Genomic DNA, 144179 nt, shown 5'->3' with positions numbered 1-144179 from the left:
ACCTCGGCTGAACAGTGTGTTTATTACACAGGGGCGATATTTGCCCAATTCTGCCTAATTGCCCCGTGTAATAGGGCCCTTACAGATGATTTGCCTCTCCAAAGTCCTATCCTTGCGATTTATCCCTTCTTTCCCTCGACGTCATTCCAATACAATGTTTACGTAACTCCATTTCTCCACCAATAGCCTTGTGATGTTGCTGGGGTTATCTGCAACATTGTGCTTCTATTGGTAACAGGATGGGGGCATGATTTCGGCTTCATGCAAGAAGAGCTATGTGTGCACATGGCAACAGACCTCTTTTTTCAAATACATTTCTAGCTTTGTATTAAATAATTGCAATTAAAAACCTGTATGTGTGAACACACCCTCACACTCAAAGGATGTGTTCATACTTTTGGGTTTTTGTTGCATTTGTTTACACCATTAGAACCTAAATTTTTGCCCTCGCATATCTTACAATGCTATTTATAATTCTGATATCTTCTTATATAGAACAGACTTTAGGCCTCAGGCAACAGAGCTAAGTTACGACTCCTGCCTGTGAACCAGATATAGCTTATCCTTGGTGACATGTCATAACATTAAATGGTGGGAATAACTTTTAACTGCTTAAAAAGAAAAAAACTGCTTCTACACGGGCCTATGCCTATAACATAATTAGAAAAGTGACACTGGTGTCTGTGCCAAATGCAAATTCTGAAGAAATCAGGCTTAGGCTATAAACAGAACTGGGTGGATGGCGGCCAAAGAAAACGTATTTAGTTCAGCCCGATCAAACCACTTCCTTCTTCTTTATCCCTTCCTGGATTCAGTCTTTGGAGTGTATTCAACAGATCATGTTATGTAAAAACCGTAGTTACTGCAGGATGCAGTTTGTAGAGACCTCTTAAAGGAAATGTAATAAATGTGGTCTCCTTTAAAGAAAATCTGTCAGGTCTGTACCAGGTACAAAGGTACAGAGCTACAGACATAGACGGATAGGTGATAGGGAGATAAAACAAATGATGCCTTTTTCTTTGCTGATGGCCATTTGCAGGGTTATAAAATTACAATTTTCCTCGGTAGCTAAAGTGCCACAAAAGTAACACTGAACCACAGCATACATGCCTTCTCTCCCACCTCTCCCTGCTTTGACTGATTGATGTACAGGGCTGAGCCTCCAATCCTGTACATCAATTAGTCAAGCAGGGAGAGGAGGGGGAGGAGGCATACTGAAGGAATGGATGGACATATGAATGGTACCATGTGTCTTCCTGACCTAACAGCTATCTAACAGTGGCAACAATTTGGAGCATCAATTGCAGTTGACAGTTTCCCTTTAAAGTGACACTGTCACCACATTTTTGCATTTTGACTTCTCTACACAGGTGTAAATGGTAAGTTTTCATTCCTTATTTTATATCATACGTCATGGTGCTTGTGCAGTAAAAAGTAAAAAGTGATCTTTTATCATTTGCAGATTGTGCCACCTGGGCGGGGCTTCTCAACTGAAGCGCCACTTAGCCCCACGCACACAGCATCGTAGATCCCTCCCCTCTGTGACGTCATAGCCGTGTAGGACCTGCCCCTCGACAGCCATTGGAATGGGCTGGCCTAAAGGTCATCGCTGGAAAGGGCCTATGCAACGATTGAAGCCCCGCCCAGGTGGCACAATCCGCAGTTGATAAAAGATCACTTTTTACTGAAGCAAGCATCATGACGTATGACATAAAACAAGTTATGAAAACTGCAAAATTTACCCTTTACATCTGTGTAGAGAAGTCAGAATGCAAAAAGGGGATGACAGGCCATGATTTACGCCTGCTCAGAAGCAGGTATAGATTTCTGCACCCACCGTATAGCATGTGCAGGTCAGGTCGGATTCACTGAGAGGCGGGGCAACTGAAGTCAGGCCTAATTTAAGACCGGGTACAAGTATGCTGGTTTTCATAAATGTACCCCACTGTCTGCACTGCTTGTGATCTGGCATCTTCACCTTCTTTATCCCGGGCTGACAGTGTCTGTGACACTGTCAGCTCTTGTCCTGCTCTCCAGCTGTGTCTTTAGGTCACCGCCTGCCTCCTCCAGAATGACAGCCAGAAGATACAGCGCAGCCGGGATAAAGAAGATGAAAATGCTGAGCACAAGCAGGGCAGACAATATTTATGTACTGACTTTTGTGGTAGGTATCTAAAAATTGGCAGCACGGATATATACATATCAGTGCTGTCAATTTCCTTTTATTGTTATCAGCTGACCAACCCTGCTTACACAGGGAGATGTGTGGCTGAAAGGGATACATTGTGAAGCATGCTCCAAAGATGCAATCAGCTGAGGATGAGGCTTTGGTCACTTTTACATGGGCCTACTAAACTGAACTAAATAAGGGTCCATTTACACAGAAATATTATCTGACAGATTATCTGCCAAAGATTTGAAGCCAAAGCCAGAAATGGACTATAAACAGAGATCAGGTCATATAGGAAAGCCTGAGATTTCTCCTCTTTTCAAATCCATTCCTGGCTTTGGCTTCAAATCTTTGGCAGATAATCTGTCAGATAATTTAATCTAAATCTAATCTTTAAGACACCTAAATAAATGTATACCCCAACTCCCTCCCCTGTATGACAGGGCTGTATTACACGGCCCAATCACTAATGTGCTACACCAACGCTCGCTTACTGAACCTATTACATGGCTCAATAATTGTGCAGCAAGGGCTGCATGGACATCGTTAGTGATGTCCGTCCTGCCCTTGCTTTAAACATATAAAGAAAATAACCCCAGGCCCAGTCACCTGAAGGCAGATTTTTAATCTTGTGCTGGTTGAAAAAAAAAAGAGACGAAACACAGGAAGTCCCGGTCATCTGCACTCACAGAGAGAAGGCAGTCATTCACTACTCATTTGCCAAACCAAATCTTCTATTGGTAATCTGAGAAACGCTGACCTTTCCAAAACATATGACTCAAGCAGCTTAGACAGCTTTTATATCCTTACAAAAAAAGTTTACATAGTAAAGTATCTCCTTCCTGATGTTGAAATCTCTGCACCTTAGCAAAAGGACAGTATAACATATATTAAATTACCAATTAACACTTTAGATATTTCAGGGATGTTTTTGCCATTGCTTAACCCCTTAAGGACACAGTGAACGTTTAAGAGTCAAAACTTTCACTTTATATTTCCACCTAGAGGCTATATAAGGTTTTTTATTTTCAGGAACAAGTGTATTTTGTAATGACTCCTTTCAATCTACCATACAGTGTACATGTTATTGTTCTGCCTAAAATAGATGTTGTGTGAACATAGCCTCAAATTGCCCTATTGTGACTCCTATGAAACTTTAAAAACTCCTTAAAAACTTTATATAAACAATAGGTCATTTTCTGATGACACAATCCCTTTAAAAGTAAAAACTGTCTGTATTATTTGGTTCTACAAGTTGTGTGCAGTGAACAGTAAAGAGACTATGGGCCTTGGACTTTTGCCATACCAAACATTGCATCACATTCTGTCTGCTGATGGTAAAGATGGACCTGTCACTACACTGATGCTTTTTTTATGGTCGTAGCCCCCCTTTCTAAAATTAGGTCCCTACCTCCCAATATGCAAATTAATTGCTGACTATGAAAGGCATAAATGCCAATGATTTACTGCTGATGGGGTTAACATGCAGCATGCTTTCCTGATTGTCCTTCTCAGTGTTGTCTGTAAGCTGTGCAGTCAGGAAAGCAGCCTTTGAGGCTGATTGGTCAGACTCAAGCATTAAAAAGTACAACAGCACACTGCGAATGCCAAAATATATGATACCATCCCTTTGGTATTGTCCCTTTAAGGGTAGCTTCACACATACCATATGGCAGTGGATTTGATGGTGCAGATCCGCAGCAGATTTGTTCTAAATAACTGAACACAGCATCAAATTTGCACCATCCAATCTTCCGCGCATCTGCTGCGGATCCTGTAGGTGTAAACGCACAAAATCGTTAAGGATCCTCCATCTTCTATTGACCAACAGTGGACATGTGACTGCGTGGAAGTTGTCAGGCATTGATTAACAAGACCTGCGAGTTTCTATTGGCTGTTACATTTCAGCTATTTGCATATGTGCTGTGATTGGCTGTTAGTACTCTGCTGTGAGGCTGTTTCTGCTTCGCCATTATTTCCTATGGGAAATTTGGGGATTTTAAACGTAAACTTAAAAAAAAAAAAAAATCTGATTAAAACGAAAAATACTTTGCACACCTCCCACCTCCGAGGACTTCCAAACGCAGTTTGAATGGAGTCCGTGTGCAAGTGGTTCGGGCTGTATAAATCGCAAAAGGAAACTGGAAGATGAAGAAGAATACGTATTACATGATAGTGCTTTTTCAAGCACTATAATAAGTAGTCCTCTCCATTATAAACCTGAGCCCAGTAGTTCTCATTATTCATGAAAAGCAGAAAACTCTGCCCACCAGCTGCTGATCTATCTAAGCTGATAGTTACCTATTAGAGACGAGCGAACCGGGTTCGGGTTCGAGTCCATCCGAACTCGAGCGATCGGCATTTGATTAGCGGGGGCTGCTGAACTTGGATAAAGCTCTAAGGGCCCTATTCCACAGTAACGATAATCGGCCGGATCGGCCCCATTTGGCCCGATTATCGTTCGGCGAAATAGAGAGAACGATCAGCCGATGATCGTGTCATCGGCTGATCGTTCATTTAGGGCCAGACCTAAAATCATCGTTCCCCCACCGCGCATCGCTACGGTTGAATAGCGGTGCGCGGCGGGCAACTGACGATATGACAAGCAGCAGCAGCATCATACATTACCTGTCCAGGCTTCTTCTCCGCGCTGTCTTCATCCCCGGGTCCCGCGTGCTCTATCTTCAGAATGGCTGGTCAGCTGACGGAGCGCTCAGCCAATCACAGCCCGGGACCGCTGAGTGTGGCCTGTCCGCTGACCGGCCATTCTGAAGATAGAGCGCGCGGGACCCGGGGATGAAGACAGCGTGGAGAAGAAGCCTGGACAGGTAATGTATGATGCTGCAAGGGCTGCAAGGAGATCACTCAACGATCATCGGGCCGTGGAATAGGCCCAGTAAACGAGCGGCGATCTAGCAGATTGCCGCTCGTTTACATCGTTGATCAGGCCCTCCTCGGCCCGTGGAATAGGACCCTAAGGTTGTCTAGAAAACATGGATACAGCCAATGACTATATCCATGTTTTCCACATAGCCTTAGGGCTTTATTCAAGTTCAGCTGCCCCGCTAATCAAATGCCGATCGTTCGGGTTCGGATGGACTCGAACCCGAACCCGGTTCGCTCATCTCTATTATCTATCCATGCTGTGTATAGGCAATTAACTGTCAATCAACAGCTGGAGGGAAGGGGGACAGGGGGAGGCAAGAATCCTATTCTCCTGCATATTAGGAGAACGGTTGAACAAAATTATGTAAGTTATACACCGATGTATTTAGCATTTCTGTCGCTAGTTTATGCTGCCCTCATTTAAGGCAGCATAAACCTAGTGACAGATTCCCTTAAATCTCAAGCACACAGGATGTAACTAATGAAGCCTTTGATGCTTAAAATGACACCTATTTGCAAATGAGTGCTTTGTGGGATTTTATTTTGGCGGTTGAAAAATACTGTAAACGACCGCCTATTACACAGCCTAATAATTGTTTAGAAAGGGCTGCATGGACATCATTACCGATGTCCTTGCAGCCCTTGCTTAAACAGTATACATTACCTATCCACGCTCCAGGACTCCTCTGCTTCTTCCCAGGTCCCATGCGCTGCAGCTTCAGAGCCACTTGTCTGAAGTGACAGGCCACTCAGTCAAACAGTCTCCAATACCACTGCAGCCAGTGATTGGCTGAGCAGCCTGTCGGCTCAGACAGGCCACTCTGAAGCTGCAGCACACAGGACCTGGGAAGAAGCAGACCGCAGGAGGAGCCCTGGAGCTTGGTGGGTAATGTATACTGTTTGCAGAAATGTCAGGCACCGGCCGCACATCTCTATTACACGTAGCGATGCGTGGTCAACGGCTAATGATTTTAGATTTGGGCCTAAAGCAGCGATCAGCCGATGAGCGCTACATTGGCTGATCATTGTCTCTATTACACTGATGGATAATCAGCCTAATCAGGCTAATTTAGCCAATTATCGCTCCGTGTAATAGGGGACTTGGACTGTAGTAGCACCGTGATGTTTTGAGTTTTAAACAAACCATTTGTTACATTAGTTGTGTTTGTGAACTTTATTTTTGCAGTAACAGTATTCACGGTGTTATGAATATATTTGCACTTTATTGATTGATGTTTGATCAATTATCCTAAGATTGCTAAACTTGTATGTATATATCTACTTTGTTGGCACATGTATTGCACAACTTGACAATGGCTCCAGTGAGGAGCTGAGATGGGTGAAATAAAGTTCACTTTATTTTGAAGTTATACAGAGTGCTACGGTGACTTTCTAGACATTCTAACCTTTACTTGTAGAAAGAGTACCTATGCTCACGGGGATGAACATCTGCTTATGCTATCTTGTGGGCACCGTGTTGCACAGGCTTAAGAACGTAGGCCCACCTAATGGGAAAAGCTAGCCATTGGGTGCGCGTCCCCACCTCCCAGGGTGCGCGCGAGCCGGCTGTCTCAGATTTAAAGGGGCAGTGCGCTCCTAATTGGTTTAGTGTCTATCACTCCCCTATAAGTTCCAGCTCTGCCCCCTCCCAGGTGTTGGAGCCTCTACATGCTTCCCATAGCGTTTGGCCCAGCTCCCTATTGTTCCTGACCTCAGTCCTTGTTCCCAGTCCCTGTCCTCTGTCCCCGTCCCTGGTCCCTGTCCGCTGCTTAACTATTGTTCCTGTGCTCTGCCTGCCACCTGCGGTTAAGCCTACAGACCTCTGCCTGCGTTACCATCTGCCTACTGCTCCTGCCACGCCTCGCCTGCTGTCACTAGCAACCAAGCCAGGGGTAGCGACCTGGGGGTCGCCTGCCGCAGCAAGTCCGTCCCGCCTTGCGGCGGGCTCTGGTGAAAACCAGCTGCCCCTTAGACTCCGCTCCCTGGTGCGGTTACCACCATCGCTAGTGACAGTTCAGTGGATCCACGACTCCAGGCGTTACAGGAAAATAATAAAGTTCTACATGCACACTCTTTCTGATATACACTCTCAAACTCTCCAACTACTCCTCAACATGCCCCAACTAGCTCCAACCCCACTATATATATCTCCAGGGGGAAGTCTAATTGGGCAAGAAGACTAAGAGACACCCTCTGGGATAGGCTAAATGGCCCTCTGGGGTATGTGACTCAGGGATCTGGTTACAGTAAAAACATCAGACAGTGGCATCAACAACACACATCACAACAACACATCAATCAACACAGTAACCAGTCAACGCTTTTCTCTCTATTTCTACTTCAACCATGCAAGATAAGACATAAATCACAATGACACCTGGTGAGGGAACAGGGGCATAGCTAGGATTTGTGGGGCCTCATAGCAGTAAACTGTACAGAGCCCCATAAATCCTATATTCCCCATGCCCCATATACTTACATGGCCCGGCCCAGTCCCCTGGCATTCCTTCCTTCTCCCAGCTACCCAGTTTGAGAGCTGGAATAACGAAGGAACACTGCACCAGGCCAGGTGAGTATATGTGTGTAGGTTGGGGGAGGGGGGGGATTCAGGGGCAGATTAAGGGTACTATGGGCTCTAGACTGTACAGGAAAATATAAATATAAAAGTTGAAGTGGATTATAATCTGGTGTGGATTTAAAAACAAATGCTGTGGGAAATCATTTGGGGAAATGAATCAATGAACTTTCAGGATTTTCTTTATTCAGGTGATGCTTATATATTAACATGCATGGTTTTACACACAGGTGTTTAAACACAATGCCAACTTTTACATGTGCTTTTAGTTTTTTAACATACACACAAACCACCTTTATGCACATAATTTACACACAGGAACACCTTTACACACATTCAAACATTTTTGGCAAATATTTACCCACATACTGTACTTCTACAAACACCAACATGCTTTTGCACATCTACACATGCAGGTAGATGTGCAGGTACAAGTCTTTTGTACTATACTGTATATTACACTAGCTATACATAGTATATTTCTTACCTGAGCACATTGTGTGCCTCTGGCAGGTGCTTTGTGGCGTTTGCATATGACTCCAGATGTTGGGACATCCTTATTCACATCTACTATTAGCAGGCTCCACATCTTCTGATTCTATGGAAATGTGATGCAAAATACAGCATTCTTTTTACAAAATTTATTGAAATTCAGAGGTTGTGGACAGAACATGTGGCCCAAAGTCCTGCCAGACTCTCTTCCATTGAATCACCCCAGTAATATTACAGCAGCTGCATTGGGCAGGGGACGGTATAGGGAGAGAGAACACTTAGGCACCAAATGGCTGGTAATCAACACAGCGAGTGAACGTCTGTGCAGTTATATACTGCTGACACTCTCAGTGTCTGCATGGGCTATTGTCAAAAGTGAGATCTTCCAATAGTTTTACAGCCCCCCTGGGAGCCTGGGCCCCATACAGTAGCAGTTGCCTGGTCTGCCACTGTGGCGGAAACAGCATACTACAGACTTCAGTCTCAGACCATATAGACCCACAGTACTGACCTATACATGCTATACAGGAGCACCTGGACACCTGATGGGACACTGCACATTGTTCTTTTTTTCCAAACAGCTAAAGGCTTGTAAATTTAGCAAATTAACTTAGTTACAATAGGGGTTGAATAATGATGACACATGTATATACCATACACTTACACACTATATTTAAAGCTTGCCAACTTTTGTGAAAGTCATCTTTTAAAAAAAAAACAAAAAAAAAACATATCAAAGACCAGTGAGGAGACTCTTAAGAAGAATAAAAATTATTAATAAGGAAGGGGCATGAAAGAGGATCTCTATAAGAAAGAGGCTTCAGCCTGTGAAAACAGCAAACAAAATATAACAACCAATGTCTTGAAATTTCTGTAAAGAATAAACAGTGAGTGCTTAACAGTGTCGGAGCTTCTCTGTCGGAGCTTCTCTGCCAGGCGGAGCTTCTCTGCCATTGATTCAGGGCAGGGAGAGGGGACTCAAGAGCAGAACCCTCTCCTCGGTGACACTATTGTCTCAAGAAACCAAGGAAGATAAATCTACCAAGATAAATTCTCAATGTGTAGCAGCCACAAACACAGGTTAGCACACACTTTATGAAATATCTGGAAATGTTAATATTTAGGGAGTATTCCACTCAAACATAACTTTTGATATGTTGCTGTCCATGGAGAGACTAACTATTTATTCCATACTTGTTATTATCTATTCAGTCTCCTTCTCCCAGTTCTCAGCTGCTGCTTTCTGGTAAAACCACAAAAATCTGTGTGTGAGCTTTTCTCTCAGTCTCCCCCTCCTCCTCCCTCCCTTCTGAGACGGCTGATTTAAACAAGTCTCTATCTGCAACTTTGTAGCTTCTTTGTAATGCTGGGAGGGTTAATCACAGTGAGCTCAACAGCAACTTACATAGTAACATAGTAACATAGTAAATAAGGTTGAAAGAAGACAAGAGTCCATCAGGTTCAACCTAGGGAAATCCTACTGTGTTGATCCAGGAAAGGCAAAAACCCCTATGAGGCAGACGACAATTGCCCCATCACAGGGAGAAAACTCCCTCCCGACTCCAATGGCAACCAGAACAATCCCTGGATCAACGTATCACCGGAAATCTAATGCCCATAACTTGTAATATTATGTTGTTCAAGAAAAGCATCCAGGCCTCCCTTGAACTTATTTAAAGAATCGGCCATGACAACATCATGTGGCAGAGAGTTCCACAGTCTTACCGCTCGTACAGTAAAGAACCTGCATCGATGCTGATGATAAAATCTTCTTTCCTCTAGACGTAGAGGATTCCCCCTTGTCATGGTTACAGACCTAGGAGTAAAAAGACCACTACAAAGATCTCTGTACTGTCCATTCATATATTTGTACATTGATCAGATCGCCCCTAAGACGTCTTTTTTCCAGCGTAAATAACCCCAAGCTTGATAACCTGTCTTGGTACTGTAACCCACCCATTCCCTTAATGACCTTTGTTGCCCTCCTCTGCACCTGCTCCAGTTCAGCTGTGTCCTTCTTATATACCGGTGCCCAAAACTGTACACAGTATTCCATGTGCGGTCTGACCAGTGATTTATAAAGAGGCAAAACTATGTTCTCATCCTTAGCATCTATACCTCTTTTGATGCATCCTATTATTTTATTAGCCTTGGCAGCTGCTGCCTTGCACTGATCACTAAAGTTGAGTTTACTGTCCACCAATACCCCCAGGTCCTTTTCGGAAGTAGTTTTACCCAGTGTTTTTTTATTTAGCACATAACTGTACTTATTATTTCTACGGCCCAAGTGCATAATATTACATTTATCCACATTAAACTTCATTTGCCATTTCACTGCCCAAGCCTCTAGCTTCTCCAAATCCCTCTGTAATATGATATTATCCTCCTCTGTGCTGATTACTCTACCCAGTTTAGTATCATCTGCAAAAATGGAGATTCTACTCTGTAGGCCCTCTACAAGATCATTAATAAAAATATAAAAAAGAAGTGGACCCAACACTGACCCCTGTGGTACCCCACTAGTAACTAAAACCCAATCTAAGTATGTTCTATCAATAACCACCCTCTGTTTTCTATCACAGAACCAGTTACTTACCCATTTGCATACGTTTTCCCCAAGTCCCAGCATCTTCATTTTGTAGACCAACCTTTCATGTGGCACAGTATCAAATGCCTTTGAAAAATCCAGATACACAACATCCACAGCCTCCCCCTGGTCCAGTCTATAACTGACCTCCTCATAGAAGCCGATCATTTTCATTAAGATACTCCAGTATAGCATCTCTTACAAACCCCTAAAATACTTTACCTACTATAGATGTTAGTCTTACGGGCCTGTCGTTTCCAGGATCACTCTTTGACCCCTTCTTGAATATTGGTACCACATTAGCTATGCACCAGTCCTGTGGAACAATCCCTGTCGTTATAGAATCTTTAAATATTAGGAATATTGGTCTGTCTAACACAGTATTTAATTCTTGCAAAACTCTAGGATGCATACCTTCTGGGCCTGGTGACTTATGGATTATAATGTTTTTAAGGCATCTCCCCACTTCCTGTTGTGTTAGGCAGGTGAGATTTATGGGAGGATTTACATTATCCCGAGTGATGTCGTCTGTTATGGGATTCTCCTCTGTGAATACAGTAGAGAAGAATGTATTTAACAGATTGGCCTTTTCCTCTTCCCCCTCCACCATTACACCCAGGTTATTTTTGAGGGGACTAACATTTTCGGTTTTAAGTCTTTTGTTGTTTATATAGGTGAAGAACATTTTGGGATTCATTTTACTTTCTGTGGCAATCCTTCTTTCTGTTGCTATTTTTGCTTCTTTTATTTGCTTTTTACACATTCTATTCTTCTGTCTATAGTTGCTCAATGCTTCCCCACCTTCTTGTTTTAGTAGTCTGAATGCTTGTTTCTTATAATTTATTGCACCCCTTACAGCTGAAGTTAATCACATTGGATTTCTCCTATTTCTACTACTTTTATTCCCATATGGTATGTGTCGTTGACATGATCCACCCAGGATGCTCTTAAATATGTCCCATTTCTCTTGTGTACTTTTATTTCTGAAGGCATTGTCCCAGTCTATTTTCCCAAGGTCCTCTCTTAGTTTTTGGAAATTAGCCTTCCTGAAATTTACTGTTTTTGTAGCTCCTCTACTAATAATTGGGCAGCAACTTTTTTTTTTTCCAAACTAATTTTATTAAACAGGAAATTATACATCATAACACAGAGCATGACAACAAAATATAGGTCACGCAGGACCTTGCAAAATCGTGAAACTAAACATAATGCTCTCAAGAAACAAATATTTTTTATGAAATTTTGTGTAGAAGACTGCTGAAAAGACCTGATGCACAGAGTGATATAGGAACTATGTTTAAAAGGAGTTTAAAGACATAAAGCCATATTATAAAGATTAAAAGTTAAACTAAAGAAAGAAAGAGACGGTACGAACCAGCACTGCATAATTATAAAAAAGTGATATATCATAGTGTTGGATTTAATTGGGCAGCAACTTCACCTCAGTTTAACCCTTCCAGCATTACAAAGTAGCTACAATGTTGCAGATAAAAGCCTGCCAGGGACTTGTTTACATCAGCTGTCTCAGAAGGGAGGGGGAGGAGGGGAAGGCAAAGAGAAAGGCGTACACACAGATTTTTGTGTCTGTGTCAGGGCTACGGCGGCATCCCGCGCTCCGGACCGCCGCCGCACCCCTTCACCTTGTCCTGCAGCCGCCGGTGTCCTCATGCAGGGACCCGGCGCTGCTGCCACTTCGGCCCCTGGGGGCGCCTCACCTCACCTCGCTCCTGTCCGTCGCTGTGCCGTGCTGTCTGCCACCTGCGGTTATGCCTACAGACCTCTGCCTGCATTATCTTCTGCCTACTGCTCCTGCCACGCCTCGCCTGCTGTCACTAGCAACCAAGCCAGGGGTAGCGACCTGGGGGTCGCCTGCCGCAGCAAGCCCATCCCGCCTTGCGGTGGGCTCTGGTGAAAACCAGCGGCCCCTTAGACTCCGCTCCCTGGTGCGGTTAGTGCCATCGCTAGTGACGGTTCAGTGGATCCACGACTCCAGGCGTTACAGTCTGAAGCAGAAAGCAGCAGCTCAGAACTGGGAGAAAGGGTTACTGAATAGTTAATAACAAACATGGAAGGAATTGTTAGTCTCACCATGGGCAGCAACAGATCAAAAGTTATGTTTGAGTGAAATACGCACTTCTTTTGACCTTTTCTTAGTTTTGTAACTGGCCTTGCTATCACCATTGTTCATCTGCATACACAGAATACTTCCTCCTGATGTACAAATATTTAAAACGAAATGCAATGCATAACCTTGAACCCATCTGTTTTGATCCTCCCAAACTGGAAGAAATAATCCATACTGCTGTTTCCATGCTGATGCAGTTTCTACTGGCAAATCAGAGGCACTATTATCACTCATAGTACAACTTATAGCACAAACAAATTCACTGAAAAAAAATCCATGCGCCTTGTGAATAGTGATGATCGAACAGTAAAATGTTGAAAAATCCATGCGCCTTGTGAAATGTCGAACCTCGAACAGTAGTGAAGTTTGGTTCAAAGTTCGACTCGAACCCCATTAAAGTCAATGGGAGATGTTTGGGTTAATTTTGACACCTATATGTAGTAGGAGAAACTGTAATTATCATCCAGAAGAGTAAACTGGAAACATGGAACAACTTATAGCCTAAAATTTGGCTTTAAGAATGAAAGGAGAAAAAGGGGGGGGGGGGGATAAAATACTGCTACAGATGAGTAAATAGTGAAACATTCGATAATTCGAAATTCGATTTGAATAGCTCCTAAAAGATGAAGATATTATTTTAAAAAAATGTTTTGCAATGTAGACTGTCAAAAATGGGCTCTGTACCCACTCAGGATAAATTTAACCACCAACTCCTCTGTACCAAAGATTGATTCATCTAACAGATGTTGAGATTTATTTAAAAAAAATAATATTTTGCAATGCAGACTAACTAAACCTGGCTTTTTGCCCACTCATGAAAAATTGGTACCATTGGTGGCAGCGAGAAGAGCCCAGCGGGGAAGACGGAGGTTGCAGTTTAACTAAATAAGGTATTAGAACATGGCAAGAGAGATGGAGGCATTTAAAAAATAACCATTTGGAGGCCTACAAAGAGGATGATGAGAAAAAGGTGTATGCAGTGCGCATCAAGCTCATACAGGTGAATTTTCAAAAATACATTCAGCTGTAACACTTACAACACTAGCTGTGGGCAGCATCCAATTTTTAGAAGCAGCAGGCATAGGAACTACAGTTGTGAGAGGTAGTGTAGTGGAAATGTGTATTTCACAATTTTAAGAAGATATGCTACAGTTTACAAGTCAGTGACATCGGCAAGCGGGCCAACAAAATTGTCAGAGATCCTTGCTTGATTCATTTTTATAAATGTCACACAATCCACATTGTCAGTGGATAGACGGATACGTTTGTTGGTTATCACCCCGCCAGCTATGCTGAATGTGCATTCTGAGATAACACTGGCTGCTGGGCAAGATTACACTTCTATGGCATGTCAAGCAAGCTCAGGCCATTCATCCAGTTTGGACACTCAGAAGCTGAATGGGTCAAGACCAAGTCCAAAAACATTGATGTTAAGGCGCAGGTAGTCATGGACCATGGTCAAGGTCTTAATCTTTGTGTCATAATGCTGCCCTGCCTTGACGGTGTTGGTGAGGGGGTAAAAATTGATTGCCAAATGTCACCCAGTAGGGTTCTGCCACACTGCCTGATGCTGCTGCGACTACTTGTGATTCTACTGCTGACGCTGTTCCGCCATGACATTAGAATGTGAAGACCCAAAAGATGTCTCGAGTTGGTCAATGAGCACTGTCTAAAAATCCTCTTCCTCTTCCTCCTCCTCATCCTCCCCCTCTATTCTGTTCCAACCTCTTACCAGTGAAGGGGAATCAGTACCGGTGGTGTCCTCCCCTGCCTCCTCATCCTCCTCCACTTCTTCCTTCTGACCGTCACAAGAGGCCTGTCTAGCCTCATGCGCTCTACTGTGGGAGCTGTACTGCTGGCCTGCACCTGTACTCAACCTAGAACCAGTGCCTAAAGGAGACCTATACAACTGTGAAACACTTGGGTCCTCTACATCCTCCGGTGAGTAAGGTTCCGTGTCTGCCTCCTCCTCTTCCTCCTCTTCCCCCTCCTCCATCACTGCTGAGACCTGCTGCCGCAGAATGCCTAACGCTTGTTCCAGTAAAAATATCACCAGAACGGTGATGCTGATAAGGGCATCGTCTCAACTGACTATTTTGGTGGCCTCTTTAAAAATATCAAGGATGGTGCACAGATCTTTCACAGACCTAGTGACCTGGTGCACAGTCTCCACTCTCTATGAGTGAACACAGGCTATGTGACATTTGTGCTGCATAATGGCATTACGCTGCTGCCACAACCGCTGGAGCATGTGGAGCGTGAAATTCCAGCATGTTGCCACATCACAGATGAGACGGTTTACGGGGAGGCCCAACTTTGCCATCATCATAATTAACATCTAGATTAAAGAATTCTCTTTTACGAGCCCAGTTTTGGAGCTATTGAGCAGTGAGAAGAATGGGTAGGATGCCAGGTTGCATTTAGCAAAATAACTCAACTTGAGAGGCAAGTGAACAATGAAGGGGCAAGGGGGACAAGTTCATAACTAGAATGGGAAAGCTGCCTCTGTTGGAAAAACAAACATACTACGGGGATATTTATGCCTACTGGGGGAACGGCTTGAAGCCTGTCTGTAGGATGAATGACTTTCTGATCGAGAGGTTTGAGGGTAACAAAGAAGACACTGTTGGGGGATTATAACATGGAAGCCCCTTTAAGAAGTGGCACAGACACTGGGAGTGGAGGCAATGAGGTCTTCACATAGGTACTCCTTCCACAGAGATGACAGTGTTGTCGCCAAGTTTCTCAACAAGGGTACCCTGTTGTTCTGTTCGGTTCTACTATACACATATAATGTTCCGGTCATTTTTGACCGGGCCTATTAAAGTCTGGATTTTTAGTTAATTTAAGTGTTTTATTTGAATTTCTTTCACATTATTATACTGTATGTGAACATGGTTGTTCATAAACAAATGAAAAATGATCAAAAATTAATTTTTATTTTTTTGTGTCAAAAACTGTTACATGGCATTATTGCATCATTCATGCATATTGAACACTTGCACAAAAAAAAAATCTTTATAAAACTGTAAACTATTACTAATAACATCAAACTGTATGTAAGTATATTTAAAAAAAAAAGCTCTAAAATGTGAAATAAGGTTCAATCTACTGTTTGCATTTGTCACAAGTATAATTTACATGTCTTCTGCATAAGTACTTTGCACATTTGCAGATTTCTTTTCCTTCTTCTGGAATAATTGTCTTCTTGTCAGGGCTAAGGCAAAAGATTACAGCCTTCACAAGCTTTTTCGTCTTCTCAGGAAAGCAGGCCTTCCGCACTTTCATTGGGTTGAAAATTGAAATGACAACATCGGAAACCGTCACACCTGAGTCCATTTTGTTTACTCAGGTTTGAGCAAAGATGAGCAAAGGGGGGAAATGCAGACAGAAGGGGGAGGCAGACGGTGTCTTCAGGAGACGATAGGCAAAGGCCATGCAGCTGCCTGATAGACTCGCACCGAAATGAAGCCTGGGTAGGGACATTCTACCCATGTTTGCTTCCAGTTGGACTGACGATGATGATAATGACATTTGTGGCCGTGACTGAGAGGAAGAGGAGGTCAAAGTGCTTGATTCAGGGTCCAATAACCACTGAAGAACAGATTGTCGACACTGTTCATTAATAAGGTGCACAGGAAACCTAGCAAGAGACGATGTTCTCGCTTGTATGTTGGCTGAAGCACTGAAGCAGTGCCTTGTGCACTACCTTTATCTCCCCTTCCTACACCTGATATTGCTCGCCTACCACCGCTGGTTCTCACCATGTTCACAAAATAGATATGAAATCTTAGATAGAAGATACAACAACAAAAAAATCAACAGATCTACCCACTTTCGATAAATCCACGTACACAAATCAGATGTACGAATAATTACTGGGTATAACAGATGTGAAGTATTACGTATTTTTTTATGACGGACAAAGAACTTATGTCAGCTGATACCGCTGTAATCACTGAACAAATGCACGTACACAAATGAGATGTACCTTTAATTACAGTATAACAGTTGTCAAGTATTTTGTATATTTGGTGACGGACAGAGGACGTTTTTCAGCTTATAGGTATAGAGCTGCAATCACTAAACAAATGCATGTACACAATTGAGATGTACCTTTAATTTCTGTATAACAGGTGTCAAGTATTTCATATATTTGGTGACGGACAGAGGACGTTTTTTAGCTATAGGAATAGAGCTGTATTCACTAAACAAATGCACGTACACAAATTAGATGTACCTTTAATTACTGTACAACAGATGTCAAGTATTTGGTATATTTGGTAACGGACAGAGGAAGTTTTTCAGCTTATAGGAATAGAGCTGTAATCACTAAACGAATGCACGTACACAAATGAGATGTACCTTTAATAACTGTATAACAGATGTCAAGTATTTAGTATTTTTGGTGACGGACAGAGGACGTTTTTCAGCTTATAGGAATAGAGCTGTGATCACTAAACAAATGCATGTACACAAATGAGATCTTTGTTTTATTACTGTATAACAGATGTGAGCAAACCAAATTACACTTTTGGGCAATATACAGTATATAAATTGGCTAATCTAATATGCAGCCTGCAATACCAAAGCTAAGTATTGCTGTGACTGCAATGCTGTCTATGGACAGAAAAAATGCTTGTTGCAAATATGCTAATGTAACCTTGCTAAACACCCCACTAATCTCACTTCCTATTTGACTAATCTCGCTAATCTCACTTCCTAACTGTTTAATTTAAATGCCAGCATGCAGTGAGACACTGAGAGAGCACTCTATCTGCACAGTGAGTTAGCTGAAAATGGTGTCCAGAACGCAGCACAGTGACTTTTATATGAGATGGTCATGTGATTTTAGCAGCCAATAAGACCCTTACACCTCAGCAATGACATATCTGACACTTCTATGTTCTCTGCACTGATTGGCTGGCAAAAAGGTGCTTGAACGCTAACTCAAACTCGAAATGGAATGAACAGTAAAATGTTCGAATCGGTTAGAGCTTAAGAAAATCGAGAAGTTCAACTCAAACCTAACTTTTCTCGAACAATTAAATCAACACTACTTGTGAACTTGTTCAGGATGAACACATAATCTGCTATGTTGCTCAGGCTGCGGGGGACATGACTTCACAGTATACTTACTTGTCCTGCTCCACCGCAGCTTCCGCCTGTTTGTAATTGTAATAGGAGAAGGTTTGGTAGGTAAGGTTTGTCTGTTTGCCGATGAAACAAAAATGTGTGATAGGTTTGATATTCCTGAAGGTTTCAGTAATATGGAGATAGAGATGAGCGAACCTGCCGGATTTCTAGTTTGTACGAACCAGAAATCTCGGCATCTCGTCCATAGGCTGTATCCCAGTTTTCTAGGCGTTCCTTTACTTTGTACTGACCTATTTTACTATAAAGTGGCCAACCCCTTTAATGTGTCACTGTCGTTATAAATTTCAAAATCTAAATCAACAGTAGATATGATATAAAGCAAGTTTGCAATTTAGATTCATTTTTTTGTTGTTGTTACCATGCTGTAAAACAAAGCTGAACTTACCAGAAATCCAGGTCCAGTCTCCTGAAGGCAGATTTTCTGACTTGTGCTGGTTGAAAAACAGACTACACACAGGAATTCCGGCCTGTACAGAGAGTCACGGCTCAATGTGTCCATCAGTCACATGACTGCCTGCTCTCTGTGAGAAAAGTGTCAGAAAACAGGAAGTGCTGTGTTTTTCATGATAGAAAAAAATAATAAATGTTAATTGCAAATTTGCTTTATATCTCATCTACTGCTGATTTAGATTGTGAAACTTACAACAACAGTGACACAGTGATATGTTTTATGCCTGACACCTTCCACCATTTTTATAGCCCATCGTTGGACCTGTTCTATTTTATTATCCTTTTTGAGGAGAGGTCTCCAGAAGTGGACACAGTACTACAGATTTTGTCTCAATAGAGCTCTATACAGCAGGATCACAATCTCTCTTCCTACTGATTATACATCTAGTTATATAGCATACGATTAGCTTTCCCCACCGCCTGGTTGCACTAGTGACAGCCGAGCATACGATTAGCTTTCCCCACCGCCTGGTTGCACTAGTGACTAGTGATTTTAAAGGCTGTAAGAAATTACTACCAATAAATCATTCTCTTCTAAAGTCTATATGATAGCGGATTCCTCCTCTACAAGTGCATTATTTTACATTTAAAAACATTGAACTGCAATTGGTTTGGACCACTGATCTAGTAAAGCTAAATCATTCTCCATATAGAGATGAGCGAACCTGCCGGATTTCTGTTCGTACGAACCAGAAATCTCGGCATCTCGGCCATATGCTGTATCCCAGTTTTCTAGGGGCTTCTTACACTGTACCCACCCGCTGCACAGAGCCGGCAGACAGCGGGAGTCAGATGCCAAGATTTCTGGTTCGTACGAACAGAAATCCGTCAGGTTCGCTCATCTCTATATGGAGAATGATTTACCTTTACTAGATCAGTGGTCCAAACCAATTGCAGTTCAATGTTTTTAAATGTAAAATAATGCACTTGTAGAGGAGGAATCCTCTATCATATTGGCAGTTCTGTGTTGACACAGACTTTAGAAGAGAATGATTTATTGGTAGTAATTTCTTACAGCCTTTAAAATCACTAGTCACTAGTGCAACCAGGCGGTGGGGAAAGCTAATCGTATGCTCGGCTGTCACTAGTGCAACCAGACGGTGGGGAAAGATAATCATATGCTAGGCTGTATAACTAGATGTATAATCAGTAGGAAGAGAGATTGTGATCCTGCTGTATAGAGCTCTATTGAGACAACATCTGTAGTACTGTGTCCACTTCTGGAGACCTCACCTCAAAAAGGATAATAATAAAATAGAACAGGTCCAACGATGGGCTATAAAAATGGTAAAATGGTGGAAGGTGTCAGGCATAAAACATATCACTGTGTCACTGTCGTTGTAAGTTTCACAATCTAAATCAGCAGTAGATGAGATATAAAGCAAATTTGCAATTAACATTTATTATTATTATTATTATTTTTTTCTATCATGAAAAACAGCACTTTCTGTTTTCTGACTCTTTTCTCACAGAGAGAAGGCAGTCATGTGACTGATGGACACATTGAGCCGTGACTCTCTGTATTGGCCGGAATTCCTGTGTGTAGTCTGTTTTTCAACCAGCACAAGTCAGACAATCTGCCTTCAGGAGACTGGACCTGGATTTCTGGTAAGTTCAGCTTTGTTTTACAGCATGGTAACAACAACAAAAAAATGAATCTAAATTGCAAACTTGCTTTATATCACATCTACTGTTGATTTAGATTTTGAAACTTATAACGACAGTGACACTTTAAAGGGGTTGGCCACTTTATAGTAAAATAGGTCAGTACAAAGTATTAGTAAGTGTGCTCACTGTATATACTGACAGCAGCTCCCTGTGTACCTCATAGAGCTAATACCAGACTCCCCTTCACTAGGCTGGGCTGCCCTGTTCTGTTTTGTTTTAGTCCATAAAATGGCCGACATGGAGGAGCATGTGACGATGGCCTGTCCCCTGTGTCCTCTATAGAAATATACAGGCTCAGTGGTGGACACTGGGGGGCGGGACATGGTCACATGCAGGGCAGCCCAGCCTGGTGAAGGGGAGTCTGATATTAGCTCTATGAGGTACACAGGGAGCTGCTGTCAGTATATACAGTGAGTACACTGACTAAAACTGTACACTGAGCAATTTTACTATAAAGTGGCCAACCCCTTTAAGCATTTGAATCTGTGTAGTCTGGAGTAAAGAAGAAAAAAGGAGGGGGGGACATGATCGAAACCTTTAAGTATGTTAAAGGACTAAATAAGGTTCAGGAGGGAAGTGTTGTTAGAAAAAAACTGAACTCAAGAACAAGAGGACACAGTGGGAGGTTAGCTGGGGGAAAGATCGGAAGCAAAGTAAAAATATTACTTTACTAAAAGAGTAGTAGATGATTGGAAAAAACTTGCAGCAGAGGTGGTTGGTAAATCTACAATAACAGAATTTAAACCTGCCTGGGATAAACATATATTATCTTAAGATAATAAGAGGGAAAATACTAAAAGGGCAGACTAGATGGACCCAGTGGTCTTTTTCTGCTGACAATCTTCTATGTTTCTCAAAACACTGTGATGCAGTCTGTAATGTGACTTCAATTACTTACATATGGTTGCTTATTATATATACTTTCTGTAATATTTAACTTCCAATTTGTGATGGCCTCATATGTTATACTGTATATGAGGACCGCCTGGAAAACTGGGATACAACCTATGGCTATGGCTATATCCCAGTTTTCCAGGCGGTCCTCCCACTGTATCCACCCTCTCCACGGAGCGGGCAGACAGCGGGAATCATTGCCGAAAGTTCAGGTTCGTACCATTACTAGAGATAAGCGAGTACTAAAATGCTCGAATGCTACACAAGTCGAGTACTTTCCAATACTCGAGTGCTTGATTTGAGTAATGAACCACATTCAAGTCAATGGAAGACGAAAGCACTTTTTTCAGGGGCCTCCTCTTTGGCAGAGTGGAGAGTGTCTGGTGCACCTGAAAACCAAGTGATGGAACTGGCACAGCATGGAGCTGAGCATACATGGGTGCATTAAAAACATCTCAGATCTGAATTACGCTACTTTTACAGATTGACAATGATGTGCACCCACCCAAAGATGAAGTCCAATTTAAAGTTGGGGAAAATGTTAGGAAACACTCTTTCCTGTACATTTACTTGTAGAGAAACCAAAAAGGGATAAAAAAAAATTCTACACTCCTTAAAAGCTGTCCCATCTCTCACCTTAGTTCCTGCATCTCTTACTGCCATGGCCCGGGTGGCTGGAACTGCTGTTGGGCCTGCTGGTGGGCTTTAGTGTTTTGGAGGCTACTTGTCTCGGTGGCCAGGAGTGGTAACACCCACCCCCGGACACAAGGCAACCGGACCTTGGTTAGGACTAAGGTGATGTGCGAGTTGTCGTGCAACTTTCAAACTTTATTTATCAAAGGTATCTTAGTGCAAAAACAGTCACAAACAGTGCTCAAGTACCCCGGAGGCCAGATGAAGTGGGAAAGTTAGTCCGCAAAACGGCTGTAGCCATGGTGCACAGTACCCTTGGACCTGTCTCTCCCTGCCCTGAAGTTGCCTGCATGATGACATCTTGTAAATAAACCACGATTACTGCATTAACCCGGTGAGTGCTGCTGGTTTCTACTGTCTAACTCACAGTCTTGTGCTAATGTAATAACTACCCTGCGGGGATGTGGTAAAGTATTTCTGTAGTGTTGAAGATTTCCCGTACTCATGTATGGATGTGTTCCAGTTATCTCACCTAACCACCTTGTGCCCCACAGTGTCAGATTTTCATCCTAATGGGGTAGTATGAGTCCCAGATCTCTGCACTTGGTGGAGATGTCCTTCCTACTTCCTACTAAGTTAGTGTGTCAGTTAGTAGAGAGTGCTCTGGAACTGCAGGTACAGTCTTGAAGAATCCGTCCCTTTTGTCTAAGGGGGTTGACTGTTCTGTGTTCCAAAGTAATATCCTCTGCTTAGACAAGGGGTGAGACTCTCTTGCCTCTGGCTTCCTTGGGGGTCTAGTCTTGTGACCCATAAAGGGTTGTAGCCAGGCACAATGAATGTACTCGTAGACTTATCAAGCCAATGCACCAAGTTCAAGGGTTACCAAAAATTGAAAGAAAAGAGGGAATACCATACACCCTTTATTACACATAAAGGAGGGCCTTATGCACATGTAAAAATAATTTGCATACGCTGTATAAATTGTGGGCAAGAACCTGTTGGTACCCCATTTATAATTGTGGGTAAAAGCCTGTTGTGACCTTTATTATAATTGTTGGTAGGAGTCTGTTGTGACGCTGTTAAAAATTGTGGGTAAGAGCCTGTTGTGACCCTCCTGATAATTTTGGGTAAGAGCCTGTTGTGACCCTGTTAAAAATTGTGGGCGAGAGCCTGGTGTGACCCTTTCAAAAACGGTGTCGGCAAGAGCCTCTTTTGACCCTCTCAAAAATTGTGGGGGTAAGTGCCTGTTGTGATACTCTCAAAAATTGTGGACGAGATTGGCAGGTGCAAGATGGGAGGCAGTGGTGTTACCCGCAGTTGCTCATTTAGAAGCACGGCCTTCATCCCAGCTATTAAGCTGCTTAGTTGTTTTCGGTCCTTTCATGAAAATAAGGCTACATGGCAGAAGTCTTTCCCCTCTGTGAGCAGGTGCTCACAACTGACTGGCCCCATCCATGTCAACTCCTGGTCTTGGTGCTATGCCCTCAGTAGTGGCGTACGGCACGTCCCTGCGAAACCGGGAGTGGAGGCCACAGATACTGCAAAAGCCATGTTCTTGTTGTCCCTCAGCAGCAGGCTCTGTTTGAACACACCTAGGCTCATGGCTTGTGGCCGCACCCTCATCAGTGCATCCTAGTCCTCATCCTTTTACACTAGTCTTTCCAATGTTTTCTGTTATTAGCAGATTACACTTAGGGTGGTATTACACGGGCCGATGGGGGCCCAATAATACCTGTAAACGAGCACCGATCTGCTTGTTTACTGGGCCTATTACACGGCCCGATAATCGTTTAACAAGGGCTGCAGGGACATCGTTACCGATGTCCTTGCAGCCCTTGTTTAAACTGTATACATACCTATCCAGGCTGCAGGGCTCCTCTTCCTCTGTGCTTCTCACCGGGTCTGCGCGGTCCAGCTTCACAGCGGCTTGTCTCAGCTGACAGGCCACTCAGCCAATCACTGGTTGTGGCGGTCCCGCCCTGTGATTGGCCGAGCAGCCTGTCAGCTGAGACAAGCTGCAGTGAAGCTGAAACGGGCGGGACCTGGGGAGAAGCACAGAACAAGAGGAGCCCTGCAGCCTGCATAGGTAATGTATTTCTCTTTTCATATGGTCAGCGTCGGCTGCGCACCGCTATTACACGTAGCGGTGCGCGGATGGCGTCCGACGATTATAGGTCAGAACCTGTATCAACGATCAGCCGATGACAACGATCATCGGCTGATCGTTGTCTTTATTACATGGAATGATAATTGGCCGGATAGGGCCGATTAGGCGATTACCGTTCCGTGTAATAGTATCCTTAGTGTACAATGGTGTATACTAACTTCCACTAGACTCTCACACTGGCAATGGCGGATTATAATGTAGGCGGTTTGGGCGGCCGCCCGGGGCCCGAGGCTCCGGGGGGGCCCATGCCTTGCCGCCCACATTATAATGCCGCCCGGGAGGCCCCCTTACCCCCGCCACTGCACTCTTGTGACCGCAAGCATTGTTTCGCTTGCGGTCACAAGAGTCTCCGGCTGCCTCCGTCTGATGCGCGGCTGTCGGGGGTGTCCCGTCCTCTCCCCGGCAGCGCGCGCATCACACAGCTCCTAGTGCCGCCTGGGGCCCTGACTTCCGGTACTGAGAGCGCACGTACCGGAAGTCAGGGCCCAGGCGGCACTAAGAGCTGTGTGATGTGCGAGCTGCCGGGGAGAGGACGGAACACCCCCGGCAGCCGCGCATCAGACGGAGACTGCAGAAGGAGAGAAGATCGACGGGTGAACGCAGGGTAGGTGAGTTATATTTTGTTATTTTTGTGTTATTTACTCACTGGGGGGGGGCATCTGGAAAGGGGGGGACCATCTATAAAGGGAGGGGGGAGAGGGGGACCATCTATAAAGGGAGGGGGGAGAGGGGGACCATCTATAAGGGAGGGGGGAGAGAGGGACCATCTATAAGGGAGGGGGGAGAGGGGAGAGGGGGACCATCTATAAGGGAGGGGGGAGAGGGAGACATCTATAAGGGGGGAGAGGGGGACCATCTATAAGGGAGGGGGGAAAGGAGGACCAGCTATATGGGGGGAGAGGGAAGAGGGGGACCAGCTATAAGGGGGGAAAGGAGGACCAGCTATATGGGGGGAAAGGAGGACCAGCTATATGGGGGGAGAGGGAAGAGGGGGACCATCTATAAGGGGGGAAAGGAGGACCAGCTATATGGGGGGAGAGGGAAGAGGGGGACCAGCTATAAGGGGGGAAAGAGGGGGACCAGCTATAAGGGGGGGAAAGAGGGGGACCATCTATAGAGGGGGGAAAAGAGGGGGACCATCTATAAGGGGGGAAAGAGGGGGACCATCTATAGAGGGGGAAAGAGGGGGACCATCTATAAGGGGGGAAAGAGGTGGACCATCTATAAAGGGGGGAAAGAGGGAGACCATCTATAAGGGGGGAAAGAGGGGGACCATCTATAAGGGGGGAAAGAGGTGGACCAGCTATAAAGAGGGAAAGAGGGGGACCATCTATAAAGGGGGAAAGAGGGGGACCATCTATAAGGGAGGAGGGAGAGGGGGACCATCTATAAGGGGGGAAAGGAGGACCAGCTATATGGGGGGAGAGGGAAGAGGGGGACCAGCTATAAGGGGGGAAAGAGGGGGACCAGCTATAAGGGGGGAAAAGAGGACCAGCTATAAGGGGGAGAGGGAAGAGGGGGACCATCTATAAGGGGGGAAAGAGGGGGACCATCTATAAGGGGGGGAAAGAGGACCAGCTATAAGGGGGGAGAGGGAAGAGGGGGACCATCTATAAGGGGGGAAAGAGGGGGACCATCTATAGAGGGGGAAAGAGGGGGACCAGCTATAAAGAGGGAAAGAGGGGGACCATCTATAAAGGGGGAAAGAGGGGGACCAGCTATAGAGGGGGAAAGAGGGGGACCATCTATAAGGGGGGAAAGAGGGGGACCATCTATAGAGGGGGAAAGAGGGGGACCATCTATAGAGGGGGAAAGAGGGGGACCATCTATAAGGGGGGAAAGAGGGGGACCATCTATAAGGGGGGAAAGAGGGGGACCAGCTATAAAGGGGGACTATCTCCTATAGGATTAGCACCCTCCTCTCCTGACATCCTCTGTGCTGCTGGGACCTCCCCTATAGATCAACACCCTCCTCTCCTGACATCCTCTGTGCTGCTCGGTCCTCTCCTATAAGATCAGCACCCTCTTCTCCTGACATCCTCTGTGCTGCTTGGACCTCTCCTATAAGATCAGCACCCTCCTCTCCTGACATCCTCTGTGCTGCTGTGACCTTGGGGGGGGGGCAACATCAGGGGACCAGGTGAGGTGGCGATATGTTTATGGGGGGCAGTGGAGGTGGGGTGGGCAATGCTTACTGGGGGTAGCAGCAAGGGACCAAACATTATGTTTATTGGGGCCAGCAGGGAGGGGAGGCAGGCAGGCAGTGTTTATTGGGGACAGTGTAAGGGGGGGGACGCAGTAGCAGATTATAATGTGGGCGAATTGACTGGGGGGGGGGCCCAGGTTGGGTGGACAGCCCGGGGCCCAGAGTACATTTAATCCGCCACTGCACACTGGTTAGACTTTAAAATACTGTATGACAGAAATTCTTTTTTTCTAGTCCTTTTCTATGGTTGTGGCTATAACCTGTGGCTATACCTAGGACTTTTGGATAGTTGTGGAATGGATATAACTGACTATTACTAACTATACCAGTCCAGTATACTATTCTCTTTAATACTGGTATATTGTATAAAAATAGCTCTTTATCAGTCACAATGACAGACTACTAGTCCTTAGAAGGACTGATGGGTGTTCGGTAAATCTAATCGAATGCTCGACTAAGCACACTAGGCCTTAGCTTAGCTACCTCTTTCCCTACTCCAGCAGCTCTCCCTGACAACTAACCACCACAAGTGAATTGAGCATCTGGAGATGTGGGTACACATACAGACAGGTCACCTGATGCAGCCAGCCAATCACTGCTATTCTCAACTTTTGAGTACCGCAATACTCAAGCATGTTCACTCATCTGTAATCATTATTAACCATTAGTGAGGCTGGCTAAACCCTTTCCCCTGTGGTCAGTAACCTGCCGGGCTATTTGGGGGTCCCTTGGGTGCTTATCACGGTGGTCCGAAGTGGAGTCGTGACCCACCTGGACTATCGGTACCGCCACCCACAGAAATGACCCAAGGAAGATACAATGACTGTGTAGGTGCTTGGATAAGAACCACAGAGTCCCATTACAATAAATAAACTCTTCTTTACTGCAGGAATACTTGATACAGTGATACAAGTCTTTTGACTTGATAAGATACCTTGGACTCTAGTAACCAGATCTGTACTGACAGCTTGAAAGAGCTTACAGCCGTGCTGACTGAGTTGCGTGCTGAGAGGTAGAAGAAGCTCAGAGAAGTAGAGAGGAGGATGTTGAGAGAGTACCAACCCAAAGTAGTACTGTGCTCTGCCCTGCACGTTTAGACTGGTTGTCAGCATGGGCTGGGATGATCCCTGACTTGTCCTCTCTAAGGCTGGGTTCACACTACGTATATTTCAGGCAGTATTTGGTCCTCTTGTCAGGTCCTCATAGCAACCAAAACCAGGAATGGATTGTAAAAACAGAAAGGATCTGTTCACACAATGTTGAAACTGAGTGGATGGCCGTCATATAATAGTTAATAACGGCCATTATTTCAATATAACAGCTGTTGTTTTAAAATAACAGCAAATATTTGCCATTAAATGGCGGCCATCCACTCAATTACAACATTATGTAAACAGAGCCTTTCTGTGTTTTCAATCCACTCCTGGTTTTAGTTGCTATACAGCCTCAAATATACGTAGTGTGAACCCAGCCTTAGTGTGCGTTCAGCACTGCATAGTGTATAGAAGGTCTGCTTTCAAGAAGCGAGTGCTCATGCTTCTCATGCGCGTCTGTTCACTATCACACCTCAGACTATACTGTACACTGACTAGTTGTGAGTCCTCTAACAGGGGACCTGGCATAAGCCAGGGCCCAACTTGATCGCTGTAGGGACCGTTCTGGCTTGCGTCCTTCCTCCAGAATCCAGAGGACTCCCAAAGGTGTGGCTACACTTCCTCTCCCCATGTGACAACTTCCCACAGCATATGTAACATGTGCTGTGAGTGGGTGAGAAGAGAGTGCAAGAAAAAGAAAGGATAGAGATACGTAGAAAAGAGAAAAAACTCTCATTGGTGCACAGATCACAGAGACAATAACCCTTTAACTGCTACAGCTGTGCAAGACTTACAGTACATATACTAGAAACATCTAGTGGTAAAACTCAAGTAATATTTCACCACCACTAATACTTTGAAGTACAGACTTTTGCGAGGGGTGTAAAGACAAGGAACACCCTTGGTTGGACACCACACAAGCTGAGTCAGATTCGATGGACAGTGTCTGTGAATAATGATTTCCAACTTATAACACACACCCCTCTCACAGGCGGGTCAGGGGTTACTATTCCTTAAAATTAGACACTAAACCCTCAGGCATAAGCCTGGGGTACAAAACCCCCTTAAATTCCAAGAACACCCCCCTAAGGTATATCTTTTAATAGATTATTCCTAAAATAAAAAATGAACTGATCTAAAATCACATAATACCCAGTACTGATATCTCTAATCACTATTGGAGAGTCAATGGAGATATACCTGTCTTCCTATCCTCCTACCTATAAACCAGCGCAGCCTGCAGTTACTGTGCTGAAGATGTTATTAAGTACTGGATATATGCTATTAAAACACTAATAGTGCCCGCTCTCTACATGTTTCGTTGCACTAGCAACGTCATTAGGAAAAAAACAGGCAACACTTCCCAGTCCCTGATGAAGAAAAGCATTATGGTGCCACCACCATGTTTTACTATGGTGTGTTCAAGGTTTTGGGCAGTGTTAGTTTTCTGACACATATAGCATTTTCCATTTAGGCACCTTCTTCTACATATTGCTGTGTCCTCTACACGGTCCCTTAAAAGACTTTTTTTGTGGAAATTGTGGAATACAAGACTAATAATTGTCCTATGGACAGTTTTTCCCATCTAAACTGTGGACCTCTGCAGCTCCTCCAGAGTGGCAATGGCTGCTTCTCTAGTTAGTGCTCTCATTGCCTGATCTGTCATTTCAAGGGGATGGCCATGTCTTGGTAGGTCTTGGTAGGTACTTCTCACAACTTTATCCATGACTTGTTTGGTGAGTTCCTTGGTTTTCATAATGCTATTTTTATCACTAACGTTCTCAAACAAACCTTCGAGGTCTTACAGAACAGCTGTAGTTATAGTGGGAAAAGATTACAGACAGATGGACTCTACTTATAATGTGACTTTTGAAGAAAAGTGTGTCTTATTTAGAGGGAACAGAGTACAGGAGGTTGAATACAAATGCTACCAGATTTTTAAAAGATTTGAAATCCAATCATTTTCTTTACACTTCTCTTTACAATTTGCTCCTTTGTGTTGGTCTATCACATAACATAAAATTAAATGACAAATTAAATGCATTTAGGTTTGTGTGTGTAACATGAAAAAAACTTACATGTAATTCTATGAAAACTAACATTAGGAGTTAGTACACATTTTGATAAAGGTGTATAAGCCCACACACTATTTTACAGTTCCTGATTCATGTGGGTCCCTAATTTAAATGGGGTTGCACTGGAAATGGACCACCATTGCCACAACAACAGCTGCCATAGAGCAACCAAGTGGCCAAGCAACACCACTGCTGCCAGACCAAGCCACCTGGCCCTGGGCCATGTTCAGGTAAGGCCACAGCACCCCACAAACAGTGCATCACAGCAACAATGCTCGCTGCACAGCAGACAACTAACATCATATTAATCCAGAACATACATAAATAAATTAAATCTTTTTTTTTTAGTTTCGACAGAACAGTGGTATTTACACTAAAAAGGGTGGGTTCAGACTACGGAATTCTTGCGGATATATTCTGCAGAATTCCGTTGCCTGTACGCGCTCGCGGCCACGTGCCTTTTCGCCGTCTCCATAGACACCATTCTATGGGCGGCTGATTCCGCCGAAAGAATTGATGGCCTGGGAACACTGGACTTCCTGTTTTTCGACTGTTTCCTGATTTCTGAGAAAAAAAGAGTCAGAAAACAGGAAGTGCTGTGTTTTCCATGATAACAAAAAAAAAAAATAATGAATGTAAATTGCAAATTTGCTTTATATCACACCTACTGTTGATTTAGATTTTGAAATTTATAACGACAGTGACACTTTAACTTCTCAATGATGCAAGCTTTGAAAAAAATTATACTTCTCAATTTGTTTCCAAAATGGAGAGATATCATAGATATACTTTATTCCCATACATTGCATCTTAGATCACAGTCACGCATGTTGATGTGGAGAGGATGATGGCAGGGGGACACTGAGGGACACAGGGCACTGGAGGGACACTGAGCATCACTCTGCCATCATCCTCTCCAGCAGCCACAGCCCGCACAGCTCTGGGAGTCGGGTCGTGACATCACCATTTTATCCAGGAAGTGAAGCCTTGATGCAGTAGTAAGTGCAGGGAAAAAGCACTTTATGTACATTTCCCGTAATAAGTTTATATTGTTAATTTGTATAACTTTTGTGGGGCAATACAATACTTTAATTAAAAAAATTTCGACAGAGTTTAACCTTTGGCCACAATGACAGCCTCCGAAAGGTTTTGGAGCCCTCTGTGAGCTTTCCTTCTAGCGTCTTCAAACATGTTAAATGATTATAGGGTTCCTTTTTCCAAAAGCAGATTTAATCTCCAAAGTTTTTCAGTAGGAATAGTATGAGGACTCATGCCCATTTTATACCAGTCAATGGGGGAGCCGGAAACACTGCAGGAGAACTCCGAGCATGATAAGGTAAGAATAGGCCCTTTATTATTTTCCTTATCAAAATATCAAAAGTTTTTAAACACTGGATAACACCTTTAATTACAGATGTGGAGAGGAGCCTCTACCTTTCTCATCAATGTTTCTCTTCCTATGAAACCTCCACCTTTCTCATCAATGTTTCTCTTCCTATGAAGCCTCTACCTTTCTCTTGCAGTGTCCCAAAACAGAGGTTTTCTCTAATTTCTCCTAAAAGTGTATATTGGTGTCAGGATTTGTCTGTATTCTATTGTTCCCGTTCTGGAAACTATAATGGCCACTGCAAACTGCTGGCATTATGCTGTCCCCCCAGTGTTCAAGTCTAGTATTTCTCATGCATATGTATCTGCCTATGGTTTAATGGAATGATAATGCAATAGAATTGGTGACAAGTGACTTTCCCCTGCTGCCATGGTAACCCCAATAGCCGTCGAGCTTTGGCTGGGGATGCTATGTCAGTTCCTGTCTACCTCAGTCCTTTCCTCTACCTTCAAGAGGGAAGGGTGTGTGTGCCTTCTCTCCACGTTTAGGGGAGAAGGAGTTATTCTCTGCTGCTCCAGCGTTACCTCAGAAGTATTCGGGTCCAGTCGAGACCTTTCCCTGATCCTCAGGCTTCTCCTGTTCAGCAAGATCTGGGTGCCGCTCTCAGTCCTTACTCTCCTCATCATTCGTCCTCATCAACAGCAAGTATTTCAGTCAGCTTATTCCACCCAGTATCATATCTCTGGCACTACTTCTCCAATCATTCAGTTTCTCCTTGCTCAAAGTAACCCTACCATCACAGCCTATTGCAGCATCACCCATTTCTCAGTTATATTCAAGTCTGCCTCAATCCTGGTTGCATCCAGAGAGACAGTTGCTATTGGTTACCACCGTTATAATAAACGCAAAACTACCGTTGTTTCTGAACCCTGGCATTGGTCTAGTTATTGGTGCCTTGACTAGGGACAACAAAAAATTGCCCGGGCCCCTCATGGTCAGGTTCCCTTGGGTTAGTCAGCTCCCCTCGTGCCAATACCGTGACCTAACATCTGGCAACTGGCTACCCGGGTCCTACCCAGTACTACCACCTACTACTACCCTCAGCGGGAGGCCCCAGCGCACTCTTCCTATGAAGCCTCTACCTTTCTCATCCATGTTTCTCTTCCTTTGAAGCCTCTACCTTTCTCATCAATGTTTCTCTTCCTCTGAAGCCTCTACCTTTCTCATCAATGTTTCTCTTCCTATGAAGCCTCTACCTTTCTCATCAATGTTTCTCTTCCGATGAAGTCCTGGAAGATCCTTGACTGTTCTATGAGCAGAAAACTACTTGATAACATTTCGAACTTTCGAATCCAGGATAACAAGGTCTTTGGACTTTGACTTTGCACTGCTTGTGCTCTGTGATAAAAGCATGTCTCACTTGTCTTTGCCATAAAAATGGCTTTTTAAAGTAAATGTGTCTTAAGAAAATTACCTATTTATATAAATTTGTTTTTTTTACATTTCCATTTTACTACATCTATTCTTTAAAAAAACAAAAAACAAAACATGAAATGGTTTACTTTTTATTCTAGCCACTAAGCTTAAAACTAAGCTGAGATTTCCTGTTCTATTCCTCAGACTTCTGACTGCCAGAGGTAGTAGACAAGCTAAAGCCTTTGCGATAGGAGTGTGTATGTAACTATTTGAGACAATATATACAGTATATACTGTAAATCACATATAGACCAACACAAAATAGCAATTGTAAAGTAAAAAGAAAATGGTACATTGTTTTCAAAATGCTTTAAAATAAAAATCTGGAAAGTGTGGGAGGCATTTGTATTCAGGTCCCCTGAGTCAATGTTTTGTAGGACCATCTTTCATTACAATTAAAGCTGTAAGTCTTTCAGCCTACGTCTCAATCTGCTTCACGCATCTAGAGGGTCAAATGTTTGCCCAATTTTCTTTGCAAAATAGCTCAAGCTCAGAGAGATTGGATAGAGAGCATCTGTGAACAGTAGATATGAGCGAACCGGGTTCGGGTTTGAGTCCATCCGAACCCAAATGATCGGCATTTTATTAGCGGGGGCTGCTGAACTTGGATAAAGCTGTAAGGTTGTCTGGAAAACATGGATACAGCCAATGACTATATCCATATTTTCCACATAGCCTTAGGGCTTTATCCAACTTCAGCAGCCACCGCTAATCAAATGCCGAAAGTTCGGGTTCGGATGAATTTTGAGCATGCTCGAGGTTCGCTCATCTCTGGTGAACAGCAAATTTCACAAAACTAGGTCTGGACTTTGGGCTGTTCTAACACATGAATGTGCATTGATGTAAACCATGCTGTTGTAGTTTTAGCTGTATGTTTAGGGTCATTGCCCTGCTGAGAAACGAGCCTAGGCCCCCTGTCTTGATATACAGTATGTTAAGCAACCAAGTTTTAGGGAAGAGTGCCTTTTATGTTATATGCCATGATTATTCTTTATTTCTTTAAAAAAAAATGACTACATGTTGACAGGGTACCTTTATGTTAAATGTATGTAAACATGGCATTACTTAGTAGGGGGCTGCTGGAAAGTGATCTGTACAGCATTACAGTGAAACAAAACAACTCAGCCTCCTCCTTCCTGTGAAATGACCTTTGCACAGGTCACAGAGGTTAAAGAGTATACTTACAAGTGTGTCCCATACAAAGAATAGGGTCTGGAGATGTTAATTGAGTCTATGTCAATGAGGCTTGCCTTAAAGCATGTCACTAAAGGCTATGTTCACACTGCATAAACTTACGGTCGTAATTTTTCACGGCCGTGGATTTGTGTTTGCACATACAATCGTATGTCCGATCGCACTTCCGACCGTAAGTGCTAGCCGTGAATATACGGCCGTTGTTTAATGTGGCTTCCTAGCATGATTTCAAGGGGGCTGACACAGGTCGTTTACTTTAAATATAGCGCCCAGCCTGAGAAACCACTCAGAATATATTTTATATCAAAATCAAGTTTACTTTGGCAGATATCAGATGTACGTTCGTTTCCGCATTGAAACGCATGGCCGTAGGTGCAGCATTTCCGGACGTAAATAATGGTCTTGTTCATTTTTCACGGGGCCGTATAAAATCCGACCGTAAGTTCGTAGGTAGTGTGCACTTCCCGGCCGTAGTTCCATTGCATTACATTCATATCAGTGAACCTCAAACTTACGTTCGTATTTTTGTGGTTGTAAATACAACCATACGTTTGCGCAGTGTAAACATAGCCAAATACTGTAAATAACAGCTTAGGCAAGATGGCTGCCACCATAATAACGTACTAAAAAGCCCATACCATCAGAAAATAGAAACAGATGTAAATATATATATATATATATATATATATATATATATATATGACTCAGTATCTGGCTCTAAGCTGTTAAAACAATTCTAGGCTTTACGTTTTCTTAAACCATCAAATCCACCATTTATAATAAAAGCATAGAAAAGGGAAAGGTGAGTCCTGTTTTCAATAAATCACAGGTAAGTTTAATTTTCTCCTTGAAAACTAAGCACAGGTGTAATGCCACTGGGGCAGCACCCCTACTTACTACCTGCACCACCCCGCTTCCGGTTCTGTCTGTGGGGCGATCCAGGATTAGATTAAACACAGATACTTTTGATGCAAAAACAGCACCACAACTGTCCACAGGTTTTGGGTTGTTTTACACACGGACAGAGGTGGCAGCAGATAGCATGTGAGATGGAAACAATCCACCACTTTCTGCAGGACATACAGCAGGTGAGGTGTTTTTTTTTTCAATATAAGTAATTTCTTACTTTTTACAAATCTGTATAACTTTCTGAATTCAATTCATTAATTGATTAAATTTTTTCCTCTGGAGTAGCCCTTCAAGCTTCACTGAGCTACAAAACCGGACAAAACTGAGGGTAAATGTGGTGCTATTTCTGAAAGTAAGCGGCTGTATTTACGTAAGCCTGGATAACCCCTTTAATATTAATATCTTTTCTTCTCCTCTGAGTGGATGGCTGCCCAGGCTGTATTTCAGCCACTTGCAAAACTGTGTCGGAATACAGTATGCCTTTGAGACAGTAAAATTAAAGCTATTTTCTACCCTTATCATGTAGAGTCTAATATTCCTGAGACTGCAAAACAGTCTTGCATATAAAGCCTGTCTGCATTGTCACCCAGCCAATTCAGACACAAAATTAGATACAAATGATTATTGTTAGACTGCTAATTACACAACTGCTATCTGCTATGTGACAAGTGCAGATGTCGAACAAACTCAGCACACAATTATCACACCAGAGGTGGTGAGATTATATAGCACTGCATGCTACCTCCACAATATTATTCTATGTGAACAGTACTTTTTGTGAATGCATTTTTGTGGTATATGACAAGCATATATACATGAGACCTCCACCCCTTTCCCCACAAATACCTGTGCTGTATAGCAACAATGACAGATTCCACTTTGTACCATCTGTCATACATACCACCTGACATTGTTTTGGCCTCCATCTTGTGATCAGGGTCTAAAGATATTTTTGCTGTATGTGCCAGGAGAACGCCCAACAACGAATAAAGACCACTGAGGTGGTGTTAAAAGAGCCTTAAAGAGGACCTGTCACCCCCCGTGCCAGGGTGACAGGTTCCCGACCCCCCCGCTGGAGCACCCTATACTCACCTGATCCAGCCGGGTCCTGCTTCTTGAGTTATCAGCGCCCGAAGCCCAACTCTCATAGAGAATGACAGGTGAGTCCGACGCTTCGTCATTCTCTATGAGCGTTGGACTCATCTGAGGAGCGTGCGCGCCGGGCTTCGGGCGCTGATAACTCAGTCACCCGACCGGCTCAAGAAGCGGGACCTGGCTGGATCAGGTGATTATAGGGTGCTCCAGCGGGGGGACGGGAGCCTGTCACCCCAGCACGGGGGTGACAGGTTCCCTTTAAAGTATAACTGTCGTTTCTACCCCTGTGTTACATTAAATTGGTGCAACCTCTCTTGTTTCCTGTAATATCTGATGGTTCGTTTATGTTTTCATAATGTCACTGTCGTTATAACTTTTAAAATCTAAATCAACAGTAGATGTGATATAAAGCAAGTTTGTAATTTGTAAGTTATAATGGAAAACACAGCATTTCCTGTTTTCTGACTTTTTTTTCTCAAAAAACAGGAAGTCCTGTGTATCCCAGGTCATCTGAGCGCTCACAGAGAGAAGGCAGTCATGTGATTGACAGACATATTGAGCCATGACACTCTGTACTGTCCGGAATTTGTGTGTTTATTCTCTTTTTTTCAACCAGCACAAGTCAGTAAATCTGCCTTCAGGAGACCGGACCTGGATTTCTGGTAAGTTCAGCTTTGTTTTACAGCATGATAACGGAAAAAAAAGATGTATATTGGAAACTTGCTTTATTATTTCACATTGACTGTTAATTTAGATTTTGAAAGTTGTAACAACAGTGACACTTTAAACTCAGTTCATATCACGTTTATGGCCTCGATTTAACATATATGCTCACACATTTAAAGGGGTTGTCCGACTTAAATTACAAAAGTAAGCTTCTCTTAGGGCTGTGGGGGACACAACACTATACTAACCTGCCGGCTCCTGTGCAGCCCTGAAGGTTCATCAACACATCTTTCTACAATGTTAGCACTTTCTTTTTTAATCAAATAGTTTTCTGATTTTTTTTGCATTGTTATAAAAAATACAATAAACACTAGAATTAGGAGGAAAATTTGGTACCAATTCCTAGAAACAAAGAAAAACATAATAAAACAAAGCTTTTTGGCAATTTCCTATACAATAGTTATACTAATTTTAACAAAATGTAAACAAGGGCTGAAGAAATAACTATTGGTCCAAAATAAATGCTTGGTTGTATACTAGCAAAAGCAATTTTCCAACACTTCTCCCTATTTGTCAAACAATATTGTGTCATGACACGAGAAAGAAGGAGGAGACCTGCCCCTAGTAAGTGATGGGGGGCGCCAAATTTCTTTAAGGTCTCTCTTTTCTCGGAAGCATGCTTTTCATAGGCAATAAGCCAATTAACTTTAGCCACCAAAGCTGAAACCTCTGGAGGATCCCAGTCAAACCAGGATTGTGCAATGAGTTTCCAAGCCATAGAAAATAAAGATGAGCGGATCACTCGGAAATTCGCTTCACGAAGTTCGCGAATATTTGCGTGAATTTATGAATATTCACAAATTGTATACAAATGAATCTCATGAAAACAGGCAAACATTGGTAAATGAGAACCCAGTGAGTTATTAAGATGGATACTGTTCAATGAGGGCCTGCCTTTGGGGTGTTCGACCTGTGCACTACTGGCAAGTTAGGGGGCGCCCCAGCTTCCTGCAGTGGCTAAGTGAACAGTGCGGATGGCTGCCCCACTATTCACTTAGCCACCACAGAGGGCCGGTGCCTGGCGCCCCAAGACCTACTCTGGCTCTTTAACTGTGAGGCTCATAATGAGCGCTTACAGTTAAATGACGCGGCGCCCCTTCACTGACAGAGCGGGAGCCACTAACTTTTGTAGCTGCAGGCAGTGTTTTGACTGTAGACACAAGATGTCGCTCTCTCGGACGTCCCAACGGCCGAGTGACGTCACTCCAGCGCCGCCTGCCGAGCAGAGAAGAGAAGACGCACGGCCTGGAGCCAGGTGAGTTTAACTGTCTGTTTTTTTTTGTGTGTGCCTACATGGGGGGAGGGGACTACCAACCTGCAGATACCTAGAACCTACCTACATGTGTAAAAGAAATCTAGATGTACAGAAGGCTCAATGTTATTTCTGCAGCTACCCCCATCCACTCTCTCGTCTCTGTACAGCTCTCTACCACCCATTGCCCTTATTAATTATATCCCTCTTATCCCCCTTATTATCCCCCTATATCTCTCCTATTGTTTTAATGGCTAACCCCCATTTCACATGTCCTTCAATTTTCCCTTATTTCTATCTGCTCCCTGCTCTTCTTTCCTTCTCCCTGTTTCTGATACTGGCAATTCCCTCTCTATTATCTATCTATCTATCTATCTATCTATCTATCTATCTATCTATCTATCTATCTATCTATCTCAAGAGGCTGCTATGTTCACTGATATGAATGTAATGCAATGGAACTACGTCCGGGAAGTGTGCAGTGTCCCAGAACAGAGTAGTTATTTGTCACTTTGTCTCTACACTTTTAATATAACCAGTTCTGTTCTGGAAAGCTATGGTTCACTGCAAACTGCGTGTATTGTGTCACCCTTCTCAGTATTCAGGTCTGCTATTCCATTCATTTCTTGTATGTATATTCAGGTATCAGTGACTAAGGGTACTATGTCGCCCCCCAGTGTTCAAGTATGGTACTTCTCATGTATATTTCTCTGTATATGCCTAATTGTGTGATGATGCAATGGCTGGATGTCACGTGACTGCCCCTGCTTCCATGGTACCCCCAATGGTCATCGAGCTTTGGCTGGGGTTACAATGTGGCTTCCTGTTCTACCTCAGTCTTGTTCTCCACCTTCAGGGGACAAGTTCTGTGTCTGTTCTCTCTCCCTGCTAAGAGAGAGAGGCCTGCGTGTGCTCTGCTGCTCCAGTCCACTGGCTGTGTTCCTGTCTCAAGATTCTCATCTGGGTGTCGATTCTTCAGTCATTCCTCTCATCATCTTCTCTAATCATCAACAGCAAGTATTTCATCTCAGTCTTATTCCACCCAGCATCTCATCTTCAGTTTCACTACTACTCCCATCATTCAGCACGCTACTCTCACAGCCTATTGCAGCATCACCCATTACTCTGCCTTATCCAAGTCTGCCTTATACCCGGTTGCATCCGGAGAGACTGTTGCTACTAGTTACCACCGTTACAATAAATATACAACTACCGTTGTTTCTGAACCTTGGCATTGGTGTGATAATTGGTGCCCTGACTAAGGTCAACGAAGAATCGCATGCCCAGTGTCCCCGCATGGTCAGGGGCCCGGTTTCCAGCTGTATCACCCTCGTGCCTACACCGTGACAACGCTTTACCATACATCTGCACCGGTTCCTGCCTGTTAGCACCATCTACACTGCGGAGTGGCTCCTAGGGGCCAGGGGCATCGCAAGTGCACACTACGTACGAATTTGCGGTCGGATTTTATACGGCCCCTTGAAAAATGAACAAGACCATTACTTGCGGCCGGAAATGCTGCACCTACGGCCAAGAGTTTCAATGCGGACGCGAACGTACATCTGATATCTACCAAAGTAAACTTGATTTTGATATAAAATATATTCTGAGTGGTTTCTCGGGCTGGGCGCTATATTTAAAGTAAAAGACCTGTGTCAGCCCACTTGAAATCATGCTAGGAAGCCACATTAAACAACGGCCGTATGTTCACGGCTAGCACTTACGGTCGGAAGTGCGATCGGACATACGACCGTATGTGCGAATGCGATGCCCTGGCCCCTGGGGGCCACTTCCGCAGTGCTGATGTTATGAGCGGGCAATGACCGGGGCAGCTGTAGGGGTTATACTTGTCACGGTATAGGCCTGAGGGCGGCACAGCTGTAGGGCCGGTCTGTGGAATCTGCGGGTGATGATGGGCATGCGATTCTTCGCTGCACCTAGTCAGGGCACCAGTTAGTAGACACCAATGCCAGGGTTCAGTAACAGCGGTTTTATTAAAGTTGAAGTAACTTGTAGTAACGAGTTTCTCCGGTTGCAACCGGGTATATAGCAGGCTTAGACAGTTAGTGCAGGAGTGATGCTGCATAGGCTGCGGAGATACGTGCCGGATGTTGGGAGTAGTAGTATGAGAAGAAACTAGCGTTACTGGGTGGACGAACTTGGGAGTAATACTTGCTGTGGGTACTTGTAGAGATGAGAGAGATATCCGCACGACACCCAGATGAGAGAGAAGATGACTCCGGATACTTGTATAGGCAGGCAGACATTCACTGGAACGCAGCAGCAGAATCAGTCACTCTTCTTATGGTGAAAAGGCTGCAGAGACGCTTCTGTCCCCTTCTGAGGGAGAGGACAGAGCAACACAACCTCCTTGCTTGAAAGCAGGGGCTGAACTCACTTGTCAGCAGGAAGTGGGAAGTCACATGGTTGCTCCTGGCCAGAGCTAGTCGGCCATTGGAGGAACCATGGTTACAGGGCACTGGCACGTGATCCACAGCCTTGCATACCACTGTACAAGGTAATACACAGGAGTATATATATATATACCAAGATATACATGAGAATACACATAACCAGGGAATATCAGGGGGAAAACTAGCAGCAGTTGCAGTGTGCACAGTTACCAGAACCAGCATGGACTAAATGATAGAAATGAGCACGATAGGAGTAGTAGTCCTTGCGTTCTGGGACACTGCGCGAACGCAAATCCACGTCCGTGAAAAATTACGACCGTAAGTTTACGCAGTGTGAACATAGCCTGAAATAGATCTAACAATGTGAAAACCAGCATTATATATCATACATGTACATTAGAATGTAAAAACGTTTCAATATTAATAAAAAAGGGTATTGTGCCTTTGTGGAAGCATCATAAACATATCCCTATTCTACCACATTCACATATATATTAGGAGATAATGGCATTACGAGAGGAGCGCAATTGGAGTCTGCAGCTTTATAAAAGTATTCTCGAAGGAAGGCCTGGAGAATCTAACCATCTCCCCCATAGTTTCTCAAATTTGTGACTGCATTTCCATTTATATACAGCACGTTCCAGGCAAATGGCATTATTAATTTTATTAGTGTATTTCTGGGTGGGTTCGGCTGTATCCAGTGGGCTGCAATAACTTTACTGGCCTGGTAAAGCATTCTCTACCCAGCTAGAATATAGTGTTCATCTATGTTGGGAAAGTCTAGAATCCCTAATATACACACTCTAGGGTCCAGAGAAAGAATTACAGAGTACATGGTCCCAATGATCTCTACGACCCCTTTCCAAAAATCTCCCAACTGTACACAACTCCAGATCATATGCATTAGATTGGCTTCCTCTGCATCGCATTGTGGATAGTTAGGTGTTGGCCAGAAGCCTATATTATGCAGGAGGATTGGAGTTTTGTAAACACGATGGAGAAGGTACAGTTGCGAGAGTCTCTGTGCTTCACGGATGGAGTGGTTTATGAAAGATAGTAGCCATGTTTTTTTTTTGAAACGTGGAAAACTCTTTTAATAGGGTTGTCTAACATTGGAAAAGAACAGCTACTTTGTTGTATAAACAGCACAACCACAGAACCCAGAAGATGATTTCACACAGGCCACCATCTACCCTAAGGCCGGCCCTAATGTCTAGCGATTTACCAGAAGTCTTCTGGTCTAGATACCTTTCCTCTGGCAGGGTTAAAGTGCGGCTTAGCCTGCCTGCTTAGACATTGTGAAGGCAGACAGTCGCAGGATAGATCTCTTGCAAAAAAAAATGGCTTCTGCCTCTGACAGTAACGCTACTGATTTTGTGCCCCTGGAAAACAGGGATACAGCCTATTACCTAGGCTGTATCCCTGTTTTCCAGGTGGTACTCGGGCTGTATCCACCTTCCCCATGGAACGGGAAGGCAGCGGGAGTCAAATGCCGATGGTTCAGGTACAAACCTGAACTTCGGCCCTGTTCGATCATCTCTACTAATGGAATGCTGTTACTATAATCGTGGACTTAGCAACATCTATGTCAGTGATTAAGGCTCTTTGCCCATTGCCCCTGCATATAAGCATCCCACCGTGTGCTTAATGCATCGATGGTCGTCTCTACCCAATTCAAGAGGAGATTGGTCTGCTTTTGACCAGGGGATTAAGGCCCTTTTTCCCGTTGCCCCTGCATATAAGCATCCCACCATGTTCTTGATGCATCAATGGTTGTCTTTACCCAATTCAAGGGGAGATTGGTCTGCCTTTGACCAGAGAAAACTGTCCTTGTCTCTGGATGTTAGTTATTTCAAGTGCAAATATCATGAGACCCAAGGTTATCTTCAGATGAAGTGACACCAACTGGGGATTTCTGAGAACCCAGACTGTTTGTGTCAACTTCTGTAATCTCTCTGGAGGAAGAGATAAGGTCAAAGACTGGGTATCAAGTCTGTACCCCAGGAATTGTTCCGTCCTGGTTCAAATATTGGGGTTCAAATATTAGTCACTAGCATCTCTGCTGTGTTGGCAATTAAGAGCCAGTCATCCAGAAACCAAGCTGATCTTGTATTCTCTCAAAACGGGAAACTACAATTGACACCACCTTGGTGAATGTAAATGGAGCTGAGATGATCCCAAACAAAATGGCAGTAAACTGAAGATATTGTTGCTTCCCTTGTACCAAGATCTTGATGCAAAAGAATATGCAGCTTTGTCTGTAGACGGGTAAATGCAGGTATGCATGATCAGGTTATCTTCTAGAAGGGAATTACAGAGTATATATTCTCTATATGGGACCTTCCTTAGAGGCAGTTGTCTTGTCCGTTAGCCTTCTGTGTAATTCAATACGATAGCCTTCCTATCGTGTAAACCAAATAAATGGCCCACCTGCAGGGACCCAATGTCATAAGTCAAGTCTACAATTATTGTCAGAGGAGACTCAGTCACAAGACCTCTGAGATGTATGGCCCTTATTGTGCAGGATCCCTTTCTTGTAACTTCCATACTGGAATCCCTATAGAATTTGGAATAAAAGTAGAAGTTCGTTTTCTTTTTATTAGACTGGGGCAGATAATGTACTTTATCGTAATAGAGGACTTTCATGAGCACGTCCAATAAAGATCGAACAATTTATTCCTGCGGAATTTAATAGACATATTTTTAGAGTGAACATCTGCCCCCTCCAGGTTTCAACAAAGGACCCCTCTCCAAACTGTGGGGATCGGGAAGCCAATTGTGCTTGCTGAACTGTAGTAACACAGACTATTGTTTATTTATTTATTTTTTAAAAACACTAAGAAAAAAACTTTGATCAATGTTCTTCTTCTGAAGGAGCCAGGACCTCCAACGCCATCGAACTTAGCCTGTATATGCTCATTCAAATATTTATGCTAAGTGACTGAGCTTTTCAAAGCTTTTTTCCCTCCAGAAGTTCTGTTACCAGAATCCTGCAACATCCGAGGAAATAAAAATTTTGCCACGCCGACAGGTCAACTAATGGACTACTACAGAGTGCAAGAAATCAGACACACAGGTATACTGTATGCACAACCAGCAATCCTAAGGTTGTGTTCCCATATAGCAGCTTCATAGCTTTACTTCATTCTTTAGCTCCATAGGTTCACTGTATCATATGATAGCAGTACTAGAGAGAGTAATCAGACAGTAGGTGTAGTCAGTACACAACTAGCAACAACAAGGCTGTGTTCACATACACACACACAGGACCTGTGTGTACTGATGAAAGTGCGGACACAAGCCATGAACCTGGGCGTGTTGAATCAGAGCCTGCTGCTGATGCTAACCAACATGGCTTATGCAGCATTCCTGTCCACTGCTCCTGATTAGCAGAGGCATGCAGTACGCCACTACTAAATACAGAGCAGTGTAACCAGGTGTTGAAGCGGCCAGTCAATCAGAAAGCACCAGAGAAGATTATGTCCACCGATCCCCCAAATGTCGAGCTTCCACTGTCTCATGGTACTTATGAGGGGTGGTTGAGGAAACGATTGGTTTGACTTTTGAGCCGATTAGATCCAGTGTTTCAGATAGGGAGGGATCTGAAGCACCATCTGCAAGAGGCAGAGTGGTGTGGTCTGAAGGAGTATGCAGGCCATAGCAAGTGGTCCCACAAGTGTTCCTCAGGGCATCCGCTCGCTGAGGTGAAGGTGTTCTTCAGTGTGGCATTATTTAGATAAAAGTCCCAAAGACAAACAATTTATCTTTTGCAAACTGTGTCGTGCAAAGATCATCAGGGGAGCCACTACCATCAGGATGACCACCATCATCATGCGCTGGCACATATTAGCAAAGCATCCAAAAATGCTGTGCTCCTCAATTATCACTTGGTCCCAAAAGGCTCTTGTCCACAAAATTTTTTAGAGGGTGACAACAGGATATCAGGTTCTTTACGCCGGACTTATAAATGTCCCCTCATCTCCGGCGCTACGGAGATTTATGTAGAGGCGGACTGCCTCTACATAAATCCCGTGTGCGTCGGTGCGCACAGCTGAAAACCTACGCCACCTGAAAGGTGGAGTAGGTTTTCGGCGTATCTTTGTGCGGAAAAAATGATTAATCGCGCGGACTCTGAGTCCGCACCCCCCGTAACGCCCCCTCCACACCCCCTCCCCGCCCCCGACATACTCGGCGTAAAGTGCCTATATGCGAATATTTTATTCGCAAATCGGCCATTTGCGAATAAAAAAATATGCAAATCGGCACTTTCCGCCAAAAATCATCCGTACGCCGGATGATACATGTCGCCCTATATGTTTACTTGCAATCAGATATTGGCGTTGTTACTGGCTCATTCTGTATTTCTAACTATGTACAATGGCTGGACCATGGAAAAATGAAGCACTTATGCCTGGTATCAACCCAAGTTGTTAGTCTGTAAGCTCCAACGAGCAGGTCTCGTTTATACTTTGTATTTTTTATGTTGTTTTTATTTATTCTAATTATTTAACTGTGTATTATGTACCTCTGTACTGTATGCATAGAAAAAAGCGCTGCGGAATCTGTTGGCGCTATACAAATAAAATTATTATTATTAAAATTATTATTATTATAACCACCCCGCATTACCTGTAACCACCCCAGATTATTCACAACCACTCCAGTTTACCTGTAACCGCTCAGATTACCCGTAACCACCCCCGATTGCCTGTCTCCACCCCAGTTTGCCTGTGACTCCCCCCCAGATTGCCCGTCACCACCCCAGTTTGCCTGTGACCCCCCCAGATTGCCTGTCACCACCCCAGATAGCCAGTAAACACCCCAGATTGTCCGTTACCACCTCATATAGCCAGTAAACACCCCCAGATAGCCAGTAAACACCCCTAGATAGCCAGTAAACACCCCCAGATTGCCCGTGACCACCCCATATTGCCTGTAACCACCCCAGATAGACAGTAAACACCCCCAGATTGCCCATAAACAGCCCAGACTGCTCGTACCACCCCAGATTGCTCGTCATCACCCCAGATAGCAAGTAAACACTCCCAGGTTGCCCGTCACCACCCTAGATTACCTGTAATCTCATTTAAAAAAAAAAAAAACATTTTAGCAACTGGGCTATTCTAATAACTGATACTAGCTGCGGTTTTGCTCCAGCAAAATTACGCTTCTTCCCTTCTGAGCCCTGCTGTGTGCCCATACAGTGGTTTATGCCCACATATGGGGTACCATTGTACTCAGGAGAACCTTCTTTACAAATTTGGGGGGGCATTTTCTCTCCTGTTCCTCGTGAAATTGAGACATTTCAAACTAAACAAACATATTATTGGTAAAATTCATTTTTTTCATTTTTACTTTCTAATTTTGAATACCTTCCTCTAATACCTGTGGGGTCAAAATGCTCACTACACCCCAAGATGACTTCTTTGAGGGGTACACTTTCCAAAATGGGGTGACTTTTGGGGGGTTTCTCTTCTGCAGACATTACAGGGGCTCTGCAAACGCACCGGGCGCTCGGAAACTTCTTCAGAAAAATCTGCACTGCAAATGCTAATTGGCGCTCCTTCCCTTCTGAGCCCGGCTGTGTGCCCATACAGTGGTTTATGCCCACATATGGGGTACCGTTCTACTCAGGAGAACCTGCGTTACAGATTTTGTGGTGCTTTTTCTCTCCCTTTTCTTGTGAAGTTGAGAAATTTCAAACTAAACAAACATATTATAGGAAAAATTATAGTTTTTTCATTTTTACTGTCTAATTTTGAATCCTTTCCTCTAATACATGTGGAGTCAAAATGCTCACTGCACCCCAAGATAAATTCTTTGAGGGGTGCACTTTCCAAAATGGGGTGACTTTTGGGGGATTTTTCTTCTGCAGACACTACAGGGGCGCTGCAAACGCACCTGGCGCTCGGAAACTTCTTCAGAAAAACCTGCACTGCAAATGCTAATTGGCGCTCCCTTCCTTCTGAGCCTGGCTGTGTGCCCATACAGTGGTTTATGCTCACATATGGGGTACCATTATACTCAGGAGAACCTGCGTTACAGATTTTGGGTGCGTTTTCTCTCCATTTCCTTGTGAAGTTGAGAAATTTTTAACTAAAACATATTATTGGAAGAATTCTAGTTTTTCATTTTTACTGTCGAATTTTGAATACTTTCCTCTAATACCTGTGGGGTCAAAATGCTCACTACACCCCAAGATGAATTCTTTTAGGGGTGCACTTTCCAAAAGGGGGTGACTTATGGGGGGGGTTTCACTCTGCTGACATTACAGGGGCACTGCAAATGCACCTGGCGCCTGAAAACTTGTACAGCAAAATCTGCACTGAAAATGCTAATTGGCGCTCCTTCCCTTCTGAACCCCGCTGTGTGCCCATACAGGGGTTTATGCCCACATAAGGGGTACCGTTGTACTCAGGAAAACCTGCGTTACAAATTTTGGGGTGCTTTTTTTCTCCTGTTGCTTGTGAAAATGAGATACTTTAATCTGAACAAACATATTATTTGAAAATTTCTATTTTCCATTTTTTGTGGCCTAATGGTGAATACTTTTTTTTCACAAAAAACACAAAAGACAGTGACCAAATTTTGCCATTAACACAAAGTACCATATGTGACGAAAAAACAATCTCAGAATTGCTAGCATATGTTAAAGCATCACTGAGCTATAAGCGCATAAAGTGAGACAGGTCAGATTTTGAAAAATGAGCCTGGTCATTAAGGCCCAAATAGGCTTGGTTCCTAAGGGGTTAAACTGACAGGGTTGCTGTTGCTTTGTGCCTGGGGCAGGGGTTGTTGTCTTGAAGAGGCTGTGGGGGGCAGGGATGGTGCCAAGCTGCAGGGACATTGAGCTTTCTCCTTGTTGTGTCTTAGCCATGCTGCTGCACAGAGGTGGGGGCTGGATGAATGAACTGTGCCTTCTGTAATTAACCACCAGATGGCGCCCTAGGCCATTGCCTACCCCTGCCTCCCCTTTGTCCTGGCCCTGCTTAGGGTTACTGGAAGAAAACCTTATGGATAAGCACCTAAAAATAAAGTGCATAGCTAAAGATATCTCTCTCTCTCTCTCTCTATCTATCTATCATAGCATTGTTCCCCTAAAGACCCTTTTACACAGAACGATGGTGGGGAGCAAGCGAGCGCTGACCTGTTAGATAAGAACTTGCTTGCTCCTCATTCTCCGCTTGATGCCAATGCTATAACTTGTGCCGACAGCGAATGGGTGAGAGTTGGGGGGGGGGGGGGGTCACAGGGAGCTGGGAGCCCATAGAAGATAGCCGTGATCTGCTGCCACATAGCGACATCCAGCAGACCGTCGTTATCGTTCACAAATTTTTCAACATTTTGAAAGACAGGAATCAGCCGACATTGTGCATGCTAGCTGATTGTTGCCTTTTAACGGTACCTATTACACCAAGCAATTATCAGCCATAATGGCCAATAATCACTTTCTGGATATCCCTTTTAATTTAAAGGGAACCTGTCACCGTGGACACGGGCACAGAGCCTGCCCGACCCCCTGCTGCATCCACCGGATACTTACCCTTGGTCCCGGGACGAAGATATCAGCGCCCGAAGCCGTGCGCGCGCTGCAGAGATGAGTCCGATGCCCATAGAGAATGACTGCTCCAGTCATTCGCCATGGGCATCGGACTCATCTCAGTTAATTTGCATACAGCGCCTGCACGGCTTTGGGTGCTGATATCTTCGTCCCGGGACCATCTCCAGGAGCAGGACTCGCCAGAAAGGGTAAGTTAGGGTTAGAAGCATTCCTAGGAGCATTTATTCAGCCGATAACTGGCCATTGTAAAAGTGTCAGAGATGATCTGGCGAGCTGGTAATCGGCTGATTTGATCTTTTGTGTGGCGATAAAGGTCATTATCAGCTGAACATCTCTCCGTCTAAACAGGAAACGTGCAGCTAATAGCAATAGCCACACAAATAACACAGAGATCATTTGTGTGGCCCAGCTGCATAATTAATTATGTCTTGTTAACATGTTGCAAGTAAATGGCAATCTGGCTGATCAGTGCTCGTTTCTGTCTGTACACGGCCGTAATAGGACCTTTAGAGATTCCTTGTACAGAACTATTCTGGTTACCATGGAAGAAGCTTTTATACTTCTTCATGAAGCAGATGAAACTATTGTTTAAAGTGTCCTGTTTACCTAGCAGATAAGGCTGTCGGTAAGAGGAGCTGCCTGATAAGGCAGGGGAGTGACTCCTGCTCTTTTTATACTGGGAGAGGATTTGGAAAAGGTCAGAGAGAGTTACACCAGCAACAATGGCTGTGCCCAAGCTGCTGTCTGCCTTGGTAGTGGTACTCAGTGTGGCATGTTATGGTAAGTATTACCTATACATAATAGCATGAATATCATTCTGTCTACATTCTGAAATGTAAATGTGGTAGAAGTCCCAATATGCATGCCATCATGAAAGATACAAGTTCTGTTTTTTAACAGCATGGTGTTTTTCATTCAGCTACTTGGTAGCCCCCATAATACCTGTGTTTGTGGCCAAAATGGTTTCCATCCAGCCATTTTGGAAATACATATGATTTAACAGTTTGACTCCAGGAGCTATATTTACAGCAGACCTCAGGTATTTTTCACCTAAAAGGAAAAATCCACATTAATACTCTCTGAAAAGCTTTTTAGCTAATTGCCAGCCACTGTATCAGTATGAGATTCATTTTACTGAACATTTCTGTAAGTGTTGTGCTACTTTACCCCGTGTGATTATAGTTGTTCACTTTATATTTATTTATATTGCTAAGTGCTGCAACTTTTTTTCAGCAAATATTACATTAACATACTTTGCCCATTGTTCTTAAGCATTGCTTGCTCTCAGGCATGAAAACAAATATATTGGCAGCCAGATTGTAAACGAATCGTAAGGATTACTTGAGTGAATGAGCGATTGTTCAGTAAAACCATAACAACAGAGGCATGAAAGGGGTCTGGTAGCAGCTTTACTATTTCTTAGTAACAAACCACAGGCAGACATTAAAAGCTTCTTGCCTGAAAGAGATTCCAATACAGCTTCTCAAAAAGAGTAAATACTTATACCTAACCCTTTAAAAATATCTATTAGATCGAGTTTTAATCTTATATTTTTTTAAATAATTCCCATGATGTTTCTTCTAATTTTCCATTTTTATTTGCAAATAATTCCACAATCTTGCCGTTTTATCTTGCCACTAGGCCTTCAAACTAAACTAAATCTTCCTGTTCTGTCTGTGTTGATAAGTAGGTGACTGCTGAAAAAGGATCTGTACACATAAGACTATGTTCACACATTGTAATACAACGGCTGTTTTTTGACATGACCGGTGTTTTGAGTGTCAAACAACAGCCACTGTATCAAGTGTTCCTCAAGCCAATAATGCATTATCAGCTAAAGGAGCATTATTTTACACCCATACAAGTCTGCTGGATGTATGGGTGTAAAATAAATATTAACCATTGACTTATATTAAAACTACGGCCGGCAAAAGGGCCACACAGTGTGTGAACGGTCAGCTGTTGTTTGCGCACAACAGCTGTAGAAAATAGACATGTTCATTATTTTGTACAGCCATAGTGAACAACTGCTGTAGTTGATGCACTGTGTGCACAAGAACGGCCATTGTTCTAATGAAATCAATGAATTCAGAAACCGTTGTGTTCAATGGCCACTATACATTACAGTGTATGAACATAGTCTTACAGTAAAATACAATAGATAGAGAAGCCAATACATTATGTTAAAATCTCAGCCTCCCCCTCCCTGTGGAATGACCTTTGTAAAGGTCACAAAGTATGCCTATGAATGTTTCCCATAAATGTCAATGGGACAGGTCCTGTCCGCTGTCATCTTTTTTCACGGAGCTTGCTGTAAAGCATATGACTAAATGCTGTTAAAACAGCTCGGACAAAAAATACAATTTAAAATAAATATTTCAGCATCTGGTTCTAATCAGTAAAAAATAATCTAAGTGACACATTCCCTTTAAGCTGTGCTGGGAATTCTGTTTCAGAAGCTAAAAAAAGAATTGAAGCTATTACAGATTATGGGGTCCTTAGAGCTCTGATCTAGTGTCTATAAGTTTGATTAGAAGAATGCCACTAAATGCTGTAATATTATTCCTGTCAGATAGGATGTGATCTGCTATGGGGCTAGTGCAGATGTGAACAGAACCTTAGAGAAGTGATAGTCTAACCTGCTGTTGTGTTCCCATAGGGCAGGAGATGCTGAGAAAAAGGGTAGTTTTTGAATATTTTTTAAATAGTAATGTTTTATGTGATCTTAATAAAAAATTGGACAGTTCCTTTCTTTTTCCATGGTATATTTCTAAAGGTGGACTTTAGTACTTTTTTGGGTATAAACCATAAAAAAATGTATTACCTATCTACTAGATTAATGCTAGATCAGTGGGGGTACAACCACTGGTATCACTCTGATAGGAGACCCTGAACTCTGTTGGACCTTGAACTGTTTTTTTTACCTCCCCATTGCGAAAACCTTTTTCGTCTCAGTTGGCATTGCTACATGAGGACTTGTGTTGTATTTTTTATTGCATAGCATATAACATGTTTAGGAAGGCTAAGGATAGGTTCACACACAGTAAAATAATAAAAAAATTACAACTATAATTTTTGAAAAAAATTTGTAATATTTAGCAAAAACAGGTTGTATATAATGAGCATGTTCATTATTTAGACTGTTTTAATCAATTATGGCCTTTATTCTATACTGTGTGTGCACTGCTGGCCATTCCTATTGACTTCAATAGAACACACTATTACATATATTATATATATTTTACGGTGTGTGAACATGCCTGGAAATAGACAGCCCACAAAGTTAAAAAAAATTGTCTCTGTCAAACAGAATACATCACTAAAGCCCCTATTCCACAGGCCGTCTAGAGGAGCAAACGAGCGCTCTCAGCTGCGGGGGGGCTGCCCGGGTGATCGCTGATCGTCCGGGCAGCCCATAGGATACAGCAGCGTCTGCTGCCGATGCTCCTGTTCAATGGAGCGACAGCAACAGATCGCTGCTATAATCGTTCGTAGCGGCCGATATCAGCCGAATACGGCCGATATTCGTTCCTTGGAATAGGGCCTTTAGTCAACAATGCCTCTCCAGAATCTAATGATTATAATATGTAATATTAGACTCTGTATACAGACCCATTTCAGTAATTTCGCACCATGACTACTTCCATAGCAGCACTGCTCTTACAGTAAAGAATTTCTTTTAGTGCTGATGTAGAAACCTCATTACCTCTGTGCTATCCCTATTCTTATTGTTTACTTTTTTCAAGGCATTCACTTTCCTGTAAAAACTATTCTAGTTTTTTTTTTTTTTTTTAAATGACATTCTACAGAATAATTTTTTTTAACAGAAATAATTTGTTGTTGTGTCACTACTTTTAAAGACCTATTATATCTTCAAAGGGAATCTAAAAACACAGGCAGAGCGCCTCATAGGGTGAAACCTTTAAGTGTAGTGCTGCATAAGGTGATAACAAGAAAACTGCTCACCTTCTGGGGTTGTGGAAGCCTGAGCCACAACACCCAACCTCACATGATGGTGTATACAACACCCCCCGATTCTCCTGCAGTCCTCAAAACAAATCTGGTCCTGACTTCCATTTAGAGATCGGTGTCAAATGGATACAATGTGGAAAGAAAAAGATAATCCGGAGATTGTTCTCCAGTTACCAGAGTATCGGGTAGCCAAAAATACATGGATAACTTTTATTCTGTCCAAATAGTATAACACATACACTTGGGACAACCATAGCCCCTGGCCAGATCGGGCGTAAGTTCCAACCCGGAACTCATATGACCCGCATGACATTACCGGAAGGGGGCTGACACAATTGTACTTCTAGGTCTAGGCTTGGAGATCCGTGCAAATTCTTTTTATCTTTTCAATGGAAATGACCCGAAAATGTCTGAAATTACATTGATGTTTATTCTTACTATATTTTACTGTATCCCCCTTCACTCCACGATGGGTAAAACAGGCACAGGTTCAAGGGGTTATGGTAATCTAAAATATCATAAAATTTATTCAAAGAATTATGCCAGTGACACAACGTCACTTGACACTTGATAAAGAGACTGGAAACGGTCTCGAAACATGTTGTGATGCTGGCATAAAACGCTATGTAGATCAAACCCACTGGATAAACTTGAACGGTGCTTGTTCATACGAGTTAAAAGTTTCATGTATGTTCTCCCCATACTGCAAGTTACAAGTACATTGCAACACGAAAATAACAAAACCTGATCCACAATTTAAAGTTTTTATAGGAAAACTGTTACAGTGCTCGTGATTCTATTTTGTCCTTGTGCTATATACTCCATTTTTCCGGCCAAGTAGGTTCTCACATTTCTTGATTATTACAGTTTTGGATTTTAGACGGCTAGGGGCTACACTGCTCTTTATACTCCTCGCTCTTCTGTATAGTACTCTTGGATTCTCTGGGAGCACTTTTTTCAGGAGGGGATCATTTAAAAGTTTGCACCAATGCACCAAATTTGGTGTATTAATCTATGTGATTGTAGGTCATGATGAAATTGCACCCTAATTTTCCCTTTATTTGTTACTCTATTTTGGGGGCCAAAGAATCATGTTGCATTTGGTTTCTAGCTTTTTCATTTGCTTCCTTGATAATCATCTTGGGATACCCTTTCTCTAGGAATCTTCTCCATGATTTTACTTTCATCTTCATAATCAGTTAAGCTAGTGTAAATCAGTTAAATTGGCTGTAGGGAATTTTATTCTTTCAGGGTTTGTAATGGGCACTAGTGTAGTTGAAAAGGCTGTGGCAATCAACCTTTTAAAAATGGGTTTTGGTTAGCACTTGTTCTCCCATATGAAATAGGACCAAATCTAAACATTTAGGGGGAAAGGCGTACGCAGGTGTAAATCATGATCCAAATCTACACCTGCTGGAAGCAGGTGTAGCTTTGGTACGCTGGGCGCAGGTTCGGGCGCCCGGACGGATTAACTAAGAGGCGTGCGCCTCTTAGTGAATCCTGTCGGGGAAAAGGGGGCGGGGCCTAATATAAGATGTCTTCATAAATCCCCCCCTCAATCTCTGTAATAGATTGGTTGCAGGTGAAAGTTAGACCCCAATCATTTCTGTTAATGTTATGTACAAATGTTGCCAGGCTCTCCTCACCCCCAGGAGATCATCAATGTAGCACTTATAGAGGATGCCTACACTGCAGCCCAATGAAGTGTATGTGTTATACTATGAAGTATGAAGCATGCCTGTTTTGTCTGTCTGTTATCTACGTATTTTTGGCTGCCCAATACTCTGGTTATTGGAGCGCTTTCCATGTTGTATCTAAAGGAACAGATTCCCTTTATTTGTCTTTTGCAAGATGACTTTTCATATGACTTTTTGAACACTTTTTATTGAATTTTATTTGGTAGTTGGATGAGCATACAACATTTTAATACTGTAAGTTTCCATAAACAGACCTACATACTATAAAAAAAACCTTGTAGTCCATAATGGATTTCCCACTAGAAAAGTAATTTTAAATATTTAATTAATATTTAATATAAAAAAATTATAGTGGTTTTCTGGTCATTATTGATAATTTAACTGCCTTTGCCAGATATCTCTGTGCTGTCTATGTTGAATGGGAATTTCCTGTTCTTGAAGCATGTCAGTAGGGTCTTTAAATTTAAGGATGGCAGCACACTGGAAACTGGGAGCAGTATACATATTGTGTTGTGTCCACCACAGCCCCAGCAGCGTATTAAATTATCAATAATGACTGGACAACCACTTTAAGGCTGGGTACCATACTGTAAAATGAAAACAAAAAATGGATATAAAATAGTTATAAAAAGCAGCTGCTTTTCTTTTAAATATAATAATGTCTTTTTTCAAGTTATTTTTTTTAAGTCAGTACACACATTGTATAAGTCACAGCATTGGAATTACAAACAATTTTATATGATGTCTTCACAGATGGCATTTTTATAGACTTCAATAGAAAACATTATTAGATTTGAAAAAGTAGCTTTTTATATCTATTTCAATGACTTGTTTTTTTATTTTCATTTGATAGTGTGTGAACCCAACCTAAAGGGCTGTTGAACATGGTGGTACTATAGCTTTGTGCATTGGACTATGTTTTACCTCCAAATGCCACAGAATTCAAAATTGTAACATATACTAGCAAATGCTTTATTACTATTGCCATGACTAACACCACATATTTTTATAACACAATAATAACACTGGTCGACAGCCAAAAAGGTTCCGACATGAAAACAGTTGAACTTAACTAATTTTGGGGTGCTGAGATCGAAAATGATGTTCAAATTTTGAAATTGGCTCTAATTTTCAAGATATAGACATACTTTGTATACTTCTCACAGCCTGTGATATAATACTAGGAAAAGTTTGCATCATCAGTATTGCATCATCATCTGGTATATTGCATCATCTTTTGCGAAAAACAGATGAAAAAAACAGAAGCATTTGCGTGCATACGTTTTGATCTGCTTTTCCATTGACTTTCATTATAAAAAAAAAAACGGATCCGTCAACACTACTTTTGTGTCCGTAAAAAACCTGTAACCCTTTCGATCCGTTTTTTTTTTTTTTTTTTTATAATAGAAGTCAATAGAAAAACGGATCAAAACGGATGCACACAAATGCATCAGTTGTTCATCCAGTTTTTGCAAAAAACAGATTGCAAAAATGCAGTGTGAACATAGCCTAAGGTATTGGGGTAAATGGAATCCATCAATGCTTGTAGATTACTGTTGGACGGTTATCAGAGACAATCCCATGTATGAATACAAAAGACGTGTAAATGCACCGAGTAGCCATTGAATAAGGACCTACATCCCAGAGTTCAATAAACAATTAATTTGTAAAAATTCTTGGATATGCCTGTAAATTGTAGTTGATTTCAGATAGAACTAAGTTTCCTATGAATATATTTCAAAAGTTTATAAACAGTAAACTTGCTTCCTTATGATTGCAGAAGTAATAAATCTGTCGGCTATTATACTATATTCTATACAATTCACAAAACAGTAACATGAGAACTCTTCCATATCATAGAAACCAGAGCCAATTAACATTTTTCCTTTGAATTTGAATTCAACACATAAAAATCATTAAGAAATGGATAATTTTATTTCTGAACCAAACAACTTTTGAAAATTTGTTGACCAATGTAATTAGAGTTGTGAAGATTTTATCAGGTAACCTATGACTGTTTTTCTATAGGGCTCTTTAACCTATAGTTGCAACAGAATATATATATATAGGGGGAGATTTATGATTTTTACGCCGGGCTTACAAATGTCGCAGCTGCGCCGGAGCTCAGGGGATTTATGTAGAGGCGCACTGCCTCTACATAAATCCCGATCGCACAGAGCCTGTCCGTACCTTCGGATTGCTGCTTTTAATTCAAGAATTGTCCTGGGGTCCGTTTGGCAGGTGATGATTGTCCTAAAAAACTGCTTTTAAACATGCAGCCCTGTAAGATGTCCTAGGATGTCCTAGGATTGCGACACCCCTCCGTCCCTCCTCCCCGCCCTCTTCACCATTAGGAATGCCCCTAAAACAAATTCTCCTATTCATCACTTGTGTGAACATTGCACATTAGCTGGATCGTTAAGGCACCTGTGCATTGTTGAGACAGGTGATGAGTAGCAAAAATCCTGCCCAGGGGCGTTCTTAGTGATGAGGAGGGACGAAGGAGTGTTGCAATCCTAGGGCATACACACTCTAGGCAACGCCAATTTGACACAGGATTGCAGGTTTAGGCTGGGTTCACACTACATATATTTCAGTCAGTATTGTGGTCCTCATATTGCAACCAAAACCAGGAGTGGATTAAAAACACAGAAAGGATCTGATCACACAATGTTGAAATTGAGTGGATGGCCGTCATTTAATGGCAAATATTTGCTGTTATTTTAAAACAACGGCTGTTATATTGAAATAATGGCAGTTATTTACTGTTATATGGCAGCCATCCACTCAATTTCAACATTGTGTGAACAGATCCTTTCTGTCTTTTTAATCCACTCCTGGTTTTGGTTGCAATATGAGGACCACAATACTGACTGAAATATACATAGTGTGAACCCAGCCTCAAAAGTTGTTTTTTTGGGACAATAACTGCATCACCTGCCAAACAGATCCCAGGACAGATCTTGGATTAAAAGAAGCTATCTGAAGGTACAAGCAGTTGGGGGGGGGGGGGGGGGGCAGATTGTGGGTACAGAGTCGCTTTAAGCGCATAGGCGTGCAAGACCCAGAGTGAGAATCTGACCAATATAAATTTAAACATGTCTGTGTGACATACCAAAAATTCACAAGATCCAACATTACCAGGATTTGAGATGTGCCACGATAGTAAAGGGTCTCCTCAGTGTCATTGCACCTGACAGGGAAGCCACGCCAGGCTGTTGGATGGCAGAGAGCAAACATGTCAGTACAGGAAGTGACTGTGTCCAATCAAAAATGTGTTGGTGGTGTGATGGTAGATTACAAAACGCTGTTAGCAGATGCCCAGCTGTATAGTTGTTAACAGCAAGTAATAAAAGAATGAGAAACCAATGTCTCACAATGTTAATACTGGGCTGTCATCATCAGTGCAATTATGCATAAGTGTGAACAGGAGCAAAGAAAGCAACAGCTGGTAATGGCAAAAGTGTATACTGGAAAATGGGGTGGGGTTGCCATCTAAGGGGTCACGGGGGGCAAGATTGGACAGAACCCCAAATAGGGGGAACAGTTACATCTTGCACATGGCTCTTGGATTGCACAGTCAGTAAACTCACACACCCAACCCTAATGGGGAGAAGAGGGAACAACCATACATAGCATATAAATGTCATAGTGCACCCTTAGAAAGTCATGACCTTAATGAACCACCATGGAATGTGACTAATACTGCAAAAATGTTAAAAATTAACAAAAGACCAAAAGATTTGTCAACTGCGGGGCTCAAATGAGCGTTGTTCTGCAAGATCTGCGCTTGTTTTCAGTGCCTTTACATGGCACGCCAAATCAAGGGGCACAGGCTGCATGAAAGATCCTTGTATCATTCATGCTGCTCGGGAAACTGACAACATAATTATACACTGCTGCCTGTGATCTTTGTAAGTATGGACTGTAAGTATATGTATAAACTGTAAGTATAGACTGCTGCTTGTCATCTTTAAACTAATAGCACAGATATATACATATCTGTGCTGTCAGTTTTCTTTTATTGCTATCAGCCACACACAACTTTGTTCACACATGACTATATGTGCCGATAAATTTTATTGCCTGCTCTAAAGACCCAATCAGCCGAGGATCGGACATTCTCCCTGTCCTCGGCTGACTGCTGTCACTTTCACACAGGCCGATTGGCCGCAGGAGCGTTTCTAACACCACTGTGATATAATCAGCCATGCATTCACTTTTTATATGTGTTAAATTACCTGTTTTCTTTTCTCTAAGACTGTCGCCCACGTGGACGAATCCTTGGTGGAAAGCCATCTGAAGAATCAAAACCATACATGGTGTCATTGCAATTAAATGGAACCCACATATGTGGTGGACTGCTAATCTCTGATGAGTGGGTGCTGAGTGCCGCACATTGTAAACCGGATACCAGGTACACATTCATTCACACTTTACCATGAAGTCTACCATATGAACCAACTATCCTGAGATAGATAGCTCTGTGCACAGAACTTCAGTATGTCTCCAATTAATTAAATGGTGTGGCTGCAGTTTCCTGCACAGCTACATGGCTGAGAGTCCTATTTTTCAGGAAAAAAACCTAAAAGTCTTGCTGATAAGTGCTCATTTGCAGAGCCTTTACAAGGTTTAAGCAATTGTGTGGTCTAATAACTTCCTCATAGTCAGCCATACATTTACTGAGAAAAATGTACAGATGTCTGATGCTGCAGCCAAGTCAATTACCGTCAGGGACGACGGTAATTTTTCTGGTACCCGAGGCAAAACTTGAAATGACCAACCCCCCCCCCCAGGGTATACATCGCCCATCACTCCACCGCCCCTCAAAAATCATAATTCTTTTTCTTTTCTGTACCTTTTTATATTTATTTCCCCTTTTAATGGGCTTGCGCCAGCTCTTTTCGATGGAGATGTCATAAGGCCGGAACTTCCTGGCCTGCAGAGCACCGGGATAGGCTCCCATTAGATTGCTGTGTATTACTAAGTGTTTTTAATATTAAAGTATATGTATCCATTGATGTTTTTATAAAGTTACACACTGCCTTTGCAGTCTGTATCTAACAGTATATTCCCACTGAGCAAAATTGGCTGGATTGTGCGACGGAGCTCTCTGCCACGAAATCCTGCCTGCCTCAGTGTCAAACAAAGCGTCTATGGGAGGGCTTGCACACCGCCGCTCTCCGATTGGCCATGTCTCTTGTGCTTCTTAGTAAATGGGGGTGGGCTTAATTAAATGTCCCCCAAAGTGTAGTGCCAACACAGACATCATCATGAGTGCTACATTGAAACTTGATTGTGGTGCAGCAGCGTGATTTGGCGACACAATAATAAATATTTGACTAAACCAAATCTGACACTCCCAAAGGAAGGCAGCTTTCAAATATACAACATTAATACATCTGGGCCATTGTGTTGTTTTGCAAAAGAGTAAAAAAAAAAAAAAGAAACAACAAATAACATTTCTCTTCATTTTTTTTCTAGTGTTAACAAGACTCTGCAAGCAGTCCTAGGGACTAATTCTCTATTCGACCCTAAAAAGTTAGTGTATGATATTGACATACAGATCATACATCCTGAGTATAACAGAATTACTAAACACCATGATTTGCTTCTTCTGAAGGTAAGCCTAGGATTCTCTACAAAGGTTTGGGTACTTAGCCTGTGATAGGGATAGCGTAACACTTGCAATATTTCTCGCAGTGAAATCTGCCGCAATACTGATTACTGTTAAAGTCTATGACACTCTAGCCTCGCAGTGGAGAGTGCCATAGCTTTGTAAAAGGTAACTATTTAGCTGCTGAGACATAAAAAAAAAAAAATAAATCATGCCTACCTGTCTGCGCTCCCCCAGTGCACTAATGTTTGCTTCTCTGGGTCCTGGTAAGTGAAAGTTCACTCAGCCAGTCACTGGCTGCAGAGGGTAAGTGCAGTGATTGGCTGTCACTGAGCAGGGAACCGGGAGAAGCAAGCAGGATGGCGTCAGGAGAGTACGGAGAAATAAGAATGATCCTTTTTTTAACCTTACAGCAGCTAAATAGTTAACTTTTACAAGGCTGTGGCACTATATATTCTCGCAGCAGACTTTCATGCTTTCATACACTTTATAATCAGTATCACAGAAATCAAAAATCAGTTTTGCAGATTTCACTGCGAAACATACAGTGTGGAATCAGCTGCAATACGGATGTGAAGGCATCCATAATCAGAATATGGTCTCATACATGTGGCAGAGCTATATGCATAGAACCAGTACAGTGACACACGTTGTGCCTACTAGTCTGTACTATGGATCTATAGGCAATACATGTCCTGCTGTATGGTGGTTCAAATAACTTTGTAATGCAAAACGCCTGGGGAAGAATATGTCAGCAGTACAGCAACCAATGAAACGTTATCATTTGTTTTTAAACGTTATCATTTGTTTCTCTAAGATTCCACACAAAGCCGTTAGAAAAAACCTTAGTATGCATCAAAGTCATAGAGAGGAACAGCGGGGCTCCAGAGACTTCAATGAGAACTTATATTTTGTTGTACTTCTAGTGTTCAGTAACAGTGTTACAGGATCAGTGCACATAACTTCTATAATGTGGTGTCGCTACTGGTTAGCTTTGTTGTGAGCTCAGCCAATAATGTTACGTGTCCTGATGCCAGTGCTAGTCCAGCACACAGGTGTGATGTTGATACCTGCTTTTTTGTATGTGGTCGGCTTGTATTCAGCAAAATGGTTGGTAACCTTTTGGGTTGTTGTGGGTCGTTTGGGCTCTTTTCACGGCAACCTGGATTGGTGAGTTACCTGCACTGCAATGTAGGATACGTAGACCTTTGTATAACGGTAGCTTTGTCCTACTGGGATGAGCCCCTCTCCTAACAGAAGACTGTCCTGCACTTTGTAGACATGTTCCTTGGTGGCTACTCTCCCTTACTTGTCCTTAGCACTGCGTACTGTAAGTAATAGTTGCTTTAGAAGAAATCTTTGTGGGAGCTAATCTCTCCTGCATCTGTTCACACTCAGTATCTGGTCATAACTAACTGACTTCCTCCCACCAGAGCTAACTCCTCCTACAGGGGGTGAGTGGAGAGTAAGGATAAAAAGGATAGATAGAAAAGAAAGAGCACCTACTAGTGGTCAGCACACAACGCATGGCACAAACATCTTAACCCATTACCTCCTTCAGCTGTGCAATAGAATATACATATACGAAGCACTGACACATAACAGGGGAACTTAAAATACCTCATCAACCACTTGTTTTAACCTGAGAATTTTTGGATAGGTGCATAAAAGAAATACTAAAAGTGGGACACCACAATAATACATAGTAATTCATTTTAATGAATTGAAAATATGTTAATAATCACTTACATCTCCAGATAAACATGCTTCACAAATGCTGTGCACAAATGAACAGGTTGGTATGTAGACACTATTGTAGAGGGTTATGTTTTACTTCTGGTTGCAAAGAGTGAGAAATGGTTATAGTGCTTCGCTTAGAAATTTCCTTTGCCTATCTCTGTGAACAGCAGACACTCTTTTTTTACCTTAGATTAATAAACAGTACAGATAATAAATGTAATATACACAGTTAATATGTATTCTTTTTTACACAAAGCTACCAAAAAAGGTCCCACTGAACGACTCTACAATAGTGAGTCCTCTACCTTACCAGACGGAAGACATTGAGATTAAAGGAGAATGTTTGGTAGCTGGCTGGGGAAAAATCACGCGTTCGGGAAAGAAACCAGATCTCCTACATGAGGTAGTGGTTCCAGTGATCAGCCGAGAAATATGCAACAGTCGGAGCTACTACCATGGAGAGGTCACTGACAACATAATCTGTGCAGGGGACAACAAACGGGATTCATGTGAGGTGAGGTCTATTATAAGTCACCTACTAGTAGGTAATTTAAAGTGACTCCCAAGCTTGTGTGCAGTGCTGAGCTGTGGCTTTCTCTGAGCCATTGACAGTGAGGAAAGGGTCCGTCCTTAAAGGGGTATTCAATTCAAAACTTTTATTATTTAATAAAATGTAGAAGCATACTTACCTGCATTTTGTAATATGCTTCTATTTTCCATTTTGCACCATTCCTCAGCCTGCCACAACAATTCTCCTTACAGGACCAGAGAGTATGATACACTCACCCTCCAAGCCCGCCAGCCATCTGGGCCTCCCCCCGTAACCCCCGATCCACGCAACTCTCCTCTTGCACCTCCGCCACCGCCTGCCACGAACAACCAACCCCCCCACCCTGCACCTCAGCCACTGGTCACTGCACCTGTCCCATCACGCACATCTGCCACTGGCTGCTGCATTGACCCCCCACGCACCTCAGCCACCTGCCATTGCATCAGGCCCCCTAACCTCAGCCATATACCAGAACCCCCCCCAATTTTATCCACCATCTGCCACATCATCAGCTCTGCTACATCATGTGGGTTTCACTTCAGCAACATCATCGGCTCTGCTACATCATGTTGGTAAAAGCTCTGTTACATTAATTGCTCTGCTACATCATCCCCTTTGCTACATCACGTGGGTGTAAGCTCTGCTACATCATTTGCGGTGCCATCTTGGATATAGACTGGCTTTTAGAAAAACTTGTAAATGAGGAATGGTGACAGCTAGAAGGATGGGATAGGACTAAAAAATACTCAAGGGGACTTGATGAGTAAGAACAGCTATGGGAGCATTTCATTTTTTACCTCTTGGGGGGAATACCCCTTTAAACTCTTATTGATTTTAATGGGGGGGAAGGTGTCACAGCATAAGCACACGAACAACAGTCATTGAGACAAAGCTATTTTTGAAGTAGTGGCTGGAGTGTTCAGCGGGGGATCCAAAGACTCCTAACCACCCTGGGGGAGCTTGTTTAGGTGAGAATAGAATGTCTATTATTTCTATGCAGCCCCAGCACTATATACAATATTTTAAATGGCTGGAGTACCCCTTTAAGGCAGCCCTGTGTCTGAGGTGGCCGAATGACCAGTCTGCCACACAAGAAGACTCCAGTATTAAAAAGAGCACATAGTAGGTGGGTGGCCCTCTGTAACTATTACTGCTCTAAGATCATGTAAGAAAAGGTAAAGTTCCTTTCTTTCTAAAGCATAAGGGCTATAGAATACAAGGAACACAAGTAGTGCAGTCCACAGTAGTGCAGTGCAACACAGAATGTAATTGTCGGATAAAAAGATACACAAATACATACAGTTACAATGCAAAAGTTTACAGAAATAAAATGGGAAACCCAATAAAACCTTACTGATGTACAGAACTGATATTCTGACTGAGGGATACTGCAACTATAGTGGGTCCATGCCTTTAGCCAATAGCTAATTCTGGGCAGTTCTTCTAGGTCTGTGGCTATGTTCATACAACGTATATATTATTATTTTCAGCTGTTGTGCATTGATTTCACAACGATAGCTGTTGATCTGAGTGTCGAACCACGGCCGTTGTCCGTACCTTTTGTGAATATAGCCTAAAGATAGCCTAAAGTGAGAAAACACTTGTAAATAGGCTAAGTTGCAATTAACCCTGCTGTTCTGTTCGGTGAAAAATGACCAAATTAGAAATTAGATATTTTTTAAAATATTCATTATGCGGTTCTGAAACTTGTGGTTCATTGACTTTTCCTCATTTGAGGGGTTCTTACTAATAGCAGTTTTTATTTATTTATTTTTTGTTTACTTTTTGCGCCACGTCTTTTCTTACACTTGTACGTTCGGTCAACTAATACTAATCCCCAGCCATTTTTTGAAAAAAATAAATAAATAAAGCAGTTATAATCTCATTTTGGTCTATATAGTTACATAGTTACATAGTTAATACGGTTGAAAAAAGACACATGTCCATCAAGTTCAACCAAGAAGGGGATGGATACAGGGAAGGGGGAGGGGTGATAGGTTCTATACATATGCATTTATATTATTTTGCTCTAAGAACTTGTCTAGCCCCGTTTTGAAGCCCTCTACTGTTTTTGTTGTGACCAGATCCTGCGGTAGACTGTTCCACAGATTCACAGTTCTCATTGTAAAGAAGGCTTGTCGCCTCCGGAGATTGAACCTTTTTTTCTCCAGGCGGAGGCAGTGCCCCCTTGTCCTTTGAGGGGGTTTTACCTGGAAGATCTTTTCCCCATATTTCTTGTAGGGGCCATTTATATATTTAAATAAGTTAATCATATCTCCCCTTAAACGTCTCTTCTCCAGACTAAACAAATGTAATTCTTTTAATCTCTCCTCATAACTAAGATGCTCCATTCCCCTTATTAGTTTAGTTGCCCGTCTTTGTACCCTCTCCAGCTCTAGAACGTCCTTTTTATGAATCGGGTTCCAAAACTGGACGGCATACTCCAGATGGGGCCGCACCAAAGCTTTATAAAGCGGTAATATTATATCCCTGTCCCGTGAGTCCATGCCTGTTTTAATGCATATAGTTCATCTACTACTATTTATCAGTTTATCTAGGTCCTTTTGGTCCATGCAGAGTTACACATACATACATTTTATATAATGCTGGTGAAAATGTGACTGTAGATGATGGCATTCACTGGTAGGTGCCCATTCAGACAGTATATTCCAAGTAAGCCTGTAAACTATGGCATCAAAATATGGACTCTGTACGACAGCAAAAGTTCATACACTGTAAATGCTCAGGTATACATAGGAAAAAACCCTGGAGAAAGACAAAAATTAAGGTATGCAAGTAGTTTTGGATTTGACACATGGGCTTAAGGGTATATTCACACGAACGGGCTCGCAGCGAGATTCTCGCTGCGAGCCCGGCAGGTCCTGGCCGTTCCCATACACTACATACTTGCTGCGGTCTAAACGACGGCAGCGAGTATGTAATTCTGCCGCCCTTAACCCCTTCTGCTCCCGCCCGGCTCCCCCGCTGTAAGCATACATTACCTGTCCTCGCTGCACGGGTCCGGCATCCTGCTCTCCCGTCCGGCCAATTAGTGTGTTGCCCAGCTGCAGCCACTGATTGGCCGGACGGGAGAGCAGGACGCCGAACCCGTGCAGCAAGGACAGGTAAAGTATGCTTACAGCGGGGGAGCCGGCCGGGAGCAGAAGGGGTTAAGGGCGGCAGAATCACATACTCGCTGCGGTCGTTTAGACCGCAGCAAGTATGTAGTGTATGGGAACTGCCAGGACCTGCCGGGCTCGCAGCGAGAATCTCGCTGCGAGCCCGTTCGTGTGAATATACCCTAAAGGACGAAATGTTACATAGGACAATTTTTCCCATCACACCAACTGGGGCAGATGTTGCTGAAAAGAAAAATGACCATGCTGGGTACTGTTAGAAAAAATAAGCCAGAACTGCTGCAAGGTATCCTCAGTAAGAGAGGCGTTTATAGTTCTACATTTTATCTTACAACAGTAGTTTCTTACGTTCCCAAAAAACACAAACGTGTCATTCTGATGAGCACAGTGCACCATGATAATGCAATCAGTAACCAAGACGGCAGAAAGCCAGACAGAATTTTACATTACAATGCCACAAAAGGGGTAGTTGATACTTACACCTGTAAATGCAAAACTAATCGGTGGCCAATGGTTGTTTTTCATAACATTCTTGTACAATGTATTTGGGTTATGGTGTAAAATAGACCCAATTTTTTTTGCAAATGTGCAATATGCATGAATAATGCAATAAGGCCATGTGACATTTTTTGACACAAAAAATTAAAACTAAGTTTTTCATTTCATTTTTAATTTGTTTATGAACAACCATGTTAACACACAGTATAAGGCTATGTTCACACTAGGTAAAATAACGGCCGTTGTTTGCACCGGCCAGACTTTTGCGACCAAAACTACAGCCGTGGAATTATGAGCGTACGAGCTAGATAGAAACTATGGCCGTTGTTTAATTTAGCTTCCTAGCATGTTTTTAAGCGGGCTGAAACGGGTTACTTTAAATACTGCGCCCAGCCCGAGAAACCACTCAAAATCAAGTTTAATTCGGCAGATATACAGTAAGTTTTACGTTCGCGGACGCATTGAAATCCACAGCTGTTGTTGCAGTATTACTGGCCGGAAATAATTGACATGTTAATTTTTCACGGTAAAGTATATACAACGGCCGGTATCTGATACGTAGTGTGCATTCAACGGCCGTAGTTACATTGCATTGCATTCATAATATTGAACCTCAAAACAACGGCCGTAGTTTTGCGGCGAGGACTACGGCCATTGTTTTACGTAGTGTGAACATAGCTTAATAATGCAAAAGAAATTCAAATAAAACACTTAAATGAGTTAAAAATCCAGACTTTAATAGGCCCGGAACATTATATTTGTATAGTAGGACCGAACCGAACAGCAGGGTTAAAGATGAAGAACAAAGGCTTCTGAAGCAGGCCAGCATCCAGAGATGTTTGAGTTACATTTGGAAGATAAAAATGCTATAGATTTATGAGTTTGAAAAGAATTAGGATGTGAAATAATGCTGTTTCTATCCATTAGGGGGACTCTGGCGGACCTTTGATATGTAATAAAGTGGCAGAGGCGATCGTATCTTCTGGATTTACTGTCTGTGGCAGTGCAAGACGTCCAGGAAAATACACACGCATTTCTCCCTATAAGGATTGGATAGTCTCCACTATGCGTAATATGACAGAACCAACTCTACCTACTCTAACGGATGAAGTCTAAGTGACAGAAAAGTATGACTAAAATATACTGCTATAATTAATAGCTGTTAATAAATTGCTTAGCTTCAGTTATTTGTTCGCAGTCTTATGTTTAGTGTTAAAATAGATGTCTCAGAATCTCGAAGAACACTCTTTTGTTGCTATTATCTATTTTATAAAAGTGAATGTCTGTTTGTTTGTCTGTCCGTCTGTCCCCTGTAAACATCTGAATGTCTCAACAGCTTGTCCCAAATTTGACACATAGGTAGATTGGGTGCCTGAAGAGGTTTATGTAAAGGTCCTAACCTTGCCGGACATACACAGCACCAGGGCCGTAGCTAAAGGCTGATGGGCCTTGATGCAAAATTTTAGCTTGCCCCCCCCCCCCCCCATCCTAACCAATCAGGCGCAGTCAGAGGCCAAAAACATTATATCCAATTACTCTAAGGTGACCCCCCCCCTTATGTGCCAATGTGTCCTAATGAACTGTTGCCGTGTTCCCTCATGTACCATGCTACTACTGCCTCCACCTCCTGTACTATGCCACTGTCTCCTATATTTAATGGACTGTACTATGTCATTCTCTAATAACAGTTTCTCAATCTTTGACGCGCTAGTTGAAAAATTTCAACTCCCACCATGAACTGACAGCAGGACATGATGGAAGTTGTAGTGCTACAACCAGGAGATACACAGACTGCAAAACTATAACACTCATCATGAGCTGCCAGCCGGACCTGATGGGTGTTGTAGTTCTTCAACCTGGAGCTCCTACCAGCAGTATAGTCAGCTGTATTAGCAATTGCTGATACAACTGAATAGGGATGGAGACAGGGCCACGCTGGGACTACAAAGCAGCCCTGGCATACAAAGCCTTCTTTTAGCCCCAACAAAATATCATAATTCCCCCACCCCATAAATAAAACAAAATTGGTGGTGCAATGTGCACTACTGTGAATTTTGTTGTTTTGGGTCACTTGCTCACATATACACATACATGGGTGTTATGCTTGGCTTTTGGGGCATTTTCCATCTGACAAGTTTTATGTAGCCAACCATACACAGTCACATGTTCACATAGAGACACACACACACACATACATATATATACTGCCTCCACCTCTTGTGCATATATACACACACACCCATATATATATATATATATATATATATATATATATATATATATATATATATATATGTGCCTGAATGTATGTGTATATGTGCATACACACAGGCAGACAAGCACATATATACCCAAAAACAGACATGCATGTACACAAAGGTGCATACATACATACAGTCCCATATACACATATGGACATGAACATACATATGACACATACACATACAATGACATATACACAGATATATATATATATATATATATATATATATATATATATATATATATATATATATATATATATATATATATATACACCCCCATACAGAGACACACACACACACACACACACGCTGTACACAGAGGCACATATCATGTACACACACAGTCAGGCACATATCCCATACAGAAACACACACACAGTACACAGAAGCACTAACATAGTCCTTCTCGCCTGCCGGGCAGTCTGTGGGCGGAGCTTCCTCCTGCAGGGAGACATGTTGTCTTCTCTCACTGATCAGCGTCCTGGGACCAGTGCAGCAGACTTCATGTTCCTCCGTATGTGCATCAGTGGTGCTTACAGTGCACGAATCGCGGTCCGTACATACATACGGACATGTAAATGAGGCCATTAAAAACATTGGTCCTATGCTCTGTTGGCAATTGCGGACAGTGCTAAAGACGTGTGAATGATACTGTCTGCAATTACAGATCCATAATTTAGAACAGTATTGAACCTATTACCACTGATCCAAACACACATCCATATTTGTACCTAATCCACGTCACAACCAATACTACAGATTGTGAGATGGACATGCCCAATGTCGGACTGGGCCCCTCCCCCACTCCCACTGACAGTCCACAGCTGGGGCCCCCAGACAGCCATAGAGTGAGGCTGCCTGTCCTCAGTTGGCCCCAGTATCTGACGCTGCAGAAGCTGTCAGGTCTCCAGCAGCCCTGGGAGGATACCTGGACTCAAAGGACAACTCCCACGAAATTTTTTTTTAGCTTATTTAACACACATTACAAAGTTATATAACTTTGTAATGTGGTTAAATACCTGGTCTGGCCCCCTTCCCCCACTTTCGGACCCCCGACCCCCCCGCCCGGAAGTTAAAGAATATATACATTACCTATTACGATCGTCACAGTCCTCTTCTCCCGGGCGGCATCTGGTGACGACGACGTCAGAGCCGGGGGGCGGTCCGGGTCTTCTTCCTCCTCAGCGTCTTCATAGAGAGTGAATGGGACGGAAAAGGCTGCTGGTGCACATGCGCACCAGCAGCCTTTTCATTGGCTGGAGCGCATCACATGGCTTCCAGCTTCGTCAGCCGTGATTGGCTGAGGTTGCTGGAAGCCATGTGATGCGCTCCAGCCAATGAAAAGGCTGCCGGTGCGCAAGCGCACTGGCAGCCTTTTCCATCCCCAGGACCCGGAAATCAGAGACATCGCTGGACGGCGGACGGCGGTGACGGTGAGGCGGACGGCGGGCGAATGGAGTGGCGATCGTCACCGGAGGGATGGTGAGTATGGTGTCTGTGTGTGTCTGTGTTTTTTTTTGGGGGGGGGGGTCCCGCGGGAGTTGTCCTTCAAGACCAAGCAAAACCATGTCAAGCAAAACCGGTATCAGCCGGGAAGCCCCGCCCCCTGACGGCATGACTGATCTCTCTCATGCAGAGCAGGGAGAGGAGTCGCTGGGAGACTAGAGGAACCACACAGGTAAGGTAAGTATAGCTGTTTTTTTTAATTTGAAATAGAGATGGAGGGGCAGGAGAATAATGAAGGAGGCTGTAGTATGGTGATGAGGGGCAAAAGGATGAGAGGGGAACTACTATGATGATGGCAGGGCAGAAGGATGAAGGGGGTAGTAGTATGATGGGGTAGGAGGATGATGGAGGGGTAGTATTATGAGGGAGGGGCAGGAGGATGAAAGAGGTAGTAGTATAAAGGGGGTGGTAGTATTATGATGGAGGTAGTAGTATGATGATGGGCGGCAAGAGGATGTAGGAGGTAGTAGTATGATGATGGAGGGCAGGAGGATGAAGGGGTAGTAGTATGATGATGGAGGGCAGGAGGATGAAGGGGTAGTAGTAGGATGATGGAGGGCAGGAGGATGAAGGGGTAGTAGTATGATGATGGAGGGCAGGAGGATGAAGGGGTAGTAGTAGGATGATGGAGGGCAGAAGGATGAAGGGGTAGTAGTAGGATGATGGAGGGCAGGAGGATGAAGGGGTAGTAGTAGGATGATGGAGGGCAGGAGGATGAAGGAGGTAGTAGTATGATGATAGGCGGCAGGAGGATGAAAGGGGGTAGTAGTATGATGATGGGGGGCAGGAGGATGGAGGGGGTAATAAAATGATTATATGGGGTGCAGCTGCATCATATGGGCACAAACTACCAGTATATACAGTCAGTCATTGGAGTGCTATCCCTATAGCCTGCTCTAAGTGGGGGACAAGGGAGTTGTCGCAGATCCAGATGAATCCAGGATAGGGCTGGGTCAGTTTGTCGATTTTTAACGATTGTTCTTTGGTGGGCCCCAAGGATCAATTCCTCTGGTGGGCCCCAGGTATCCCAGTCCGACACTGGACATGCCCATAGAAATGAATGGGTCTTAGTAATGCTGCGTTTACACGAAACAATAATTGGCCCGATCGTACGATTAACGATGTCGGAGTAACGTTTTTTTTTCATAACTATCAGCGTTTAGACGGTACGATATATCGTCCGGAAAAATCATTTTGCGATTGCGCGCCCGCAGCCCGTCCCCCCCGCTCGCAGCCCGACCCTCCGCTCGCAGCCCGTTCCCCCGCTCATCCGCAGCACGGCCCCACGGTCAACCGCCCCGATCGCCACCCCCGCCGCCGCTCTGATCAACACCCCGCCGCCCCGACCCCACCCCCGCTCTGATCGCCACCCCCGCCACCCCCGCTCTGATTGCCACTCCCACCGCTCCGATCGCCACCCCCCCGCCGCTCCGATCGCCACCCCCCCGCCGCTCCGAACGACACCACACCGCCGCTCCGATCGACACCCCCCGGCCGCTCCGATCGCCCCCGCCGACCCGGCCGTGAGCATACGTTACCTGCTCCACGTAGCAGGTCTTCGACATCCCCGACTCCGCTCTTCAGTGCACTGATTGGCTGAAGAGGGGAGCCGAGAATTTTAAATGGCTCCTCTTCAGCCAATCAGTGCTGCCGTGCATTGATTGGCTGAAGAGGGGAGCCGGGAATTTCAAACGGCTCCTCTTCAGCCAATCAGTGCTGCCTTGCATTGATTGGCTGAAGAGGGAAGCCGGGAATTTCAAACGGCTCCTCTTCAGCCAATCAGTGCTGAAGAGGAGCACTGATTGGCTGAAGAGGAGCCGTTTGAAATTCCCGACTCCCCTCTTCAGCCAATCAGTGCACTGAAGAGGGGAGCCGGGGATGTCGAAGACCTGCTACGCGGAGCAGGTAACGTATGGTCGCGGCAGGGACGATCGGAGCAGCGGCAGCGGCGGGGGTGGCGATCGAGCCGGCGCAGGGGGCTGGGCATGAGCGGGGGGCCGGGCTGCGAGCAGGGGGCCGGGCGGCGGGCAGGGCTGCGGGTGGCCGGACTATCACGCGACGACTGTTTACACAGAACGATCGGCAAATTTTTAGCGAACTTCGATTTGATAACATGTTGAAAGATCAAAATGAACGATTTCTCATTCGTCGTTTGATCGTTCGCTGCGTTTACACGTACGATTATTGTTCGATCGTTATCGCGCAAATTCGCACGATGATCGTTACGTGTAAACGCACCATAAGAGATCTGGATACTTTCCACGTGTATATCCCTTACATGACTCTCCTATCTGTGTGTGTAACACACACAGCTCTCATCCATCCCTGTAATACACACACAGCTCTACTCCATCCCTGTAATACACACACAGCTCTGCTCCATCCCTGTAATACACACACAGCTCTGCTCCATCCCTGTAATACACACACAGCTCTCCTCCATCCCTGTAATACACACACAGCTCTGCTCCATCCCTGTAATATACACACAGCCCTGCACATTTTTTTTAAACATAGTTTATTGAATTTATACAGAAATACAGGTTCAGAAAAACAACTTATACAATAATTTCATTAATTGCACCCTGCATATTACACACACAGCTCTGCTCCATTCCTGTAATACACACACAGCTCTGCTCCATCCCTGTAACACACACACAGCTCTGCTCCATCCATGTAATACACTCACAGCTCTGCTCCATCCCTGTAATACACACAGCTCTGCTCCATCCCTGTAATATACACACAGCTCTGCTCCATCCCTGTAATACACACACAGCTCTGCTCCATCCCTGTAATATACACACAGCTCTCCTCCATCCCTGTAATACACACACAGCTCTGCTCCATCCCTGTAATATACACACAGCCCTGCACATTTTTTTTAAACATAGTTTATTGAATTTATACAGAAATACAGGTTCAGAAAAACAACTTATACAATAATTTCATTAATTGCACCCTGCATATTACACACACAGCTCTGCTCCATTCCTGTAATACACACACAGCTCTGCTCCATCCCTGTAACACACACACAGCTCTGCTCCATCCATGTAATACACTCACAGCTCTGCTCCATCCCTGTAATACACACAGCTCTGCTCCATCCCTGTAATATACACACAGCTCTGCTCCATCCCTGTAATACACACACAGCTCTGCTCCATCCCTGTAATACACACACAGCTCTGCTCCATCCCTGTAATACACACACAGCTCTGCTCCATCCCTAATACACACACAGCTCTGCTCCATCCCTGTAATACACACACAGCTCTGCTTCATCCCTGTAATACACACACAGCTCTGCTCCATCCCTGTAATACACACACAGCTCTGCTCCATCCCTGTAATACACACACAGCTCTGCTCCATCCCTGTAATACACACACAGCTCTGCTCCATCCCTGTAATACACACACAGCTCTCCTCCATCCCTATAATACACACACAGCTCTCCTCCATCCCTGTAATACACACACAGCTCTCCTCCATCCCTGTAATATACACACAGCCCTGCACCCTGCATATTTTTTTTAAACATAGTTTATTGAAGTTATACAGAAATACAGGTTCAGAAAGACAACTTATACAATAATTTCATTAATTGCACCCTGCATATTACACACAGCTCTGCTCCATTCCTGTAATACACACACACCTGACTAAGGACAACGAAGAATCGCATGCCCAGTATTCCCGCATGGTCAGGAACCAGGTTTCCAGCTGTATCACCCTCGTGCCTACACCGTGACCACATTATCCTACAGCTGCCCCGGTTCCTGCCCGTTAGCACCATCTATACTGCGGAGTGGCCCCTAGGGGCCAGGGCATAGCATAAGCAGATGCTTGGGTTGCCCCGGAGGAGGGGGGCCTTGGGTAGGAAGTAAGGGCTGTCCCCTGCGCTGCCTGTTACTTTTTTTTATGCAGCATCAGGCGGCCTCACAGGAACTGGTTAGCACACTGGTCTACCAGGTTTTCAGTCCGGGCAGGGAAGGCTTAGTGCATTTCTCTCGAACTGGCAGTCATTTTCACAGACAGTTCGGAAGAACTGCAGAGGGACAGGAAGTGGTGAGGGGGGGGGCGGCGGGCCCCCCTAGCGTAGGGGCCCGGTCGCCATGGCAACCGCTGCAACCCCTATAGCTACACCACTGCACAGCACACCCTATCTGTGGTTCTCTGTTATCAGTCATTATCACAGCCTGAGGTCTATAGACATACAAATACCGGAACAGTCTGGGGGAGATATATCAACCTATCTTATAGTAAGATTGTCTTTGTTGCACACAGCAGCCAATTCCAACTCAATATCACAGATCAATATTAAAACTTTTGTAAAAGTCTGGACCGTGTGATACAGCATGGGACATTCGCAATTTATATTTTGGGTCAAAAGATCAATGAGGTATATGGAAATAATGTGCTAAACATTTTATTGAGGAAATAAGCCATTATTCTTTGAGACATTCATATACAGATTGATAAATACCAAAACAGCGCTCCAGCAGATATACACGTCTTACTTATATTAGTTGTGTATTCATATTGCAATCAGGTTTAATATTATAAACTATTAAATGCTGAGCCAGCCGCATATAAGCAGAGTCAGATAGCAAAAATAGATCAGTGCATGCCTCAACAGACTGGACGCACTGTCCGTCCGTCCGAAAATTGTAGTAAAGGAAGCACTTCAAGTGAAAAAATGTGACTGATTATTCACACCAACTACTGCAATGTTTTGGCTTATCTTAGCCAAACAACAAGTCTGTGATTGTTGTAAACTGTCAAATGGATAAGTGTGTTTTTTGCTTTTTGTTTTTTATGCTTCAGAAAGGCGAAACATTTCTGCAGTTGGTGTAATTAACCGTCACTTTTTTTCACTTAAAATGCTGTCTCTACTATGTTCACACACTGTTTTTTTTTTTTGCCTTTCAATGGCCATCTTTATGGATGTGCACCATTTTGAGGTGAAATAATGGACATTGAAAAAGATGGCTGTTGAACGGCCAAAAAAAGACGTGTGAACCTAGCCCTACTGTTTACTTAGATTCACGTTATGGCTAGGATCACACATACAAAAAAAAAAACAGAAAGTGCAACAGCAATTCACACGTGCAAGTGTAGTGACCCACCAGGCACTACAAAGTTTTATCTGCAATATGACATGTGCTCTGTATAAAGTAACTGTATAATGCTTTATCATTGGGGTCCAGCAGGTGGCAGTGCATTGCCAACATGTTGACAGTGAGCATTGGGACCCAGCGGCCTTCCACCTCAAGTGGGTTGCCTAGGCAACAGTAGGAGGTCTTACAGGTCCTGAGAGGAGTTGAGTAGATGTAGTCGGTGAGGAGGAGCAGACAGTGCTCTCCATCATAGTCACATATAAGCAGTCGTGTGCTGACTAAAAACTTCAAGTAAGTGAAGTAACCTGCTGAGTGCAGAGCAGGCAAAGCAAGAAGAGAGAGAGGAGAGATTCTAACCAGCCAGATAAAGGCTATAACTCACAAAAGTAGGGTGTGAGCGCACACTACATAATAAACTATTCTAAGGAGTGCAGACAACCTCAGCAAATAAGATAAGACAAAAAACAAGAGAAAGAATCTGAGGATAATAAAGTTCTGCACATCCAAAAATATATCAAAATGATTTTATTACACAAAAATGAGAGAAAACACACAGACAAAACAAGAAAGGCTGTATACAGCAATAAAACCCAACTCTAAGGGGGGAGAATGCAATACATCACCCCACCAACCGGGATCCCCCACATGAACAAATGTCACATGCCTAAATAACAGGCATCCCTCCCAGAAATACATAGAATAAACGGTACATCATACACAGGTAAAAGGTAAATCAATACAATGTATCAAAATACAAAAAATATATATGGTATATATGCAAGGATGTACAAACCAAATTAAAGAGGAGATGAGAGTGACCCCGGTACTGACCCTACCCAAAAACTTCAAGTAAGTGAAGTAACCTGCTGAGTGCAGAGCAGGCAAAGCAAGAAGAGAGAGAGGAGAGATTCTAACCAGCCAGATAAAGGCTATAACCACTAAGGCAGAGGGAACCCAATGCTCACTTCATGCAGCCTGACTGGAGAGTGACTGAACACCATTCCAATGTGCTGTATTACTGTGTAAACCAGAAAGTAAAGTCCCTCAGTTATATCAACGTCTATTCATTGTCTCCAAACACTGGAAACCAACCACCTCATTGCTGTGACGACCGCCCGGGGCCTTAGGAGAGCCAGGACCGCTAAGGTAGGAGTAAAGCACCGTGACACTATTGCCCCTGACAACACCACCGGCACCCTATCTGGTCCTAATAGAGCCTCCAGTCCACCGTGCGGACGTTGCAAAAGCGCTTACTGTACATATTCCCCCCGGTGTACACACAATAAAAACCTGCTCTGTAGATATTAAGAAATAAGCATCTTAGCAAATTATTTGATCAAATAGAGTGTTCTATGTCGCCACGTTAAGGTGTCCTCAGAGACATGGGGGGAAATTTATCAAACATGGTGTAAAGTGAAAGTGGCTCAGTTGCCCCTAGCAACCAATCAGATTCAACCTTTCATTCCTTACAGACTGTTTGGAAAATGAAAGGTTAAATCTGATCGGTTGCTAGGGGCAACTGAGCCACTTTCACTTTACACCATGTTTGATAAATCTCCCCCATGGTCCCTACTCTAGCATTTTTACACTAGCAATGGCCTCTCCTGGGCTGAATAAGCCTACAACTGGGAAGATAGGATCCAAATGATCTCTTTTTATAGAACCCTTGGGACATGGGGGGGGTGGGGTGGCTACCTCCTGTTGGCTTGCACTCCACCCATGTCCCAAGGGTGCTATAACAATAGATCATATGTATCCTATCTTCCCAGTTGTAGGCTTGTTTAGCCCAGGAGAAGCCATTGCTAGTGTGAAAATGTAGGACCATGTCTCTGAGGACACCTTAATGTGGTGACATGGTACACTCTGATCGAATAGTATGCTAAGATCCTAATTTCTTAATATCTACAGAGCAGGTTTTTATCATGCGTACCCGGGTTGCTGTTGTAATTTCTGTTTGTTTTTTTTTGTCTGTAAGCAAGCAACATGCAACGTGCAACCTGCAGAGTGAACAGAGGCATGGAGGTGTTGGCATTTTCCCCTTTTTTCTGTAGGATCACACATAGTAATATAATACCAAAATACAGTCATAATTTTAAATGAAATAAAACAATATGTTAACAGTTAACAGAAAAAAAAACCTTTTTTTTTTTTGTGCCAAAAACAGGTTGTAAATAATAAGAATGTTTATACACAGTAATGAGCATTTTTCTGTAATATGTGTGCACTGATGGTCAATTCCCCATAGACTAAAAAAACAGCTTAATACTACATTAAAATTATGGCCATATTTTCCACTCAAAATTGCCAGTGGGAGGAGAAGAAATCTCTCTTAGCTTGTCAGCTATTGATGGAGCGATCAATAAAGTCTCGGAAAAGGGAAACTCGTGAGAAGAAATCTGGAGCCACCCCACTTCCACAACTCTGGATTATGAAAGAAGAAATTCCTTGAATTACCCCATTGCACACAAGAGGTCCCCCAGAGTCACCCTAAAAAAAAATAAAAAAAAAATTATTAATTCCAATGTTATTCAAATTCTTATACCTCTTGTAAAAAAAACATTATTTCATTTAACCCCTTACCCAGTCAGTACATATACGTCCTGATGCGGGAGGGGGGAGTTCAGAGAGGGGTCATACAGCAACCCCGCTCTGAACTGCCGTGTAGCCCAGGACCGTGGCTATTAATGTGTGCGGTACAATCGCTGTGCCGGCTAATTATACATTTAAATGCATCTGCATTTAAATGTATTATTTCCCCCTTTCCCTGGTGTCTAGTGGGGGGATCACAGAAAGACTCTGTTCACATAATGTTAAAATTGAGTGGATGGTAGCCATATAAGGGTAAATAACTGCCATTATTTCAATACAAGGGCTGTTGTTTTACAATAACAGAAAATATTTGCCATTAAATGGCGGCCATCCACTAAATTTCAACATTGTGTGAACAGAGCCTTTCTGTGTTTTCAATCCACTCCTGGTTTTGGTTGCAATATAAGGGACCACAATACTGCCTGAAATATACTGTGTGTGAACCCAGCCTCAGGGTATGTGCACACTGTTGAAAAGTGCCAGAAACTCTGTTGCGTAATCCGACACTCGCGGACTGCGGCAGGCGCGTGCATCTCCGCCCGTGTCATAGACTCCATTCTATGCATGGGCGGATTCCTTCCTCCGTCCAAAGAATAAACTGGATCCCGAGATTACGCGACGAAGTTTCCGTGCACACACGCTAATACAGCAATGATCTGATCGATTATTGCTGTATGAAGTATACTGCAGTGATCTCTATGGGAGATCACTGCAGTAATACTAAAAGTCCCCTAGGGGTCTAAACATTAATGTATAATGTTAAAAAAAGTGTTTTTAAAAAAAAAAAAATCCCCTCCCCTAATTTAAGTTCAAATCAGTCCCCTTTTCCCATTTTATAAATAAAATAAATAAATAAACAAACATGATTGGTATCGCGGCGAAACTATTAAATAATTACATTCTGGATCTCGCACGGTAAACGTCGTAAGCGCAAAAACCCGCCAAGGTGCTAAATTGCCCATTTTTGTCAAATCAAATCCAGAAAATTGTAATAAAAAGGGATCAAAAAGTCGCATATACGCAAGTAAGGTACCGATAGAGGGTACACATCATGGCACAAAAAATTACTTCTCATACAGCCCCATAGACCAAAGGATAAAAGCGTTATAAGGCTGGGAATAGAGCAATTTTAAACACACTTAGGTTTAAAGGTTTTAACTTTTTAAAAGCTGTCAGATAAAATAAAAGTCACATAAATTACATGTCATTGTAATCGTACCGCCTTGAGGAACATACATAACATGTCAGTTTTACTATAGAATGAATGGAATAAACACAAAACCCCCCAAAATAAAAAAAAAATTCTTTTTTTTTTTTTATTTCACTGCACAAATAATTTTTTTCTGGTTTGGCAGCATACTTTATGGAAAAATTAAGTCCACCTTTATAGCACAATTAGTTGAGCAAAAAACAAACGCTCATGTGGGTATTTAGGTGAAAAAATGCAAGCGCTATGGCTTTTTAAACACGAGGAGGAAAAAATTAAATCGCAAACAAAAAGGGGTTAATAATCTTGATTCTGTTTTTTTTCTTTTTTATACATATAAATACATGCCTGATAGAATAAACTTACACTATTGTTTGTCTTACTACAAATCCATGCCTGACTCTAAACATAGGAGATTCTATTTTCCTATAGCAGTACTATAGAACCATTTATTGATATTACTTTTCTCCATTATGGCCATTCTGGTTTGGCTGCTTAGGTAAGGCAGCTTCAATACATAAGGTAACCACTGCACCATATATAAGAACGATTATTCTCACTATAGGATCTCCACCATATCCTTCTTCATCCAACATAATATGCAAATGGTGAGTGAGAAAAAAAAAAACTTGTGTTAGATACACCTGTATCTTTGTACCTCTAGACCATAGTCCTCTGTGCTGCTGGATCTTCAATAGAAGAAATCCTTGAATCCCAAACTCAGTGTGGTATCCCACCACAGGTGTTACTTGTCTTTACACCCCTGTACTTCAACCTGTAGTTTAAAGTATTAGTGGTAGTAAAGTATTACCTATGTTTTACCACTAGATGTCGCTAGTATATGTATTGTATGCCTAAGTATTGCACAGCTGAAGCAGTTAAAGGGTTATTGTCTCTGTGATCTGTGCACCAATGAGCGCTCTTTTTTTCTACCTATCTCTATCCTCTGTTTTTCTTGTACTCTCTTCTCACCCACTCACAGCAAATGGTACATATGCTGTGGGAAGTTGTCACATGGGGAGAGGAAGTATAGCCACACCTTTGGGAGTCTTACTCTGGATTTTGTAGAGGAAGGCCTAAGCCAGAATGGTCCCTACAGCGGTCAAGCTGGGCCCTGGCTTATGCCAGGTCCCCTGTTAGAGGACACACAACTAGTCAGTGTCCAGTGTAGTCTGAGGTGTGATAGTGAACAGACGCACATGGGAAGCAAGAGCCCCCTCTCCTTGAAAGCAGCACTTCTACATACTATGCAGTGCTGAACGCACACTCAGGCTGGGTTCACACTACGTATATTTGAGGCTGTATATTTGAGGCTGTATAGCAACCAAAACCAGGAGTGGATTAAAAACACAGAAAGGATCTATTTACATAATGTTGTAATTGAGTGGATGGCCGCCATATAAGGGTAAATATTTGCTGTTATTTTAAAACAACGGCTGTTATATTGAAATAATGGCAGTTATTTACTGTTATATGGCGGCCATCCACTCAATTTCAACATTGTGTGAACAGATCCTTTCTGTGTTTTCAATCCACTCCTGGTTTTGGTTGCTATGAGGACCTGACAAGAGGACCAAATACTGCCTAAAATATACGTAGTGTGAACCCAGCCTTAGAGAGTACAAATCAGGGATCATCCCAGCCCATGCCGAGAACCAGTCTAAAAGTGCAGGACAGTATCCGGAAGAAATAGGAACTGATCCAGATAGAGCAAAGTTGCTAGAAGCCTAAATACTCTATCTCCCAGCGCGGGTGTCACTAGAAAACCTTGGCCACTCTGCTCATCCTAGGTAACAAGGTCTTGGGCTTCTGTCACCCTCTAGGACGGGTCACCCAACACTGGTGTGCAATAGGTGGTGCAAAGACCAAAAGAGTCAAAACATGGGCACAAGTATTCTTTCTACTTTCAAGTATTTCTATCTATTCTACTTCTCAAGTTCCGGCAGAGCACAGTACTACTTTAGGTTGGGACTCTCTTGACATCCTCCTCTCTACTTCTCTGAACTTCTACCTCTCAGCACGCAACCACACTGTACTCTTTTTCTAGCTCTTAGCACAGATCTGATTACTAAAGTACAAGGTATCTTATCAAACCAAAAACCTAGACCACCGTGATAAGCACCCAAGAGACCCCCAAATAGCCCAGCAGGTTACTGACCGCAGGGGAAAGGCCATAGCCAGCCTAACTAAATTAAAAGCAGATTTGCCATCATACCTGTGTGCCGAACCGGCACTGGCGTCACAACAGCATAACACCTGGCTGAGCTATTCCCAGACCAACCACTACTGAGGTGGAGTCACACTTCAACATCTGGCAAGTGGCCGGCATCACCACAGTAGTCCATGCAAGAAAGTTTATTCCACGGTACTGGTACAAAAATCTAGCTCACAGGGTGCAACATTCACCCAAGCGTCCAACCTGATGTTCTGCGGATGTTTCAGAGGATAAGCTCCTCTTTCTTCATGTGCACATGGGTCTTTATTACACAGAGAAATAATCTGCTGAATCGGCTGATCATTGTGTAATAGGGCCCTAACTCACCCTTGGAGAGTTTTTCTAGTATGTGTTGCTGTGCCTGGCCTATTTCTTCCTCTGGCCTTTGGTTCCATTTCTGACTGATCATCCACTAGCTTGTTGCATTGTGCAAACTCTCCTGGTGATTATGCAGTGTCCCAGAACGCAAGGACTACTACTCCTATCGTGCTCATTTCTATCATTTTGTCCATGCTGGTTCTGGTAACTGTGCACACTGCAACTGCTGCTAGTTTTCCCCCTGATATTCCCTGGTTATGTGTATTCTCATGTATATCTTGGTATATATATATATATACTCCTGTGTATTATTATTACCTTGTACAGTGGTATGCAAGCCTGTGGATCACGTGCCAGTGCCCTGTAACCATGGTTCCTCCAATGGCCGACTAGCTCTGGCCAGGAGCAACCATGTGACTTCCCACTTCCTGCTGACAAGTGAGTTCAGCCCCTGCTTTCAAGCAAGGAGGTTGTGTTGCTCTGTCCTCTCCCTCAGAAGGGGACAGAAGCGTCTCTGCAGCCTTTTCACCATAAGAAGAGTGACTGATTCTGCTGCTGCGTTCCAGTAAACGGCTGCCTGCCTATACAAGTGTCCGGAGTCATCTTCTCTCTCATCTGGGTGTCGTGCGGATATCTCTCTCATCTCTACAAGTACCCACAGCAAGTATTACTCCCAAGTTCGTACACCCAGCAACGCTAGTTTATTCTCATACTACTACTCCCAACATCCGGCACGTATCTCCGCAGCCTATGCAGCATCACTCCTGCACTAACTGTCTAAGCCTGCTATATACCCGGTTGCAACCGGAGGAACTCGTTACTACAAGTTACTTCAACTTTAATAAAACCGCTGTCACTGAACCCTGGCATTGGTGTCTACTAACTGGTGCCCTGACTAGGTGCAGCGAAAAATCGCATGCCCATCATCACCCGCAGATTCCACAGACCGGCCCTACAGCTGTGCCGCCCTCAGGCCTATACCGTGACAAGTATAACCCCTGCAGCTGCCCTGGTCATTGCCCGCTCATAACATCAGCACTGCGGAAGTGGCCCCCAGGGGCCAGGGCATCGCATTTTGGCGTCACGAACAGGATCTTACATCACGCGGTGTGCAAGATTTACATTTTATTATTATCTGCAGAGACTGTGCCCGAATCATCATGGGCGTAATTGAAGTGCCCCAGGCCCTAAACTGTATCCAAGATGGCCGCTGTCTCCTATTATTCCTTGCTACGCCATACTCCGGGGCAGAGGGGGTTAACTGCCATGCTGTTAAAGCGCGGGAATCGCCTGGCGCCATAGACTTTGCATTGACTGTTCCTGATTGGCCGGCTGCCGCCCCTGATGTTGCTGGGCAGATTCTGGGACCTGATCCTCCAGCCTGGCGCTCCTCCCCTTCTTGCTACAAGTTCCGGCCAGTGCGTAGCAAGATGGCGGCTCGGATGGAAGACACGTGTGCCACTGCTGCTGCCATGTTGCCAGGATATCCACAGCATCTGCCAAAGTTGGATCCCGCTTGCCTGTCAGCCCCGCTCCCATCAGATGACGACAGCTGGGGGTCCGACAAGTCCAACGCTGCCGAGCATAGCCGTTCGACCGGCCCGACGCATAGTGACCGGGAGTTGGACTCCTTGTCTGACCGCAGTCTGTCTCCGATACCAGCCCGCTCCAGCGAATCGGATCTGGCACTCTCCACAGGAGGGTCGACCTCGCCAGAGTGTGATGAATCTGTGAGTACCGGGGTTCCGGGCGCCCCTCTTCCTGCCTCTAGCAACGGGGATAACTCTGAGGCCACCTGCTACGCCAGTCCCTGGAGAATCCCTGGGCCCGAGACACCTTCCCTGCCTCAGTGGGTGTTTGGGGACGACCCGGTTATAAAGAAGTTGGCGGATGAGATCGAGCAGGCCTTAACCTTGCTACCCCCGGTGACTAAAGCCACCCTTACCATGGCTACTATGGTGACTTCCACTACCACTACTACCCGGTCACCTCCTACTCCTTTTGTTACTGGGGTCCGCAAATCCGTCAAGCCTGGCCTAGCGCCGGAAGCCCATCCAGCTGTCCCATATCCAGCCTATGCTCCCCTGTGGGGCCGAATCTGATGGGGAGACTGAACGCCTGTTCATACAGAAGCTGGAGAAGCCCCGTGCCGGGGAAGTTCCGCTGGAAAGACAACGAGGGACGGTCACGAAATTTGACCAGAAACGTGGCTATGGTCTGATAATGGACGCCTACAATGGACTCCTAGTGCTGGTGAATCGGAGGGCCATCACCCGGGATTATCAGCCTGCCTACAAGAACAAGCTCACAGCCGGGGAATTGGTGGAGTACACCCTGGTGGGCTCCAAGAAGGGTCCCTGGCGCAAGAAATGACACCTCACACAGCCCCATAGACCAAAGGATAAAGCGTTATAAGCCTGGGAAGAGAGTGATTTTAAGGAACATACATTTGTTAACAATGGTTTGAATTTTTTACAGGCCATCAGATAATATAAAAGTCATACATGTTACATATCGTTGTAATCGTAACAACTAGAGGAACATGCATAATAAGTCAGTTTTACCATAGGGCGAACTGCCTAAATGCAAAACTCCCCGAAATCAAAACAAATTCCTTTTTTATTTCAATTTGACAGCGCAAATGATTTTTTTCCGGTTTCGCAGCATATTTTATAGAAAAATAATGCCTGTCATTGCAAAGTACAATTGGTTTCGCAAAAAAATAAGGGCTCATATGGGTCTCTAGGTGAAAAAATACAAGTGCTATGGCCTTTTAAACATAAAATGGAAAAAGCAAAAGTGTAAAAATGAAAATTGGCTTTGACCTTAAGGGGTTAAAAGTTGTTTTTTAGGACTATAACTGCATCACCTGCCAAACGGACCTCAGGACAGATCTTGGATTAAAATTTAGCTATCTGAAGGTACAAGTGGTTTGGGGGGGGGGGGGGTCAGTTTGTGGGTACAGAGTCACTGTAAGCTGACCATATAATCATTGTTAATCGTTTGTAAATCTTTTGGTATGTGTACACATAATTTATTTATAATTTCGAACATTCATATACTAGAGCAGTGCTTCTCAAACTGTGAGGCACCCCCTAGCTGTTGGTGAGGCCCAGCTGGGGAGACAGTTTTCACAAAGCAACTATGATCTGCACAGTCCTTTTGCTGTTTGCAGAAATCTCCATTTTAAGGCTGGGTTCACACTACGTATATTTACTACGTATTGTGGTCCTCATATTGCAACCAAAACCAGGAGTGGATTAAAAACACAGAAAGGCTCTGTTCACACAATGTTGAAATTGAGTGGATAGCTGCCATATAACAGTAAATAACTGCCATTATTTCAATATAACAGCCGTTGTTCTAAAATAACAGCAAATATTTGCCATTAAATGGCGGCCATCCACTCAATTTCAACATTGTGTGAACAGATCCTTTCTGTGTTTTTAATCCACTCCTGGTTTTGGTTGCAATATGAGGACCACAATACTGACTGAAATATACGTAGTGTCAACCCACCCTAACCCTTAGAGGACCGGGCCAATTTAAATTTTTGCATTTTCGTTTTTCCCTCCTTGTGCTTAAATGGCCATAGCACTTGCATTTTTTCACCTAGAAACCCACATGAGACCTTATTTTTTGCGTCACTAATTGTACTTTGCAATGACAGGCTGAATTTTTTGCATAAAGTACAATGCGAAACCAAAAAAAATTTCAAAGTGTGGTGAAATTGAAAAAAAAAACACATTTCTTTTATTTGTTTTTTTTTCCGTTTTTACGCCGTTCGCCCTGGGGTAAAACTGACTTGTTATATATGTTCCTCAAGTCGTTACGATTATGACGATATGTAACATGTATAACTTTTCTTTTATCTGATGGCTTGTAAAAAATTCAAACCATTGTTAACAGATATATGTTCCTAAAAATCGCTCCATTCCCAGGCTTATAGCGCTTTTATCCTTTGGTCTATGGGGCTGTGTCAGGTGTAATTTTTTGTGCCATGATGTGTTCTTTATATCGGTACCTTGATTGCGCATATACGACTTTTTGATCGCTTTTTATTACATTTTTTCTGGATTTGATGCGACCAAAAATGCGCAATTTTGCACTTAGGGATTTTTTCGCGCTTACGCCATTTAGCGTGCGAGATCAGGAATGTGATTAATTAATATTTTGGGCAATTACGCACGCGGCGATAGCAAACATGTTTATTTATTTGTTTATTTTTATTTATAACCTGGGAAAAGGGGGTGATTCTGACTTTTATTAGGGGAGGGGGCTTTTTACTAATAACCACACTTTTATTTTAACTTTTACTAGAAGCCCCCCTGGGGGACTTCTAGTATAAGTGCACTGATCTCTCATTGAGATCTGTGCTGCATAGATTTGCAGCTACTGCAGCCGGAAGCAATCGAGTGCCGAGCCGGGATCAGTGCCATTACGGCACTGACCCCGGAAGGGGTAAGATGTGTGGACAACGTCCCGGAGGAGCAATCCTCCCCACTAGACACCAGGGAACGGCTGCACTCGGTAATTGGATGAAGATGTCAACTTTGACAGCTGCATCAGATTACTGTATTAGCAGGCACGGTGATCGGACCATGCCCGCTAATACCTGCGGTCCTGGGCTACGGCCGGCACCCGGGATCGGGGCGGTTCAGAGTGCGGCCGCCGCGTGGCACCGCTCTGAACGCTCGGGTACGTCCAGGGTCGCCTAAGGGTTAACAACATTATAAATAGTGATGAGAGAACCTCTAGCATGCTCGAGTCGATCCGAACCCGATCGATTAGCGGTGGCTGCTTAAGTTGGATAAAGCCCTAAGGCTATGTGGAAAACATGGATATAGTCATTGGCAGTATCAATATTTTCCAGACAACCTTAGAGCTTTATCCAACTTCAGCAGCCACCGCTAATCAAATGCTGAACGAGGTTCACTCATCTCTAATTATTAATTTATTTTGTACTTAATTTATTAGTATATAGAGCTTGGGAGACGGGTGAAAGCTAGCCCTAGCATTATCTCAGCTTTTAAATGGACTTTCACGACAGATAGTGAGGCCCAGGCACCTTCTTGACCAGTCTGGTGAGGCCCAGGCATTGCCTTGGTCTGTTGGGTGAGGCTCCAGTAGAAAAAGTTTGAGAAGCTCTGAACTAGAGTATACAACTATCACGATTATAAATAACGACTATCATTCTATGTATTATGGTGAATGATTTCAGGTAGTTCCCAAAAGCACTCATTCGCAATAGTTTATCGTTAATCAGTAAAAATAAAAAATCGCTTTGTCTAATAGGACCCTAAGACTTTAGCCATTGCCAACAGAATATGATTTAGAGAGAACATATCTTAGTAGATGATTGTAACATTTGTCTTCTGGTCAATGAAGCGTGAAGAGTGCATAGTTCCCACTCATTAGTCTGCCTATCTTCATGCCTTCCCTGTTGCTCTATATTACACAGGGAACACAGATTGCACTCCTAATCAGAAGCAGTAATGAGGGCAATATTAATAGGGGCAGTGAGATGTCACTATTATTGTTGGTGCCCTCAATTGCATCTATAAATGGAAGGCAAAACTGAGCTTGGGTTGACAATGTTTGCAATTGAAATCAGTAATGGCTAAACAATTTGTCTCATACTAGGTTAGGAGCAATAAAGCTCAGCTCAGGGGCGGGATAGGGGGTGGGTGGGGGGGATCATCTCCTCGGGCACAAGGTGCAACACACAGCTCTTTTATCAGCAACGTTATTCAAGGGACAGAGGAGATCTTTGTATGGCTGGCCTCCTGTACTCTGCGCAGACATCTCCTCTTTCACTAAAATAAAAGTGCTAAAAATAAAAAAAAACAGCAGCACTTTTAGCATTACAGCCAACCTAGCTTTCTGCAAGGTGCAATGATTCATCCAAACTGTGGTCAAACAAACAGAGCAAAACAGAAGGATGACAGCATCAGAAGGATAAAAATACTCATTATTCCTCCATCTTCAATAAAATAACAGTACAGAAACGTTTCAGCCTCAGTCTTTATCTTGATCGAAAGGTTGAAATGTTGCTTAATTGTCATCTTGTCAGTAAGATGAAAGAAAAAAAAAAAAAAAGTATTTTTATACCTTCGATGCTCTTGTCCTTCTGGACATGCTGTGTGCTGGGAGTCGGAGGTTATATAGTGTGTGTCAGTATTATATTCAGAGTGCAGTGTGTGACAGTATTATATTCTGTGGGTACAATGTAAGGCAGTATAATACTCAGGAAGTGACACTAGGAAGAATTTTTCTTAGAGATTGAGTGTCTGTTGCAAAAAGTGAGGAGATGATAATGTCTGGGCTTGAAACTTTACAGAGATGAGACATACTGTAGATTGAAGAAGTCATGGAGGTAATCATATGGCACCAATGAACACTGCAGATTCAGTATTCTCATCTGAGCCCATGTCCATCTGCAGGTTCTGCACCATCTAGAGTTATGTCTCGTTACAATATCTGTTAAGCTATGTTCACACAACGTAAGTTTCGTAGTAATCACGGCAGTTACAACAACGGCTGTGATTAGTACGGAACTTACGTTGTGCTGAAGGCTGAGGGAATCCAGGTCGGAGTGTATACACATAGGGGGAGATTTATCAAGCATGGTGTAAAGTTAAACTGTCTCAGTCGCCCCGAGCAACCAATCAGATTCCACCTTTCATTTTCCAAAGAGTCTGTGAGGAATGAAAAGTGGAATCTGATTGGTTGCTAGGGGCAACTGAGCCAGTTTAACTTTACACCATGTTTGATAAATCTCCCCCATAGTATACACTCCGGCCGGGATCCTTAGCGGCGCCGCGAGAAACTGACATGTTCACACAATGGAGCTTCCGGCCACATGCTCTATTGTGTGCAGCAGCATCCAAATTCAGCGGCGCTAAAGATCATCTGGCCGGTACTGCAGTACCTGCCGGGATTATCTTTTCCGAGACCGGCCGTTCGTCACCCGGTCGGGTCACGGAACGACCGATCTTATACAGAGTGTGAACATAGCCTTAAGCTACAAATAGGATACACTGTATGTGACCTACTAGTGGGCTGCAAGGTCTTAACAACAATAACCAAAACATTTTTATGAATTTTAAGCTCTGATCCAAATTGAAAGCTAAAAGGAGTAGATTTTCTTTGTAGTTAACTTGTCTTTTGTTACTTACAAAACATATGCCAGCCTGCCGCATGAATACTCCAGTGCATATGTTGTTGGGGCGACATATATCACTTCTAGTCACTGTCACATTAAGCTCCTGAAGACGGTCTGGAATCCTTGCCCGTGTTCCCAATCGCCCCCATCCAGCAGTGATGCATTGGGTCCCAGCAGGGACTGTCTCATTGACCCGAGGTAGTCCAATCAAATTAACCCTTAAGTTCAGAGTTACACTCCTATCAAGCTGCATCAACAAGAGAAACCCAAAAGCAGATTCCTAAGTCGACGTTTGGGAATAGTCAACAGAATGACGTTCTATCTTATTGTCATCGTCTCACCTGTAATATAAGGATATCATTTTCCAGTGTCTGTGGGTTAAAGCCATTCTCGAAAACTCTAGAAATTCTAAATGTTTGCCTGGAGGCTTCATTGCTACGAAGAGAATGAGCTCCTAATACTACAGTCACCTGATTGGGGTTTCTGAGGAGTAGAAGGAAAAAAAAAAAGAAAGATTAATCTGTCTGTTCATATATACACATTATAACTTTCATTGGTTAAAGTAAGATGGAAATATTGTTAGTCTACTACATTAGTCCATTTGTCTTGGTTTTAGATGTAAATAATGGTAACTCACCATAGTGAGAACTAGAGCATGGGATAGCAGAAAAGAAGAAATATTTACAGGACTGGCCTTAGTGGGGCAGCATACCCCCCAGATTGCTGGGGCCTAGATAGGGAAACATTCCCTCTATCCTCTGTACCACAATGCTAGCAGCCCTTTGCATACATACAGTTATCACTAGATTTAAGGTTCCTTCACAGATACAGAGTTTGCATCACACTGCAAGTTTTGCATTGAATTCCTCTGTGATACTCAGTACCATTATAGTTTACATTACTGTATTCTCACAGCAGATTTTCCTTCCACTGTGGGAATGTAGTGACAGACAGCCTTGTTTAACTACTTAGTTACCATGCGTTGAAAATAATAAACAGTCAATGCTTACCACTCCTGCTTGAGTCTCCAGGTCCCAGCTCACTGTCGGCACACCCAGCTGATTACTGGCTGCTGTGGGACAGCACAGTAATTGGCTGAGCAGGCTGTCAGTTATTGGAGAGCTGGAGAAGCAGACGGGAGTGCCCCAGGGGAATGTGGGCAGGTATGCATTCGTTATTATTTTTAATGCCACAGCAGCTAAGTAGTTAAACATGGCTGTCACTAGATTCTTGCAGCAGAAAGAAAATCCGCTAAGAGAATGCAGGGCCATAGACTATGATGGTACTTAGTATCACAGTGGATTCCACTGCGAAACTTGCAGCGTGAACTCGCAACGGACTCAGTACGTTTAAAGGCAACCTTAAAGCGAATGTACCAGCAGGTAAATTACTTTAAGATCAATAAACCTGTGCCGCCACGGAGATACAGGTGCCACAGTCCAGTGAACTACGGCCTGGTTCCTGCGCATGGCGCTGGTCTATTCAACAGTCACTGTCACGGTCTGAAGCACTGGAAGCGGCCTGTTTACCCCCAGTGTGACGTTCTGCCCTCCCCTCTGTGACATGGCTCCATTAGAATCAATGGAGCCGCGTCACAGAGGGGAGGGGTTTTGTCACACTGGGGGGCCACAGGCCCACCTCCAGTGCTTCAGCCCGGTGCTTAGTAACAGACCGGAGCCGTGGACAGAAACTGGGCGGCGATTCAAAAAAAGGAATGTGGCACCGGCATCCCCGCTTTGGCGGCAGCCTATTGATATAAAAATTTTAAAGCAAATGTACCTGCTGGTACATTCGCTTTAAATTAAGTTACTTACATGTCTGACAGGCAATGTGCAGCTGTCATTAGAAATTGCTGAGCAATGAGGGATCCCCCGCAGAAATGCTGACGTCTTAGCTGAAGAGAAGCAATGTATGGGTGAGAGTTGGGAACAGCTTCTCTGCCACCAACAATTTGCGTCCGAAATGTTCCTGAGAAAAACATTGTGTTAACATAATAAAAGTGTGAATATGTACTGTTTAGAAATAACAACTTTATACAATAAAAATTTAAATTGTGAACAAGATAAATAGAAAGATAGATAGATAGATAGATAGATAGATAGATAGATAGATAGATAGATAGATAGATAGAGGTGTGTGTGTGTGGGGGGGATATTAGGGATATACACGTGGGGGGTTGGGAGCCATTTTATAGGTACAGACCCTCAGGAGCACTGTGCTATCAACCCTCCCTCAGGCTTTCGGGTGGGTGGGTGGGTGGGTGGGGGCAGCAGTTGAGGTGGGGAATGATGGTAGTTGTATTCTGCTTGCCACGGCAGCTAGGGGGTCCTTGAGTTGGAGTCAGCACAGTGGACATGGAAGTAGAGGGTTTGGTTCTAAACTCCCTGGGGCTCGATTACATTTGTGGACAGGGAGCATCAGTTAAGCAGGGGCTTCGTACAAGGGGTTACGACCTCTAGGAAAGGGGATTTATAGGAGCTACGCAGGTGCTTACTTTGGTGTTTCTGAGCCAAGTGGGGTTACTTGGCTAAAGGCAAATCCTCTGTAGGAGGGACAGAGCATGTGAAGAAACCACCTGTGTTTTTGGGCCTCGAGGACCACCCCTCAATTAAGCATCAGTTTTATAATATGTAATGTCATGTTAATTTTGCTAATACACAGCTGCAGTGGCCATCAAAGTGTCACTGTCGTTATAATTTTCAAAATTTAAATCAACAGCAGCATGTTTGCAATTTACATTCATTATTTTATTATTATTTTTTTTTTTATCATGCTTACTTGTATCCAGATCCAGCCTCCTTAAGGCAGCTTTCTAGTCTTGTGCTGGTTGAAAAAAAGAGACTGATGCAGGAAGTCACAGCAGTACACCGCTCAAAGCGTCCATCAATAAAATGACTGCCTTCTCTGTGAGCGCTCAGATGACCTGGACTTCCTGTGTTTAGTCTAACTTTTTAAAGAGACTAAACACAGGAAGTGGCGTGTTTTCCATGATAACTAAAAAAATGAATGTAAATTGCAAACTTGCTTTATTTCAATATCAATCTACAATTGATTTAGATTTTGAAAGTTATAACGACAGTGACACCTTAATTACCAAAGAACTGTGTCAGTACTCATGTGCTCATGTAATTCGTGTTCCAAACTGCTGACACTGTTCTATAGCTGTTAGGTCAAGGAGACACACGGTGCCTTTCGTATATCTGTCTGTGCTTCTAGAACATAGATAAATGCTTTTATTTTCCTGTGCAATATGTCAAGAGGCTTTTCTAAACTCATCATCTGCTGCAGGATGGGATACCTCCCCACTCCCCCCACCCATACCTGACCCTGCTTTATTAAAGGAGAACTTCGGGCAAAATATATTTTTCAATACGTTATTACATAAGGAAAGTTAGACAAGTTCCTAATATACCCTACTATGGGAAATGCACACATTCTCTCCCACCTCCCTCCCATCCCATGCTGCCCCAGTGTTTGCGATCTCTCAGCTCCCTTCCGTCCAATGCTGCCTGGTGCTTGCGATCTCTCAGCTCCCTTCCGTCCAGTGCTGCCTGGTGCTTGCGATCTCTCAGCTCCCTTCCTTCCAATGCTGCCTGGTGCTTGCGATCTCTCAGCTCCCTTCCTTCCAATGCTGCCTGGTGCTTGTGATCTCTCAGCTCCCTTCCATCCAATGCTGCCTGGTGCTTGCGATCTCTCAGCTCCCTTCCGTAAAATGCTGCCTGGTGCTTGTGATCTCTCAGCTCCCTTCCGTCCCATGCTGCCTGGTGCTTGTGATCTCTCAGCTCCCTTCCGTCCCATGCTGCCTGGTGCTTGCGATCTCTCAGCTCCCTTCCGTCCTTTGCTGCCCAGCGCTTTGTGATCTTTCCCCTTCCTCCCTGTGCCGTGTGATCTCCCCTCCAGCCCATACTGCCCAGTGCTGTGAAGCAGGGGGGGCGACAGATAAGGAGCGCTCACCCCGCTGCACGGACGGGAGGGAGGGGAGAGATGCAAAGCACCAGGCAGAACAGGACGGGAGGGAAGAGATGCCATAGCACTGGGCATCACGGGGACGGAGTACACACTGATTCCACTACATATACTTTTTAGACGTCTACATATACTGCGCCTCTGTTGGAAACTTCAGCTACATACACCCAAGAAGTTGTGACGTCACGCACTTTTAGAGGAATGGAAGCTTGTCTGATCTATCTGATCTACCAAATCAAGGAAAATAGCACTATATATACATTTCCCATAATAAGCGTATATTAGGAATTTGTCTAACGTTCCTTATGTAATAACATATTAAAAAATACATTTTGCCCAGAGTTCTCCTTTAACAGTCAGCTGGAGGCTGAGCCCCAAGCAGGGTGAGGTATGAGAAGGGGAGCAAGGAATTGTTGTAGCCCCCGCACTTCAAAAGCCTCGGAAATACACTTTGACACTTAGGGGAAAAATTATGTTATGGAAGCACAAATGGATATATGAAATGTACATTGATCTATCATTGCTATACACCTGCATGACTACACTTTTTTCTGGGCGCATTCTTGCACAACCCCATTCATTCCTTATGTCACCAGAAGGCTAGACTGAGAGAAATGATACTACACACTGCTTTATGCTGTGCCTAAAATTGTGAGAAAGCAGGTAATGCATTAATACAATGTATACTTTGATATGTCACATAGTTCTGCATCATGTAGGTTGTAGAATTTCCTGTGAAACTGATATAAAGTTTACATCAGAGAGTATAAATGTTTCTTGGTACATCATTTTTTTTTTTTTTGCAGAAATCAATAGTACAGGTGATTTTAAGAAACTTTGTAATGGGTATATTATAAAAGCAGTTTGAATTTCTCCCCCTGTCTTCATGGTTTTCTATAGAGAGGGGAGGGATAGAGGGAGATGAGGCACCAAAACAGGACAACAAAGAGTTAATTTACAGCTACATCACCGGGGTATCTTCTCTGAAGTCAGCACTGACCTCTCTGGCCTCTGAATACCGACTTTCACACAGCTCCCACTGTGTAATCCTTTGTTCTCTGCTGGCTACTAATCTCCTTCCTCCCTCCCCTCTCCATAGATTATACAGGGCTCGACTGATGTAAAAGAGTCGAGATTTCCTGATAATAAGCAGTAAATAGGAGAGAGGAGGGAGGGGGGGGGGCTGGGGAAAGTATTTTTGAATGCAGATGATGGCATATTTGCCTAATAAACCCAATAAAAAAAAAATTCTTAAAATTGCCTGTACTATTGATTTCTGCAAAAAAAAAAAAAAACTAAAAAAGAAACGACAGTGACACTTTAAAGAAGAAGCAATACTTTGTGCCCTTGCCAGTATTTGTGTATTCTTTAGACCTTTGTAGAACTTTTATCTTCGTGCAAAAGTCATTAATAAGATCTACATTCGGATATATTTACAGCTATTTTGGCGTTTAAGAAATAAGCTTTAATAGTTGTATAATCAAAGGTTCTGCAATTTTCTAATATACTTTAAAGCCATTTTCCTCCAAAGGCTGAAAAAATGTCTTGATAATCCGCTTAGAACAAAAGTGCATAGTTCATTACAAGGCTAGATTCACACATAGTGGTTTGGTCAGTATTTTTTGCCAAAAGCAGGAGTGAAATCAACATTTCTGGTTTTGGCTTAAAATACTGATCATAATGACTGTGCTTTTACAGATGTGGACAGCTGCACCAATGCCCTGCCTCAGGCAAATGGTGGCCACTATGGGTCTCTATAGTCTTAACAAACCATACTTTTGTGTTAGTGAGACATGATCAGGATGGGCTTTGCAAGCTGTTATAAAATCCACAAAAACATGTTACTACTGAAGAATATTTAAAAAAGAACTGCCATTCTACTACTACTATGCATGGTGAAGTGCAGAACAACTTATAGAAATACATCTCATAGACTCCTACACGTACAAGGCTGTAACTTGTATACTAACTGAACCTGCTTCATGCCCAATAATACTTACCTCCATCCACCTGGCATACCCAGAGTGCCACTAGTATGATGAGAAGATGATCCATGCTACTGATAGACTTCATATTCATAATTCTCTCAGGTTCTGCACATTTATATTGTCCATCAACGGTTCAGGTTACACAACTAACTGGTATTGCTAAACCACATTGAGAAAGTTGTAACTGCACAGGACAAAGCAAAGGAAATTTGGTATTAGGAAAATGAACACCTGAGTGTCTGTGCAACACCAGCAGTTGCTTAATAGGCTTATATTCATGAGATGGGACAAATATCTATATCACAGGCTGTCCCGTAATAAGCTGTGTACTATTGCCGTGGCCTGGGGTGCTAGTTGCAGGTGTTGTGTGCAGCTGGTAGGTTCTAGTTTATTGGGGTAACTTGTCACGGTGGCCAGGAGCGGTAGTACTCACTCCCGGACACACAGGCCACGGATCTTGGTAGAACTGGTGTGAGGTGCAGGTGTAGGTGTTGCATAATTGATGACAGAGTCACAACTTAAAGGGATTATCAAGTGCTACAAAAACATGGCCACTTTTGCACCACTCTTGTCTCCAGATTGGGTGGGGTTTAAAACTCAGTTCCATTGAAGTAAATGAAGCTTAATTGCAAACCACACATAAACTGAAGACAAGAGTGGGGCAAAAGTGGCCATAGTTTTGTAGCACTGGATAACCCCTTTACCTAGTGGTTTAACTTTACTTGAAAGGGCTTCAGTGCAATACAAAGTATAACAGAAACACTGCTCACAGGTGCGAGTGCAAAAAATACAATACTGTTTAGATAGACCTTTGAGGCTGGAAGTAGTAATGAAGTGAAGACTTGTGCGAGGGTAGTATAGGGGCTGGGTAGGAGCCCTTGTTTAATTAGTAACAGTACTCTGGGATGGGATGTATGTTAAAGATAATATATACTTGAGGAAATTCTCATACATATGTTTAGATATCTTTGTATCTGACCGCCTTCTGCTTACACAGTATCGGTGACCTCCCTGTAAGGTAGAACGAGTCCTAGGCCTTTGTCCCTGAGTAGAGCTCCCACTGAAGTTATCCCCAAGTGGACAAACGTGTGTCAGTAAGGAACCTTGGCTGTTAACTTCTTTGCCTTACTGGGGATCAGTCCCTCTGCCTTTTCCTTAGGGGTTGACTGTCTTGCCTGTAGAATCCACGGCGTAGACAGGGGGTGGTCCTAATGTCTGTCTACCCCACCTCTAGGGTTCAGCACTGCATACTTGCTGTCTGTCTCCGCATACAGAAGAAGGTGTAGTCCCTGTCAAGGGCTCTGGCCTAAGCCAGGCCCGCTTGGTCACTGCAGCAGGAAGTTTTAAGTTTGGTCCGTCTCTCATAAACACTCTACGCCTAGACTTGGGACTGACAGGAGACCCCTTTACTATATGGGGTGGTGTGACAGGAAGTGAGATTGAGAAAGAAAGTAGTGTACAGAGAGGAGGCACCTGTAATTGGTCCAACAAACACAACATAGCTAAACCTTTAGACATAGACTGCAGCTGTGCACAGGGGGAGTGAGACACCTAGTGGCTGAAAAGGAAAACAGCAGCTACCAGCACTTAGTGTGACAGTTACTTTACCTTGGATGTATAAAACTTAGGGAACCACCTGAGGTGGGACTCTACACGATATGTTGTGATGTGTTACAATAAGCAATATGTTAATATGACAATTGGCCATTTCTAGATCAAAGGCCAGATTGTCTGTTAGGCTATGTTCACACTACGTAAAGGTACAGCTGTTGTTGCCATCGGCAACAACGGACGTACTTTGTACTGTGTGGAACACTGCCTATTATTCTATGGGATCCCATCGTATACACTCCAGCCGGGATCCCATGCGGTGCCGCAAAGAACTTACATGTCAGCTTTCTGCGGACGCAATTCAGTTGCGGCCGTAGGAAACCCTGTCAATTTACACAATGAAGCGAGCAGCTTCGGCCGCTTGCTTCATTGTCTGTTATGGGGAGTTCTGATGCGGGTGCGCGCTGATGATCGGAATGCGTGGAATGATCATCCGGCCAGTACTTCAGTATGATCAGGGATGATCTTTGCAGAGACCAGCCGTTCCTTGACCCGGCCGGGTCACAGAACGGCTGGTCTGTTCCGGCGTGTGAATATAGCCTTAATCCGGAAATTTGGGCCTCCATGGATACAGAGACACAATAAGACTATAATGTGTGCCACTCCCATTGGATCCATTGTATCCATGAAGACCCAGACTTCCAGATTAACAGATGATCTCACTGCTGATCCAGAAATGGCGCATTGACAGGTACACTTTAAGGCACTGAGGTGATTGAACAGTATTTGTATATACTAGAGGTCTCAAACTCGCGGCCCTCCAGCTGTTGCCAAACTACAATTCCCATCATGCCTGGACAGCCAAAGCTAAAGCTTTGGCTGTCCAGGCATGATGGGAATTGTAGTTTGGCAACAGCTGGAGGGCCGCGAGTTTGAGACCCATGGTATATACTGAACAGACTGAACAGTAATTGTGTATATTGTTTCTCTTCTGTCTAGAGAGGCTCCCATTCCACTATGGAAATATATAACGCCTACAAGCCTTTTTATTAGCTTTTCATAAAATGTCTGAAGAGCCTGGAGAAACTTCAACACCATAAACTATGTTGTACCTGAAACAAGGAAGAAAGGTAATGCAAAGTAGCTTTCTCACGCCATATTGGGACAGTGGCTTTCTATTCAAGTTATTGTTTCACTATAACACTATAACTATTACACAGAGCCATAATCTGCTGAATCAGGCCGATTCGGCAGATTATCACTCCGTGTAATAAAGACAACGATCAGCCGATGACGATGATCATCGGCTGATTGTGTCTTTAGCCGACGGCTGTTGACTGTGTGAAGAAAATAATAAAGCCCATACGTACCTGACCAAGTTCCCATGTGCCTCTGCTCTTTGATATCTTCTTGGCTTCTGCAAAGTCCCATAGCTGCCGCAAGAGCTTCAGAGCCTGTCTCTGAAGTTCTCCTATTGGAGGCTGCGGGTCCGGACAGAAGCCAGGAAGATACCGGAGAGCAGACAAAGGCACCAGGACTGTGGACTGGTATGTATGAACTGTATTATTTTACACTAAAGGCAAGGGCTATACGAACATCACTAACAATGTATATATACAGCTCTTTCTTCACGATAGTCGAGCCATGTAATAGTCCTTCTAGCAGTTCGGTGCTCGTTTACATGATTGATTAGGCCATGTAACACGGCCCTAAGGCTTCCTTTACATAGCTCGATGTGCAGCCATGTGTGGCCGCAAACGAATGCCATCAGCAAGATCAGCACTCATTTGCAGTGCCTTTACATGGCCATTTAAATGCATTATTATCTGCTGCACATCCCTATATGGCTGCACAAAAGATCCAGTCAGTCAATGTTTGCTTGTTTTTCAGCCGATCATTGGCCCTTATACACGGGCCAGTTATCAGGTAGATGAGCTTTCCTAGGAACGCTTGTTACTAGTTGTGGGCCCTTGAGCAATGATTTGTTGTCTGGAACAACAAATAGTTTTTATGAAAAGAAAAATCGCTACAAAACTTTGTGAATTTGTTTGGTATAATATTTTATAAAGTAGTATCATAGTACTCCCATTGATCCCTGCAAATGACCGAACAACATTTTTTAACCCCAAAAGACTTGAGAATGATTAACAATAATTTTTATGTCAGCTCAATGCATGAGATCAGCAACAAAGGAACAATTTCTATGTTTCCAAGGTGGGAGCATGAAGACTAAGGCTATGTTCACACTACGTAAAACTACGGCCGTAGTTCTCGCCGCAGAACTGCGGCCATAGTTTTGCAATGTGTGACATAGGCTTATGTGCAATGGGATCCCGGCTGGAGCGTACACACATTGTATGCGCTCCGGTTGGGATCCCGTGCGGCGCCGTAAAAAACTGACAGGTCAGTTTTCTGCGGCCGGAATTCAGTGAATTCCGGCCGCAGAAAGACCTGTCAGCTATGGAAAGCTCTGATGCGGGCGCGTGCTGATGTGCCCACATCAAAGCTCCGCGGCCGGACGGATCATCCGTCCGGTACTTAAGTACCGATGATCCGGGCACAGACCGGCCGTTCCGTGACCCCGGCCGGGTCACGGAACGGCCGGTCTGATACGCAGTGTGAACATAGCCTAAGAGTGCCGCTGTCAGGATGGTATCTCTGCGGAGCATGATGCTGTGTGGCCGAGGGGCGGATTTTGCAGTGTCTGAACATTGGTTTATCTGCTCACTTTGTTTGGTGGACACACCTGACTTCACCTGCTCATTTCTGTCTGGCCATGTCAGGGTTAATTTGTGTTTTAGTTCTGCTGTGACTGACAGGTCATCCTGCCAGTGGATCTGTTTTGTTCTCAGGTGTCTGTGCTTGGAGATCAGGGGGATGGTCCAATTACGTTTTGGACCAGAACCCTGGCCTCCTATATAACTAACCCCAGTCTGTGTTCTTATCGCTGGTTATTGACTTATGGTTCTTTTACACGGAACGATTTATCGTTCGAATTTGCACAATAACGATCGAATTCGAACGATAATCGTACGTGTAAACGCAGCGAACAATCAAACGACGAGCGAGAAATCGTTCATTTTGATCTTTCAACATATTCTCAAATTATCGTTGGTCGTTTGCAAAAAATTCGCAGATCGTTCAGTGTAAACAGTCTTTCAACGGTTTCACCTATGTGTGAGATAGGCTTAAACGATCGCAAAACGATCGCATAACGATTTTTTCGTACGATATATCGTTCCGTCTAAACGCTGATCGTTATAAAAAAAACATCGTTCAATCAAAATCGTTAATCGTGCGATCGGGCGAATTATCGCTCCGTGTAAAAGTACCATTAGTCTCTGCCTGCTTGTGTCTTCTGTTATTTGCATCTCCTGATCTTTGCTTTGTATCTTTGACCTCCCTTGCTTGCCGCCTGCCCCTGACCATATTGCCTGTACTTTGACTACGTTTACTGGATTCTGATTTTGTACTTTGCAGCCCGATTGTTGTGACCCAGACTGTTGACTATTCCTTATTGTGTGTGTTTGTTTATATGTCTTGTTCTGTATGTACCTATACTAGTACAGGGACCGCCTTCGTAGTTGTCCACGGCTGCCTAGGGCCGTTTGAGGCAAGTAGGTAGGGACAGTTGGTGGGTTCAGCGTCAGGGCTCACTGTCTTGTCTTGTCCCTGCCGTCTGATTCCTGACAGCCGCTTATAAAGTTTAAAGCGACTCTGTACCCACAATCTGACCTCCCCAAACTGCTTGTACCGTCAAATAGCTGCTTTTAATCCAAGATCTGTCCTGGGGTCCGTTTGGCAAGTTATGAAGTTATTGTGCTAAAAAACAACTTTTAAACTTTCAACCCTGTGTCAAATTGGCGTGGCCTAGAGTACGCATGCCCTAGGCCTGCACCACCTCTCTGCCCCTCCTCCCCACCCTTCTGACCATTAGGAATGCCCCTGGGCAGGATTTTTCCTATTCCTTACCTGTCTGAACAGGTGCACAGGTGCCTTAACGATCCAGCTCATGTGCAGTGTTCCAACAGGTGATGAATAGCAGAAATTGTTCTAGGGGCATTCCTAATGGTGAAGAGGCAGGGAGGGGGTACAGAGAGGTGGTGCAATCCTAGGGTATGAGTACACTAGGCAATGCCAATTTGACACAGGGCTGCAGGTTTAAAAGTTGTTTTTAGGACAATAACTGCATCACCTGCTGAACAGACCCCAGGACAGAACTTGGTTTAGGGTATAAACACACACACCGTATACGCAGCGTAAACGCAACAAATACGCAGCAGATTAGATCTAAATAACCGAACACAGCATCAAATCTGCACCATCAAATCTGCTGCGTATACAGTGTGTGTGTACCCTTAAAAGCAGCTAGGTGCAAGCGGTTTGGGGGGGGGGGGGGGGAGATTGTGGGTACAGAGTCGCTTTAAGGTGTGGATGACCTGGTTCACTTTAGGCCCACTGGGGGGGATAGATATGACGGATTTATTGGTATTGGGGTTTTTTTTAGAATAAATTCTGCAGTATAGTAATTTATAAAGGCTACTTTGTCTTCTGGAACACAGTCTGGAAGCCATCGTAGTGAATTCAGACCGGGGTGGAGTGAAGGAGAAGGGAAAGAATAGGGTAGACATATTAGTGCTGTTGGAGATGCCCCGTAAGTAGGTCCTCTGGAAGTATTTACAAATGGATGGTGGTTGCTCTGTAACACACACACACACACACAATTACAACAGATTCTACTATGAATTTGCTGTACTCCTTGTTTCTAACAGAACAGTAAACATTTCCCTATATCATATTCATATGATATTCAGGTAATTTTGCATATTCAGGTGGTACAGCCACTTTATTATATATCTTACATTCTTTAATCGGCCTAAAGACATCAGGAAATACCAAGGCTATTTCTCATAATGCTTTTTCATTTGCAATTACAATACCTCTGGGAGGTAAGTGCAGGCAGGAAGGCAGGTACACAAGGAGCAGCAAACACGACTTCTTGTTGCTAGGTAACTGACTCAGAAGCTTAAACTGGTACATTTTCCAGAACATCTATGTTTTTTTTTAAAACATCTATGCTGCCTTTTAACCTTTTCTTGGTTCCCATTAATAGCAATGCTGTCAGTGATAATCATGTAATTGCACAATTCTTTTCTACAACAGCAAAACCTTTCTCTTGCATTTTCCTTTTGTTCCTCTGGAGTTCTGGGAATTCTCCATGGTAACCCATGTAGCAGCTGAACACATGTATGCAGAGTCTATAATATTCGGGTCACACACTGTAGAGGGTAGCATATTGCAGAATGGAATAAAAACTTCTACAAGAAGATAAGTGAGCCAATAGCAAGCAATAGTAAGGCATCTCCCTCTATTAAAAAACACATGAAAATATTGGAAACATTTTTAACCTTTTTTTTCCCTGGAATTTTTGCACAGTTAAAGAGAAAAGCAATACCTTTGTTGCAGATTCTCTCTCTCTCTCACACACACACACACACACACACACACACACACACACACACACTGACAAATCTCTGGTGGTATTATCGTGACTACCTTTTGATGTAATGTAAGTATAATGATAATAATAAAACACACAGGATTCATTTCTAAGCATATACTAAAATCTAAAGATAAGACCAGTTCATACCTTCAAACATCAACATTCATTTTATTAGTAAACTATAACAAGTCTGTCCAGGTAAGAGTAACACACCCACCAGTGTTCATATAGCCAGACAGGCATGCTGGAGTGCATAGACTCCTCACCACCCACTCCATCACCCTGATGCCTTTTGTGTGAACAGCAGACTCTGCCTCTTCTCCTCTGTCTCCTCCTCTATCTTCCCCTCTAACACTCCCTTTTCTCTACTCCCATCCTCTCCTCCATCACCCTCTGTACCATTCTCCCTCCTTCCCTGCCCTTTGCAGGTGGTAGCTGCCTGTGCCCCTGCCACACGGTAGTTAGTTTTTAATGGGAAATTTATGCATACCTTCCCCACCCAAAGTTCACATGTATACAGGTGACCCAGAAGGACCCCTGTCTGCAGCAAGCTCCTGATTTTGCTCCAGAGGCATACACACAAAGATTTGCAGACCCTCCCCCATGCTGTCTATTCATTCATAGCATCCTTTGAGATCCTTACTACTCTACCTCCATCCTGCTCAGTCCTGCTTTCTTCCCCTTTGTTCCTGTTCTCCTCTCCCAGATGCTTTGATGCTTCCCTCTTTGTCCTGCATCCTCCTCTTCTGACAGGTAAATGCATTTTGGTTAGCTATAAGATGAAAGCTTCAGTAAGGAAGACTGGAGAAGATTGGGCTGTATAAGCAATACAGGACAGGACTGCTGTTCACATTTATTGAGCATGTAAGCAATGAATAGTGAGATGGGAATATTTGGCTAGGAAACAATACCATGCCAGCAATTATACAATAGATCATCCTAGGAAAAATATTGCATTGATTTGTGAATTGCCATTTGCCAGATATAGCATGCGTATGTTGGGTCTAGAAGGCATTGTGATGTTATCTTGAACGTTGTGTGTGCCTTATGTCTTTGCACATTTTATGATTGCAATAATGATCTCATAGACAGATGGAGCTAATATTAATAGTCATTACATGGTGGCAGAGTAATAGCATACTACTAATGCATGACTCAGTATAACATTGAATGATATATAAAACCTTTCAGGCGTGTGGATTGACTGTCTTTCTGTGTTACATTATCAGTCAGTATTGTACATTGTAAGACACGTGTAAGTCAATGTGACAAGTTGATGTTATAATAACTGGTAGCTGTGGTTGTCCAATGAAAAATAAAATAAACTCAAATGTGACATTCATCAATTCAACCTTATAAAAGAAGAAAAACACACAATTCTACTTCCCTGTAATTACAACCAGATTAAATGCTTGGCAGTTCCAAAAAAGGCCAGGCCAGTATGTACCATCCCTATTATGTGGCATCAGATGCAGTTCAATGCATTTTCATGAATTGATTCACAGATCTTTACACATTGCTTAATAGGGGCAACCTAATTCACCTAGTCCAGAGCTTCAAGTTGGCATTGCCAATCTAAAACTCAGTGAATTGATTCCCACACTTCTAGCTAAATGTTTGTATGAAATAGCTAAATATTTGTATTTGCAGACGCAAAAGAAATAAATGGTCAATATTGTGTTGATCCTCAAACAATGGTTTCCGACGGACCCATAAAGAAAACAATTGTAACGTGATCAACTGTGTATCCTCCTGATTCTTTTCTGAATGACCCCTATTGTTTTTATTAGTTTATTATCGATATTATTAGTAGTATTAAATGCCTTACTAACATAGTTTCCTTTAATATGGTCTAGCAGAGATCACAGCTTTGATTAACACAAACTCATGGCAGGGAGCATCAGCTATGTCCTGCTAAATTCTTAATAAGTTATTCAGATCTTAGGATCCAGGAGCATCCAGAACAGCTTTATTTATTCATGGTATATGGTCCCCTATGGATAGAACTTTAAGTGGTCACTAATAGAGATAAGCAAATTTACAGTACAAACAAAGCGAATAACTTCATTAGCTCAGCAATCTGATTATCAGCTGGCTGCCTTTGAAGTCCACGCTGCTCTGCCCCAGGTACCTGGAAAAGCTGGATCCAGTCCTGGGAAAAGTTCCCCAGAACTGGACCCAGCTTTTCCAGACACCCGAGTTAGAGCAGCACGGAGCGGCATTGCTGAGCTAATGCCTAATGCTTCGTTAAATTCGTCCATCTCTAGTCACTAACCTATCATCAAACTTTGGGTAGTGTAAAAGAATATAATAAACTTTGTAATATAACTTAGCAAAGGAAAACAAAGCTACTTTCCACTTCCTCCGTCTTCATAAACTAAGGGTATGTTCACACTGAGGAATTTCAAGCTGAATCAGCCCTTAATTTTATGCACATTGCACTTTAGATTCTGCCTGTAAATTACGTACAGAGCAATGTCCCATTTTGTTTTATGGGATTTCCCATTTCACACAGCAGAATTTATGCGCGGAATGTACCACCACGGATCTGGTTTCAAAGGATTGACATGTCAATTTTTTTGGACTGATTCCGCTAGAGAAATTCTATAGAAGTTATTGGGGCATGAATTTCTGCTTTCCGCTTAAATTCTGCGCCTTTTCCACCAGGGCTGAAGAAGAGGTAATTTTAAGCAGAAATTTTTCCTCAATTCCTCACCTATTCCTCAGTGTGAACATACGTTTCGTAAGTGCCTAGGAGGGGTGTTCCCCTAGCAGGGCAGTTTCTAGGCCATTTTGGCAACAGGGCGAATCTGAAAAAAAGTACCCCCCCCCCCCCCCCCGCCCATTGATAACGGCTGATTGAGATCTGGGGGGTGTTGGCGAGAGAAGCTATCGATCACTGCCGAGTGAATTGTAAGGTGCAGGTGGAGAGGTGCAGAGTGCCCCTGTCTGGAACATGTGTCCTGGATTCCTGGGAAGGCTGATGCTAGGGGACACTTAAGGCCCTGTTACATGTAATAGAAGTCAACGATCAGCCGACATGCACAACAGTCTGCAACACTAATGGTCAACCTGGCAATGATCTGCTGCCGTTGCTCCGTGTAATAGGAGTGGCGGCAGCAGACCGCCGCTGTCTCCTATGGGCTGCCTGGACAATCTGACAATTGCCCGGGCAGCTCTCCGCAGCCCCCACAGCTCTTACCTGCTCCTTCCTGCTCGCTGTTGACATGTGGAACCTGACAGGTCGGCGCTCACTTGCTCCCCACTTCGCCCCATGTAATAGGGGCTTTACAGAAGGAACCAGTGAGAAGCGACAGGCTCACCCGCTCCCCATCCTGGACTGATCTGTATCTGTCACCACAGCAACAACTACAACTCTCAGAATGCCCTGCACTTATGAAGCTCTCTGGGAGGCTGGGAGTTATAGCTTGTGAGGTGTCTGTTCATTTGTACTTCAACTTATTCAGCATATTCTGAGGGCTGTGGCCTGTCAGTAAATGTTGGGAGTTGTAGTGTTTCCAGCTGTTGTAATTGGAGGGTCCCGGGTGCATTGGTTTATCATGATTTCAGCCTGCAAGCAGGTGTAAATTATGGAAAAATCTACAGCTGCTCCGGAGCAGATGCGGGTCTTGATGAATCTAAAGAGGTGTGTGATTACCATTAGGGTGCCTTCACACACGACAGATCCGTAGCGAGTATGGGTGCATTTACACAGAGATTTATCTGACAGATTTTGGAAGCCAAAACCAGGAATGGATTTAAAAACAGGAGAAATCTCGGTCTTTCCCTTATCACCTGATTCCTGTTTATAGTCTGTTCCTGGCTTCAGCATCAAAGATCTGTCAGATAAATCTGTCTGTTTAAACGCACCATATGTCTGCCCATAGACTTTACAGGGCAGGGATCTGTCCTGTGAGAAGGCACCCTTAGGGTAGCTTCACACGTACTGTATCGCAGAAGATTTGGGTAAATGAATGAACACAGCTTCAAATCTGCACCCTCAAAGCTGCTGCAGATCCGCAGCAGAAAATCTGCTGCGATACAGTACGTGTGAAGCTACCCTTATAGCAAATCTGTACCGACATGTACCAGAAGAAATTTTGTTGCTGCAGCGCAGCGGGATGTCGATATGGTGGGGCCTAAAGCATCCGTGCTCAGTGTGGAGGAAGATGCTGCAGGCTCTGGGAACGAATGATTTAGGCCCCACCATATCGACATCCCGCTGCGCTGCAGCAATAAAATTACTTTTTATTTACACTACTTTTTGCCAAAATACTGTCACTAGGAGAAAGGTAAACGAGAAAGTGGTACTGGCGGTTTGTGTGGTAACTACACATACAAGGGGACACTACACTGCTCTCCTCACAGTGTCCCCCACACTACTCACATACAAGGGGACACTACACTGCTCTCCTCACAGTGCCCCCCACACTACTCACATACAAGGGGACACTACACTGCTCTCCTCACAGTGCCCCCCACACAATGGGACACTACACTGCTCTCCTCACAGTGCCCCTGCGATGCCCTGGCCCCTGGGGGCCACTTCCGCAGTGCTGGTGTTATGAGCGGGCAATGACCAGGGCAGCTGCAGGGGTTATACTTGTCACGGTATAGGCCTGAGGGCAGCACAGCTGTAGGGCCGGTCTGTGGAATCTGCGGGTGATGATGGGCATGCGATTCTTCGCTGCACTTAGTCAGGGCACCAGTTAGTGGACACCAATGCCAGGGTTCAGTAACAGCGGTTTTATTATAGATGAGGTAACTAGTAGCAACAGTTCTGTCCGTATGCAACCGGGTATATAGCAGGCTTTGACAAATAAAGCAGGAGTGGTGCTGCATAGGCTGTGAGAATATGTGCCGGATGATGGGAGTAGGAGTATGAGAGAAATAGCATTGCTGGGTGGATTAGCTTGAGAGTAATACTTGCTGTGAATCCTTGCAGCGTTGAGGAGAGATAACGGAATGACACCCAGATGAGAGAGAAGACTCCAGACACTTGAGCAGGCAGATACAGGCGAAGACTTGAATATAGCAGAGCACCTGATCCACACTTCTAGTGGTGAAGTGGGAGCTGCAGAGAAGAAGCCCAACTCCTCTGAGGCAGGAGAGGGACGACACACATCCTCCTTGCTTGGAAGCAGGGGGAAGACTGACTTGTCAGCAGGAAGTAGGAAGTCACATGGTTGCTCCTGGCCAGAGCTAGTCGGCCATTGGAGGAACCATGGTTACAGGGCACTGGCACGGTCACATGATCAACAGCCTTGCATACCACTGTACAATGTAATAGTACACAGGAATACATGAGAATACACATGAGAATGCACATTACTAGAGAATACTAGGGGAAAACCAGCAGCAGTTGCAGTGCAAACACTTACCAGAACAGGCATTGACACAGCAAGAGAAATGGCCATAATAGGAGTAGTAGTCTGCATGTTCTGGGACACTGCACCCCCCACACTACTCACATACAAGGGGACACTACACTACTCACATACAAGGGGACACTACACTGCTCTCCTCACAGTGCCCACTACACTGCTCTCCTCACAGTGCCCCCCACACTACTTACATACAAGGGGACACTACACTGCTCTCCTCACAGTGCCCCCCACACAAGGGGACACTACACTGCTCTCCTCACAGTGCCCCCCACACTACTCACATACAAGGGGACACTACACTGCTCTCCTCACAGTGCTCCCCACACTACACTGCTCTCCTCACAGTGCCCCCCACACTACACTGCTCTCCTCACAGTGCCCCCCACATTACTCACATACAAGGGGACACTACATTGCTCTCCTCACAGTGCCCCCCACACTACTCACATACAAGGGGACACTACACTGCTCTCCTCACAGTGCCCCCCACACTACACTGCTCTCCTCACAGTGCCCCCACACTACTCACATACAAGGGGACACTACACTGCTCTCCTCACAGTGCTCCCCACACTACACTGCTCTCCTCACAGTGCCCCCCACACTACACTGCTCTCCTCACAGTGCCCCCCACCCTACTCACATACAAGGGCATACCTCCCAACTTTTGCAAAGAGGGACATGTGCGCGGCGGTCCCCATAGCCACGCCCCCATAGCAACCCTCCATAGCCACGCCCCCATAGCGACCCTCCATAGCCACTTCCCTACTTTCACCACATGCTGCTAACTGAATAGTGCCCTATACAGTATCCAATCCCCCCAAAAATGCCCTATATAGTATCCAATCCCCCATTATAGTGCCACACATAGTATCCAATCCCCCCAATAGTGCCCACATAGTATCCAATACCCCATAGTGCCACACATAGTATACAATGCCCCAAATAGTGCCCCACATAGTAGCCAATGCCCCCATATAGTGCCCCACATAGTAGCCAATGCCCCCATAGTAGCCAATGCCCCAATATAGTGCCCACATAGTAGCTCATCCCCATATAGTGCCCCACATAGTAGCCAATGCCCATATAGTGCCGCACATAGTATCCAATCCCCCATATAGTGCCCACATAGTAGCCAATCCCCATATAACTTCCCACATAGTAGCCAATGCCCCCCCATTAGTGTGGCCCCACCGAAAAAAAACTATAAACCAGTAACTCACCTGTCCGCCGGTCCCAGCAGCTCCTCTCCTGGCACAGCGTGCACTGCCGTCATCCTCCGGGGCGGGCAGCGGGGTATACAGACACTGACTGTGCCGGAAGTAATTCATGATAGAGGCTGCAGGTCACTTCCGGCACAGTCAGTGTCTGTATACCCCGCTGCTGGGACCGGCGTACAGGTGAGTTACTGGTTTATTGTTTTTTTCGGTGGGGCCACATATAATGCGGGACACTGGGTGCCGTTCTGGGACCGCGGGACAGCACCCCAAAAACGGCACTGTCCCGCGGAATCCGGGACAGTTGGGAGGTATGCAAGGGTACACTACACTGCTCTCCTCACAGTGCCCCCCACACTACTCACATACAAAGGGACACTACACTGCTCTCCTCACAGTGCCCCCCACACTACTCACATACAAAGGGACACTACACTGCTCTCCTCACAGTGCCCTCCACACTACTCACATACAAGGGGACACTACACTGCTCTCCTCACAGTGCCCCCCCTCCAGCTCCTAGCCCAGCTGTAATAGAAGAGAAAAGCAGGACTTACCGAGATGCTTCTCTTCAGCTTTATTCAGGCCGGGTCGTGGGAGGAGACCTTTCACATGGGAGCTGCTGCCTGTGATGGATCGTTAGCAGAGCAGCTATGAAGTATACTGAGCTCCCTGCTGCCTCCTCTTTTCTCTCCCCTGCAGCCTTCATCTTACAGGACGCATAAAGAGCTCCACTCCCCCAGGAGCAAGGTGCAGTGTGAGGGGCGCACAGAAGTCTATGCCCTGGCCTGGACACAGACAATGTCGGCTGCAGCTTCTGAGTGAGGTGGAGGAGGGCACTCCCTAGCTGTCAGCACCCTGTGCCATAGCCCGCCCTGCCCGGTGCTAGAAATGGCCCTGTTCCCTAGCCACAAAAGGCCATTTTAGCATTACCCCTCTGCTCTCAAAAATGCCTCTGCTGGATATTATCCTCCCCATGCTGCTTGCTTGACAGCCACAAGGCTTTCTTTCCTACTCCACCTAATGGTGCGTTTACACAGACAGATTTATCTGACAGATCTTTGAAGCCAAAGCCAGGAACAGACTATAATCCAGGATCAGGTCATAAAGGAAAGAATGGGATCTACCCTCTTTTCAAATCCATTCCTGGCTTTGGCTTCCAAAATCTGTCAGATAAATCTCTGTGTAAACGCACCATAAGGGCCCTTTTACACAGAAAGATTCTGACAGATTATCTGCCAAAGATTTGAAGCCAAAGCCAGGAATGGAATTAAAAAGAGAAGAAATCTCAGTCTTTCCTTTATGACCTGATCTCTGTTTATAGTCTGTTCCTCGTTTTGGCTTCAAATCTTTGGCAGATAATCTTTCTGTGTAAAAGGGCCCTTAGAGTCTAATGGCCCTATTCCACGGAACGATTATCGTTCGTTTTCGGACGATATCGACCGCTACGGACGATAATCGTTCCGTGGAATAGAGTGCAACGATCAGCCGACATCGTTCATGTCGGCTGATCGTTGCAGTCGCTTGTTTTTCAACATGTTGAAAAACAAGCGACTGATATAGCAGCAATCTGCTGCCGTCGCTCCGTTGAATAGGAGCGTCGGCAGCAGATGCTGCTATATCCTATGGGCTGCCCGGACGATCTAGCGATTCCCCCGGGCAGCTCCCCCGCAGCTCCCCGCCGCCCCCTCCCGCACTCACCCGCTCGCTGCAGCCGCGTTGAATAGCGGCGGCAGCGAGCGGCGAACGAGGAGCAAACGAGCGCTGACAGCGCTCGTTTGCTCCTCCAACGACCCGTGGAATACGGGCTTAATTCCTGTGTTAGCACCATTCAGCTGTGGCGCAGCAGATAAGCTGCTCACCTGTGTTCTCCTGGTGCCCCTTTACAAGGGGGAAGGGAGAATACAATTTAGCAGCACCTGCAATGCACTGTGTGACACACCCAAACTTATGGTACTTTTATGGTGCGTTTACACAGACAGATTTATCTGACAGATCTTTGAAGCCAAAACCAGGCACAGACTATGAACAGGGATCAGGTCATAACGGAAAGACTGGGATTTCTCCTCTTTTCATATCCGTTCCTGGCTTTGGCTTCCAAAATCTGTCAGATAAATCTTTCTGTGTAAATGCACCCTTAGGGTTGATTTACACAGAAAGATTATCTGACAGATTATCTGCCAAAGATCTGAAGCCAAAGCCAGGAACAGACTATAAACAGAGATCAGGTCATAAAGGAAAGCCTGAGAATTCTCTTCTTTTCAAATCCATTCCTGGTTTTGGCTTAAAATCTTTGGCAGATAATCTGTCAGATAATCTTTCTGTGTAAATGGGCCCTTACACGGAGCGATAATTCGCCTGATCGCACGATTAACGATTTTGAATGAACAATGTTTTTTTAATAACGATCAGCGTTTAGACGGAACGATACATCGTACAGAAAAATTGTTATGCGCTCGTTTAAGCCTATCTCACACATAGGTGAAATCGTTGAAAGACTGTTTACACGGAACGATCTGTGAATTTTATGCGAACGACCAACGATAATTTGAGAACATGTTGAAAGATCAAGATGAACGATTTCTCGCTCGTCGTTTGATCATTCGCTGCGTTTACACGTACGATTATCGTTCAAATTCGATCGTTATCGTGCAAAAACTAACAATAAAGGACCATTAGACGCCTTTGGAGAGCAGAGGGGAAATGCTATGGGTCCATTTACACAGAAAGATTATCTGACAGATTATCTGCCAAAGATTTGAAGCCAAAGCCAGGAATGGATTTGAAAAAAGGAGAAATCTCAGGCTTTCCTTTTTGACCTGATCTCTGTTTATAGTCCATTACTGGCTTTGGCTTCAAATCTTTGGCAGATAATCTGTCAGATAATCAATCTGTGTAAATGGACCCTAAGATGGGCTCTTGTGCCTTATTTCCATGTGAAAAAAAAGCCGCCTTGGCACTTATGCCCAGAATCTATTTAAAACAGAGCAAATTGCTGTGGTCTTGTTTAAGTATATGAGAATCTGCTGTCCCTAATGACTATATTATGTGTAACATAAAGGGGGTAATTTTTTAAGACTGGCATACAAGTGCTCCAGTCTAAACACATAAAGCCCCTCCCCAATGCCACATTTTTGATATACTGACAGGCACAAGCCTCGCAGTAAATCTGGAGAATCTTAGGCTTCGTTCATATGTCAGTATATTTTTGCAGATCCACTTTATTTGCAAATGTTACTGAGGTAATGTTTGTTACATTTGCAAGAAATTAGATTACCGTAGTCTTCTATTGGTGTGTCCATGCCGCATTACACTCCGTACTAGGACATGACCTTTTGCGGACATGTGAATAGGCACATAAAAAACAAAGGATCTAACTTTGTCAGTAATTGTGGGCAGATTTTGCTGACATGTGATTAGGGCCTAATGCTGGGTTTACACGGAACGATTATCGTTCGAATTTGCACGATAACAATTGAATTCGTAATCGTACGTGTAAACGCAGCGAACGATCGAACGACGAGCGAGAAATTGTTCATTTTGATCTTTTATCTTGTTCTTAAATCGTTGTTCGCAAAAAATTCGCCGATCGTTCCGTGTAAACAGTCGTCGCGCGAAAGTCCGGCCGCCCGCAGCCCGGCCCCCCGCTAATCGGCCGCCCGGCCCCCCGCTCATCCGCAGCCCCTGCACTGGCTCGATCGCCCCCCCGTCGCTCCGATCGCCACCCCCGCCGCCCCGATCGCCACCCCCCAACCGCTCCAATCACCACCCCCGCCGCCACTCCGATCGCCCCCGCCGCCCCGGCCACAAGCATACGTTACCTGCTCCGCGTAGCAGGTCTTCGAAATCTGATTGACAGCACTGATTGGCTGAAGAGGAGCCGTTTGAAATTCCCGGCTCCCCTCTTCAGCCAATCAATGCACGGCAGCACTGATTGGCTGAAGAGGAGCCGTTTGAAATTCCAGGCTCCCCTCTTCAGCCAATCAATGCACGGCAGCACTGATTGGCTGAAGAGGAGCCGTTTGAAATTCCCGACTCCCCTCTTCAGCCAATCAGTGCTGCCGTGCATTGATTGGCTGAAGAGGGGAGCTGGGAATTTCAAACGGCTCCTCTTCAGCCAATCAATGCATTGAAGAGGGGAGCCAGGGATTTCGACTTGCTACACGGAGCAGGTAACGTATGTTCGTGGCGCGGGCGATCGGAGCGGCAGCAGGTGGGGGGGGGGGGCGATCGGAGCGGTGGTGGCGGCGGCGGGGGGCGATCAAAGCGGCGGCGGGGCGATCGGAGCGGCGGCAGGGGTGGCGATCGGGGCAGCGCAGGTGGCTGTGGTTGACCGTGGGGCCGGGCTGCGGATGAGCGGGGGGCCGAGCTGCGGACGGGGGGGGGGGGCCGGGCTGCAGGCGCGCGATCGCAAAACGATTTTTCCGTATGATATATCGTACCGTCTAAACGCTGATCGTTATGAATAAAAAATCGTTACTCTGACATCGTTAATCGTACGATCGGGCCAATAATCGTTTTGTGTAAACCCAGCATTAGGCTGGATTCACACTGCGCTCCCTGTGCGCGCCTATCAGATCAGCAGATTGTACACTGGCACACTTTTGATTAATCCCCCCAAAGTGTTAACACTGTGGAGGGGGGTTTTCTAGACCAGCATATCTGTATGCCAGTCTCAGCTAAACCCCTGCCCCACACTGGATTTATTAAGAGGCGTACCTCTCAGTAAACTGGTGAATCTACTAGCAGGCGTAAAATATGATAAATCAGGCAAGGGAGGGGGCCACACCCCCGCCAAGCCTTGTCAAATCCCCCCTCTTTGTCTATAAGAATATTTTTAGATAACCTGTTCACATCTCATAGTGTAATAAAGGTTCATGTATATTCATGTATTCTTCTGTGCACAAGCAGAACGCATCTAAGAACATCCAGAATCTAAACTAGTCAGCAGTTTCTATGAGTAATGTGACTGTAATGTGAAGTAATGTGAAGCAATTTTTTAGCACCAGAATGACTGACTGGCCATTGGCCTTGGAGTACAAGGAGCAATAGAATGTGGACAGGCACATGTTTTGTATGTATAGAGGTTGGGCCCACAATCATTTCCTCAGTGGGGCTTAAGGTACCCCACTCTGCCACAGAATACCAGGAAATAATTTCACATGTGGGAATTGTCACTGTAGAGATTTGTAGTTATGCCCAGGTTTTTACCAGGTGGAGTAAAAGGTCATGTTCAAACACTGTCAAAATGACGGTTATAAAATAACGGCCATAATTTTGGAGAGGCTTTTACTGATTGAATTTCCGTCATTCTTTTGGCCAGTCTTCTTTCAGCCTTAGGGCCCTATTATACACACAGATATCTAACAGGTTATTGAAGCCAAAGCCAGGAACAAACTATTAAAAAAAATGGGGAAGATACAGCTCACCAGTTGGTAGATGCAGCAGCAACAAATGAGTTTAAGGAGGGTGCTCGATCTTCAAGGCGTTGGCCAGGCGACGTGTGCAAGGCTTCAGCTGGAGGAGGAGGGTGTAAAGTAGGGTGAACAAATGAAGGCATTGAATTAAATAATAATATTTGCATTTCATACCCACAGGTGTCCTAAGGGCCCTTCCATCTTACCAGTCACCCCACTGGGTGCCATGATATCCCCTAAGGAGAAAAGCAAAGTTCGCCCTCCCAAGGACAGTATGACTTTGTTGCCTTGCTTCTATTTTGTGGAGGTGAGTACATTCAAGCAAGCGATCAATCACACTGTTTTTTCTTGTTAGAAGCCCACTGTTGGATAGAAAATATGGAATACACACATCAGTGTACCTGACCAGATTCTAATGTGTGCACAAGCCATTTGACACACAGGTCGAATAATAATTGCTGCATAGAGATGGCTAGTACTGTATGGAATAATCATGGATAGCAAAATTAAATGGCCCTATTACTGTGTCTTTAAATGTGGCCAATTTGTTGCTACAGTTTTTGCAACTTAGTTTTATGCATCTGAATGGAGTAATTGCTTCCGTATATGTGGGGGGGGGGGGGGGGTTCATAAGCAAATTGCACTGAAATATCTGCCCCAAATGGGCCACATTTCAATATAGGCTATGTTCACACAATGTCAGAAATAGAGAAAAGGCAGCCAATTTTGCTATTTAAAAAAACAGCCGTTTTTGCCACAATTTAACTGACTGCAATGGCAATGGGTCAAGTCAATGGGAAGACGGACGTCCAATGCACACAATGTATTGAATAACGGATGTTTTTACTGCAGACGTCAAAATAATGAACATGATCATTATTTTCGGACGTCTTTTGCAAACAGCGGACGTTTTTTATTACTTGTTCACACACAGTTTTTCTTTTGTCACTATTCTTTCTCAGTTTTTACTATTAAATTCAATGGACTTTTCAATTAAGCCGCACCCAAAGTCCAATTAGTAAACTAGAATAATATACAAACACCAGTCATTGCACTAAGGGGAGGCCAAGCTGCTAAATGACGTCTGTTATTTTAGCCTCAAAATGATGGACGTTATAATAAACGGAACTGAAAAAACGTTGTGTGAACATAGCCATACTATTTACTCTTAGCACTGTGTGTAATAGGAATCGTTTTCTCCTACCAGCATAGCAGTCTCCTATGTCAGACTGTGATCAATGTAAAAGCGTTATTCACATCTGCAGTAAAATAACCGCATCTTGACAGTATTTCACAATTAGCAATCTAAGTAAATGAACTGGATCTTTGCCATATTGTACCCTGAGCTCATCCATAAAATGTGGTCAGACAGGATTTAGAACTAGATGTTTAAAAGAAAATGCACCATGTTAATAAAATGCAACTTTTTCTCCTATATCTCATGCCTGGCCTGATGTCCTCATGTTAAATACAGATGCGCTCCACATATATGAAGAATATAAAACATTATGTAATCCAATACAATAAAACCCAACTACTCTTATTTTACACCTTTTCCCTTTCCTTTAGCTTCCAATTGTTGCCTCCTCCATCGTTTCTTTGTATTTTCTGGAGCTAACAGACATATTCCGGCCAGCTCAAGGGGGATTCCAGTGTCATGACCGGGCACTTTCCATGCCTTATGTTGAAACCAATGAAGAACTTATTCCTCTTCTCATGTTGCTAAGCCTTGCGTTTGCTGCTCCTGCAGCCTCTGTGAGTAAATAGATTTGGTAAATAATTGCAAATGTTTTAACAAATTATATTAGTGGTGACATGTGTTTGTATGCTCTACACCAGATTATGGTTGGAGAAGGAGTTCTATATTGTATACAATCCAAACTGAAGGGTCATGGAAGCTCTGAAGGAAGCATTAATGCAGGCGGTTGCAATTTCAACTCCTTCTTACGAAGAACAGTGCGCTTTGTGGGTAAGCAGAGCTCAGTGACGCATATACAAATATGCACGCACACAAAAACACACATATAAACGTGTGTGTGTGTGTGTGTATAAAATGAATGTACTCACCTGGAAGAAGAGACAAGTCATTCTCTAATTACACAATAAACTGGTGCATTTTATGCATCAATAGAAATTTTACTGAGACAGATTCAGGATTTAATCCTGGGACAAGATGGAAAAATAGCAGTGTACAAATTCCCTCTTCTCCATTACAGCTGAGACTAATCCTGGGTTTACATGGAGCGATTATCGGGCGAATTTTCGCGATAATGATCGGATTTGAGCGATAATTGTTGTGTGTAAACAAAGCGAACGTTCAAGCGACGAGCGACAAATCGTTCATTTTGATCTTTTAACAGGTTCATAAATCGTCGTTTATTGGATCCATTTACACAGAAAGATTATCTGACAGATTATCTGCCAAAGATTTGAAGCCAAAGCCAGGAATGAATTTGAAAAGAGGAAAAATCTCAGGCTTTCATTTATGACCTGATCTCTGTTTATAGTCTGTCTCTTGCTTTGGCTTCAAATCTTTGGCAGATAATCTGTCAGATAATCTTTCTGTGTAAATGGAACCTGACTGCCCTTTTACACAGACCGATTATTGGTAGTAAATAGTCCTAGGAATGCACATTTGCCCAATAATCAACCTGTGTAAAAGGGCCAGCAGTCAGCGGATGAGAAAACAATCTTGTTCATTGGCTGATTGAATCTTTTTTGCTGTCATATGAGATATCATTATTGACCACACATCTCCCTGTCTAAACAGGGGATGTTCAGCCAAAAGTGATGCATTTAAATGGCTGTACAAATGATCCTGCAATTGTTCATGCTGCTCATCTGCATGATTAACGGAGCCTTGTAAAGGCCCTGTAAATGAACCCCCCCAATTTTCCCCCCAATTTCCCTGCGTAAATGATATTTTGAGGGTTCCGTCATACATGGTATGGTAGATCAAAAGGTGCCTTTACAAAGTACACCTCTTCCAGAAAAAAAGAAGCCCTTACATGGCCCAGTAGCTGTAAAAATAAAAGAGTTATAGCTCTTAGAAGACGAGGAGGAAAAAACGAAAACGCTAAAATAAAAATTATCCCAGTCCTTAAGGCTATTTTGGGCTCTATCCTTAAGGGGTTAAAGGAATCCTGAAATATTGTAGCATTCTAGGCTTAAAAGTAAGATAACACTTCCTTTTCTGTACAGAACATTTACCACCAGTACCCTCTCCTCAACACAGATAAGAATATAGTGACAGGTGACACCAGTATGTAGACACCAGAGGTGCGCACAATAGCTCTTGCTATTGACCTCTATAAAAGGTCACTGAGCCTGCCCAGAAGCCTTTCCCACTGAAAGGTCCTGTCTGTTATGCCTATGATCCATAGGGCTTGCTGTAAAGCATATCTTCAAATGTTGTTAAAATAACTTAGACAATATGGCAGCCCCCATAATACAAAAAAATAAATGAACAAACTTACAATCAGAAAATAAAAACTAAAAAAGAACATTTTTCAGTCGCTGGTTCTGATTAGTCAAAAAAATCTAGGTAATACACTCCTGTAGACCATGACTAGAAGTTTTGACATCACCACAAAAAGGGGAAGCCTCCGGATCCCTGCAGAAAGTGCTTATATCCTGCTCCTGTTTATCAGGAAGAGGCTGCTGGTATGCACTACACATACTGTGCATGGACTTGCTGGGGAGGAGGAACTAAATACCAAGACTGTACAAAATAATAGACAAAATAATGAAAGATTCTGCTGCCCCCCAGAGTGCTGCAACCCATTGGAATAGCTGGAATAGTAAAGCTGGGTTATGTTGCTAGAACTACATGCTCTTAGCTGGCCATGTGAACAGTGACATGTAGCGATACAGGCATAGAACTGCAGCCCACTGGCCACAAAGTGGTGACATACAGTGATGTCACAAGCCACATCATGGAACATATTTAGCACCTTGGGATGCTGTTACTTCCTTATTAGCTGACCAAATATGCCTTCTGTATACAGCAGCAATGGCCATATACAGGACAAGGACAGAGACTGTGTACATCCAGAAAATAATCTAAAGGCCCCATTACACAGGACCATTATTGGTCAAATGACTTTCATAAAAATGCTTGGTTGTAATAATTGGTCTGTGTAGAACAGGGGTGGGGAACCTTTTCCATGTCGAGGGCCAGTCGGGCATTAATAAAATACTGTGCGCGGCAGTTAGTAGTGTGGGTTTGCAGCACCCGGGGCAAGGCAAAGTATTGTTCCCCTAGTGCCCCTGCTATTGTAGTTAACCCTCTGTGATGTCACTTGTACCTGATGTGAATCCTTAGTGATGCCCCTGGTAGCTGTAGTTAACCCCTTACTGACAGTAGTGGATTAGAATAAGTCCATTCAGGCAGTAGCCCGGGGCCCTGAGCTCCTGGGGGGCCCATGGTCACCCAAAAAGACTTATACTTTCAGTGGTGTACTGTCTCCTGGCTACAGTTCTGCTATGATTTGCAAAAAATTGCTGCTTTTTTACCACAAATCAGGGAATCATTACATTATTTATCCTGTACTATGATCACCACGCTAGTGCTGCCATAGTTACAGTGGGGTGGGGGGCCCCAGGCTTGGTGAACAGCCCGGGGCCTATGGTAAAGTTAATCCGCCCCGGCTTACTGATGTCCCTGGTAGCCTAGTTAACTTCCAAGTCATGCCCCTTGTAGTCTAGTTAATCCCCAGTGATGCCTCTGGTAGGCCTAGTTAACCCCCAGTCATGTCCCTGGTAGCCTAGTTAACCCCCCCCTAGTCATGTCCCAGGTAGCCTAGTTAACCCCCCAGTAATGTCCCTGGTAGCCTAGTTAACCCCCCCCCCCAGTCATGTTCCTTATAGCCTATTTAACCCCCCCCCCTAGTCATTTCCCTGGTAGCCTAGTTACCCCCACATTCATGTCCCTGGTAGCTTAGTTAACCCCCACAGTCATGTTCCTGGTAGCCTAGTTAACCCCCCCAGTCATGTCCCTGGTAGCCTAGTTAACCCCCCCAGTCATGTCCCTGGTAGCCTAGTTAACCCCCCCCCCCCAGTCATGTCCCTGGTAACCTAGTTAACCCCCAGTGCCTGTCCCAAATAAAAAAATAAACATCCCACTCACCTTTTCTCAGCTCTCAAGCTGCCCAGGTCTTCTTCTCTCCCCTCTAGTCTGTGCCAGTGCCGGTGTAGGAGAAGGAAAGAGGTAGGGAAGGGACCGGCACTCACAGCATCCTCCTGTGTCTGGCAGCTGTCACAGAGACAGGAGGATGCTGTGTATGCCGGCTCCTGCCCCACTGGAGCAGCGCATATCACAGGGGAGCCGCAGGGCGCATTAGGGGGTCTCAGGGGCCAGATGCGGCCCACAGGCTGGAGGTTCCCCACCCCTGGTGTAAAAGCTTAAACAATCAGCTGATCACATCTTTTGTGCAACCAATAAAATTGCCTGCCTTGTTTAAGCACCAAGATCAATGCTTGTTATTGGGGCCTGCTCAGCCCATCTAAAAGAACCTTTAGGGACAGACATGGTATAAAGGGCTATATGAAGAAAAACAATATACCTGTCCATTGTGTAATGAACCAAATATAGATAGAAGATAAATTGTACTATTATGAAGTCATTGTTGTTTAACTTGTCTCTTCTGTCCAGTTAGAAATGGGAACTTAATAAAACAGATATAAAGTAAAAGGAAATAACTAACCAATGTGTGCTACCATAGGATGATCAGAGGTTTGTGCTCCTACATAGGTGTCCATGTTTTTGGTCTCTGTGCCACTGCACTGGTCACTGATGTCATTCAGCTTGCAACGGGATACCATGCTCCTTTCTTCCTCACTGTGTGTAAACCTAACTATACCCGTCTCGGTACTTCTTGTGCTACAAATCCTTATATCACCCAAGACATCTGCACAGGCAACGACCAGCAGGCCATTTTATCTGCCAGGTAAGTTATATGCAATTGTACAAGCAGATGTTTATAAGTTCATACAAAATTATTGTTATTCTTTTTATCCAAAATTATATATTACATATTTTTCACCATCCACCAAGTGTTTAGCAGGTAGAAATCTGTCAACAGTAACCAAGCAACCATGCCTGCATCCTAGCAACAGAGAATCAAAGTTCACACTGTCAGACAAAACTAGGACATATTTTGTTTTAATATGATGGTCCAATTATACAATCTTTTTATTCATCAGTAATTTTCCAAACTCTGACCTGAGAGATTAAGCTTATATAACACAATATTTTGTTCTTTTATTACATAATACCAGTATCCTATATTTTACATGTTCACAAGTAACAAATTATTAGTCCAAAATTTGAGTAACAGCATCCCACAGACATAGCTATGTGTGCCATGTTTTCTTTTTTCCATATACCTCCGCTTGTGGGATGCTGTTACTGATGAAATGTTGTCCCATTAGGACACTGGGATGGGTAACTATTGCATCCTTATTTTTCTAATATTATTTTTGCTTACCTCATGGTCGCTATAGTGGAGTGCTATTGTATTGCAACTATTTGAAAGTACCAAATTATGACACTAAATATGGATAATGCTAGGGTGTGATAAAGTAAGGACATTGAATATAGTTTTAATAATCCTATTATATGTCATAGAGAGAGTGGAAACTTCATTCTAACATAACGTCCATTCTGCATTGACTGGCATGCTGCTCAGCAGATTTATTGCAGGCACCAAACTCCCAGCAGGATATCAGTTGAGGCAGAATGGACATGCTAAGAGCCAGGACATAGAGCCAGGCCTATGTCCCATAGACCGTGTGTTATCCTCTGGACTTGGTACAGCCTTTTTACCCGGTTGTAGATACTTGCAAGACAAAAGACATCTGAAACACCAAAGCTTCCAATAAAACTTACTTTGAAACAGATGTACTTAGAATGTTGACAATAAAAGCTTACCAAAATGGGTTATCCTTCTTTTGTTAACCTATGTGCTGTACCCCCCATACTTCCTTGATAGACTGATAATAGAGATATGGAGTTGTTAGAAGAAGGACAGCTATTAAACTACTGTATAACACAGAGTGCATGCTAAGTACACATGTAGTTATCTACATTGACGACACTGTCTACTGAATTATTATTGGGCCACTGCTGAAAGGGCATATATTGCAGAATATCTACTACAACTAGATGATTCTTCATTCTGAAAAATATTCTGTCATAGAAATCATTTAGGTGGATCTCTACACAATTATTATCTTACAAATATCTAGTCTTTTCCTTTTATAAAAAAAGAACAACCCTCCTTCTTTTTCACAATACCTCAGCAAAACTGCACTCAACTCTAAAGTGAAAAGACATAGGAGGATATTCATCATTCTTGTCACCTGGCGCCCAGGCGTAATTTGCATTATATGGTTGTAAGACGGGCAAAAAAAGATGTTATTGAAACGTAGCCTAAATGTGTCTGATTTTTGTCTCAGATGATAAATCTGGGCTTATCTTTTTCTATGTGTAAATAAAATAAATTTTTCCACACTCAATTTTTTTTTTCTTTAGCCTTGAGTGTACATTTTTACTTCTGAATATTATAACATTTTCAGGCTATGTTCCCACAATGTAAAAATAAAAGCAAATAATGACCATGATTGCAAAATAACGTCCATTATTAATGATCGTGATCATTATGCTTGTTTTTTTGCACCAACAGCTGTTTGCCCTTATTTTTACATAGGGAACATAGCCTTAGTATGCCACATTTGCAGCATTGGCCTAAATGTGTAAAGGGAATTAGATAAGTTTTCTGTCCCCAAGTCTAAATGGGGTGTCTCTGAAAGAGCATCTTTGCCTAACATAATGCATTACGTAATATTGACAGTAATTTTTGAAACATTAGAATCCAAGTGTGTGTGTGTATGTGTGTGTTGCATATGAATATGCTAAAATAAAAATATTTATGTTTTTAGGAAGACATTTCCTTCCCAGCATGCCACACTGTCAGCATTTGCAGCTGTCTATGTGTCTGTAAGTATTCGTCTATTTATTTTCATAGAATCTGTGTAACACAGGTTTGCACAGGTCCAGCCCTGGTTATTTCCTCTTATGTAATGAGATAAATGACATACTCCTTCACATTATTCTTCCAGATGTACTTTAACTCCATTATAACAGACAGTACAAAACTTCTGAAGCCGCTGCTGGTTTTCTCCTTTTCCATTGCTGCCGGAATATGTGGCTTAACGCAAATCACCCAATATCGCAGTCATCCAGTAGATGTTTATGCCGGGTTTCTTATTGGAGCAGGAATAGCTGCCTATTTGGTGAGTGCTATTACATACCTATTATTTTTTTATTTCATTGTTTAGATATCTAATACAGTGGTACCTTGGTTTAAGAGTAACTTGGATTGTAACTTGGTTTAAGAGCATTGCTTTGCTTTAAGAGCTCCCAGTACTGGTTAGGAGGGGTATGGTCTGCATAGCAGGTCTACAGCACTGTTCTCTTTCCAAGGCAGTCTCCCTTACCTTCCAAATCATAGCAAATCCACTTCAGGCTGGAGCTTACATCAGGGGACAGGACTGTGGAGGTAATCTCTTCATAGCTGTAACCCCTCTCTCCCTGGACAGAGAGCGCTGCATGTATGTGCCCCCATATGCCCTGCTCATTCCTTCATACTTCCTGCAGTCTCTGTCAGCCCTTGTGTTTCCCATCCTCTCTATTCCTGGTATAATGTGCCTGCACTTACACTCAGCTATACACACTGCTGCTATAATGTGCCTGCACTCACACTCAGCTTTACACACTGCTGCTATAATGCACCTGCACTTACACTCAGCTATACACAGTGGCGGATTATAATGTGGGCGGTTTGGGCGGCCGCCCGGGGCCCAAGGCTCCGGGGGGGCCCGCGCCGCCCACATTAAGATCTTACATAGCAGCGCCAGCAGCACATCACTTTCGGGGCCCAATGGGCCCCCGAGTGATGTTCTGCTTTGGCACGCTGTTGTCGGAGTCCGCCGCGGCACCGCCCCCTCTCTCCTTGCCATCTTTGCGGTGCCCGTACTTCTCTCTTGGCGGCGTGATGACGTCACATCCTGTGAGCACTGTGAGCTTCCGGCCTGCTCTCTCTGCCGGAAGCTCACCCTGGCTCCCTGCCGCCCGACTATACCCCCTGCCACCCGGCTGTACCCCTTGCCCCTTAGCTGCTCTCCATGCCGCCCTGCTGCTACCCCCATCATGTTCACCCCCTGCTGCTTCCCTGCCTTCCCAGCTTCCCCCCCCCCCCTCCCTGGCCTCTGTTGCCCCAGCTTCTCCCCCTGTCGCCCCAGCTGCCTCCCTTCCCCAGTCACCCCCAGCTCCCCGCCTGCAGTTGAGTTGGGGTCGGAGAAGTCTTCATGATGCTGCGCCAAATAGAGAAGAAAGGAAAAAGTGAGCGACGGCAATCGGAGAAGACGTCACCTGTGAGTCATTAGTAACTGCACTGTAATCACTTATAGGCTGGGTTCACACACAGTATATTTCAGTCAGTATTGTGGTCCTCATAGCAACCAAAACCAGGAGTGGATGGAAAACACAGAAAGGCTCTGTTCACACAATGTTGTAATTGAGTGGATGGCCGTCATTTAATGGCATATATTTGCTGTTATTTTAAAACAACGGCTGTTATATTGAAATAATGGCCGTTATTTACTGTTATATGACGGCCATCCACTCAATTACAACATTGTTTCAACAGATCCTTTCTGTGTTTTCCATCCACTCCTCGTTTTGGTTGCTATGAGGACCTGACATGAGGACCAAATACTGCCTGAAATATACATAGTGTGAACCCAGCCCTATACTGTGCAGAGCCTGTGTACCAGTGGGGTCTAAATGGGTCAGTGTTTTGTTTGCGGTAGTGTACTGACACAGCCCCGGGGTCACTACAGTACACTAGCGAAAACTTTTAAACTAGAACCCAACTACAACTGCAGGCACTACAACTCCCAGCATATTATGAGGGCTGCAGACTGTCAGTACATGCTGGGCGTTGTAGTGCATGTAGCTGTTGTAGTTTGGTCCTAGGTGCATTATACACTGGATTCTTTGTGGCATATAAGAATACATAGATCTGTGGGGGCTCAGTGTAGGGAAGTGACCCCAGAACATCACTAATAGGGGATAGAATAAAAACATCCCCCCTATCGCCTATTAGTGATGTTCTGGGGTCACTTCTATATACTGATCCCCCTCAGACCTCTGTATACTTATATACCCCACACAGCCTGCTGGGGTGGCTGGGGGGGGGGGGGCCCAGGTTGGGTGGACAGCCCGGGGCCCAGGGTACATTTAATTCGCCACTGGCTATACACACTGCCGCTATTATGTGCCTGCACTTACACTCAGCCATTCACACTGCTGTATAGAGAAGTTTCTGTCACTGTCTTCCTGCACAGCTCTGTGATTCTCACTTCCTGATTGGTCCATGCTGAACACACCCCCTTCCCTATTGCTGCCATGTGACCACACAGACCTCTCACAGCAGCCCTGCTTCTTTAGCCTGTTGTACTACACTACTGCATTATGAGGATCTGCAGCTCCATCCTGTATCTACAAACCGCTGCTGTTTTTTTCATCTGAGGAATACTATACTATAAAAACATGCACACACATAATAACATGCTGTTAACCAGTGAAAAATATAGCCCAATATACTGTATATTGCAGTGTGTGTATATTTTATGAACTCAAATTGTTGGCCATAGTCTATAGCTCTGTACCATTACTTGTATTGCTGAAAACAGTTTCACATTACACAGAAGCCAAGAAATCTGTCCAAAAGTGGAAAGAACTTTTCTCCACATTTATAACACATTTTATACACCATAGAGACGCTTTACCACAAGGTCCTAAAAAGGGGTATGGCCTTAATAAAAGTGCATGGCCTATGGTGCAACATTGTGCACCAAAATGTGCAATATTTAATGCAGCCGCCCCCTTAACCCCCTCTGCTGCCGCTCAGCTCCAGTGCTGTCTGTGCATACATTACCTCTCTCCTTGCCGCACGGGGTCCCAGCGTCCTGGTCTCCCGCCCAGCCAATCAGTGGCTGCGACTGGGCAACACACTGATTGGCTTGGCGGGAGACCAGGACGCCGGGACCCCGTGCGGCAAGGAGAGAGGTAATGTATACAGAGAGTGGGAGCCGAGCGGCAGCAGAGGGGTTTAAGGGGATGGCTGCTGCGAGTATGTATTGACACCCTTAAGCAAACATTGGTGTGAACGTAGGGGTGTTTATAAAGACTTTAGCCATATCCCCAGCCCGGCAGGTATGGGAGGAGGCCAGGCCCCCTACCTGTGCTGCCTTCTCATAGCCCATAAAAATTTTGGGTTACGCAAAAATCCAAATAGTCTTTATATGCATAAGATTTCAGTCTGCGCAGTGTTGATAAATCTGGCTCATTTGAAGATTGTCTACTCTAATGCTGGGTTTACACAGAACGATTATCGTGCGAATTTGCACGATAACGATCGAATTCGAACGGAAATCGTACGTGTAAATGCAGCGAACGATCAAACGACGAGCGAGAAAATCGTTCATTTTGATCTTTTAACTTGTTCTTAAATTGCCGTTCTTCGTTCGCAAAAAATTGGCCAATCGTTCCGTGTAAACAGTCGTTCACTGATTTAACCTATGTGCGAGATAGGCTTAAGCGATCGCAAAACAAATTTACTGTACGATATATCGTTCCATCTAAACTCTGATCGTTATAAAAGAAAAATCGTTACTTAGAAATCGTTCATCGTTCGATTGGCCGATTTATCGCTCCGTGTAAACCCAGCATAAGGGTCCATTTACACAGAAAGATTATCTGACAGATTATCTGCAAAAGATTTGAAGCCAAAGCCAGGAACAGACTATAAACAGAGAAAAGGTCATAGAGGAAAGCCTGAGATTTCTCCTCTTTCAAATCTATTCCTGGTTTTGGCTTCAAATCTTTGTCAGATAATCTGTCAGATAATCTTTCTGTGTAAATGGACCCAGATTTATCTGACTTTAAAGGACAACTCCGGCGGGACCCCCCCCCCCCAAAAAAAAACACAGACACACACAGACACCATACTCACCATCCCTCCGGTGACGATCGCCACTCCATTCGCCCGCTGTCCGCCTCACCGTCACCTGCCTCCGCCGTCCAGCGATGTCTCTTGCTTCCGGGTCCATGAGAGAGAAAAGGCTGCCAGTGCGCTTGCGCATCGGCAGCCTTTTCATTGGCTGGAGCGCATCACATGGCTTCCAGCAAGCTCAGCCAATCAGGGCTGAGCAAGCTGGAAGCCATGTGATGCGCTCCAGCCAATGAAAAGGCTGCTGGTGCGCATGTGCACCAGCAGCCTTTTCTCTCCCATTCACTCTCAATGAAGACGCCGAGGAGGAAGAAGACCCGGACCGCCCCCCAGCTCTGACGTCACTCGACACCAGAGAAGAGGACCGTGACGACCGTAATAGGTAATGTATATATTCTTTAACTTCCGGGGTGGGGGGTCGGGGGTCGGAAAGTGGGGGAAGGGGGCCAGACCGGGTATTTAACCACATTACAAAGTTATATAACTTTGTAATGTGTGTTAAATAAGCCAAAAAAAAATTTCGCCGGAGTTGTCCTTTAATGGTTTCATAACCACTTAAACAACTTCCTCAGACCCACACATTCAGGGACTCCTTACCTGCTGGTTTTCCGTTAATGGTTGTACTGGTAAAATGATCTGTAACTAATACTTTCAAAAAGATATTCCAATATATACTTTACCCGCAGCATGGCCATATTCCATACATAGTCTACTTTTAACTACTTTTCCTACTTTTCATCTGCTTTATTCTAGTATATATTTTAGTCAAGGGACTGAGACTAAACATAGTCACAAGTAGACTATGTTTGATCTATAGAATCCTATGACTATGCCAGCGTTATCTTTTGGAATATGTTGTAATAATTAGCTGTGGCAGAGACAGAAAACATAATGTGAATGGGGTCAAAGGGTCAAATTTACATGTTTAGCAGCTACAAACGGAGTACTATGGATATAAGATTAGTAATTTTTGTTTGACATAATATAGATATGAACAGTATAATGTATCTTGCAGGCTTATCATGCTGTAGGTAATTTCCGGGCATCCTCGGATGACACATCTCCAAAAGCAGCCAGTAAGGATCCTCTCCGTGCTTTAACTCAGCGAGGGCATGAGTCTGTGTACCACCAAAATAAATCTTCAAGCACTGATGAACTCAATCCTCATCCTCGAAGTCAAGCTTCTCAGCGCCAGGTTAGTGACATACACTTCACTGGGGGCTCTGAAATCACATTTACACTTTTTTTCAAATTGTCAAAAAGATCACTCCGTAATTTCAGTTTCGTTCAAGCAGGACATTTATTACAGTTCCACCAGATGCCATAAATGTTTCTTAGATAAATGTCTGGGACTTCCATGTATCTGAAGGACAAGGGTCTTTGGATCCCCATTTTACCTAATGTGACAGCCGTCTCTGAACATCTTCAGTCGTAGTCGTCTTACTGATCAATCTTGTTCTGTTCTTTCAAAAATTGTCATAAACTTCAATGTTGCACTTATGCAGCCACCACAAAATAATGTCTTTGGCAGGATATGGCCAACAAATATGGTGCTACAAGAATTAGAGTCCTTCATATTTCGTACAGATAGTTATCTGTAGAATTTTACCAGATGATTTTGGCATAATCTGTGGACATTCCATAAATGCCTTAGAATTGAAAACCCCATTAAAGAGAATTTAGCAGCAGGTTAGATGGATCTAATCTGCTGATAGATTCTAATAGGGCAAGGAATGGAAAGTGTGGTTATACCTTTATGTAATAGAACTAATAGTAGATCTTTTTTTTACTTAAAGAAGAAGTCAGGCGAAAGTTTTTATTAAAGTATTGTACAGCCCCCCAAAAATTATATAACCAATATACACTTCTTACGGGAAAAGCTTATAAAGTGTTTTTTTTCCCCTGCACTTCCTACTGCATCAAGGCTTCACTTCCTGGATAAAATGGTGATGTCACAACCCGACTCCCAGAGCTGTGCGGGCTGTGGCTGCTGGAGAGGATGATGGCAGGGGGACACTGAGGGACACTGAGCACCCCCCTGCCATCATCCTCTCCAGCAGCCACAGCCCGCACAGCTCTGGGAGTCGGGTCATGACATCACCATTTTATCCAGGAAGTGAAGCCTTTATGCAGTAGTAAGTGCAGGGCAAAAAAGCACTTTATAAGCAATTTCTATAATAAGTGTATATTGTGGATTTGTTTAACTTTTGGGGGGGGTAATACAATACTGTAATACAATTTTTTGACGAACTTCTCCTTTAATGTGTAAATTAGGCTGTTTCATGCACTGGAGTGGTCCTGTAGACCTCACTGCACTGATCCAACCTCTCACCAGTTCCTACAGCATGCCTCATTATAAATATTCATAATAGCGCTCTAAGGATTATAATTGCCATTATGAATATTTATAAGGGGGTGTGCTACAAGAGCAGGGGGATGGGCAGATTGGTGCAATGGGGGCTACAGGATCACTTCCAATCTGTCTAACCTGCTGCTGGATACACTTTCAGCTGCATACACACTCAAGGTTGCTGTAGTAAAAATGATTTGATTTTGATGTATATTTAGTCCATATGTTAAACTTCTCTCATTTTCTTGTACTCTTGCAAGGTTCAGCGTGAGAAAAATTCTCTGGGGAGCCTTAAGCGCGCCAGTGTCGATGTAGATTTATTAGCCCCGAGGAGTCCAATGGGAAAAGAAAATATGGTAACTTTTAGTAACACTTTACCACGTGTTAGCACCCCATCTATGGAGGACACTTCTCGCCGCCACATGACTATACATGTGCCTGCTGAAGGATCACGTCCACCGCGAGGCCCTGGAGCTGAATGGAAACCAAAGCCCGTAGAAGGCCGTAGTCTTACACTTGGGGAGGAAGTGGCATTAGCACAGGCTCATCGGCGGGCAGCATCTGAAACTTCTGGTATTGTTCTTGATGATCCAGATTCTGACAGAGCTCCACCATCACTTTATCCCACAGTACAAGCTCGGACAGCAGGGCCACGTGTTCTTATCCAACCAAGACCTGCAGCTCCACCTCTTCTTCATATACCTGAAGAAAACCAAACTGGTTCACCCAAGGGAAGTTCTGCCATTAGAGCTAAGTGGATGATGATGGCAGAGAAAGGAGGAGCACCTCGAGCTTCTACAAATGCCCCAAGGCTTATGCAGGTGATTGCAATGTCCAAGCAACAACAACAGCCGGGAGCATCACTGGTGTCTAGCACACCTAAACATTCTGAAACCTCTTCATCTTCCACAACAAGTAGCTCTGATTCATCACAGTACCGCTCTCCCTCAGAGAGGGATAGCTCAAGTATTGTTACAATTGATGCCCATGCACCACACCACCCAGTAGTTCATCTCTCTTCAGGCAATGGCCCATGGGAGTGGAAAGCTGCCCAGAAGACTGGTGAGACCCAAGAAACAGGAACCTATGATATGAGTAAGGACTATCGTGGCTACAGGACACCAAAGGGTGCAGGTGTTTCCCCGGGTTCCTCAATTAGTGACCTAGAACCCGATTCAGAACCAAGATGTGGACCAACGGTTAATGTAGCCGGAGGTGTGCCAACCCCCCTAGTAGCTGAGACTATTGGCATTGCTTCAAGCCGAGAAGCTAGTCTAAGGAGAAAACCTCAAGTAGCAGAAAGGGAAGGAAGTGAAGAAGCAGAAGAGCCTTTTTATAAGAAGCTTCAGAATCAGAGATTCAAGGAGTAATAAAAAAGGATGTTGATGAACAAAGTTGTAAATATATTGGCATGTCTGGCACAAAAGAGACAACAAAGAAAACTGCAGCATATCACTGCCCAATAAGCATGAAAAACAGTACTGAAGTCGTGAAAAATCACAGGAAATGGTTCTTTTTATATTGGAAGTGACCTTGTATTTAATCTTCTAGCAGTGACATGTTCAGTTTCTGTTCTGATTTGTAAAGAACATTTAAATCATTGGATTCAACATGGATTTTTTTTTTAACATAATACTAAAATGAACATATAAAATATTCCTAAAGCAATCACAGAAATACTCTCCTTGTTTTCATACTTTGATAACACGGACTTGACTAGTATCTTGGAAAACACTTTTTTCTTTGCTAGAAACTGCTCAGGAAGTGGAAACGCAATGGAAAATTTCATGCACTTCTTGTGTTTCAAAATGTACTTTCATATGCGAGTGATGGGCATTTTATTCCAGGAAAGCAGTCAACAAAGGAAATATTTAGGGATAAAGTGTTCAAGATAGAGAAAGCAAAGACTGAGCAATAGTATTACAGGTTATCTGTAAAATGGGTGGCCAATGTGAGGAAACTGTGCTATACTAGATAAGACATCAAATTCCATTAATACAGCACCCGAATCCATGAATACTGGATTATCTGACTTTTGCCGTACAAGTTGCCGTTTATGGAAGTAAATGCTAACACAATACTAATATGTAAACTATCCATGAATGTCAGATCCATCAGAAAGGAAGATGGTAGGAAGATTACCTAGAAAGTATAAGAGGCATGTTCGTTTTGTACTCCTCCTAGGGAGATTGCTCAGTTTTGATCGATAGAAGGAAATGATCATGTCTATTCAGTTATATGACATGCTTTCACACAACATAAAAGGCATTGACAACACAAGGTTTCCTCCAGGCTGGAGGTATAAAATCTCATGTATTAAGGAGGTACATCTTCTATTGCCTGATATACTTTTACCAGCAAAGTTCATCTGGCTGTAGGAGTGGAGCAGCCACAGGGAAATTCATTCCCATGCACATGTGCCTGAAGTTGTTAGGAACCTATAAACAATCTATAACAAAACAATCTGTCATCTTCTAGCAATGCACAGAACACAACAATCGAGAATCATCATTGTGATTTCCAAGTTTCCTGCAGATCACAATGGCAATTCTGCATGCAGGAGTTTATATATTACTGGAAGTATGATTTATCTGGACAGATTCTACTAAATGTTTTGTTTATAAATAGTATAAAAAGCCATACATACAACTTCAATATAGCACAACTTTCTACTGGTGGATTCATTCAATTAAGTGGGGATTATAATTATCTCAACATATCTTTCCCCAAAATACTCAATTTCCCTAGCAAATCTTTAGTAAGGGTGTTATCAGGTGTTATTACAATTTACTAGCTCACTTATATCTTATATAACAAGCACTTTGCTTAGTTATATAAGCACTTTACTCATTAAGATGTTTCTAAAAGAAATTGTTAGCATCCAACTCCTATGACTCACAGCAGTGATCTGTAGCATGGTCGTATTGGGGTATGTTCCCACTACGAAATACTGGCGGAAATTGGCCCCCGCTTGTAATTTTCGCCTGTATTCCGAAGTGGGAACATACTCTTATAGATCCTCTTGATATCTATAGCTAGCCATCTTAGATTAGAATAAAGTTAGCTGAACTTGCCAATTTTGGCAATGTTCATGTTTGCTGGTTTCACACGTGGCAGTTAAAAAAACAAAAAAAATTACTACTGCAGTTTCTGTGCCACAACCAGAATTGGATCCAACAGGAAAGAGAAGTACAAGTTTATATTTTCTATCCCACTTTTGGCACAAAAGTAACTATTGCCGTTTAAAAAAAAACTGCCATGTGTTAAACCAGCACTAGTGTGTGTGTGGGGGGGGGGGGGCTGAGCACAGTAAGATATATTGGATTTTATCACGCCCAATCCATTTGTTCTTGGGGAGAAAACGTGCCACCTAAGACAACTCGCCAAACCAAGCAACATGTCTATGGGGGAATGAGTAGAGAGAACTCCCAGCTATCTAAAATATATGGACAGCTTAATAAGGCCCATATTTATTAAAACTCTGTCATTCCTTTTGCAATGCAAATTTAGATCAGTCTTCAAATGTGTCAGATTTATCAACGTGTCTAAGGCTGATAAATCTAGTTAATCTAATGTCTGGTTAAAAGCAGATCTGTCATCAGGAAAAGAGGGGTGTGTTTATCAGCACGGCAAAAGCCTAGATAAATCCAGTGCATGTCCTCTTTATCTAGTGGCTGTTAAATGGGGTAGGTGGATGCAAAAGGGTACAAAGCTGGTGAATAAAGTATGCTCGGAATCCTGATGGGAAGCCGTATAAAGGCATATGCTTATTTAACTTAAAGGGGTAGTGCACCAAAAAAAAAATTCTTTCAAATCAACTGCTGCCATGAAGTGCCAGAGATTTGTAATTTACTTCTATTAAAAAATCTCAAGCCTTCCAGTACTTATCAGCTGCTGTGTGTCCAGCAGGAAGTGGTGTTTTCTTTCCTGTCTGACACAGTGCTCTCTGTTGCCTCCTCTGTCCATGTCAGGAACTGTCCAGAGAAGGAGCAAATCCCCATAGAAAACCTCTCCTGCTCTCCAGACTGGAAATAATACCACTTCCTGCTGGGCATACAGCAGCTGATAAGTACTGGAAGGCTTGAGATTTTTTAATAGAAGTAAATTACAAATCTCTGGCACTTCATGGCAGCAGTTGATTTGAAAGAAAAAATTTTTGGGTGCACTACCCCTTTAAGTCTACACAATGTTGAGTTGGCGAGCTTCAAACCAAAATCATGTGCTAAAATATTGGCAAGGCCCCCTTTTCATGACGTCATAAAGGTAGTGCAAAGTCATGTCCACCAGTTAATGGTGCAAATTGTGCCAAATCTGAAGCATTTGCAATTGTAAATCTGTGGCTAAATGTATAATTAAAGGAACTTATGGTGTGTTTTCTCAGACAGATTTATCAGACTGATTTTATTAAACTAAAGCCAGGAATGGATTTGAAAAGAGGAGAAATCTCAATGCCCTACTACTCAAAGTGATTATCGTCCTTACCTGGACGATGAACGACCATTAGGCTGATAATCACTTTATGTATTAAAAGGTAACAATAAACCGGCATGCACCATGTCAACTGATCGTCGTCTTTTAACATGTTGAAAGACAAAAGACAATGATAGCAACGATCTGCTGCTGTTGCTCTGTTTAATAGGAGTGGCAGCAGTAGACTGTCGCTATCTGCTATGGGCTCCCCGCAGCTTCCCGCTCCTCCCCCCCCCCCCCCCCCCGCACTTACCCGCTCGCTGTTGGCATGTGTAATAATGTAATAATCTGTACGTGTAAACACACCCTAACTTTGGCAGTAATTTTATGTAATTGCAATCAAATTTGTTGTTGAGATCTCCTTGAATTCTAGTTGTACTATAAAAACTTTTATGGAAAACAAAAACACACTGTTTAAAGTTTAAAACAACAATATAATGGTAATGTCACTGTAACGGCAGAGTTAGTGTAGAATTATAGTCTCAGGTTGCACTTAGTGGACATCTCTCCTATACAGTATGTATATACACATATACATTTTCTTATTTTTTTGTTAATTGTTTGTGATGTATTTGTAGTCTTTGGCAAACTTAATATAGATAAATGACACCTGATAGAAATCTAAGCCAGAATTAAGCACTAGTTACATCCACAAAGACTTGACAGCCTGGCACTGAAATTGTTGGAGACTTAAAAAGAACAGGAACAGAAATTAAATGGGCACTGTCGTTATAACTTTCAAAACCTAAATAAACAGTAGATGTGATTATAAAGCAAGTTTGTAATTTATGCAGTAAAACAAAGCTATACTTACTTGTATCCAGTTCTAGTCTCCTCAAGGCAGCTTTTTAGTCTTGTGTTGGTTGAAAAATAGAGACTAAACGCAGGAAATCCCAGTCATCTGCAGAAGGCAGTCATCTGACTTATGGGGGCATTGAACCGTGACACTTTGTATTAGCCAGGACTGCCTGTATTTAGTCTCTTTTTTTAGATGGCACAAGACTAAAAAGCTGCCTTGAGGAGACTGGACCTGGATTTTAAATAAGTATAGCTTTGTTTTAAAAGGGAAGTCTCATGACAATAAAAAAGCAAGACAGGCAGGGGGGTGCAGGAATTTAATAAACAATATACACTTACTAGTCCTTGTGCCTCCCAGGTCCCACTAATGGCTGCTAGATGTAATTTTCGGCTGAAATCCGGGTACGTCATGTACCCAGTTCTTTCAAGTGCATTGTCATAGCCCGGCTGAGTGATTGCCCACTCAGCTGGGACATCGCCCCAGTCACTGACTGGCTGACCGAGCAGTTGCTCATCTGGGTATGTGACATAGCAGCTGGAAGAGCTGCAGGACGTCAGCGCTTGTCAGCTGGACCAGGAAGCGGCACTACGGGGCACAAAGATAAGTAAGTATAGTTTGTTTATTATGTTCCCGCACCCCACTGCCTTTCTTTTTTTTTTTTTGGGCATGGGACTTCTCCATTAAAGCAGGATGATAAAAAAATGTAAATTGCAAATTTGCTTTATATCACATCTAATGTTGACTAAGGTTTTAAAGGTTATAATAACAACACAGTACAGTTTAAGCAATTGGACACCTAAAAGGCATCAGAACTTTATATTCCCTGATGTGTCTATTTTTAGCAATGTTGTTCAAAGTAACAATGGTAAATTTGAGAAAAAAAATTCCCATAGTGCTCTACGATCAGTGGTAAAGTATCCCTAACTCATATTTACTTGTCTTAGGACTGGTAAATAGTGTAGATATCATTTACATTTAGCAGGTTTTGGAAAAGGAATGATTATCAATAAAACCTTCTTAAGCTTTTTGAGTATAACATTATTATTAAGACTGCTATTGTGGTTACTCAGAACTATACATATTACATCTTTCGTTTATTATATTGCAGTAAAGAGTTATAGGGTTTATGTAAAATCTTCCTAAGGCCATGTTCACATGCTGTATTTGTCAGTAAAACAACAGCTGTTGTTGCAACTTGCAGCAATGGCCGTTGTTAACCAACAGTACTCAATTGCATTGAAGTGTATAGAACAATGGCCTTAAAGGGGTAGTGCAGCGTTTAAAAATTATTCACTAAATAACACACATTACAAAGTTATACAACTTTGTAATGTGTGTTATGTAAGTGAATGGCCCCCTTCCACGTGTCCCCCCACCCCCGGAAGTGTGGTGCAGTATACTCACCAGATTACTGTCGACCCCGGCCGCCATCCTGATGATGCGTGAAGGACGCATGAAGGACGGCTAGAACAGTCCGGTCCTCCCAAAGATGGCGGCGTTCGACACTTCCGGGGGTGGGGGGACACGGGGCCGTTCACTTACAAAACACACATTACAAAGTTGGATAAGTGGAAATGATCCTGGGGGCCCACCAATGAAGAATCAGTGAGAAAAGACATGTTAGTCAGTGTAAGTTCTAAAGCTGGGGGCCCACCGGAGAATCCTCTGGTGGGCCAGTCCGACACTGTCCTTTTAATGTATACACGCTTTATACACTATGGCCGTTGTTTTCTGCAGCCGCACAAAAATAATTGATCGGTCTATTTTGTACATCCTTAGTTCAGTGAACAGCGACCATAAAAAATAGGCTGTGCTTACAGTGTAAAGTAAGGAACGCGGAAGTACTTCACACTATGGTCTATAGCAAATTGGAGTGGAGACATACACAAATGTGCCCTCATTCCAATAATAATAATCAAATGATGTTCATCCGGCCGATGCTGTAGTATCGGCCAGGTGAACATGTCAGAGAGCAGCCGTTGTTTGACCACTTGGGGGCATTCCCTTGGTGAGGGTTTAATGTCCAGATTTTGGGAGTTACATGCTGGTAAAAGTATGATCTTAATTTGAATAATCAGGGTGAAAATGTTTTAATAAAAGTTCTGCCCAAAAGACACCTTCTTAAATAAATGTATGTAAATGTTATAGGGTACTGCCCTGCTAGTACAGATCTACAACACATTTACACAGCAATAGAAAAATAGGGGAATACTCAGGAAAGAATTTAGTAATTTAGGCATTGTAAGGTACATTGACCGAACTATTGTTTTATACAACTAAATTTGTAACCTGCAATTGTCTTTTTTGAGGTCAAGAGCACACAATTTTCTTAATATGCGTTCAGACACTTGAGTATACTGCCATCTAGTGTTGCCTTGTCCTGATATTTCCAGATGTTACAATAATATTTTCTCTCCTTAAAATGGGCAGTATAACTGACAAAGATCATTCTGTCAATATCTAGGTGACATTGCCCCCTGTAAATTCTACAAATAATAAAAGTCCCCAAGTAATTCAACAGTCATAAAATAGCAAGGAGCTACAAGCTAAGTACATGTATACTTAGCGCCTACAGAACCTGTCAAATACAAATTACTGTCCACTGTTGATAGATATAAAATGCTCCAATCATTCTCAATAAAAGCAAATCTATGACTGACATCAGAATGTGATGTTTCTTCAGTTCTATCATTATCGTCTACACACATAATAATGAAATATTTCCATTGTTGAGTGCTATGGAATGATTTAACCTCAGTGCTTTCTGTAATATGGAGCATAGATTCTAGAAAAAAATCTAGACTACCCACTGAAACCTTAAAGGGGTTATCCAGCGCTACAAAAACATGGCCACTTTTGCCCCACTCTTGTCTCCAGTTCAGGTGTGGTTTGCAATTAACCACCATTTACTTCAATTGAACTGAGTTTCAAACCCCACCCCAAAAGTGGCCATGTTTTTGTAGCGCTGGATAACCCCTTTAATAATGAGTTCTATTGAAGTGAATGAAAAATACCTGGTCATTAATTAAAAATTAAGGGGCTGAATAAACTTAAAAATACTCAACTCAACTAAAGGCAACAAAGTATACACAGTATATAATATTACAATGCAGTGCCAAATAACACGTTTTGGAAATAGAAGTTTCAGGGCAATGGTCCAGATTACCACTCCATAAAGCAACTGATAGCCTATCATCCTAAAGGTTTTGAATCTGGTGCCCTATGTCATCAAGATGTCAGCATGGTGATTCTGCCCCATCCCTGTCGGTGTACAGACAGTTTCCTCCACACACACAAAAATAAGATGCTCTCTATAACCAAGTCCACATGTGTCACAGGTCATATCTGCCTCCTCCTCACTTTTCCAATGTGTATGGGGAAGCAAAGGACCAATGCGCCATTTGACAAAAACACATCATCAATGATCAATACAGACAAAATATCCCCTTTTAATAACTTATTAATGTATGAGATTATTAAGGCGCTTTCAGTCCTTTTTAAACCTCTACTATTGATGGCAATGACAAACTGTAAAACCCGCCATTATTCTTTTGCTAAAGATAAGTGTTTTGTGCGCTGTTTCAGTTATAATAAATAAACAATTGTGCAGCGTTTCTTTTTCCTTTCCAAGTAGAAAATATTTAGCATTTAATAAGTAATATTTAGGCTATGTTCACACGCTGTGCAACGGCGGAGCACGATCATTAATTCTGGACATTCACGGTGGAACAGCCATTGTTTGTACAGCATGTGAACATAGGCTAAAAGTGTACCTTTTTTTTTTTTTTTTTCAAAACATAAAAAAATGATTTTGTTAGGTTAATTCTTCAAATTAGTAACAATGGACCTCATGTCACCAAGACAATGCTAAGTAATCGATCACTATCATGTTATACAGCAGGAAACACTGAGCACATTGATATATATCTTTGTGGGTAGAGCAAAAAACTCCGCAGCACACTTATGGTGAAAAAAACGTGCAATACGTGGATTTATTCCATAAAGCGATATACAGCAACACTACGTTTCGGCGTCTCCTGCGCCATTTTCAAGTGCAAATACAACAAGAAATTCACTCAGGTTAAATACATCATAGTTAATTATTACAAAGCAGTGATTGGTGCAAAAAAATTGGACATTGAAGTGTTAAAGAACAATTGCTCCGCCTCACTATAGTCCATTGGTGTAATGTAGTGTCTTTCAAACTTTTACGAGCCCGTAAGCAATTCAGTGTATAATCCCAGCACAAGTTCATTCATATTATTAAATGTCCTTAAATACAATTCAAAAATGTAACAATTCCTCCGCTCCACTCTGGGTAAATGATAGGCGCAGGTCCACGTAAGTGGGTATAAAATCTTTTATTGGCATAAAAACACAACGCGTTTCGAAGTCGGGCTGACTTCTTTCTCAAGTGTCTAGTACAAAAGTAAACTCTACATCTTATAAAGGAAACATGCACATGCTCAGAAGGGGTGTAACCCAGGTGTTAGCTAATTGCATCCTAAGTAGGAGGCAGCTTTTCCCACAGACATCTCCTAAGGGCTACAGCCCGTAGTAAACAACTTGTATCCAAGGCTACAATTCATAATGTAAATAATGTATACAAAATATATATAAAATATAGAGTATCAAAAACTTATAAGAACAATAAAAAACAATAAAAACAATACTAAAACATTTACAACCCTTTTTACCTCGTATTTTCTATGGTTTCATTCAGACCTTGCGGTGTAAGAGTGGAAAGCTTAAAAATCCAATAAGATTCACGATTTATTAGTTGTCTGTACCTATTTATATGGTTTTCTGGAATTTGTTCTAGTATTATCAGGACAAGATCAACAGGATTGCTCTGATGACAAGTAAAAAAATGTTTTGATACACTATGGAGGAGAAAGGCGTTTTTTATGTTCGATCTATGTTTGTTCGTTCGTGACCGCACTGTCTGAACAGTGTGGCCCACGTATTGCAGTCCACATTTGCGTTCGAGAAGGTACACTACCGTAATAGGAATGCAACCAGGGATGAACTTGTCTCACAAATCTTATCCACTGCGATTAAGGACACAGATAAGTATATCCCGAGTGAACACATCCCGCAGGATGACATGAAAACTATGACTGATCTATTCTTGAAACTTGAAGATTTATGTAAAATTGAGATTACACAAACTATTGATGTTATGTTTTTACATTTATATATAAAAGAACAAGTAGCACCAAGAGGTTTAAGGTTACCCTTTGAACTACTATTGCTAATCAAGCCTTAGTTGAGGCTAAAGAAGTTATGGGAAAACTCAGTAAATACTACAAATTCTCGGAATATAGAAGATTAGATAGATCCACTATAGACAGATTAAATTCACTGGAGTTGGATATAATCAACCGCAAGGTATCCAAATTCAGTAGGCATGAGGAAGATTATGTGACTAATCACATTAGAAAATGGCCAAAAAAATCACAACCCCTGGTAGAAGGCAAATTAGATCTAAAGGAAGATGGTAATAATAAATGCAACTCCACAACACCACGTTTCAGCAATAGAAACCAAGAAGAGATAACATATCCGTATACTCCGAAGGATAGGAATAAGTATACAACATATAACAAGACTCGTACCTTTACTAACACAAATACGAATAAAAACACCACAAGTAATAAAAACAAAAATAATACTACGAATCCAATAAATACAACCTCTGTGGAAATACATGATGGAGAAATACGAGATACTGTAGATAAAACGGACACAATAAATAGAACTTCTGTGAAAACACATGAAGGAGAAACAAGAGATACTATAGATAAAAGGAAACTAACTACATTAGGCAAGAAAACCCTGATTCATATAGAGGAAGCAACATCTATCGAATGTACAAAGGAGGTGACCCATGCCAATGAGGTTCACATTGAGAATATTCCAAATATGGATGAAGAAGAGTCACTGATGGATGAAGAAGAGTCACTGTACATGTGGATGTTGTGAAATTGACTCCTCCGATCTCGAGTCCGAAGACCCAGGTAATTACACGATTTTTCCAGAAGATACAGAAAGAGCTAACATCTACACAGATACAGGGAGAGGAAAGGGTGGAAGCAAGAGGAGAGAAAAAAGGAGAAAAAAGAAAAACCTACCTAGAGGCTGCAGAGGTGGGAAAAGAACACAATACCAAAAGAGGAAAAGAACAAATCAAATAACTCCAATGCCTGATAATGAAAATTCAATACGCATATTTAATTTATCTAGCCACCTACTGAATTTTAATGAGAAAAAGCTACTTAGTAAGGGCTTGCCATTCTGCCCGGTATCATACCCCAATAATTTTAATCTATTTTTGGATATCAATGAATTTGTGAGAAAACTCACCTTGAAGCGCCATTTCCTTCTTAAAGACAAGAACTCGACTATGAATGAAATTACAAATAAAGTTGATGAGGATATTTACAAACATGTAGATGTAAGAAATAAATCGAATTTTTATCCCCTACAGAGTAGGGGACACCATCTGGAAACATTCTCCTCATTAATGCAGAACGACCTGAGGAGTATAGAAAAGGAAATCCTGACACAAGACATTGTGGATAATCTTACACCTGGGGAACGTATTGCCCTTAAAAATCTAAGGAAGGACACTAGCTTGGTGATTCGCCCAGCCGACAAAGGGGGGGAGGCACAGTATTGTTAGATAGAGAAATCTATCTGAAAGAGGCAGAGAGGATACTCTCTGATATATCATACCATCAACTACTACACTCTGACCAGACCCCAGAGTATAAAATATTGTACACCGAAATGATTGAAGAAGCCATAAAATTGAATATCTTGAACAAGAAGGAAATACAATTCTTATCAGTTTCTGAAATTAATTTAGCACATTTTTATTATTTGCCTAAAATTCACAAATGTTTAGTTAATCCACTGGGGCGTCCTATTACTTCGGGAATAGGGTCTCTTACATCGAATTTATCACACTACGTAGATCTGAAAAATATGTTTGGGAATTGCCGTCCTTTCTAAAAGATTCCACACAGCTAATTTATGAATTACAGTCTTACACGTTATCTAATTTTTCTTTTATTTCTCTAGATGTAACTTCACTATATTCTAATATTGATATTAATTTAGGACTGGATGCAGTTTTATATTATTTGAATTTGGATATGGAACTGGAACAACTGCAAATTCAATTCATCTATGACAGTATGAAATTCATTCTTGATCATAATATTTTTGTTTTTGAAGACCATGTATACAAACAAGTAAGGGGCTGTGCGATGGGCACTCGCTTTGCCCCAAGTTTTGCTAACCTGTTTATGGGATGTTGAGGCGAGTGTCATCGCACAGTCCCAATATTTTGCTAAATATGCAACGTATTACCGACGCTTTATAGACGATCTCTTCATCATCTGGACAGGGACAGAGGAAGAGGCCCACCTCTTCGTTGAGGAAATAAATAATAATAGCTGGGGAATAAAACTTACGCTAAATTTTGGTGCTAATACTATAGATTTTTTTGGACCTCACACTAATGAAAGATGAGATTCGGATCCTTACAAAAATACATTTTAAAACAGTGGATGTTAATAGCTTTTTAGAATATAATAGTTGCCATCTACCACAGTGGCTAAAAAATGTGCCTTTCGGGCAGTACCAACGGGTCAGAAAAAATTGTAGCACACAAGAGGATTACAAACAACAAGCCAAAATACTAAAAAATAGATTTTTAAATAAAGGTTATCCCGAGAAAATCTTGAGAAAAGCGTATAACAACAATATGAAAACGACACAGAATGAGATCCTACACAATATGAAAGAAAAAAGCAAAAGTAAAAGTATTAATCCTATTAATAATTCAAACAATTATGCATTCATTACAGAATATAACTGTGGAGCTGCATTGATCAAGAAATATTTACAAAAAAACTGGCCTATATTACGAGATGACCCAATATTGAGAACAGTCATTCCAAAAAGATTTTTAGAAAAACAAAAACTATACGAGGTTTTATCGCACCGAGTAGGTTATGTAAAGAAACATTAGAAAATACTAAGACTCCTGACATTAATAGTGGAGAAGTTGGGTCTATTAGATGTCAGCATACCCGGTGCTTGTGTTGCGAGTGGATGTCCGAGATCCCGATTACAAGCTTTAAATCGAACAGCACAGGAGAAACATTTAATATTCGTAGTAAACTTACCTGCTCCAGCCAATTCGTAGTGTACCTTCTCAAATGCAAATGTGGACTGCAATACGTGGGCCGCACTGTTCAGACAGTGCGGTCAAGAACGAACAAACATAGATCGAACATTAAAAACGCCTTTCTCCTCCATAGTGTATCAAAACATTTTTTTACTTGTCATCAGAGCAATCCTGTTGATCTTGTCCTGATAATACTAGAACAAATTCCAGAAAACCATATAAATAGGTACAGACAACTAATAAATCGTGAATCTTATTGGATTTTTAAGCTATCCACTCTTACACCGCAAGGTCTGAATGAAACCATAGAAAATACGAGGTAAAAAGGGTTGTAAATGTTTTAGTATTGTTTTTATTGTTTTTTATTGTTCTTATAAGTTTTTGATACTTTATATTTTACATATATTTTGTATACCTTATTGATATTATGAATTGTAGCCTTGGATAGGTTGGAAGGAAAAGGTGGAAGCAAGAGGAGAGAAAAAAGGAGAAAAAAGAAAAACCTACCTAGAGGCTGCAGAGGTGGGAAAAGAACACAATACCAAAAGAGTAAAAGAACAAACCAAATAACCCCAATGCCTGATAATGAAAATTCAATACGCATATTTAATTTATCTAGCCACCTACTGAATTTTAATGAGAAAAAGCTACTTAGTAAGGGCTTGCCATTCTGCCCGGTATCATACCCCAATAATTTTAATCTATTTTTGGATATCAATGAATTTGTGAGAAAACTCACCTTGAAGCGCCATTTCCTTCTTAAAGACAAGAACTCGACTATGAATGAAATTACAAATAAAGTTGATGAGGATATTTACAAACATGTAGATGTAAGAAATAAATCGAATTTTTATCCCCTACAGAGTAGGGGACACCATCTGGAAACATTCTCCTCATTAATGCAGAACGACCTGAGGAGTATAGAAAAGGAAATCCTGACACAAGACATTGTGGATAATCTTACACCTGGGGAACGTATTGCCCTTAAAAATCTAAGGAAGGACACTAGCTTGGTGATTCGCCCAGCCGACAAAGGGGGGGAGGCACAGTATTGTTAGATAGAGAAATCTATCTGAAAGAGGCAGAGAGGATACTCTCTGATATATCATACCATCAACTACTACACTCTGACCCGACCCCAGAGTATAAAATATTGTACACCGAAATGATTGAAGAAGCCATAAAATTGAATATCTTGAACAAGAAGGAAATACAATTCTTATCAGTTTCTGAAATTAATTTAGCACATTTTTATTATTTGCCTAAAATTCACAAATGTTTAGTTAATCCACTGGGGCGTCCTATTACTTCGGGAATAGGGTCTCTTACATCGAATTTATCACACTACGTAGATCTGAAAGATATGTTTGGGAATTGCCGTCCTTTCTAAAAGATTCCACACAGCTAATTTATAAATTACAGTCTTACACGTTATCTAATTTTTCTTTTATTTCTCTAGATGTAACTTCACTATATTCTAATATTGATATTAATTTAGGACTGGATGCAGTTTTATATTATTTGAATTTGGATATGGAACTGGAACAACTGCAAATTCAATTCATCTATGACAGTATGAAATTCATTCTTGATCATAATATTTTTGTTTTTGAAGACCATGTATACAAACAAGTAAGGGGCTGTGCGATGGGCACTCGCTTTGCCCCAAGTTTTGCTAACCTGTTTATGGGATGTTGAGGCGAGTGTCATCGCACAGTCCCAATATTTTGCTAAATATGCAACGTATTACCGACGCTTTATAGACGATCTCTTCATCATCTGGACAGGGACAGAGGAAGAGGCCCACCTCTTCGTTGAGGAAATAAATAATAATAGCTGGGGAATAAAACTTACGCTAAATTTTGGTGCTAATACTATAGATTTTTTGGACCTCACACTAATGAAAGATGAGATTCGGATCCTTACAAAAATACATTTTAAAACAGTGGATGTTAATAGCTTTTTAGAATATAATAGTTGCCATCTACCACAGTGGCTAAAAAATGTGCCTTTCGGGCAGTATCAACGGGTCAGAAAAAATTGTAGCACACAAGAGGATTACAAACAACAAGCCAAAATACTAAAAAATAGATTTTTAAATAAAGGTTATCCCGAGAAAATCTTGAGAAAAGCGTATAACAACAATATGAAAACGACACAGAGTGAGATCCTACACAATATGAAAGAAAAAAGCAAAAAAGCAAAAGTATTAATCCTATTAATAATTCAAACAATTATGCATTCATTACAGAATATAACTGTGGAGCTGCATTGATCAAGAAATATTTACAAAAAAACTGGCCTATATTACGAGATGACCCAATATTGAGAACAGTCATTCCAAAAAGATTTTTAGAAAAACAAAAACTATACGAGGTTTTATCGCACCGAGTAGGTTATGTAAAGAAACATTAGAAAATACTAAGACTCCTGACATTAATAGTGGAGAAGTTGGGTCTATTAGATGTCAGCATACCCGGTGCCTGTGTTGCGAGTGGATGTCCGAGATCCCGATTACAAGCTTTAAATCGAACAGCACAGGAGAAACATTTAATATTCGTAGTAAACTTACCTGCTCCAGCCAATTCGTAGTGTACCTTCTCAAATGCAAATGTGGACTGCAATACGTGGGCCGCACTGTTCCGACGAACGAGCGAACAAACATAGATCGAACATAAAAAACGCCTTTCTCCTCCATAGTGTATCAAAACATTTTTTTACTTGTCATCAGAGCAATCCTGTTGATCTTGTCCTGATAATACTAGAACAAATTCCAGAAAACCATATAAATAGGTACAGACAACTAACAAATTGTGAATCTTATTGGATTTTTAAGCTATCCACTCTTACACCGCAAGGTCTGAATAAAACCATAGAAAATACGAGGTAAAAAGGGTTGTAAATGTTTTAGTATTGTTTTTATTGTTTTTTATTGTTCTTATAAGTTTTTGATACTTTATATTTTACATATATTTTGTATACCTTATTGATATTATGAATTGTAGCCTTGGATACAAGTTGTTTACTACGGGCTGTAGCCCTTAGGAGATGTCTGTGGGAAAAGCTGCCTCCTATTTAGGATGCAATTAGCTAACACCTGGGTTACACCCCTTCTGAGCATGTGCATGTTTCCTTTATAAGATGTAGAGTTTACTTTTGTACTAGACACTTGAGAAAGAAGTCAGCCCGACTTCGAAACGCGTTGTGTTTTTATGCCAATGAAAGATTTTATACCCACTTACGTGGACCTGCGCCTATCGTTTACCCAGAGTGGAGCGGAGGAATTGTTACATTTTAGTACCTATTTTTGGTTGCTGGGAGTGGCTGCGGTCCAACTTATACCTATACCGAGCGTTGTGCCTTGCATTTGCACAACACGATCAGGTGAGAGTCCTCTGTTTATTCTGAAGGTTCTCACCCTTTAACCTTGGATACTACACTATGGAGCGCTGTTCACATTTATTCTTAACCCCTTAAGGACAGAGCCTGAAATTGCCTTAATGACAGAGACAAATTTTATGAAAATGACCAGTGTCAATTTAGTCATTAATAACTTCGGGATGCTTTTACCTATCCGGCTGATTCTGAGATTGTTTTCTCGTGACATATTGTACTTTACATTTCTGGTAAATTGGAGTCGATATTTATAACGAATATTTATGAAAAAAAAACAAATAACCTGAAAAAATTGTGAAAAAAAGCATTTTTCCAACTTTGAAACTTTTTTGCTTACACAGAAAGTGGTTATACCACATAAATTATATATTAAATAGCATTAGCAACATGTCTAGTTTATGTTGGCGGCATTTATTAAGCTATATTTAATTTTTTTTAGACAATAGAAAGCTTAAAACATAAGCAGCAAATTCCCAAATTTTCAGTAAAATTTCAAAATCAGATATTTGTAGGGACCTGTTCAGGTTTAAAGTGTATTTGAGGGGCCTGTATGTTAGTAAGCCCCACAATGCACCCCATTTCAGAAACTGCACCCCCCAAACTCTGCAAAAGCACACCCAGAAAGTTTTTTAACCCTTTAGGGGAGTCACAGAAATAAAAGCTAAGTGTGTAAGAATATTGAAAATTTAAATTTTCTGTGCAGAGATTTTATTGTAATCCAATATTTTTCATATTTTTAAACTTATTACCAGAGAAATGCACCCCAATATTGATTGCCTCGTTTCTGCAGTTTATAGAAATACCCCATATGTGTCCCTAATGCATTGTTTGACGGAACCACAAGCCTCAGATACAAAGGAGCGCCCAGTGAATTTCAATGGCTCCGTTATATTTGGTCATTTCTGACTGTACCACTTCAGGTTGGCAGTGGCTCTGGGGTTCCAAAACATAAAAAACACCCCTAAAGGGACACCATTTAGAAAACTAGACCCCTCAAGGAATATAACAAGGGGTGCGGTGAGCATTTGGACCCCACAGGTGTTTCACAGATTTTCCTAACAATATGGCGTGAAAAAAGAAAAATTTATTTTTTACACTAAAACGTTGTTCTAGCCTTCAAT

At 43.1% G+C, this 144179-nt stretch overlaps 3 protein-coding genes across 3 annotated transcripts; 2 read left to right on the top strand and 1 right to left on the bottom strand.

Annotated features, from left to right (window-relative positions):
- Positions 1-47803: 47803 nt before the first annotated feature.
- On the top strand, positions 47804-65527 carry LOC138785918 (serine protease ami-like). The gene is made up of 5 exons (XM_069962390.1): positions 47804-47913; positions 57063-57219; positions 58287-58425; positions 60416-60673; positions 65272-65527. Exons 1-5 carry the CDS (start codon positions 47856-47858, stop codon positions 65458-65460), a joined length of 801 nt encoding a protein of 266 aa, XP_069818491.1. The 5' UTR covers positions 47804-47855; the 3' UTR covers positions 65461-65527.
- Positions 65528-73520: 7993 nt separating this feature from the next.
- On the top strand, positions 73521-127716 carry PLPPR3 (phospholipid phosphatase related 3). Its single transcript, XM_069964461.1, has 10 exons — positions 73521-73534; positions 95242-95372; positions 111947-112073; positions 113336-113521; positions 113606-113735; positions 117519-117714; positions 119708-119765; positions 119888-120061; positions 124859-125038; positions 126454-127716. Exons 3-10 carry the CDS (start codon positions 111993-111995, stop codon positions 127561-127563), a joined length of 2115 nt encoding a protein of 704 aa, XP_069820562.1. The 5' UTR covers positions 73521-73534; positions 95242-95372; positions 111947-111992; the 3' UTR covers positions 127564-127716.
- LOC138785916 (myeloblastin-like) lies at positions 75448-92779 on the bottom strand. Its single transcript, XM_069962389.1, has 5 exons — positions 92704-92779; positions 88552-88705; positions 87079-87220; positions 86751-86984; positions 75448-75730 (listed from the first exon to the last, which is right to left on the bottom strand). The coding sequence occupies exons 1-5, from the start codon at positions 92774-92776 to the stop codon at positions 75581-75583; spliced, it is 753 nt and encodes a 250-aa protein (XP_069818490.1). The 5' UTR covers positions 92777-92779; the 3' UTR covers positions 75448-75580.
- Positions 127717-144179: the final 16463 nt, after the last annotated feature.

Source organism: Dendropsophus ebraccatus, chromosome 3 (genome assembly GCF_027789765.1).
Source record: "Dendropsophus ebraccatus isolate aDenEbr1 chromosome 3, aDenEbr1.pat, whole genome shotgun sequence".
Lineage (NCBI taxonomy): Eukaryota > Metazoa > Chordata > Amphibia > Anura > Hylidae > Dendropsophus > Dendropsophus ebraccatus.
This window is presented reverse-complemented; position numbering and strand designations above follow the sequence as displayed.

Excerpts from the sequence above, each read along its gene's own strand:
- LOC138785918 (XM_069962390.1), top strand. The coding sequence starts at position 47,856 with ATGGCTGTGCCCAAGCTGCTGTCTGCCTTGGTAGTGGTACTCAGTGTG. Across the intron at positions 57,220-58,286 it reads CATTGTAAACCGGATACCAG|TGTTAACAAGACTCTGCAAG; the intron begins GTACACATTCAT and ends TTTTTTTTCTAG. Across the intron at positions 60,674-65,271 it reads ACAAACGGGATTCATGTGAG|GGGGACTCTGGCGGACCTTT; the intron begins GTGAGGTCTATT and ends TCTATCCATTAG.
- LOC138785916 (XM_069962389.1), bottom strand. The coding sequence starts at position 92,776 with ATGAAGTCTATCAGTAGCATGGATCATCTTCTCATCATACTAGTGGCA. Across the intron at positions 86,985-87,078 it reads ATGATATCCTTATATTACAG|CTTGATAGGAGTGTAACTCT; the intron begins GTGAGACGATGA and ends TTGTTGATGCAG. Across the intron at positions 75,731-86,750 it reads GGCAGGCTGGCATATGTTTT|GGTGACTCTGGGGGACCTCT; the intron begins GTAAGTAACAAA and ends ATTTTTTTTTAG.
- PLPPR3 (XM_069964461.1), top strand. The coding sequence starts at position 111,993 with ATGATATCCCCTAAGGAGAAAAGCAAAGTTCGCCCTCCCAAGGACAGT. Across the intron at positions 120,062-124,858 it reads CAGGAATAGCTGCCTATTTG|GCTTATCATGCTGTAGGTAA; the intron begins GTGAGTGCTATT and ends TGTATCTTGCAG. Across the intron at positions 125,039-126,453 it reads GTCAAGCTTCTCAGCGCCAG|GTTCAGCGTGAGAAAAATTC; the intron begins GTTAGTGACATA and ends TACTCTTGCAAG.